Raw genomic sequence first — 144179 nt, 5'->3', positions numbered from 1 at the left:
TTAATTACAAATAAATCCTCCAGCTCTGCGGCTCCTGCAGCCTTCTCATGAGCAAACCACAAATGTCACAGGCGTAAGCTTAGGGCAGAAGAATCCCCAATATAAGGTTAGTCTCGAGAGCAAACATATAGTGAGAGAGGGATGTGGGCAATTCTGAGCACTCCTTAGAAATTGCTGCCAAGCTTCTCTTGGCAAAGGTGTTTCTAACAGAAGAACAGCATATGCTGACATAGAATCACAGAATCATGGAATTATTTGGGTTGAAAAAACCTCTCAGATCATCGAGTCCAACCATTAACCCTGCACTGACAAGTCCATCATTAAACCATGTCCTTAAGTGCCACATCTACGTCCTTTTTAAATACCTCCAGGGATGGTGACTCAACCACTTCTCTGGGCAGCCTGTTCCAATATTTGGCAACTCTGTCAGTGGACAAATTTTTCCTGATATCCAATCTAAACCTCACCTGGGGCAACTTGACATGTGAAAGATAAATATTCCTTAAATCTTGGTAAAGCTTCTACAAAATAGATGCATGCACAAAAAAAAAAAAAAAAAGGAAATTAAAGGGTTTGAGAAAATGGCAGCTGAACTGAATTATGACCAAAAGAAGGAATACTGAATCCTAGTACTCTTTATTACATAAACAACATTGCAGCTATGCTGTTGATGTGGCCATAATTACACACTAATAGTGCTCAGCACTTACAGACAATGTGAATGGAGACCACACTAACCCCTGTGCTCACTCTGTGACCTGGCCACCTTCTGACCAGCAGCAGCTCAGCTTAGCAGCTCCAGGAACATTACACTCCCACACATCATTTATGGTGACCAGAGTGCACTCATGCTGATAGTGAGAAACCATCACTGATCTGGGCTCAGGGCCAAATGTATAACTTCTCTACCTTCAGCGTGTGGCAAAGGCAGGGTCTTTTTCTCAGATCTGCTTGTGGTCAGATTCACTTCTCTGCAGTTCTTGGGTTAATTTCCTCCAAATTTGAGGAGGATTTCTGCTCTAGGTGTCCCACAGATCACCTAATAAGAGAGTTCTTCATTTAGTTTGTGACACCCATGAATCTCCAACTGTGTTCCCTTTTACTGTTAGTTTAGACATCTTACTTTAAAGGTTAACAGTTCCTTCCCTATTTTGTTAATCCAATTGCCTTAAAACTGCATTTTATACATTTGCCTCTGGTAGACTTCAGCTGTCCAGGGAAGGCTATGCAAAATCCTCCACAGAGGAGACAGAGTGTATTGGGTTTGAGTGGCAAGGCTTTCATAGCAGAGGAGCTACAGCCCCTCTGGTGGCTTCTGTGAGAAGTTGCCAGAAGCTTGGCTTCCCCCATGTCCGGCAGAGCCAATGCCAGCCAGGATGGACCCACCACTGACCAAGGCCAAGCCTGTCAGCGATGGTGGTGCCTCTGGGATAACAAAGTTAAGAAGGGGGAAAAACCCCTATGCAAGTGCAGCCACAAGAGAGGAGTGAGAATATGTGAGATCAACAACCCTGCAGACCCCAAGGTCAGTGCAGAAGGAGAGGTAGGAGGTGCCCCAGGCACCAGAGCAGAGATTCCCCTGGAGCCCATGGTACAGATCTTGGTGAGGCAGCTGTGCCCCTGCAGCTCATGGAGGTCAAGGGGGTCACAAAGATCCACCTGCAGCCTGGGGCAAGATCATGCCCAAAGAAGGTAGTGACCTCATAGGAAGCCCACACTGGAGTAGGCTCCTGGCAGGAACTGTGGACCATGGAGAGAGGAGCCCTTGCTGGAGAAGGGTTGCTGGTAGAACTTGTGACCCTGCAGGCATCCCATGCTGGAGCAGTCTGTGCCTGAAAGACTGCATCCTGTGGAAAGAGATCCACGTTGGAGCAGTTTGTGAAGAATTGCAGTCCATGAGAAGGACTCATGTTGGGGAAGTTCATGGAGGACTGTCTCCTACGGAAGAGACCCCACACTGGAGCAGGGGAAGAGTGTGAGGAGTCCTCCCCTGAAGAAGAAGGAGCAGAGAGACAACATCTGATGAATCAACCATAGCTCTCATTCTCTGTATCCCTGTGCTGCTGATGGGGAGGAGAGAGAGAAACTGGGAGTGAAGTTGAGTCCAGGAAGAAGGGATAGATGAGGGGAAGGTGATTTTAAGATCTAGTTTTTATGTTTCATTATCCTACATTGATTTGATTGGCAATAAATTAAGCTAATTTCCCCAAGTCAAGTCTGTTTTGCTCACAGCAGTCGTTGGTGAGTGATCTCTCTCTGTCCTTATCTCAACCCATGAGCCTTGCCTCATATTTTTCCTCCACTGTCCAGCTCAGAAGGGCAGTGACAGAGAGGCTTTAGTGAACACCTGCCACCCAGCCAGGGTCAACCCACCACACAGGATGTAGCACAGTAACTCCAAAACAGTGGATTACCTCATGATTTACCACAACAACACCAATTATCCTATTCCCTAAAAACCTGATAGTTAGGAACTGGCAACCATAAAAATAGGGAGACCTAGGGACCAAAATAGGAGCAGATTTAATCAGTAAGACCAATAATCAGGTGATGTGAATTAGAGATTCATAATTAGGAGGGCAAACAGCTGAGAAGGAGTTTCGTGAGTATAAAGGTGGCAGCCTTTTTATTCAAACCAAGACTGAGAAGTTGGAGGGGTTTTGATTTCTATGCAAAGTTTCAAATCACAAAGGTGATTTTTGTTTGGGACTATAAAGGAAAAAAACCCACAAGTAGATGCTGAGCAAATGCGCAATGAAGCTGAGGCTGGTGCAGAGGTGAGAACTCTATGGCTGTTAAACATAAATGATCTTACCTTTTCTAGATGTGGCTATGAAAATCCCTTTTTCTGATTTCTGAGTCTAAAGCTGTTGCTCTAAATGTCATACTAGGATAAGATTCAGACTAGATCTTTCTAAGCAAGCTGTTGTCACAGCTGAAGCTGCTGCTAATCCCTGTCTTCTTTTACAGATTGCTACTAATAGGTATATTCATCTCTGAAGTATGGACCCAAGACAGACTGGGTAATGCTGCTATAAACTGATTTCACATCAGTTTCCAGGCTTTTGCATAGGTGATATATGTGTTTATGTGTGTGTTTCTGAAGAGTCTGAAGCTCTTGTGGCAGCTTTACTTGCGTGTTTCCCTGGGAAGTTCCAAACATGCAGGATTCTACTTGTGGACACTCTTTAGGTTTATATATTGCCATATTAAGCAAATGCTTCTACCTTCCTGATTCCAGTAATGAGTACTGAATACTTGCTTCCTACCTCTAAGAGGTTTGAGAGCTGTAGCCTGGTTTGTGCTGTGGTCGTGACTTGGGACTGGAGCTTCTTAAGCCACCTTCTTTGCTCCTGTGTGGTCTTTTCCCAGTATGAGGAGCTGGCTTCTGGTACTGGTACTTGGGCAAGTGTCCAGAGTAGGCTAATGGACAGCTGATGTGGCTGCTTCCTATGCAGACTGACTTGTGACTCCTTTTGTGACTAGATGTGTAGAGGTGGAGGGGTTTTTGTTGATGTTGTTGTTGTTGTTTAGTGATTTGTTTGTGGTTTTGTGGTTTTTTCTTTTTTTTTTTTATTGGGATTTTTTGGTTTGGGGGTTGGGTTTTTTTTTTCTTTTCAGGAGTGTGTGGGACTTTCATATTCTGTTTTATTTAATTTAAGGTGTTCAGACTGGGGTAGCCAATCTAGTACCTTTTTGACCCTGTTCCAAAATCCTGTTTCCATGACTGACTGACTGTTGCAGGTAGCATTGGTAGATGATCAGGCACAGTTACTACTAGGATACTAATTCTGGGGCTAACTTTTCTCCTGGAATTATTGCCAGTATAAACACAATCTCTATCACTTCCTGATCAGAGATGCTGGTGTATGACTGTAACAACACTGACTTTATAGAGTAATCTGGGAAGCAGTAGATTTGTTTGTATCGTATTTTCAATCCCCTACATACCAACCTTTCTATGCATTGAATGCAGGACCCATGAGATTGGAGTGCTTGGGGAACCTTCTGCGGATAACACTGAGCGCAGAATACTTTGAGGACAAATACTTATCTTTTTCTGTTGTTGGTAAGTTGATATAGAAGAACTTGGAGAGGGAATTACACATGGTGAAATGTTTAAATTTCTCTGAGGTCCTTCTATACTAGAATCCCCTGGATTATCATAGGACTTAGTAGGTTGGACTTTATTTTAAGTAAAGCCAAAGGATACCTTGATTTCTGTATAACCTATCCTGTAGACTTGTTCTGTGATAACTTAGCCATGAGTAGACTTGGTATTGTTACCTTTGAACTCAAATTAAAATGTGCACAGTAGTTTCTAGGCATACCAATGCCAGTGTATTTCCTTCCTGAAGTTCTCCAATAACAGCACATACTATTCTGAAAATTCACTACTTGAAGCTGGCACTACATTACTGACTTTTGCATTAGTGGCTTTTCACCTTCTTGGCTTACAGCTTGGTGGAGCCAAATAAATACTTAATGAAATTTAAGAAAAATTAGCTGGGCCCTCTAGCTATGGGCTTAGTAGTCAGCAAGTGATGCATTTGAGTGAAAAGTGCCATAGAATGCCCTGAAAGGGCACAATGAGACAGCTTTTAGGCTATAAACACCTGCTCTAAGATATATGTATAAAATGTAAATGTGGCCTTGAACTAGTTCTTCATACTAATTATCTGCCTAGCTATGTATAATCCATAACATCCAGTTTTCTAGAATGTTAACTTTTGTCGAAAAACGTTTGAAATATTTTCTTTGTTCAGGCACCTTCATTCATATACAAAGACACTGCAGCTGCAATTATATACATCTTAAAAGCATAAAGCAATTATTTTTGGAAGAAAAAAATCCCAAAACAAGTAAAACACAAAACGATAAAAAGCTCAAAATCACGAAGACAATTTGGTAGACTAAAAAAATCCAAGCTGTTCATCATCCTGGTAGATTGTCTCCTGAAAACTCTACTGGCCAGGCAGGCAGAAAAACATGGGCCTGTGCCAGCCACAGGTCACCTCCTGGTGTTGCTAGGTTGTCATCTGTCAATCCTGACAGCTTTGACACTGATGACCTAACTGACTGTTCTGAGATTACTGTGGGGTTTGCCCCTTTAGGATTTAATCTTTTCATGTTGGTGGTTTCGGTTCATTTGGGTTTTTTCCATCTTCAGTCCTTGAGCTTCAAGTGCTCCCTGTCCTAGCATGTCTATAATTTTACCTTTCTTTCTATAGACTTTGTCTCAGCTCTCTTTGCATTTCTCTGAGCCCAGGATATGCAGCTGGGCTGTATGAGAGCAGGTTCAGCTGAACTCTGGGGCAAGGGCAGGTTGCTTGAGGAGTTTGCAGAGCAAAAGTTATACATGTTAATACAGCTCTTCACTAATTGCCCGTAGATCAGTCTGGCATAGCCTGGGAGCTGGATGAGGCCATGGCAGCACGGTGTGGCTATACAGTAACTTACAGCAATTGGAGTAGCATTGAGTTTCGTGCTTCTGCAGCAAGCTGCCATTCTCACTTAGAGGTAAGTCTGTTATAAACACTTGGACCATAGTGCTGTTGTATATGACCTTTATGTGAAAGATGACAAAATTATTGATAGGCATTAATCGAAGTGTCATAATGTCCTGAACATCTATTAGCAGAAAATTATTGAATTCTCTTCAAATTTATCCAGAGATATAAGTATATTCCGTAGTACTGACTTTTGGATGGCCTACAGATGAACACATGGAGTATATCACGTGCCCTTGAAGGGGAACTGTTTTCTTTTGGAATAGGGAGTTCTGTCTGGCAGCTGTGTTGCACTCTGCCCTAATATTGTTTAGTGTCTGAGACAGCTCAGGGTAAAAACTCAGGCTGTTTTGTTTTGCTGGCTCATTGCTACTATGTCATAAAATCAACTATAGTCTAGGTTTGGTTGATTTTTTTTGTTGTTGTTGTTCAGGGTTTGGTTTGATTTCTTTGTTGGTTTGTTTGTTTGGAGTTTTGTTGTCCAATTCTGGGCCTCGCAAAAGGACAAAGGTGCTGCCCAAAGTATTTTTGTTACTGTGTAGCTGTACAGCTATATGCATATATCTTATGGAGTTAAGTTGAAAGTGATAATGCTTCGCTATGGAGTCGTGCTTTTCTACTGAGGCTGGTGGGTGAGTTTTATAATTTACTTTTAGGTCATGAGGGTAGGCAGTACCTAACTAGGAAAAAATCAGAGTAATGAGCAAATCTTCCCCTTGTCCATGCAGAAAGATGTATTTACAGTAACTATACAAATCAAAGCATCTCATACTCCTGATATGAAAAATGCTACATCTCATCTGAAACATGCAAGTTGCCATTATGGTCCATGGAGTTTGAGAGAGTTAGTATGTGAACGTAACTACATGGAGGTAAGTACTTATGAGAAAGTACTAAAAGTAAAGAGGTAAGTACTGTAAGATGCTCTCATAGATTTTCTTTCCAATACATATTCCTAGCATCTAATCAGCTTCAGACTGCTCCACCATGAACAGATCACTAGCGAATGCACAGCATGCTGCTTGAGTTTAGTAATGCATTTATATTATGCTTGTATAGACTACTTGTGAGCCTTAATAGCTAATAAAGTCGTGAAATGGTATGTAAACAGTTAAGCTAATGGATTGAACTCACTAAATATTGCCTCAACTCCATGTATACTTTCTGAAGGAAATTTACCTGCTGAATTTGCTGAAGAGGAATGCAGAAGTGGAAATAGGCTCCTCTTGGAAGAGGACATGGGAGTCAAGAAGAAACTCCTGGTCTTAACTAATAGAAATTAGAATACAGGCAGAAAATAAAAAGAAACTGAAATCAAGCAGACATCTCCATCTAAGAAGTGGTGGTTTCTATTGAAAAAAACTTGTAGGATGTAAAGACAAGGAAACAAATGCTATCAGCAAACCCCTTACAGATGCTTTTTTCCTTCAGGTTTCTGTCAGGAAGGAGGTTCCACAGCCTATAAAAGACTTCATTCAAGATGCACCTGAGGACTGGAGTCTTTTCTTTCCAGAAGTAAAACTACAGGTTTTCTTCCTAGTGAAAGCTAGTGCTACCTCTGGCACAACCATTCCTCTATTTTATAACCACACGATACAAAATGTCCTTTCAAAAAGTACTTAAATAGGAAGAGGAAAACTTCTGTACCAAGTGGTTTTAGTATATTTGTATAGGTTAGAAATATAGGCAGCTGTAGACTATGTCTCCAAGGAAGAAATCAAGTCTTCCCTGGGTAAGAGACTGTGCAACAAAAACTGTCTTTAATACCCCATGGCCCAGAAGAGAACTGTGGAGAGGCTTTTTCTTCTTGGACCCTGTATTTGCAATGCTGCAGTGCAATTAATCTGTTGCTCTTCACATGGAAAGTCTTTGGTATGTGTGTGGGGGGGTAAAGCTGGAGGGGTATCCCACTAGGAGTATTTAAAGGCAACAAAATTGCTGGGCAGTTCAGTATAATAAATAATTCGATATAGTAAATCTGTTGCTTTGAACATCATGTTTAAACTATTGATGAATTTCTGTGGTAGGCAAAAGCAGAAGAAGCCTCGATATGGCAAATAGTATTTCATCAGCCAGAAGAAAAAAAGGCTCTGCTTGTGAGCGATGCTTGGAGTGCAGGTTATGGACTCAACACCACAGACACCAGGGTTGTGCTGAGAATACCACACACTGCTGCACAAGTTCAGCTGGTTGAGGTTGGTATGCTTCTTCTGGCCCAGCAAGCTTCCAGGCTGTACAGGTCCAACCAGATCTCTTCCTACAGGATCAGGGAATTAACTTTTCTGTGGTGAGATCCAGTACATTTTATAAACATAAATGGATGATCCTGATGGTGGACACTACTGTGGCATGTCCTGTAGGTAAGAAATGTGGTACCCTTCTCCAGGGCTGAAATGTGTAGGGAAAGGCTTAAAACTAGAGTAATGAGCTGACAGCTTTCATATCTTGTCCCTAAGGTGGTGGGGACTACACTAACAAAACAATCATCTGGACTGTTCCAAAGTATTTTCCACCACTCTCTGCTGGAGCAACTAGCTTTAAGGATGTGCTTGTGGAAGCTGGTGTGGATCTACACAAACTCTCTGCTAAAGAAATGGCTTCCAGGAAATATGTGTTATCGAATGACTTAAATGCAATTATGATGAAGATTCCAGTAGGTGCAGAAGGGGGCTATTATAAGGTTAGTGACTTACATTAGGTACTGGGCAAGCAATATTCTGGCTTTTGGGGCGTTTGTTGTTGTTTCTGAGTTTGTTTGTTTTTTGAGGAGGAATAATTCTTCATCTTGTTCCTTTCAAATGAAGGGCATGAGGGAGAACAAAGTGTTTATTAAAAACTCCAGAAGCCCTGACCAAAGATAGCTTTTGTAAGCACCACTTTATGAAGAATTTCTTTTCTTGCAAACACAGATGGACACAATCCTACACAGAACTATTGATTTGTCTCTTTCCTCGGGCTAACACAGAGCTTTCACCTACTAGTCCTGATGTCCTACTCCTTGGAGACAGTAACTGGACTGTAAAGCATACAGTGGGTTCTGTTGTATTTTACACAGACCACTTAAGAGAATGGGAACAACCCATTTGTCCAACAGACCGTGTGATATTAGGATGGGCTGAGACTATACATCTAAATCTAGTTGTTTGGAGTGAACTGAGTTCTGGGCAAACGTAACAAATGAAGTTCCAAGGAAGTTGCAGGAGAAGCCCTTTCACTGTGAAATAGTCCCCTGCTGCTTTGAAACTTGGGAGTGGGAGGCAATTTTCCAATGGAAATCTTCTGAATATTCTGAGATAATCTAAACTCACAGGGATACAAGAGTTCATGATTCCTGAGCAGAGAAGAGCAATTGCTTGGAGCTATGCCTTTAGCTGACCTTGAGATGCTCCAATATAACTTTATAAAATCATGCTATACTAAAGGGTGCTGGTTTGAAATTCTAGACTTCTGTGAGCAGTGGACAGCTTGGGGTAAAATACACCATCAGCCTGTTCTTGGAACACCAGTGGGAAGACAACAAATGGGGACTAACTAAACATACTATCATCAAGGAAATAGAAACACCGTTTGAACAAGTAGAACTTGCTATAACCAACAGTAAGTAGCTAAACATTGAATTTACTTAAGGTTTTGGTACTCTTAAGAGCTTAATGTTATTTTCCTTTTCAGATTTGAATCTGAGTACAAGGTTAATGAATGTGACAGTGGGAACATTCCTCCCAGATGTGGAGCTTATGAACTTAACCACTGAGGGAGTAACTGTTGCTGTACCTCAAGCTGTTCAGCATGGATATATAATATACAGGACCAGATATTCTAATGGAAGCAAAGCATATGTAATACAAGTCCCACTTGATGCACCAAGCATTAAGAAAGAGGTATGTATTAAGACACTGTGCCATATCATGGTATAGAGATGATGATATCACTTGGTGATTTTTCATGTCTAAATATGATTTTTCTAGTACGTGAGAGACAACATGAGAGCATACACCCTGAATGTCACACTTGCATTCATTACCCGTCCATCAAGGGAGACCTTCACTGTCCCAGTCATAACAGTGTCAGCTGTGAGAGATGCAGGTAAACTTAGTGGAACTTGGACAAAAGTGTACCAACCTGGCTATGAACTCTGCTGTTAACTGGGCTACTTTCACTTGTCAGTCCCAAATAGCTGTGATAAAGTGATCACAGCTAGCATGCTGGCTGACTCTTGGCCCTCTTACAGTACTACCCAGTGTGAGAGGATTTTGTGATGGGAGGAACCTTCATCTTGTTATCACTCGTGGGAATGTGGACCAAAACTGGCTACCCTTCATCTCAGACTGGCACCTGACCCCAGAGGCAGCACAGAAGTACAACTACAGTCTGAGGGACAATGGCACTCATTTGGCAGTCTCTGTCCCTTTCCTTTCTCCCCATGTGAACTATGAGGTAAGGGTTCCAGCATGTGGCAATTAAAAGGCATGCTCTAGCTGTGGGATATCAACATGATACAGTATGTCCTTGAAGGTGAAATAAAACTTCCCTTTGAGATAAACTTCAAAGGAATAATGGAGAATTATTTTCTGCCCTTGGAAGAACACTGTAATTTCCCTTGGTTAACGCTGACAGAAATAGGCAAGAAAAAAAAACATGTTCTGCGTGTAGTTTAAGGCTGAGCACTTTTAAGGACAGCTGTACATGCAGTGGAGTTTGTATTTCATTCTATTGCAAAACAACTGAAAAAGCTCACTGTGTGAGCTTCTGGATTGAAAAGATATAGCCTGAGAATTTGTCTTTGCTCAAGCACCATTACCTTTGCCCTGTGATAACCTGCACTCTCAGTTTTTGCATGCTTTAGTTGAACAGTGTGTCTTTATTCTCTTGTTTAACCTGTGATTGTCATCTCTAGGGCTTTCATACTTCTGGAATAAAAGCTTCACTCTACTTAACCTTGAAGGATGGCATCACCTTGGCTAATAGGAGGGACTTCTATGTTTCCTGCAGATTTTCACCTTCAGAGCTAATACGTAATAGCATTTTGGGGATTAGCTATTAATGTTATTTGAGTTGCAAAACTAAGTCAAGTAGTCTGAAATGTTTCTAGGGCTTATGCTTGTATGGCACTCTGGCTGTCAGATTTCCTACCAATTAATATGCGATGAGGCAAGTCAAATTAGAGATTGTAGTGACTATCCTGCCTGGTGTGGGAGCAGGGGAAGGAGACAGGAAACTTTACTTCCCCTCACTTCCAATATCATGAAGCTTTTTTTTTAATAGGGTTTTTGTGGCTCTTTTGAGAGTTGAATGAGATGGGGGGTTTGGTGGGGCATGGGGAGAATCAGCATATAAATTAGTCATCATAAAATTACTCATCAGTATTAGATGTCCTGAATATTGGGTAGAAAAACCCTTTTGAAAGAGGGTAAGAGGTCCTTGTGAGCTGCCAAAGAACTTGCTGGAAAATCTGTGAAGAATCTCTTTATTGTTAGACTATAAAACGAGTTTGGGTACTGATTTGTGTGAAAATGTAGATTTCTCTTTCAGAATGCCTGCCCAATGGCACTGTGACTATTACTGCAATAAAAATGGTAGGTATTGCAGACTTAGACATTAGTCTGCTTGTCTTGAAAGACAGACAGTGCAAACCCAGTCTAGTGACAGAGAAGACTGCAACCTTCAAGCTCAATGTGAACACTTGTGGAACAATTAGAAAGGTAAGGGTTTAGTCACATGAAGTTTATTCTGCACTGGAATGGGGTTATTGATAGAATGGACATAGGTTCAGAGTTGAGCAGAAGCTGTGAGACAGTCACAGCTTTTGCTAAGCAGTACATCTATGCTCTCTCTCCAAGAGTACTAAATTCAGTTGGGCAGAAGTTCTCATTTGGAAAAAAGAGAAAGCTTTTCAAGGTCATAGGTGCTTTCTGAAACTAGCCTTCAGTTTGATGCCCTGAGTTGTTTAGTAGGGGACTTGAATGCAGGTTTATGCTGTTGAGATATACTCATATGCCTTGTAGAAGCTGTTTAGGTGTTGCTAATAACTGTGGACAAAGACTAGTGTGGGCACTGTTGCTACACCTATGTACTGTATACATAAAAAAGACAAAATAACATAAGATCAGAACACACTCAAATTCAGGTCATCATAAAAGCAGCTTGTTTCTGCAGTGTTGCATTTCATTCTATATACTGATTCAGTGAACAGCAACAGCTGATCCTTTTCTCAGGCCTTATGCACTCCCCTTCTGGGGTGTTATGTCATATTCGAGCTAATAATCTTTCTTCTTGACTATGGCATATCTGTCTGCTATGGTCAACTTTAGTTCAGTAAACATAAGGCTGTTGGCTGGTCTGGCCATTTCTAAGTGTTCTCTGCTCAGTGCAATCTCCCAGTCAAGTGAAGGGATGTAGATATTGTGTCAAACACAAAGTAAACTCTAATGGAATTGTCCTGTTTATAATGATGTGTATCTTTTCAGTTCAACAGCACAACTATGACATATGAGAACGAGGTACTCTATTTCAGACCTGGCAATGATACACCAGTATACCGGTAGGTGTCATTCCCTAGAAGAAGGTTGTATGTGTTATTTTGGTTGTAAAAATCTAATGTTAAACCTCTTCTCTCAGGCTGAAATTTGTCTGCTCATATGCAGTCAAGCAGGCTGTTGATGTTCAATATGAATCTAAGAAGAACCCACTGCCTCATGTTAAGCCAGGGTTTGGCTCTCTTGCTCTTTCGCTGAAGCTCTTCAAAGGTAACATTTACAATTAGACTATATAAAATCACTGAATGGCTGAAGTTGGAAGGGACCTGAAGGTGATCTTATCTATCCACTCTGCTCAAGCAGGGCCACCAAGAACAGGTTGCCTAGGACTATTTTGAATATCTTAAAGGATCAGGTGAAAACCTTTTTAAGGCCTCTAATAGAGGTTTTCCATTCCAGAATGCAGATAAACGGCCAAATAACTGTAGGGGAACAGACCTAGCATCACTGTTGCATGTATGGTTTTTCCTGCTTGGTCTGGGCATCATATGAGCTCTGTGTAGTGGCTGTGATGTCAGCTTCTCTCTCCTATCATTTCCTAACTGTTGCTAAGGTGGCTTAGCACTGACCAAAGTAGTTGCAACCTGTACCAGAGAAAGAAGCTACGTACAATACTGCTGTAAAATAATACCCATGATAGCAGAAAGGGCTGACTGAAACCTTAACCAAATGTTCGCCCTGACTGGAGTGGCCTTGATGAAATTTTTACTGTTTTTCCCTTCTCGGTACCTTTATCGAGATAGTTTTGAATTAGCATCTTAATCTAATGGGTTTTTGCAGCAGGAATGCCTCAGTTATGGATCCTCAATGCCAAGGAAAAGAGTTGATTTTTGCTTTCATTGCTGGATTTTACTTTTCTGTCATTCGACTTCCATTTGTTGTCCCAAATTTTACATTACTGTGCCAGAGTAAATGGTGATGAAGAGTGAAGCAGAAAGTTTCTGAATATTTCCTCTGCAAAAACAGAACTCTATCAATGCTATCTTTTAGAGAAATCCTATTCAGAACACTACCAGGAATCAGAATACCCTGTGGTAAAATACCTGAGAGAGGCACTGTATTTTGAGGTTGAACTGCTCCAGCCTAAAGGTGCAAGACTGGACCTCAACCTGGATGACTGTTGGGCTACAAACTCCCAAAACCAGGACAGCCTTCCACAGTGGCCCATCCTTATAAATGGGTAAGGAGGGCTTCCCTCCTCTGTTTGGTAACTGCTCAGTACAAAGTCCTGTACTTCAGGTGGGAGGAAAGGGGAAGAGGATAGAAGTCAGCTTGGATGCATTGTTCTGCCCTGTTGGGCAGTGGCTGCTAGGCCATGGGGCCTGTGTTGGTGTCAGCACAGTGGCTGTGCCTTCTGGAGGCAGCAGGTCATGGAGGTGGCCAGATGCGCTTCTAGCTAACAGCTTTCAGCTGGAAAGAAAGAACAAGAAATACCCCTGACTGTGGCCGAAAACAGGAATCATGAGCTGGGGAGGATCTGTCTATTCCCCTACGGGTCAAGGCAAACAGAAGGAAGGTCTCCTGTATCTCACCTCCTTGCTGTGTTTAAAGATCTAGTTGAAGGTTTAGATTAAGCACATTTTCTTTCACTTTCCCAAAAAGGTGTGAAAACAACAAAGACTCCTACAGAACTGTCTTCCATGAAGTTAATTATAGTCTCAGAGTAGAATTTCCTCAACACCTAAAGAGATTTGAAGTGAGGATGTTCACCTTTGTACAGAACTCAACTCTATTACAAGAGCAGGTGAGATGTCTCTGTGTTCTGTTATGAGCTGTTGGCAGTCCCAGTAGGTGAGCCTGGAGTGGTGCCTGCAGCCAGTGCTATGTAAGCCCTTGGGTGGCCAGGTGTGCCTGGGGCTATTGACCATCTCCTTGAAGGCATAACATTCTAAGAGGAGTGAATAAAGGTCAACCATTTAAGTGCTCAGTTCATAGAACAGAATTATAGAATCATTTAGGTTGGAAAAGACCTCTAAACTCCTCAAGTCCAGCCTCTGACTGAATACCATCATGCCCACTAAACCATATTGTGGAGTGCCACATCTACTCATGTTTTGAACCCGCTCAGGTATAGCCACTCCACCACTTCCCTGGGGAGCCTGTTCTGATGCTTAACCACTCTTTCAGTGAAAAAAATTTTCCTAATATCCAACCTGAACCACTCCTGGCACAACTTGAGGCCATCTTCCCCTTGTCTTTTTGTTAGTTGCCTGGGAGAACAGGCAAACCCCCACCTTCCCACAACCTTTGTATCCTTTGGGGTCAGTACACATGGAATGTCAAATAAGACTTCCCTAAACATGATCTGAATATTCTTGTCTTGTAGCTGTATTTCCACTGCAGTGTGGTGATCTGCAACACTAAGCAACAGCCTTTAGACTTTCTTTGTCCAAGGAGATGCAATCCTGGGAAACACAGACTTGGTAAGAAAGTCACTTCTCAAGTCACTTTGCTCAGCAGTATCGCATGTGCTCTCATGAGCTGTGTCAGATGACAGTCTCTGCTGTACAGAGAATTAAAAGCTGAAATGTCTCATCAGTCCGCAGTGCAGAACCACATCTGCATGGACAAGTGTCATCTGGAGCAGTGCTTTTTAGAAAGGAAAACAACTAGCATAGGTAGGCATCAATCTTAAATTACACTACTGAAACACCAGGCATACTGCTGTTGTAATGTAAGAGTTCTGTGTACTTCTCTTCTCCCTTCAGGTGACTGGACTGACTTCTGACAGAGACTAAAGAAGAACTTATTTTTGTGAAGGTGCAATTAGGTGACCTAAGTGAGCACAGCCTGCTGCCCAGATTCACAAATCAAATAATTTCAACAGCATCTGATGGGAAAATGCACTGGCAGTGTCTACTGAGAAAAGGATCTGCTAACCAGTATTGGATGTAACTTTGTGTTTAAGTTGTGTGTTGCTCTCCTCTGTTCCTCTACAGCGTTAAACTCTTAGTCTTTTGTGTGACTTGCATCTTACCTAGTCTGCCCAGCTAATATGTCCAAAACTTGTGTCACTTTGCAGTTGGAATCATCTGTTTTGGGATAGGGGGAGAAAGGTGGCAGCAGGTATGAAGTCAATTGTAAATCACTTTGAGCTTTTTTTTTTTTTTTTTAAGCTTCAGTATGAACAAAGGATTGCAGAGAGCTTAATGTCAGTAAGTGAAAGCGGGTTTTCTGGACCAAGACGGGGATGAACATACTTGATTCTGTAGTGGCTGTTAACAGAAAAGCCATAAACCGAATCTTGCAGGAGTGTTGTGGGTCTGCAATGTCAAGTTGCCTTCCCTAGGTGGAGTAAAATTGCTCACAGGTAGCATCAGTGACTGCTTAGCTGAGTATGCTGTCAACTAACCTACACGAAAACAAGCTTTTAGTAAAGACTTGTAATAGAATCTGTGTACTATCATTACCACTATGTGCAAAGTGTTAAGGATTCTTCCTTACCTTGAGAACATGATGCTTATGAGCTCCTGTCAGATTTTCCTGTCTCTTTTTTAATGGGAGAAAAATTTCTTCGTTTCTTCTTTGTGTCTGAACAGTGGTATGAAAACAGTTCAGATACAATGTTTTATTTACCTATTCTAAGGAAAGATATTGCTTAGCATGAATCATTATCCCTTAGGCTAAATAGGCAATAATGGGTGTCTACTTTTTAACTTCATATTAAAGAGAATTATACTACGGGGAATTTCTGTAAGGGTTAACTTGAGCAAGAAACTATTTTGTGAATCTATTTGCACTTTGTGAGAAAGCATGGTGTTGAAAAGATTGTATCTCTGTTGCTACAATACCTGTATGGAGATCTCACTAAACAGTTTGTGCTATAATTACAGTGTATATATTTGTACGTGTTGTTTGTCTTCCAGTTGCCTGCTAAGCACATCTGTAGTAGATATGTTACTGTCATTTCTGGAAAAATGTGTGTGGGCTTCATGATGAGGACGTATCAAGGTCATAGCTCTGCATCAAGACTGTTTTTCCATAGAGGAGGCTACACACAATGTAGGCTGCCCCAGGCAGCCTGAGCCATCTTCTCCTCTCTTACAGCTCTGTGTGGGGCAAAATATATCAACTAGAGACTGCTGTAAGAACCAAGTATGCAGTTGGGCAGCCTGTTTCAGTACTGTTATCTCTGTTTCAGTTGTGGCTTCCTGGGTTTGCAATCCCTTTCTTCAAACCAAGAATAAAGGACAACATCACTCAGTAATAGAAATCTGGTATTTACAATCTCATCTAAGGCACTTTCATTTATTTTCATCCAAGGTGATACACAGGTACACTGTGGCCCTACTGTTCAGCTCTTCTAAAATCTTTGTTTAGTGCCATTTAAAAAATGAGATGTGTAAAGGGTGATCTTATCTATTAATCTTTTTGATATATGGGAAAATTCAAGGACATTTCCCTCCATGGTTGGACTAGGATTTTTTTTAAAACTTCTTGCATATTTTTCCAATAATGTGTGAGAGACACAAAATCCATTTGACTATCGGTAAAATCTTTTAAAGACATGATGGTAATACTCTCTCTACCTCAGAGGTGTCTGTTTATACTAAAATTCAGGAACTGCCTTCCTGGTTATATATATATATATAAAAAAAAAAATCTTCAAGTGTTTTGTCAACACCTCTTTGCCTTTTAAGTGGACATTTTATGACCACATGCTTTTCCCCTGGTATTTGGGATGTTATTTTTATATCCCTGTTAACACGAGTTGAAAGCAGATCAATCTTCTTTGTTTATGCTTAATGTCTTCTTCAATTTCAACAGGTGAATGATAAAAGTATAAGGGAAAAGAGAAGTATGGTGTGATTTGTTTTTACAGTTAAATAGGAACAATAACAGAAATGTACTGCAGATAGTTATCAACATTTATTTGAAATGGAAATAAGTCACTGCTACAAGTAACCTTATTATATCTTGTCACTGACAGAAAAGTAGAGATCTCATTTTTACTACAGTCTACATTCAATGACACAGCTACTATTTTAAAACTCTACTGCTTTGGTGATTTAAAGCAGCAACAACTTACTATTAATGCTGAAAAACTAAGAAAACTGGCATTTACTTTTTCTGGTCCAATTAATTTTCTTCTTTTTTGCATATTCCTTTGCTTTTTCTTTGAAATCACCATGTCTTCAGTAAATGCAATGCACCTCTTTCCAGAGTGATTGAGTGATTTGGGAAGCTTATGTTCAAGTTTTGGCTTCTGCCACAAGTTTGAGTCTTCAACTAGTTTCCCCCATATAATTTCTACTTTTATTTGTGCATGTGAGTCCAGAAATACCTAAACAGTGTTAGTTAGAATGCCAGAAGGGCATGTGCTTTGAAAGAAATGCTCTAAAGCATAAGTAAGCTGAAACCTTCTCCTTATCATGACACCAAGTACTGTAATAGAGCAAGGCTGGGCTCATGTTGGTGTGTAAAGAAGCAAAAAGTCAGGGGCTTGATCAGGGAGGAGATTCAGATGGACTTGATTCTATAGCATATTATAAACAGGCTGCTCTAGTGGGATCTGTGACTTCTTGTCACAATTGGGTTTCCTCTCTGTTAAATGCAATAATAGCATTTGTGGTTGCATGGCAGATAAATGGGGGAGTAACAGTCAGATATTGGCTCCTTACAAGCTGAGGTGTATGTGTATTCCTGTGGGGTATTTTTTAGCTACTGCCAGGCAGAGCTGGAGGAGATGGCTCCTGGCATCTCTAGTCAGAGGGGATGTGGAGCTGTGGCAGCTACCAGATAAGCAGCTCTCCTAAGGCATTGGATGAAACACATTTGCAGGAGGTTTTCTTTGCCCCAAGCACACCTATGTGCAGCCCAAATGTGTCACCATAAAACCTCTTGGCACCTACATGGTGCTCCTCAGCACAGAATTTCAAAGAACCCTGTGTTCGGGCAGCCCCAGGCTCCCCTCTGCTTTGGGGCTGGGGGGGGTGAGTTCTGTGGCTTACAGAGCCAGGGCTTGCCCAGAGAGCTCCTTCCATGTGTGATCCTTTAACTGAGGAGAATATTCTCTCCAAGGTACTTACTCTTGCCCCTCAGAGGGAATTTGGCCTGCTTGACAGCTTCAGGGTCTGTGTCTATGTATTAGTGCTGCTGGTAGGCAACACACTGCTGCATCATTTATATAGGGTGGGCAGAGAAGTTGTCATGCTCCTGGATTCAGGTGGAAAGCGTGCTCTGCAGTGTGAAGCTGTACTAGTCTCCCGAATTTTGTGCTAATACCCTACCTGCTGGACCTCCTCCTATCCATTGCTGTGCCTCCTGCTAAAGAAAGTAGCATCGTGTATTTTCACCTGCACCAGAACAGCTTCTGGTCCCTGAGGTAGAAGAAGAAATCTGGAGCCTTTTTTCATATCACTGAGAGCAGCAACTGCTCCCTCCAGCACTACCCACTGCCTGGCTCTTGGCACCAAAGGAGTTAACTGATATAAAATCCATTATATGTAACTACCTGCTCTGCCATGCCTTTTTCTTCCCTAATAAAAGGGGTAGGGTGGGTGTGGGGCTGAAATTCCTCTTTTTTCCTGGCTGCTGAAACTTTTAGCACTCTGTCTCTGCAGTTACATCTGGAGCCTCTCAGTAATTCAGCCAGAAAGGAGGCAAGGGCATAGTTCTGCACATGAGGAACTGTTCAGGAAACCGTTGGTGGGATCCAGTCATCTCACCTATGAATTGGTACCTCTTGCTCATTTCTCTTGCCCTCAGCTTGCTTCTGGGCTGTTTCTCTCTGGCTCAGTGCAAAACGTATATTTTAAGGTCTGGAAATACCTGTTTAAAGGGAAAAAAATATCTACTTGTGTGCAGCAACTAGCTCTGGGAGCAACAGGATGGTAATAACCTCATCAGTAAATTGAGAGTGAAACCTAATAGTTCAAATTGCCAGTTTTCTGTATCTTGAGGCTTTCCATGAGATTCTAAAATCCATTTCAATTAATTAGTTTTTGTACAAGATCTTATAATGTACTCTACCCCTTTTCTCTTTTGCATTTTAAGACTGTCCTGCTGCCCTTTCATCTTCATGGCTATTCATGGGGTATGATTTCATGTACAAATTTCTTGTAAGAAAAGACTGAATGCAGTAGAAAACTATGTTTCAGTGGCAATGGTTTCTTTTTTAATATTCATATATTGCTCTCCAAGTGAGTAAGGAATTTCAATGACATGTTAACCTGCAAAAGGGAGAGCTCCTGGGGACAGAAGGGTTACTTTAATTGTGTAGGACTGACTCCAGTTCACTCTCCTATATCTTTTTAGCGTGGGAAACAACTCTATCCATTAGGTAGAGTGTAATTTAATTTCTCAGTCATGATCTTTCAGCTACTTTAGCTTTATTTTCATGCATATTTTTAAAATATCATGTTGAAAGAGAACGCTTGTATGGGAGAGATATCCTCTACTTCTGTGACTTGTGAAACTTTTTCGGACTGGGTTTCCACTTTTTTTGCCTCACTTCTATGGATTATTGTGGTGTCGCTGTCATAATTCAATGTAGCTTTAGGAACCTTACAGTTCTGAAAATTAGAAATAATTGTAAGTGGGGAACTTAACTTGATCTCTTACATATCAATTAGATATCTTAAACTCCTGGACCTAAAGGAAAAAGAAGATGAACCTTAACTGTATTAAATTTTGTTGAAAAACAATAAAATAGAACATTTAATAGCAGCGGGATTTGTACCTTTTTATACCATGAATACAATAATTCAGATTATTTTCTCTGGAACAGTGAAATGTCCATGCCAAGGGGAAGAAATACAAAGATGGAGCTTATAGAGATACACTATGTGAGACAGAGCAAAAATTTCTTTTGGGGAGGGGAGGAACAGATGTGGCAGATCCTGGGAGATCTTGGTCACAAACAGGTACTAAACTTCCCTCTGCCTCCTACTCAAACACTTAAGTCACTCCCACTCCCCCACGCAGGTGGGAGGAGAGATCCCCTGAAAGGGAATCAAACAAACTAAATGGTGCATAAGTGCAACACAGTCTAGTAAACTAACTCTATCTGGGATATGGGCTTTGGTCCTGTTGCCACACAGGGAGTGACTTAGTGCAGCTCATTCCCTAAGGTCAGTTTAGATGCAGCACTGTAATGCTGGAGCCTGGGACAGCAGCCCCTAGAATGCTTGGGCCAGGGAACAGACACAGACAAGGTCTAGGTCACTGGCAGAGAGGCAGTACAATGTTCTTCTGAGACTCACAGCCTTGCCTTTGGGGTTACCTAGAGCTGTTGCTCCACCTTAGTTTTGCAAGGAGACAAAGGAACTCCTCAGGCACCCAACAGGTTACAGCCCATTGGGGCCTTCACTTGCCACTTTATGTGGGGTGGTGGGAAATGCTGACTGAGCCACCTCAAATCTGCAGGGTACCTCCTCCCGGGACACTCTTTCTGCATGCAGCATCACTTAGCTTTGTGACCAGCAGCTTTCTGAGGCCACTAGTTATCAGTCTTGGTTTGCAGATGGGTAAACTGAGGCAGCAGTGCTGGATGACCAGCCAAGGTCATAAATAAAATAGCAAAGAAAGCAGATTCTTTTAATTTGGTGTTTCTCTGCTTTAACCATGACCCTATAGGATTCTGTAGCTGAAGAGATGGAGAGCACAGTCACTACTAGTAGTTTCAGCTGTGGAATATTTAAGGAACAAGGTTAAAAGTCTTCCCAAGCAGAGACAATATATCCAACCAGTATACCCGTGAATGATGATCATCTTTAATTAACATCACAGAATGACAGGGCTGTCTTTCTGGGCATCTGCTGATGGTTTGCCAGTGCAAGTGAGCAGATACCAGTAACAATGAGAACATTTGAGATAAGACTTGGGATCAGTCTCTCAGTTATTGTTCTGTGCAAGATCCCATGGGCAATGTGCTGTTTTGATCCCTTGCAAAATAGATCCAGACTGACCTTGTCTACGTGACTCTTTATCTGCTCAAATCTGGATCAGCTGCGCTGACATTAGGGTTGCCATCTCATATGTGCATCAAATTTTCTCTAACTTGACAATTTTATATGGTTTTAAAAATTATTCTACTTATATTCTTGCCGAAACATTAATGGTTGTAAGAAAGCTACCATGTGTTAAATTAAAACAGAAATCTAACACGGGTTAAATTAAAACAGAAGCATATGGGATATACTTAAATTTAGTTACATCAGAGTGACAGTGCTACCTGTGTAGATTTGAGTGTAGCTGCTTTTTTGAGACCGTGCTGAATTTCATGCTGATTGCCCCAATATATACATACCACGTGAGAAGAGCACTGAATCAGCTTAAGCTGATCCTTAGAAGAAAAACAGACAAAGATAATTGTGCTGATTTCCTTCCAAACAAACAGAAAGAGGGAAAGAAAAAAAGAGTCCTAGGTTTCAGTACACCTTGAGAATAAAACTTCGCATCTTTGTAAAACCTGAATTAATTTATTTCATGTCAGCAAGTAGGATGATAACTCATCCTAATCTTATTTGTTCAATATTTTTGATGTAGAAATGTCTTCCAGCATTTATCAGCATTGAAGAAGGGGATTTTTACGCATTAAATACAGAAATATTATATACTTCTGTATATATTAATAAAGAAGAGAGGACTTAACAGCAATTTATCTATACAAAATATTAGCTTGCTTATATTTAGTTTCCAATATTTAGCAGTCATCGCTAGATTTTACTTATCTGTCAATCAGATATATAATACAGGATACAGACTATGACACATTTATTTATTGTTTACACACAAAGATGTTCTCACTAATACTTAGTTTCTTGATTTTTAGGTACACTGGAAACGTGGATAAATAGACAATACTTGAAATAACTATACATGTTCTTCCTCATTCTAGTATTAAAGTGCCTACAAACCAGTACACTTAGTATTCTTACAATGTTATTGCCAATTACTTTTTTGAAATTCAGTTTAACACCTATGGATTTACTATTGTCCTTATAAAACAAGATCAGAACAGTGATATGTAAATCCTAGGAAGATCAGCTGGCTTTTTTTTTTTCACTTCTGTATCGGACTAGATTTAATATTTTTCAAAAGCTTATTTTCAAAAAAAAAAGACATGAAAAAAAGCAAATAGCAAGACTTCTGTCTCAGCAATCTGCAGCTCAGGTTTACAGGCAATCCTACATCACCTTCCAGCATCCCATGTACAATGGTGGCCCTTGCTCTCCCTCCCTCGCGCCATCCTCCTCTCACACCGTGCTCTGATGAGGAAGAAATGTTGATGTTTTTTTGTTCGCAAAGACCCTGAGCATGCCAGGGCAGGTGCTCCAGGTGGGATCTACACCCGCTTGACGCTGTTGAGGAGCTCCGTGAGTTCGCTGATGTACTTGATGGTGTACTTCAGGGTCTGTATTTTGGTGAGGGGCTGTCCCCTCTGGCTGTAGATGGGGGGCAGGTAGTTGCGCAGCGTGTGGAGTGCGTCGGCCAGGGTCCTCATCCGCAGCTTCTCCCGCTCGCTGGCCTTCCTCCGGCGCTGGGCAGACATCCTCACCTTGGTGCCCTTGGGCAGCCGCGCCTGCCCGGGGCTGGGCAGGTAGGCAGGAGGGAAGTCCACCAGGCTGTATCCCACCAGGCTGCTGCCTCCACTCCCGTAGGGGGTCTCCGCCGCTGCCGGGCAAGGGGATGAGGAGTAGGATTCGAAGGAGGGCGTCGGGGACAAGCTGTGTGGGGGTGAGATGGGGTGCAGCTCGAAAGAGCCAGCGGAGCTTTTCCAGTCCCAGGATGATAAGCAGACGGAGTGTTCCGAACCCAAAGCATCTTCCATGTTTATCAACGTCTCGTGCAATTTGTCCATGCTGGAGGAGCGCTCGGGAGAAGCAATGCCTTCTGCCCGTCAGGAAAGGCTGGAGCCGCCGGCTGCTGAGACCTTTTTATGATGGAGGGAGGAAAGTGACAGAGTGGGAACACGGGTTTGGCGCGAGGAGTTCAAAGGAGCGCCACAAGTGCTAAGATGGAAAATGAACTCCTGATGTGCTAGTTTCTTCTCAGTGATAATTATCAACCTTCAGCTAAAAAGCCTTTAAGCTAACAGGCAACAGCAAGAAAGGGGGAAAAAAAGATTATCTTCTTGCAACTAAACCAATTAAGGCTGCGCATCTACACTGAGCATTGCGCTGGGGGGTAAGTGGTGAGAGAGGAAAAAGAAAATTAACCATTTCACAAAACAATTTACAGATGTAGAATTTATTGACCACTAACACAAACCTTAAATTTAGGCCATCGAGCCCTGATTTCTGGTTAACTGGAAGTGATGGCACTACAGTAGTGAATATGTGGTCCATGCTGACTGCTGCTGAAGTAGTCTCTCATTATCTGCATATTAATCGTGAAAGTCAAAGGTGGTTTGTTTGGTTTTGCGTGTGTTATGGCTCTGTGGATTTCTCTTCTAATGAGACTGCAACTGGATCACTTTGGTTTACAATAGGAGAAAGGAGGAAAGAACTGCAATGTATTCCCCTGCAGTTTGTAGATTTATTTACTTTTTAAAAACATACCTGTGAAATCAAAAAGGAAATCCTTAGTTGTAAATGAAGTCAAAGTACCATTAAAAAAAAAAAGGGAAAATGTATTCATAAAGAAGATCTAGGGGAAAAAATATACAGTGTATAAACTTTGGGCCCAGACAAATGTTTTATATAGAAATGTAATGCACAGTAACATATAGGTTATACATGTGTTAGACAAGACTAGAAGCTACCTCAGTAAAATTTTCTACCTCTAGGAATCTGTTCTTCTGCCAAAAAAATGTTTTTCCAACCCTGACTCAATGCAACAGTGGTTATATGTTACACAGTTCAAGTGAAAATGTATAACCTATAAATTAGTATCATCAATAATGAGCATTTTTCATCTCTAGGCTTCAGAACAGCTTACAGTGATGATTAATGTTCTCTATTACTGTGGGGAAATGCATAAGTGGAGGCAAGGAAGAACTTTTCCCAAATCATACAGCAAAGCATTAGAAGAGCCAGGAAAACTCTGCAAAACAACAGAGCTCTGCAGCTCTGCTGAGCAGCTCGGCTGCCAGCCATGACTTTGTATTGGCACATAATGGAAGCAAAATGGAATACATAAGGAAAAGAAAAGGAGAAAGAGTGTCAACCTGGAGGAAAAATAAAAGTATGATTTATTTAAGAGTCTTCTTCTGTGTAATGATCTCTGTGTGCACCATAATCCAGTCCAAACAAAGTCAGGGAATGCTTCTGAATTGCACACAGCTGAAGCATGCTGGGGTTTTATGGAACATGCCATTTCTTTCTGTGAAATGTTCACTACAATCACTCAGGAAAAAAAAAAATCCAATACTCACCATAGTCGCTAGGAAGGCTTCTGTGAATTTTTATGAGTTCGGGCTCAAAATGTTAGGAAGTAGATTATGGGACACTTCCTGATTTTATGCTGAGATGAAGGAGAAAGAACCAAAAAATGAAGGATTTTTGCACTTCAACCTGGGCTGAGATAGTTTGGCTGTCATTATGTCTACTCCACACAGGAATTCAGGGCACAGCTGCCCCAGACAGGATTGCTTTGTGTTTTATGATTACCCCATCATATTCTGAGCTCTGCTTTGGTCCTTCTTTAAGAAAATGAGCTGAAACAGTCCTAAGCACAAACATCTGCTAAAAATTAAAATTAACACAAGATGAAGGACAGGTATATTCTGTTATTTAGATGAACTGAATGAGTTTCATTGATCACCAAGACATGGTCACCAGGTCACAAGTTAGACACAAGGTCTAATTTCACATAAATAGGGGAGTTGGTTCAGTCCCAGTTAAAATCTCTCTCCCACTCTTTTTCCTTTTTTCTCTCTGTATTTATGTTTCCCCAAGAAAAAGGGACTTAAAAATATATGTATGTGTGTATGTATATAAGTATATACACATGTATATATGTACACATTATATGTATATGTTACATATAAATATACTAAAAATACACATATTGAGTGCCTATATAAAGTGTCCTGCTCAGCTTTGATTTTGCAAACAAATGGTAATTTAATGCAGTCAAATTTAGAAGCAAAAATTTCAAGTCACTTGTTTACTGGTTATAAATAATGTACATTACCAGTTAACTTATGGGTAAATCATAGGAAGTCTTGTTCAGACATCAAGGCAGTAAAAGATTTTGTGCATGTCCAAGATGCCATTGCTGTAAATGACAGGTGGTCACAGCCTGATTTTATCTCTGTATTCTTATACATAGGGCTATTAGGCAGGGAAGAGGAACGCAAATTATAGCAATAACTGTATCTTTCTTATATCTTATGGGTAAATGTTCAGTGTGACCAAGGATTATGTGAGAGTATATAGACAACTGCTCTGATTGAATGAAAAATCACTGGATCTTATAAGCTTATGCTCTTATAAACTGTTACACAGGCAAGAATGCTCATATTGAAAACTGCCTTGCAGTTTTGCATCCTGTTTTATGACCATCACGCTCCCTGGTTCTCTTTCAGATTGGACCCACCTAGTTATGTCCCAAACGCTGCCTGACTGGGGCCCAGGGGATGCCACCAAGGGCATAGGGGTGAGCAAAGGGTTTACCCAAACTAAAACAAGCCCTGTCATGACACATCTCCAGAGCCAACCAAGGGGATGTGGCCCTGTTTGGTCTGCTGGTATAGATGCAAACAGAGGTTCTGTTTTGAAAACTAGCCATCCATTTTTACCCACGGCTCCCAGCTTCCCTAAACAAACCCCAGTGAAGTGTGCCTCAGTTTTGGCCAAACTGAGAAGCCATGTAAAATCTCTTCATGATTTTCATATGGTATGATCCATACCCTATGATAATTTGATGCTCTCTCACTAAACAGGTAAGAAAGTCTAGTATTTCATATGGCCCCTTCCTAGAAAGTAAATGGAAAAAATAAAAAGTTTTGCAATATTTATTTTATTCTGCCTCCTGTAAATTTTAGGAAGTCCCTTTTTGTTCATCATTAATGTCAAAACATTGGATGGTAGTGAGATATAAGGCTAACAACAATGAAATAAGCACTGACAAAAAATGATAAGGCATTTTCTGCTTGACTGATAGTCTGGATTTTCGTTTCAGTAATCTGTTCTGCAGTATAAAGGCTATCATCTCAATTTTCATCTCTTTTAAAATGAAAGGTTCCCTGCTCATACTTTTAAATCCATTAAGGAGCATGGATGCACAGAGAGATAAAAAAATTTCCCATTTAAAAAAACCTAAACTACCCATGGTACAGAAAATTTTTAGACTTTCAGGTTTAAAATTTAAAATAAATACTCTAGATAATATGTCATGATAATGTATGGTAAATAAATGCATTTTTGTGTACAGTAGTTTACAACTGATCTACATTTTTTTTTCTATATTGGAATGTATTTCCACCAACCTGTGAGTTTGGTAGGAGAAATAGACTTGTAACAATAAGTAAAAAATTATATCAGCTGGGAAGGATGCAGTCTGAAACAGTGTAAACATGGATAAATACGTTTAAATAACACTAATCCCATTACAGTCAGCCTCCTTTACAACTAGGACAGAAGTCTAGTCTTGTTTTGTCAACAAGAAGCAGATCATACTAATACCCTCGTAGAGCACTTAGATGCTACATTTTGCAGTTTGTACAGTGAAAAAAAAAATGCTTTTAAAGTCACTTCATCTCCCATTTAACAAGAGATTTCCCAAGGATTATCTGCAGTGCTGCCTGCTTGCTGTGGAGGTGGCTGTGACCATCCTGCTTTGCAGAGGCACGGACGAGGAGTCAGTTGCCTCATATAAAACATGGACCAAGCAGCTGCAGGTCTCACCAACTTCAGCAGACACAGCAGGTGTTCAACACTTCCGAAAAATAGTGCTGAACACCTCTGTTTACACCCAAGCTGGCAATAAAGGAAGGAAAGGATCCATCACATTTGTTATCGAGTCACATTAGCCAGCAGACGATGCTTCTTTCCTTTTTAAGGCTTTCCCTCAATTTGGATAGATGCATTTTTTTTAGAATTTTTGGACTTCACAGCTTTTTTCCTGCTTGTGGAAGAAAGTTTAATCTGGATCCAACCTCAGCTGAAATAAATAAGACCTCTAGATAAGCAAGCTTGTCAACAAATCCATACTTTCAGAGGTTTTTTGAGGTCAATGTGCCAAAGAATACAGATGAACAGCCACTTACAATTCCCAGACAGAAAGAAAGCAATAAGAAAACAAATATTGATTCTTAATCTAGCACTATGAGAGGGAGCCCAAATCCCTTAGTATAATCCATGAAAACAATGTGCAAATTGAATGTCTAACTGTTACTACAGCCTTTGGCCTTGCAAATCTGTGGCTAGCACAGATGTTGTTATTTACCTGTGGTAAGACCAGAAATAGTCTAGTTCTGGTGCTGTTAGAAAATCCTGCCATAAACATTTAAAACCTTTAATGTTCTCAAGAGCACACCTCCAAAATGCCAAAACTAGAGCCTTGCTAATGAAGAAGAAACAGGCAAGTGAGTATCACTGATTTTGCTGGGGCTTTGCATCGTGAACAAGCATCTCTCTGGTGTTGGCCTGGCAAGACCAGGATTTATCTATTTGCTTTACATCCTCAAATGTAAGTATTTGATCCTCCAAATAGTGTCAGTCTTCATCGACTGACAAGTGACATCAGCTCTGCAATTCATTTAAAACATCTGATCTCCAAGCAACTGGCTTCCAAGATGAAAAGCTCTACGTGTGGAATTTACACCTACCCACCTTTTAAGTAGAGAGTTTATTACCTAGTGGTTTTCAGCTGATATTTAGGAATGTCTTTTTAATACCCCTGTTAACAGAAGTTGAAAGGAGGTTCGACTATGTGGTTGGTCTTTAATGTCTGCTGGCTACTTCAGCCAGAAGGAAAGGGCAAAGCTGGGGGAGGAAGGAGAGCCTAATAAGCTTCATTTAGCTCAGAAAATGAGAAGTAACAGTTATTATTAAAATAATAGAAGCTATTTCGGTAGGAGAACTCTATTATCACTTATTTCAGTTTAATTGTATCAGTTTTCACATTTGGTCTTAAAAAATGTCTGCTGTAAAGTAGTGGTTATGTTTCAGTTTTTCATGGGAGAGGTGTTGGCTTACCTGTTGCAAATATTTCAGGATGAGGAATGCCTCCATTGCTACCCAAAAACATGCATTCAAATTTAAAAAATATGAAGTACAATGTATTTTATCCCAAAGTGTTTTTTCTACTTTTCCATGAACAGTGGATTGTCTTTTACCATGTATAACAGTGGCTTCACAGGGCTTCTAAAATCTTGGATAGCACCTAAGGGTTTGTGCTTTTCCTAAGGGTTTGTGCTTTTACTTTCTTGCTATTACAGTGGGCTTTCATGCATTCATTTTGCAGCATGATGAATTTTTCAAAATTAGGTAAATCTTACAAGAAATTCCAATAGCTAGGAAAATTGCATTCAAAGCTCAGTTGTGACCGTTTCTAGTGGAGCTGTGAGCAGCAGCTGGGTGTTTGTGAAGGGAGATATTTTGCAATTGCTGTGATTACATTTCAGCTCAGATTGTTCCTTTTTATCCACTGAACCTCCTCATCAATATCTGCTTATTTCTTCCTCCCCCATGTCCTAGCAATGATATGCAGAATTGCTGCATGCTGCTAATAGAAACCATGTTTCATCTCAGGGCTAAATGAAGTTGTGCTCAGGCCACAGCTGGCAGTTCAGTTTAGTAATTATAAAATGGATCAATAGTCCAGGCAAGAAACAACACATAAGTGTTAGATTACAAATTTTATTTAGCTCTTACATATTTCAGTTCTGAAATAAAGTGCTGTGTGTCTGTTTGAGCACCTTTTAGAGCACATGGTTAACCCTTGGGCAAGGACCATTGATTTTAAACTGCAATCATGAATTTCTTGGCCAGTTGCTAAATTTTAATTTTATTCACATTCAATCTCACAAAAAAAAAATCAAATCTGTCCTTCAGGCTATTGATGAACACAAATAGTATATTAAGTTTAAGTATATTAAGTTTTTTTTTTGCATTTGCTCAGAATTTTTCCATGAGTTTTGCCTAACAAATTAAACTCAGTGTTATAACTCTCCCATGAAGATATTTGAGTAAAATTATTCACATTTTTTAAAGGTAATGTTGCGCATACAGAAGTTTTCAGTTGGTGTTGAAATGCGGGTAGTGGTTAATGTCTTGGAGAGCCATCCAAAGGGACTTGGACGGGAAAAAATGAAAGCAAAGGAAAGCAAAGGCAAAGCCCTGCACCAGCTGGGATAATCCCATGTAGCAGCACAGGCTCAGGGTGACAAGCCAGGTGGCAGCTTCTCAAAAGATCTGGGAAACCTGGTGGGTTGAAACACTGGAGCAAGTCCAGAGAAGGGTCACCAAGCTGGCCAGGGGACTGGAGAACGTGGAGTGTGAGTAAAGGGCCAGGGAGCTGGGTCTGCCCAGCCTGGACACACGAGAGGTCAGGGCAGGCATTATCTCTGCCTGCCACTACCTGATGAAAGAGTAAAAAGAAGAGCAACCAAGCTCTTTCCAGAAGTTCAAAGTGGAAGAAAGAGACAATGGACACAACTTCTGAGTCTTAAAAGCCCTTGACCTTTCAATGATGCATTATAGGTTTCCTGCTGGTGATGAAAGACACCAATATTTTTCCTGCTTGATTAGATTTTTGGACAATTGTGTTTGGGTTACAGGGGCATGGTGGAGAAGTCTGTATTCTCCACTTCAGTAGATCCTGCTCCTTTTCTTTGCTTTTATTTTCCATGTCTTCTCAATTTTTCTACCTCTAGCTTGTCCTATCTATCACTAAATATTATTTTTTTCTGCTTTATTTTTTGTTTTAATGTCTCTCTCTCTCTCCCTCTCTTTTATTAAGGTTTCATCTACTTGATTTTCTGTGTCTCATTCTTTTTGGTGCTTCTTTGTACTGACAGTAGAAAACATTCCCTAACCATATAAATCATACATCTCTATCTTCTCAGTTGCATGGATAAAGTTAATGTGAGAAGCAGGAAACATTTAATTATCCACTTGAAACGGGCTTTTCAGGAAGTTCAAAGCACAGCTTATCAAATAATTGTAGTAGTTATAGTTACAATATATAGTTACAGATAGGGGCTCAGTTCATGATGTAAAGTTGCAAAAAGTCATTTAGTTCAGGTTACTGCTGTTTAGAATACTCTTATATTATTTTTATTTCTATTTTGAAACATAAGATAGAGCAAAAAACCTACACTCCTACCAGGAAAACTGATCTAGGAGCCAGTAAGTCAAATTTATAAATCTATTATGTCAAACAAAGAGACGGTAAAATATAGAACTAGTGGGGAAAAGGGATTACTAATAAAACCATTAGCTTGTTTTCACTCTGAGAGCCCATTAAACTGTGTGCTGTTGGCCACCCCATCACTCTGAAGATATACAGACATCTGTTTTGCACCCTGCCCGAGTTCCTGCTTAGTTAATGGTAATTGGGATGTGTAAAAGTGGTGCATGCATGAATAAGCAGGTAGATCTTACAACAGCAGGTATGCAAATCTTGAAGGCAGCTGCTCCTGGCTACAATTCTGCTCTCTTAGGGTCCAATTTGCTGCAAACCAGGGAAAACAGTAAAGCACTCTCTGTAGAGGCAATCAGGTCACCATCAGGATGGGAAATCGGGTCACAAATGTAGCAGGACTATTCTTAGTCCTGCTACTGACCTGCACCATCACGGAGAGACCCTGTCTTCTGCTTTTGCTCTCCCAAATCTCTCCCTTCCTTAGATACAGACTGTGTCAGGGGAGTGTTTATCTCTCTGCAGAGATATTCTCTATGATGCCCACCACAGTCAACTTAAACTTCTGACACTATTACAAAATTCTCTATATAAAGAGAGAAGCAATAAGAAAGCAATTAAATGTAAATTCTCCAGGTGATATTGCTTTAAGCAAGCTGAGTTTCCAGAGAAGTAATTTTCTAAAATAAATATTGGAAATGGGTTGTAGTAAAAATAAAAAAATAAAAATAAAATAAAAAATAGAGAGAGAAAAAAAAAGGAAAACATTGATTTCCCTGACATTGACCTGCCCTGTCAGGCTAGGATGCACATTCATCAGTCTCTTGCTCTTATCTGGTATCTGACATTCTGTGAGGAGTTGAAAGCAAAGTAACACAGACGGATGGTGCTCTCTTTTGAAGAACAAAATATACCGGGAACTGAATTTTCAAGTACGTTCAACGTGAAGTTAACTCTTAGATTGAAGGAGTATCTTTTAAAGGAAAGGGAGGGGTGGGGAAAAAAAAAAAAAAACTCAAAAGGGCTGTTGGGGTTTCCCTATTAATGTGCATCCAAAGTAAGCTAACATTTACATAGTCCCTACTACTTTCAATGTACTCCAGACAATGGCTAATCAATACTCGTTACACAGCTTTAAAAAGGCTGAGTATTCCAGGGGCGTGAGCAGCATCCTCCCAGATAAAACCTCGAGCCTGAAGTTATTTGGCCAGACACCTCCATCCTTGAGGTTTTCCTGATATCAGGCTGGCTGTCCTCCAAGGAACCTAGCAAGCCCTATCTTCTTTCAGAGGAAAAGGTCAGTTTGGAGAAATATTATTTGCTTGTGGCACAGGAAGGAATTTCATGCAGGGAATTTTTAATTTGAACCCAGCCTACCTTAGGAATCAAGTCTGAGATGAGAATGAAATGAGGCACTGGCTCACAGATCTGGAATTTGTCATTATGACCCAGCAAAGAAATCAGCTTATTATACTAAATTTTAGAGAATCATGAGATATACAATAGTCCTGTTTCAAATATTAAGCTATGTTCTTACTGAATCCTTACTTATTTTGGGGTCAAATAGTAAACATTAAGAACATCTTTTATATATTGTAGGGTTGTGTGTTTGATTTTGCTCGCATATGTTCATAGTGCGAGTAACAGTGATTTTTTTTTCAAGGCTTCCTCTTCCAGCCTAAAGAGAGCTCTCCTGCCCAGACGGTTAATTTTTCGTTTTGTTTTTTAACAAAGCAAAAATTTAAATACTATTTCATAAATGGCTCCAGAGCTGCCAGTCTTTTCTCGAGTTTACTTGGTGTCAAAATTCTTGAAGTGTCCTACAGCAAGAAGTTCCTTTCAACAATAAATTTAAACCCACAGAAGAGACAATCTTTACAGCTAGCGGGCTTTCCGTCAGACTGTATTCTTTAAAATCTTCCATGAGGACTTACTCTATTTTGATAGAAACTCTAATAAAAGACATTTCAATGTATTTTTTTCCTAGTGTTTTATAAAGGCCACTCAAATTCAACAATAGAATATTTTCAGGACACATAGTGTATAATTGTTTTTTCTAGTGTACATCTTCAGAGTGACCCTCAGAGCTGTCTTTGCTCCTGAATTTTCCACCTGGTAAAACGTGCATGTAGGTGTCTGGCCAGGGGCACAAGCACTGGGGGGAAAAGATCAAAGGCCTATAAATGTGTCAAACTTTCAAATGCAAATCACCTGCCATAACGCTGCTGAGAACAAATCCTTCATTATCACCATTCTGTGAAAGGCTTAAATTAGCCTGAATTGACTGGAAAGAACAAGAAAAAGAGAGTCATTTATCTTCCTGTGAGTTTTATTACCTTTAGATTTATTTGGCTAATGGTTCGATAGCCCACTAATCCGAATATCTGCATAACAGATTCTTCAAATGATCCATAAATAAAATATGTGATCACATAATGTTGCTATTAAAGTTAAAGTGAGATCTGTGACAATAGATTAATAAAAGAGCACTTACAATAAGCCAGGCTTTTTGATTGTCAAACTGTGAACGACCGTGATTTATGTAATAATTATCAACTGGATTCTTAGCTTGAATTACATTTCGGGGAATTTTTTTGATGAGCACTTCCTAAACTGTATGCTCTCCAGATAGATGCTGTACCCACCTTTATTTTAGGTTCTCATTCTGAAAACATAATTAATTTCTTAAAAAGTACTAAGTCTTGTTGTTTGGGGGTTTTTTTGTTTTGTTTTGTATTTTTTTTATATAGATAGTTTCAGTGATATAATATTTGATCAATCCAGTTGACTAGAAGAGCAAGAGTTACAAACTTCCACAATTGCACTATACTTTATTTATAAGGGGAAATCCTATCACGCTATTTCATTTAACGAACACTTGCAGAGATGTTTTGCTAAGTGAACTTTATTGGGAAATTGAAAGAGGACATGCTGCTTGTCAGGGTGGACAAGCTGATGTCTGAGGGGAGCTGGCTGGGGACCCTGAGCTCATCAAACATCTTCATAAAGTGTCCTCCCAGCACAAAATATTTGGTTTTGTAGTAAGAGAGAAAAAAAAAACCACACTTCTGTTGCTGGTATCTTACAAGATAAATATGCTATCACACAGAAGTTCTTGCAAGATATCATTATTATTGGAAGGAATATAATATTCTTGATGGATTCGTTCACTTCTGTGTAAAAATTCAAACATTTTCAATGCCAGAACTACATGCCCATTTTATAGTTATATCCTTCAGATTATCAATGTGGCGAGAGGAATATTCTCTCCCTAAGACCTCAGTGATGGGCCTATAGATAAGAGAACAAGCAAAGGACTAGTGGCTTTTTAAAAATTATTATCAACTGAAAACAGTATTTCTTTAGAAATCACAAACAAAAATCATGAGGCTATGACTTTTTTCAAATACCTACCTTGCAAATTCTAAGCAATCTATAAGCAGTAAGATTAGGGATTTTCAGAAAGGTAAACAAAGAAAAGTCTGGGAAACAGTGACGTCCCCTTGGATGTCCTCTGGCATTTCAGTAGAGACCAGAACAAAGGTGTATTTATGCTGGGAGATGCGTGGGTGCAAACCCATCACCTTCACTTGGACTTGATGGTTAGAACACCTACAAATCCCACATATCTCATGATAAATAATAAACACATAGAGAACACAAACCACTATCTGAAACCATGCTGTAAAAGCCTGTATTTTTAGGTTAGAAAGGTAATAGAAAAGCAGGAGTAGATGTTGGGCAATACTTGCCTCATTAAAAATTATGGTAGGAGCCACAGGGAGGACAACAGTTTGGCACAGGTTTGTACCAAGGCAGAGCTGCTGATCTGCATGTCTTGGGATTTCCTGTGAAGTTATACCAAAACTGGCAACACAAGTGCTTGGGAACTCAGGATTCATATATGCCCTACGTCACCTCACTGTCGTATCTCCTCCTCTTCTGCTGCATCTCCAAAACTTCTCTGTAGTATCGACAGCACCTTTCGTGGGTTTTTGATAACCCCTCGAGGCAAAACCTTTACATCCTCATGTACCCCTCCTGCATCCTCTATGCTTTTTGGTCTGACTGACAGCTAAAGACAGCCTGTAACACAGCTTAGGGAAGCACAAGTGAGTGGGTTGACCAGCTGACTGTCAGCAGAGCCACTGCCGTTTTCTTTCCTTCAGGAAGGGATGACGCTAATTAAAAGAAATCAGATTATCTTCCACACATCTGACTGGTAGGTTTGATTTCATAAAGAGGTCATTCAATAATTAGGAAAACTAGGAACACATTAGTCTGGATGAAAAGTCCTATAAAGCCCCTGTAGAGTAGCTACGCATGTGGCTGTCACTCCTTTGTTCCGTCCAGCTCCAGGATTTGGGGATTTTGAGCCTCAGCTCAGGGCTCTTTCCTATCCAGCTGCAGAGCATTTAGCTCTCCAGTGCAGAAGATTCAAAGAAAACATCTACAACACATTGCAGTGGGGCTGAGAGACAGAGAGGCTTAAAGGCTAAAGCTGCTCTGAGACCTGGCATTCATGTCAGACTGGAAGACAGCCTGAATTTAACCTGAAGCAGGGCCACAAATTTCCTGTTTTTGCAGCAGATAAAACTTGGACAGTCTCTAGGGTTGGACCTATCTTGTCTGTCTGTTATATTTTATGTGGTGTCACTGCCAGGACAACACTAGGATGTTAGGATGGAGGAAGAAGAGAGCATGTAGGCATTCATTTGCCCACAAGTTTGTTCAAAGAGGACAATGCTCACAGTTCCTCCCACTATGTCCCAAAGAATACCCATAGCTTGCCACAGATCCAACCTTGTCAGAAATATTTGGTAGGATAATTAAGTTGGCTTCAAGCTTGGCAGTGGAGGTGCTGTAGCAGAGCAAATTGCATTTTAAAATTAAGATATTAAAATAACAAATGCTAATGTACAGCTACTTCTACCCTAGCTTGGCATTAAAAATATCCCTGATTAACTTCTTTTCCTTCATTAATTTTTATTCAGGCAGATAACTAAATTTAAGTATCCATTAGGTGGAATTTTAGTATAGGTAGCCTGTTTTCAGTGAGCAAAATTTTCAAAGGTATGTCCCTTTCCCCAGCTGTGCTCAGTCTCTGAAATGACAAAACCTCTAAAACTTGGTCAAGGGAAACTGGGGTGGGGGATTGAGACAAGGCTGTGAATACTGAACTTTCAAAGTTTGATGTGTGAATAATCCTAAGTTAAGTTTAGTGCTGATAGTTGCTACAATGAAGGATACATGAGCAAGAGAACAGTGCCATGGTTCTGTCACCCATCGTAATTTTGTTTTCTTGAAGCAGTTAAAGTGTTTTGTTTCCTGAAGGAGAAAGTGCTAAATCTAGCGCCCAGTTTACTGTTTCGTCAGTAGCACTTGGGTTTATAACAACTCTCAGTAATATTCTAACCACAGCTTCCTTTTATCTGCTGATATAATATGGCAGGGTCTGACACCTTTTTAGACATGAAAAGACTATCTTGTCTCAAGTAACAGCTGCCATTAGTCTCTTTCACCACTCCATTTCCAAGAATCTTTCTTGACAAAAGACCATAGAGCCAAGCCTGTGCAAATCCTCAAAGTTAAATAATCCCCTTCTCAAACTACAAAATTTCTCTGTTAACTAGCAAAAGATTTACTGTGTTCATCAAATTTTTCCTTTTGTTAAGTAGGTTCACACATATAGATAAGCATTTCAATAATCTCTGCTAATACAAAAATGACAGTGAGAGAGATATTGAGAGGTGGTCTTTTTTACATTTTTTCTAGCTCCCTATGTATATATTCCATGTAAGCAGCGTTTATTTCCCTTTATTGTTGATCCCCCATGAATCTGAAACAGTGGGTTACAATCCTAAGGAATGCCAAGTAAATGTTTCCCTATGCTAAAAGAATTTGCTGCCTTTAACTGAAGTTTAATACTGTTTATAAGTGGAAATAATGATATTTATACTGCTAAGACAGACCCTACGGCTCTGCTCTATGTCTCTGCAGAAATCATTCAAGCTAGAGGGGTGCCAACATCAGGACTGATAGTACTGACAGTTCTCTTTAGTAGAGTACTTTACTAGCAGAATAACAGTAGTAGGTGCAGAAAACTTTTCAGACAAGTACTTGAAGAACAACATGCCCTTTACCTACCCCACTCCCACAGTTGGTATATTTTTATTACTTTAGATGAAGCACCCTGATAGAACCTATTTGGGCTGCCCAGGACAGATGATAAATGAAAATCTATTCAGGCTCATCAGGCTGATGAATCACATTGATTTATTCTTACAGGCAGTTTAACATAATTTTGTAGAAATATTTCCTGCAGAAGAAAGTTATGTTACGCCCCCTCCATTTTAACATCATTCTCACGAGTGTGAGAGGCTGCAAAGCAGTCAGCACAGTAAAAAGCTCCAAAAAAAAAAAAATCATCCCTAATCCTTAGATTGAGTAAATTACATAAAGAGGAGAAACCAAAACACTTTAAAAACTGTAATTACCCTTCTGTTACGAATCACAGGTTTAATTCAAGCAACAGTCACCCCAATGATAAATGATTTTATTTGCTGCCATGAGCAGCTACAGCCTAGAGAGGGCATCCTCCAAAGGTTTTTTTCACATCTGTTGTTGCTTCTAAAGTAGTGGCAGAAGACAAAATTAGGATGCATTGCATATGAAAAAAAATTGAACATTTTCTGCTTTTCATGCTTGAACTGTACTTGTGAAATCAGGTTAATTAGTAGCAATAATGAACAACATTTTTTTTTTCTCCGCACTTCTTAATATCTTATGATTATATCTCACTTCTGATTTCCATCGACAAAACATGAACTTGTCATAATTCTGGCACAGTATTTTCAGCAAATCATCCATTAAAGCAGTCATCCCAAGTAGATTTGGAAAACAAACAAAAATCCCTCCAAAAACCACTCTGGCCTCCTAATTCTAAAGAAAGTTCTAAACCACAGAAATTCACACACCATGGGTGCAATTGTATGAGCTCCCCAACAAAAGAGCACATTCCCATACTCTGGGAAAGAACAAAAGTGAGGTAATTCACGTGATATTGGCATTTTTATTAATGAAAATTCATACTCTTGATTCTAGTGTTCAGTATTCAAAATTATCAGCAAGGAAAAAAAATAATACGTAACCGATAACGTTTGCTCACAAAAAAACCTCTACTCAGATCTCTTCATTTCTCACCACTGCGTAAGGAATGGTTCCCTGATCATGGCAGGAGGGTTGGAACTAGATGATATTTAAGGTTCCTTCCAACCCAAACCCATTGTGTGATGCTATGAATCTCTCCATTTACAGTCCCCAGGTGACCGCTACTGTTATTCTCCTTCACAATACTACTCTTCTAGCTACCCTCTCACATCAGCTGAGTGCTTTAGGGTCTCCAAAAGAGAGAGACCATTTTCAAAACTGAAAATAAGTTTCCAATATTTTCGATTTTTTGCTTGTTTCCACAATACATCTCATTTGGAAAATCAACTATAAATAAATTGTCTCCCTCTACCTACAGAGAAAACTAAGAAACTACTATTTTGGCTAATTATATTATCTATAGACCTGGAATTTAGCTTCTGAACTTGGTCCTTGACCTTTATGAATAAAGAACTGACATTTTCATTCAGGCACAGATATTCTAAATTTCTACTATTAACAATATATCTTGCCAAGTGTGGCCTCCCTTCTGGACGGTGCATAGAAAAAGTTACAAATGCTTAAATGTAGATAAGGAGGCATTCCTAATAAGCTGTTGAAGACAACTTTTTCTGGTGTATGAACAGAGATTATTTCTATAATAAAGAAGTGTGAAGAGCACCTTCAAAATTGTAATTGCACTCAAGTTACTAATTTAAAAAAAAAAATTACACGATATTGTTCACAGAATCTGCAATGCCATAATTAGATTTTCTGCAACTTAACTTTCACTCTATTATAAATTGTGTTAGATGGAATTTCAATCTTCTTTAAGAAAATATGCCCCAAACTACAAATGCTTAATTAAACAGCCATCAAATTTCCTTATATATAGTATATATATAACTGCTACAAAACCAGAATGATCCTTATAGCTTATTCCACTCTTTGGAAGATGCACACACTCAAAGAACAGCTTATTATTGGTCATGGCAGATATTAACTTAGCTACCCTGCAAGGTACATCTGCTGTGTGTCTCTATGTGGTCCTTCAGAGACTGTCAACACAAGCAGAATTGCAGGACCCATTTTAAAACCTGCAAAATTAGGTTAGTGAAGCAAAATGCAGAATTCTATTTGAAAAGAGCTGCATCACTTTGTCTTATTAAGAGTATCCAAAGTACTGCAGGCACTATTTTAATAAGTCTGTTTATATAAGCAAGACTAATACAAAAATCCTCACAACTGGCTGGGAAAAAAAGCCTTATTTCATAAATAAATCTCCCTGCTTCCTTACATGCTGCGTCTTGATGCTTATGTATCAAGTTCAGAAAGTAACCATGTCCAGAATAACTGGCACTTGCCCACAATCAGCTGTTTGGTACTTTTGTTAACATTTTAGTTTCAAACTTCAGCTCCAGTAACAGCACTTATTCATCAAAACTGTGTCCACATAAAATTGATAGAGCATATTGGAGAAACTTTGATAGAGCATACTGCAGAAACTTTGAGAAAGAACTCTAAGAAATGATGGTTCATAGTTAATTGTTATTTTATGGAGAACCTAATTGATTTTGATTCTTCCTTTTAGTCTTTCAGACAGGGGAAGGGGACTGTCTGCCCATCTGTAAGTCAGAACAGCACTTCTGTCTTGCTGTGTGGGGTCAGAACCCAGCCTCTTAATTGGTTGCTCTGAACTTTGGGAACAATTAACTTCCCCTACAGAGGATGGCTTTGGACATCCCTGCAATGAGAAAGTATCATCAGCTTTCTTTAAATTGGTTGTTGTCTTCTTCCCTTTAGTTATAAGGGCTGAGTCACTGTTTGTCCTTTTGCTAGTAACAACGCTACTATTTTTCTTTGTAAAACATTTTTTAAACTGACCAGGGTTCAGTTGCTTTTTCTGCTGCTCATAAATCAGGATTTTATTCACATGCCCATCATCACTGTCTTCACTAGAAGAATGTCTGTTCTGACACACACTCTTTTTAGAAGAAGCTTTCCAAGTAGTTTCAATACAAGCTTTTTTAATGTGACAGCCAGTTGCATCTGCTGGCTTTTGAGACACTGGAAGCATCTCACACCCAGGATGCAGTGTTTCTCTTGTTTGCCCATTGAGGGCTAGAGATGTTGAACCACTTACATGATGGTCTTTTAGCATCATTTCAGCCAAGATGTCAGCTTTTCTGTACTGATCTTGACAGATATGTACGCTGGATTCACTTGCACAGTTTTCTGATAGCACATTTTTACTTTCCTGCACTAGTTTATTTAACTGATATGAAGAAGAGACATAATTTCTATCAGGATTCAACATTTCTTTTGTTTGTTTAAAACATTTCAAAGATTCCTGTTGCATTGCATCTTCAGACAAAGGCAGTGATGGAATGGAAGTCTTCCTAAGTATTCTCTCTCTTAAAGACCACTCCTGAAGGTGTCCTGTAGCATCATTTGAAAACAAATCATCTGCACTATCAGAATGTCGATGAGACTGCACAGCACCAGAATATTCTGAGCTATTTCTTGCTGTTTCATGACCTAGTGGATGTGAATGTTCTATGCATGTAGTTAAGTCAGCTGCTGGATTTCGGTCATCACCTCCCTGGGCTGGTGAAGTGCTGAAGAAGGTTCCTTTCCCATCAACACTGCTCAGTTGTAGACCAGCTGTTACAGAGGAAGAGGATGATATCCCTGAATGTTTGGCACATTGTGAGGGCAACACAACTGAGTCAGCCAAAGCACTCTGTAAGTAGGATGATGCAGGCAGAGGAGGAGCAGCTGCTGATGCTGGCACCCAAACACTTGTTCTGCAGGAAGCTGCAGCTAATGCTGCATCTTTTGATTCATTACCTCTCTGCTGTGTCTGATGTTTGGGGGGAGGTTTTGTATCTGATGTGGAGTGTTGCACAGGAAGAATTCCATACGTAGATTTTAAACTAATTTGGGACAGAAGATTGCTAACTTCATCATAAGCACTTGATATATCCTTTTCTTCTGGTCTGCCTTTCCCTTCTAAAAAAAAACAAAACAAAAGGGTATTTCAAATAGCATATAAACCACAGTTAGGATTTCCTAGTGCTAAAGTATAAAATAGTAAGACTAAAGCATAGTGCCTGTAAGGTATCATGTTCTCATCTTGACAAAACATGATATCGATCAACAGTAGGAGAAATGTTTTTTGCTTTTGCTTTTTGTATTCTGGCAAGACACACAAGTTCATAAGAAATAAACTTTTGTACTTACTTTTCTTTTTCTTCTGAAGAACTTCTGACTTTTCCAGTTGATAAAGGGCAACAACATCAGGATAAGCAGCCTGAAACAAAGACTCCTCTTCTACTGTGACTACAAATGATTCCACAGGCTCATCTTCTGGATCAATATAGTGCTCTGAAAAATTAATGAATGTACTTTTGACATGTGTATACACACAACTCAAAGCAGGGAATGAAAAACCAAAGAACAAAAGATTTGAGTACAAAGACACATAAAAATGTCAATAGTACAATATTTGAGATTTACCTACAAGTGAAGTCTTTCTCTTTCTGTCAGTCTCCTGGCACAAATGGGCTCACTGCAGGTAGGAGTCTGGCAGCATAGAAAATGTTCTAGCTAGTAAACAGTCACAGCTTCAGGTACACAGTGAGACCTTCAGTTCAGGTCTCATTAACATGTACCAGAAAAAGTAGCTGAAGACAGACCAAGTCCCTTGCTTTCTGGGTAGATTTCTTTTTCTCTTTCAAGCATTGCTTTCACTTTCAGGGTATGTGAAATTTGATGCGCATTTTCTACTGTTTCCATAGAACACTTTCTAATCTCACCAACATATCATTGGCTCAGAGTGTTGTCAAGCTCTTCTCTCTTTAAAGCATGCTTTTATCTTTTTCTGTGAACTGTTTTGTCCCATAATGTACATAGAAACCACACCCACCTGGTTTTTGCCACTCAATTTCAAAACAAGGTGATCCATTTTTAACACGTGTCTTGACAATCCTGTAAGAAGACAAAGTCTATTAAATGATTTTGAACAGGAAATGAAAAATATCTAACCTATCTAGAAATGTTTCAATATTCTAATTTGAAATGATTCAGAGCACAAAATCTTTCTGTTATAGTGAAATTACTATATCTTTAAAAATACACTACTCTGTATAAGTTATACAGTAAAATTTGGGGTATAGATTCAAGTACTAAAAATTTTTGGAGTTTTTTAATGCTCGGAAGAGCATTTACACATAATCAAAAAGCTTTTCTGTAGCATATAAACATAAGGCAGACTCCTACATCAGTTTTGTATCTTCAGCTGACCTGCCTCAAAGGCAGGTCCTTCTTGACCAATCTCATCTCCTTCTACTATGGGAGGGGATGAGGGAAAGGCTGTGGATGTTGTCTGCCTACACTTTAGTAAAACCTTTGATGCCATTTCCCACAGCTTTCCCTTGAGGAAACCAGATGCTCGTGGCTGGGATGAATGCACTGGGTAAAAAACTGGATGGATGGATGGGCCCAGAGTGGCGGTGAATGGAGTTACATCCAGTTGGTGGCTGGTCACTAGTGGGGCTCTCCAGGACTCACTACTGGGGCCAGTCCTGTTTAACATCTCTATTAGTGATCCGAACAAGGGGATTGAGACCACCTTCAGTGAGTTTGCAGATGACACCAAGTTGGGTGTGAGTGTTGATCTGCCGGAGGGCAGGAAGGCTCCGCAGAGGGATCTGGACAGCTTGGATCCATTGTCCAAGGCCAGTTCTATAAGTTCAAAAAAACCAAGTGCTGGGTTCTGTACTTTGGTCAATGGCATCCTGGCTTGGATCAGCAATAGTGTGGCCAGCAGGACGAGGGCAGTGATTGTCCCTCTATGGCACTGGTGGGGCCACACCTCGAGTCCTGTGTCCATTTCTGGGGTCCTCAGTACGAGAAAGACACAGAGGTGCTGGAGCACGTCCAGAGAAGGGCAACAGAGCTGATGAAGGCTCTGGAGCAAAAGTCCCTTGAGGAGCAGTTGATGTAGCTGGGAGTGTTTAGCCTGGAGAAAAGGAGGCTCAGTGAGGACCTTGTCACTCTCTACAACACTCTGAAAGAAGGTTGTAGGGAGGTGGGGGTCAGTCTCTTCTCCCAAATAACCACTGACAAGACAAGAGGAAACATCCTCAAGTTGTCCCAGAGGAGGTTTAGATTGGATATTAAGAAAAATTTCTTCACAGAAAGGGTGGTCAAGTAGTGGAACAGACTGCCCAGGGTAGTGGTTGAGCCACCATCCCTTCAATTTAAAACATTTGTAGGTGCGGCACTGAGGGACACAATTTACTGGTGGACTTTTCAGTGCCAGGTCAATGGTTAGACCTGATGATCTTAGAGGCCTTCTCCAACCTAAGCAATTCAATGATTTTAAGATACTAATGCCAGAGAAGGCTGTTGCCATAGACAGTAACTTTCTGAATGACCAGCCAGGGTCATTCGTATCTTTTGTGTGAGAGGATGAGGGAAAATAAAACATGAGCTGAGCAGGGACAGTCAGTCACTGACATTTTTTTAAAAACATTATCTATACCCAAATTTAGTAGGTTCCAGATGTCAAGAGTAGGATCATGCTGATCCTGCTGAACCATTACTGCATTTTTAAACACTTTGTTAACAAAAGAAATCTTCTAGAGCACACATTATCTGTCTTTTAAACTGTTGAAACACTAGAAAGTGTTATAAAGAATGTCAGTGAGTTCATTCATCAAGGTAAATGCTAGTAATTTATCTTGCCAATCTGTTCAAAAAACATCCCCCAACCAGTCTCTCCAATCTTTTGAAAGATAACATTGAATAAAACAGCTTCTCTGAAAGTAATAATTTAAGACTAGGACACATCAACCCAGCAGAGATATTATCACACTGCTACTGACTGTCCTCCTGTCCCCCAAAATTAATGTCTAAAAATCTTGACCAGCATCAAGGAACACAGAAAAGATACTAACCTTCTTGTAATACAAGAATTAGGGACAGGAGGAATTTCGGTTTCATTTGGGAAATGAAACCATCAGATAAAGTTAAAATAAATAAGAATTCTCTTTACACAGTGAAGTTGAAACTTGCCAACAGACACTGTAGATTCTAGAAGTTTACTTAAGTTTAAGAAAATATTAGATCATTAAAAAAATAAATTACACCAAGGGCTGATAGAATAAGAAGATCCTAATTCTGGCTCAGAAAATCCCTGAGTAACAGAAGCCTGGATGGTGGGAAAATATTCTGTGGGAAAATAATTACATGCTTATCTTGCTTTTCTCCCCTGCACGTCAATTTTTTGTAACAGGATCGTTGGCCATTTTTGTATTCCTAAATGCAGGGGTCCTGAGTGAAAAGTAGTTTTGTATATATATATAGTACAACAGTTGGCAGGTCTTATAACAAATCAGAGACCACAAATGAACCTGCAGATGCTCATTTCTAAACCTGGGCTCTTATTATGAACCACAGAACTCAATTCAACTTCTGCTTAGAACCTGAGCAGAGGATCTAACCTCTAAGGCTAAAACTCATGTGCAGATCCAAGGAAACAGAACAGAAAGTAAGTACAGGAAAACACAGGCACTGCCATTTAGAATGAAAGGCAACTATACTGTGGATTATTTTGTGCAGCAGTAATATAACAATTGGTGCACCTATCTAAATTTTTACCTCTATTCAAAATGAGCACAGAGCTTGAAACAAAGCTGGAAGAAAACCATATTTCCATAAAAAACACAGGGTTTTTTCTTTTTTTATCTGGGAGCAGAAGTCAACATATTAAGTTCAAGAAATCAAACTACATTACCTTATTGCCTGCAGTTGTTTCGAGTCAGTGTATCCAGATTTTCTCTGGATCATATCATAACGTGTCAACAGTGCTAACAGTTTCTTACAAGCATAATGTTTGTCCCATTCCATCTTCTCTGAAGCAAATATCTGTTAGTATAAAAAAAACCCTCAAACTTTGAAACTTTTTTTATTCTGTTAGATACCATGCTTAGCCAGTTATGTAGTAGGGACACGGGACTAAAGACTTAAAATATCTAGAGTGTTTTTATACTTTAGTGTAATTCCCAATGATACATCACTGACAAGAGTCATCCCTAACAGTGGCAGATTCTTCAGATCTCAATGGCAAGCCAAGGAAACACAGTTGTGTAGTGGCAGCAGCAGGAATGAGACAGTTGTTAAACACCTTGTCAGATTAAGATCAGCTTTACAATTTTAGGCTTTCAAACATTAAGATGTTGTAGCAAGATTCTTATTTCCAGTAAGGTTACTAATGAGGATGACAATTATCAGAAATGCCTTCCTTAGTAATAAACAAAAAACTACAAAGCTGAATATCCAGTATTCTGTTATATACCTGAAAGGACAACAAATTTGGCCTTCGATATTCCTTTATGTTGATCAATTTATTCTTGTTTACTAGAAATTCTTGGATAACCTTGAGATAAAACAAAAAAGAGACAGTTTAAGAGAGGGCTGAATATTTAAATTCCAATTAATTAATTAAAAAAAGAATATTTAAATTATGTTTGTTACCTCAGAGAATGGAAAGCCTTCACAGCTCTTAGCTTTTCTGCAGGTAAAACAAATGTGTTAAGAACTGAAGAGAAATGGGAAAGATGCAGAATCTAAATGATCACCCTGCACATGAACACAGAGAAAAGCAGTTCAATTTTCAAGACATTCCTACTTTCTGATATTGTCCTCCACGGCATTTGCTTGTTTCACTTGCTCTAACTGATGCCATTCACAAGGGCAGTGTTTGGAGTCACTGGGTTTGCAGTATCTTTTGCTTTCACAGAATTTACATCCACTGTGCTCGTGCTCCTTGTATGATCCTATAGCAGCAGAAACACAAAGTGAGGAGAAAAAGCATTTCCAAAATTTCAAAATATATAAAGCCAATATTACAAATACAAAGCTGAGAACACATATGAATCTGATGTGAATAGCAGCTGTAAGCAGATTGAGTGCACCAGCTGCATTTCTGTATACAGTAAAAACTGACAAATACATGCAAGATGCCATTTTTTGAAGACTTTTTCCCTCAACTGTTTCAGACCTTATGCTGAAAACTATCACCTAAGTAATAGTTTACTTTACCTAAAACTATTATAGAAGAAGTGTGTGATAACCTGGCAAACATATATTACTTATATATTTGAAAGAAGTTTTCTTTCACCAAATGCTGGGTTTGAAGGAGTTCACTGATCAAAAATGCTTCCAAAACAAGGTTCCTTAGGATTAATAGCTTTTTATGAAAACTCTGCAGCAAAACCCATCAATGCTAATGGGATTCGGTCCCCTTGATGCAGGACCAATTCAGGCAACTAAAGAAATAGTTGCTGGGCAGTACAGCATACTTTCTTTAATGAAAATGTTAAAAAGACAAATATCTGGGATTCCACAACAGCATTGTGATAATATTCCATCTGCCATCAACTAGTTTCATATTTGAAGAAAACCAGTTCCAAGCCTTAAAAGTATTTATACAAAGCTAAATATATACAATATTGAAAATGTGAAGATGGGCCAGAAGCTGAAAAGCAAATTTTAATGCTAGTAATTAAAAAAAAAAGCAACCATAACCCAATCAATCAAACAACCAAAAGTCACCCCTACACCACAATAAAAAAATAAACAATTGGGCCAAAAATAAAATTCAGCCCTTTTTACACTGACCTGGATGGTGGCACTCTGAACAGTGAATTACCCTTTTAACAACCAAAAGTGGATTATCATCATACTGGAATTGTTCTTTCCACTGATCAAACCTAAAAGGATCAAGAAATATTTTTAACTTCCACATTAAAACACTGAAAAATACTCTTTATACTTCTCTGGCATCTATCCAAGAAACACAGTTTTCCAATCTACAGGGGTAGAACAGGGTTCTTTTACAGTATGTCATATAATTGTTGGATTTCTAGTATTGACACACACATTATGATAACAAACATAGAAAGCACTCAGTATCTCAAATCTTCAAATCCACAACCCATTAAAAATCAGCAAAAGTCTCTCATCAGTCCCTATGACTTTCTTTCCAATTTACCAACATACACCTGCTATCTCAAACCTATGAGCCAGCTAATGTTTAAAACTATTAAGAAGCTTTCCTAGCACAGCACCCAATTCCTTTCACAAACACAAGGAACGTGGTAATACCCTCCCTAAATTGAAGTACTACAAATGTTGTCTCAGAGCTGAAGTGCATACTATTCAGTCTTTGAATGAAACCAAAGTACTTACGTAAATTTCCATTTTACCTTTGCAGTAAATTTTGACCTCGCAGAGTCTCAATTAACTTTAAAGCTTGTTCCTTCCCAACTCCTGGAACCCCCTATAGAGAAACATGAAACATTACATAATTTTGACCAAAATATTCATATTTTCACAAAAAACACCTTCATATCATTATGTAGACAAATTACAAAAGTGATCTCAGATATTGAGAACAAATTGAGAAAAATATTTTTGACCAAGTTCTAAGGGCAGAGAAGGTGACAGGTTACAGTTGTACTGCCACTGTAACACACAAGCTGCATAAAATGTTCTAATGCTCAATAGCACCTCAGGTAAAATAAGGCAGAGAAAGAAGGAGAAAGCAATAGTAAACTAAAAGAAATTAGATCCAGAATAGATAACAAGGAAGAGGTTACAATGACAGTGGTGAAACACTGGCACACATTGCCCAGAAGTGGTGGATGCCCCATTCTGGAAACATTCAAGGTCAGGTTGGACGGGGCTCTGAGTGACTTGGTCTAGTTGAAGATCTCCCTCTCACTGCAGAAGGGCTGGACTAAGTGAACTTCAGAGGTCCCTTCCAACCCAAACTATGGTATCATTCCATAATTTAAAACACACATATTGCTTTATAGTTCCTCTTTCCATCCTTCCTCTATTTTTCCAAGAATCAGTACAGCTGAATATAAAGATTGTATTAAGTGTGTTTTCTACAACATCATTACAAATAAATCTATGCTTCTTTTTATTCAGCTGTAATGGCAGAACTGAATACACTCAACCATACAAAATAAATCTACATTCCAAACCAAGTTCTCATTAGACTACAGCCAGACATTCAGGTAAGAGTCAGATATTCAGCTTCTCCAAGAAAACCATTATCTTCATACATTTTCAAAAAAGTAAGTGCAATTATAGAGTGGTATTCTCATTTACCTGTTCTGCCAATCCTCATTCTCAATGTACTCCTGTAATTCAGTTTTCCTTACAAGTTTCTGTCTTCATCTACTTCACTGGGCAGCAAAAACTCAAAGGACCTATCTAACACTTTGGGACTATGTAAGAACAGGGCATTCAAGGAGCTGCTCCATTGCAATAACCACTGATTATCCACTTTTTCTCTCTCTCTGTCTCTATACAGTAGTAACAAACTATTTAAAGATTCCTATAACAGAAACAAGATTTTAAAAAAACACATCCAGACAAAAGTAATGAGAGTTTTGTGTTCTTTCAGCAGTATCAGTAGTTTAAAAGAACAGCTTTATCAAACTGTAACACAGTGATTTAAGAAAAATTAGATATCCAATGCAAGCCTGAAGGGGAGCAACCATTGCCCGAAGTCACTAAATGACAAACTGTATGAAAATCAGGTTTCATCCCACTGCCTTTCCCTTTCAAATAGCCATTACAACAGCTTCTGTTCAAAGTCTCAAAAAAGATTTCAAGAGCTTACAGAAAAAAAAGAGAAAAAAAGAAAGAAACAAATGAAGTAGTACTGAGTGACATTCCTCTTGATTAATTAGGTAAACTTTCAAATAGATCACTTCTACTTCTTCATAAATTATATATTTACAAACAATGGAATAGGGATACATCTGAACTGCATCCAGAACTGCCTTTATTAATAAATACAGCTCCAAACTATCACTACTGAGTCTTCCAAACAGCACAGACAAAGCTGTTTTTCTCATTTTTCCACAGCTACTCTGCCAGGGATGTAATTGTGTAAGGGATCCTCACAAACAATGGAGTTCTCACACCTTGGCTCAATATAATCAACATCTAAACTTTTGCCTTCATCTCCACCATAGAAAAGGTTTGGAATAATACAAAAACATTTTAGAAAGATTGGTGTTCATGAACTATTTTGATTAACCTTTCAAAAAAAAATTACAGTGCTTTACTAAGGATCTTCTTCAACTAGATCTCATTAATTGTACGTTGCATAAAGCTTTGTCAGCATGCACGTCTCCCTTGATACAGTTTATTGTTTTTCAAGACAGTATAAGCACCTAATAAAAAATAATTATATTGCTTACTTTTGGAAGATAATCACAACCCAGCAGAACAGCTAGCCCAATCAAAGACTCTCTGTCACAACCAAGTTTCTCCTTAATAGACGACATTGTGTAACAGTCGAGATGTGGATCCTGCAAGAGGAATTTATTGCATATTATTTCTGGTACATGACAGAAAGAACTGCACTGAGTCACATTTAGTTGTCATTCCCACTCCTATTCACTCACATCTGCAGGAAATGGGTCTATCCCATAAGAGAGGTCTAACAGCAAAAAAACCCCTGCAATTAAAATTCATAATGTAATGCATGGATACCACATGAATTAAAAATTCTGGAACTTAAAGTTCTAAGTATGGGCATCAACTGTTGAAAGAAAGTAAAATAAGCCAAGAGATCCAGCATACAGCTGAATAACCACGTTATGCGATGGGTGAGCAGCTGGCTCACAGGTCAGGCACAAAGAGTTACATTAGACTGGTGACCTGATACTAGTGGGGTTCCCAAGGGCTCCATCCTTGGCCCAGTTCTCTTCAACTTCTTCATTAACCACTTGGACTCAGGACTTGAAGGAATACTAAGTCAGTTTGCTGATGACACTAAATTGAGAGGAGCTGTCAACACTCTTACGGACAGAGAGGCCCTGCAGAGAAACCTTGACAAATCAGGAAGATGTGCAATCACCAATCACATGAAGTTCAACAAGGGCAAGTGCCAGATTCTGCACCTGGGACAGGGCAACCCTGGTTGTGTGTATAGACTGGGAAACGAGAGGCTGGAGAGCAGAATTGAGGAAAGGACCTGGGGGTCCTGGTCAGTGGCAAGTTGAATATGAGTCAGCAGTGCCCTGGCAGCCAGGAGGGCCAATCGTGTCCTGGGGGACATCAGGCAAAGCATCACCAGCCAGTCAAGGGAGGGGAGTGTCCCGTTCTGCTCTGCACTGGGGTGGCCTCAGCTTGAATATTGTGGCAGTTTTGCACACCACAATGTAAGAAAGACATTAAGGTGTTAGTGTCCAAAGCACAGCAACAAGGACAGTGAAGGTTCTGGAGGGGAAGCCGTATGAGAAGCAGCTGAGGTCACTTGGTCTGTTCAGCCTGGAGAAGAGGGACTGAGGGGAGACCTCACTGCAGTTACAACTTCCTCGTGAGGGGAAGTAAAGGGGCAGATACTGATCTCTGTAGTGACCAGTGACAGGACCTGAGGGAATGGTCTGAAATTGTGTCAGGGGAGGTTTAGGTTGGATATCAGGAAGTTTTTTACACCTAGAGGGTGGTTTGGTTGGAGCTTTGAAATAGCCTCCCCAGGGAAGTGGTCACAGCACCCTAAGCCTGTCTGAGTTCAGGAAGCGTTAGTACAATGCTCTCGGGCACATGGTGTGAGTCTTGAGGTGTCCTGCACAGGACCAGGAGTTGGACTCGATGATCCTGATGGGTCTCTTCCAACTCAGTATATTCTATGATTCTGATTCAAGGTGTTTTTACTGTTTACTATCTGTAGAAAAAGTGTGGCAAAACTAACAGTATCAAGTACTAGTGACTGTGCAAGTCATCTCGGGAAGTGCAGTTTTTAAAATACATGTAAACATTTTAATCTGCTACTTGATTAAAAAAAGGAGAAATACAATAAAAATGCTACCTAGCATATTAGATATGAACTAAAGAAACACCTGAAGCTTTGAAGGGTAAAGGGACTCAAATACAACATGAAAACAAGATTAACATGAATCAAAACATAGGACACACCTCTTCCAGAAAAACGACCAAAAAAAATTCCTACACAAGCCAACAACTGAAAGCAATCTATTTTTCTGGAACAGATGGCCTGACAGACAAACACTCACATAAATTACTTTTTTGTGCTGACATATATGTAGACAAAGTACACCTGAAGGTTGAGCTTGCTTTCATTGTTGGTGATAAATGACAAAGAAGTTGAATGAAAGAAAAGAACCAGGTCAAGGAAGATACTAAAGCATGCTGTATCATCAAAGCAAAAAACCTTCCATCAACTTTAATTATTTTTTTAAGAAGTTAATGGTTTGTAGTGCATTTTTTCTGTTCTATTGACTTTCTCACATTACTGACGCATTTTCTCAGCAAGTCTTTCCGATGAACATTATAAATTACAGAAATTTGGGGTTTTGTTTCACCATTTCTGGGACACTGTATTAATAAATGAACACTTCAGTTCAAGGTCATAAGTTATTTGTTTTTTTGTCACAACAATCGCCTATGACACAGATGCACAATCTCTACCCCACTCATGTTGCATTGGGACTAATAGTATTAATTGCAAGATGGAAGTGTGTGAATACTTATTAGATGCAAGAGGCTCAGCGCTCCCACATGGTCTAAAGCTAAATTTGTAGGAAGCAGTTACTTCACTCAATAACTTCGCTGTAGAAGAGGAAAGGGGAAAAAAAAGTTTGCTACTTAGCTCTTCACAGGGCAGTACAAACACAGACAATATTACCCTAAGTGTTTCAGTAGTTTTGCTCTCACATTCAATACACAAACTGCCGGTGAATCAAACAAAATGCTCCTGTCATAAATGTACTATTTTAAACAAACCCAACTACTAGAGAGCGAGTGCAATAATATCTAAGTAATTTTTTCAAGTCCCTTCTCTATTTACATTTCTGTAAAGAGTCTAGAGAGGGTGGGAACAGGATGAGGTAATTACCTTAGCATTCATAGCAAAGTTCCTATAAACTGTTTGAGCTCCATATAAGAAGGCATCTCCGTCATTGGTAATGCAGCCATCAACATGTCCTTTTGCATTCAGGTAGGCACACATTGCCTCTGCTTCCCCAGCTGCTTGAACCCAAGGGACACCTAAACACTCCAGCAGTTCAAGACACTAAAAAGGAAGGAGAGATTGAATGATGAATTATTAAATTCACTTATTAGCATGCATTTTCTCACAAGTGCATATAAATGCTGCTACTGTTGCACTGCCTATACAACGCTATATCAATAAAAGCACTACTTTAGCAACAATAGTTTACTATAATTAACAGTGAAAATAAACATCCAACAGAGAGCTAAGTATTAATTCCAGGACTTGAACACAGTAGGATTAATGGTCACTACTTCACAAAAATCTTTACACTTTAAATAAATATTTAGGATGCTTTCAAAAGAAGAGTAACAAAGGAATACTTATCTTTGTGAAGCAATTCTGTTTACTCAAGCAGTAATACTGAACTAGACCAGGCATCTTCCAACAGGTGCCAGACTTCCCGAGAATAACAAGCATTAAAATACAATGCTGTCAGCCTCATAAGACTGGACCACGGTATAAGACACATTGGTATATATTCATATATACTTCTTACAAATTTCAGAGAAAAAAAAATAATTCTTTTTAGAATTTAAGAATAAAAAAATGAATTGATATGTGCAATCTACTGAAGTCATGAGTGTCTACAAATTCTAGTTCATAAAATTTTGAATAGATAAAAATTGTTAACGAGGGAGATAAAAAGAATATCAATATTAACACTATAAAAGAAAAATAAAGTTAAATTTCTGTAATAAATGCTCAATTATGGCTGTTGCTCACTACTAGCATAACATGCATGGGAACATATCAAATGAGAAAATTTTTCTGCAACAATGAACACTTGCTGTAGGGCTCAACTTCAAAGGTGCATGTCCCCTCAAATCTCAAAATACTGTTTAAATTTGTTGTGTATAAAGCTGTGAGAGACTGAAATGTTAAGGGTTGATGACTCAGACAGTCTGCTGCAAAAGCAGCAGGTGCTTTGCTGAAGCCAGGTTCGCATGCCCCAACCGAAGGGAAGGAGGAGAGTTTTTGGGTGGTTCTTGGGAGTTTTTGGTGGCAGAAACCTCTGACTTGCATAAAACAGAGGGGGTGTGCACCCACCACCAGAGGATGACCATGACAAACCTTTGTTAAGCAACAAGCTGGTTTTTGAGCCATATGTGAGCTGGGATAATGCTTTTTATCACTTCACTTTCCTCCCTTACACAACTGGCTCAGGCGTAAAACTCCCCACCCCAGGAAGGTCATGGGGACACTCACATTCACATGTAGGCCTGAAGGTGATTATCCCTTCTGATAGGGCATAACTGGACCAACTACACTGACGTGAGAGGCGGCTGTCATGTCTTAGAAGGTGTCATAAATCACCAAAGACCCCTGGGCGTTCCCACCTGACCCTGAATGTATATTAACCCACTGAACTTTTTGTTGTGTGGGCTTCCCTCACCCCCAACAGATCAGGACTGCGACCATCACTTCAAACAATGCACGTCTAAATCGCAACAGTCAAGTCTTGTCTCTGGATCCACAGATGATGACATCTTTCCTCTCCACTATCTACTCTTATCCCTTCTTTCTTTTTCTTTTCCTTATATATTTTGTTATTTTTATACTTTTATATTGTTATATTTCTATAGATAATAACCAAAACAGCTACGCACCTCCTTTCCATTGCAACCAAACTGTTCCAGAGTAAACCTGCCATATATATATATATATATATATAGGCACACACATACATACACACACATGCACACCCTGGTCATTCAGTGTCTTTTCTTTCTAATCTGCCCCAAGGGATCATTAACAAGAACCTCAGTTACCTCACACCTTCAGGTGTAGGTGGTAACAAATGGTATTCATTATTTTAAGTTCCTGTATTTAATTTGGTTAAGATTTCTTTCTATCATATCAAAAATACTGAAACACAGCCCTCGATCCCTCACCTCTTTTAACATGGCTTTAAATAAAGATCTCCCTGTTCTGGCAGCTCCAACTTTCTTTGAAGGTCCATAGCGCATCTCATTCCTCTTAGTCATGGTGTCTGCTTTCAACTTGGGGGCCTCTCCTTCCATCACAAACACTAGTTTAATTCCCATTGATGTGAAGAAAGAGAACCGAAAAAATAGGTTTCTGCAATAAAGCAAAGCTGTATTATTAGTGAAGCCTGATTTCTTCAAACATTTTCCTTATATCCCTTAGCCTACCTCAGGAACAATCTTCCACTTCTTATGATTCTCTAGCCCCCAAGATAAACAAACCTTTTACCTACATCCCTGTCTTTGGTTGAAGTTGCTATACCATGAAATTGTAAAGAGCCTGACAAAATGCCCAAGAAAATACTATGTAAGGTCAAGAAAAATCTTTCTTGGGTGTAAAGATGTAAGCAAACTTAAAAGGCTTAATAAAAAACCATTCAATATCCAAAGTCTGCTTCCAAACACATACCCACATTGATTCTTTTATATCAAATATTAATCCCAAATCTATCAGTACAGGTACATCAGATTCTGAAGTGACTGAATGCTGTAGTATTAGACAGACTCACAGATACCACTGCCAGGCCAATTTATTTCATATGCAAACCAGCATCACTGAGGGATGGAGTTTTGCAAGGCATTAGTAGACCAAACATTTATCACAAGAGTAAAATTAAGAGCAATAATATCAAACAGCATATGCTTTTTCCAGTATCTCCAGGATCAATCTTTCAAAAGGAGTAGTTCAAACATTTGTCCCTTTGACTGACATGGAGAGACCATTACTCTAGATTTAATTTTGTACAGGTGCTATGTGCAAAAAGGGTAAGCTTTGGTCATGCTTCAAGTTTTATAGTTAATTATCCATTTGGGGTCATAAGCACGTAATACATTAAGAAATTATTCTCAGAAGATGCCAATATTTCATATCACGTCCAATTCAACAGAAGTCACAAAAGCACATAACACCATGCAGTAACTCAGTATTCTTGAGATAACCAATGTCACTGATCAAAAATTGTATACATTTTCATTTTTGTCAGCACTGTTTGCAGAAAACAGTGCTTTGAAGTTACAGCGGTTTAGACATGCTCATAACTCGGGTGAGTCATTTAAATAAAAAATTAAAAATACATATATTTGTAATGGTTGTTCAAATGCCTGAAGAATTATTTGAACATATTTATTTCACCATGAGGTCTAACTAGAATTCACCTCAAAGCCTTTACATATGTAACATAAGCAATAACTGAATCAATACACTCATCAAATGGATTTCATAGGTAATCTTAAAATTTTTTGAATAAGTAACACATCTAAACTATACAGTTCCAAGAATTTTGGCTGCAAAAATTTATATGGATACCATACCTGAGATGTGGCTTGGTAACTACTCCAATCATCTTTTTAACTGTCTGTGCTTCACAAACCCACAAACTTAAATCAACAGCAAGTGTTTTTCCTTTGAGACTGCTCAGGTTGACAGGTTGTCTCACAGGCTCAAGGATTTGCCACAGATTAGTCACTCCCATTGTTCTAGCTTCTTTGTTGTCAGAAGGAAGGTTTTACCTGTGAAGACCAAAAAAGTAAAATACTTTCAGAACATAACATGAAATGTGTGTAACACAATGTGAATGCGAGGTTTGAAAAAGAAATATATTTGTCATAATCAGTTCTACTTTTATAGCCAAGAACACTTGCAATCAAGCTTTCTAAGTGTGTAGTGATTCCAGTTCACAGATGGTTTATAACTAAATACCTTCTTTGGACTGAACATCTGCATTACTAATAAGCTGAATATAAATAAAAACGAACTCAGCTGAGGAAAAAAAAAACAACCAATAAAAATTATTCATTTCCAAGTCTCATGTGTCCCTTACATATAAGCACAATCCAAGCTTTATTTAAAAAAAAAAAAGAAAAAACATAGGATTCCTGAGGATTCCAGATTTAAAGTAGGATCCACATTAAATTTTTTCCATTCAAACAGAGGTAGCTTAAAGCTACTTGAAGAATATTTTCAATCACCACAGAACTGACACTTTCCTTAGCATTCCAAGATGATACTAGAAGGGTCAACACCCACAGATTCTGGTTTGGGAAATTTGTGTTGGAATTCAGGAAAAAATGACAGAGGGTATTGCAGCAGTGGTTGCTCAGAGGCTGCAGAATCTCCATTCTTGGAGATTCTTAACATCCAGCTGGCATACTGTCCTACTACTTTAAACCAGTACTGGTGGAATCAGCAGTGATTGTCATCAAAATTCGGGAATAAAACTCCTTAACATCGATGCCATATTAAGAAGCAGGCATCACTATTATGGCACCAGATGCACAGGGGATAAGTGCACACCTAGCTCAAGATGGTACAGATATTTATTAGCAAGGAATATATACATTCATCAGAAAAATGTTACATGTTTCCAAACAATTTGCTACTTTAGGTGGCCAAAGAGTCCCTAAACAGGATCAGGATGACCTGGTTTGTTACAAAGCTCTCAGGGTTCCACCAACCACCACCTCTTCTCAGTTTGAAGCACACTGAGCTCCTGAGGTCCCTTCCACCGAATGTTTTGACATTTTTAACACCCTGACTGCAGAAGCACATCAGTGTGTGTGCATTCTGTTAACTTTGGTATTGTGTGACTGGCACTACCTATAATGCATGCCAGTTGAAAACATACTACCATTAGGTGGTGTATCTCTTTGTCTCTTATTTAACTTATACAGCACTACTCTCCATGCTACCCCATCACTGGAGTTTCCTCTTTTTCACTATTCTTCTGGTTTCCACCCCTTGCCAGTTCTAACCAAGGCCTCTAGCACATACTCTGCTTTCCCCCCTAACAATGCCAATCTATTCCTGCACTGTCTTATTGCACAAGGTTTGTCTCATGCTTATTTGTTTTCTCTCTTATAAGGTAAAAATAAAATCTGACATGTTTTGTATTTCTTTCTTTTTGATTTTGACATTACTGTATATGCAGAAAAATGAAAATGCTCTTTGAATAAATCATGACTAAGTGACCTACCAGTGCTTGGAGATCTGCTTAAGACACGTGAGGAACTGAACCATGTTCAATTCAGCAGCCCCTCACCTTTAACATCATCACAGTCTGTCAGAGTAGCAAGCCTGTCTTTGGAGAGTGCATTCTGTTATACTCTAAATCTGTTTTAAAGCAAGGCAGCTAATCGATTCCAGGTTGCCTTTAAATCAAGTTCTCACATAAAGATTTACTTTCAACAGAAATCACATCTCTAATCCATTTCTTTAACTACTACAATCATTCAACCTGATTTTAGTTGTATGCATACAAAGCACAATGTGTTGCTTTTGTTGTTATACCTCAAGCACATAAAATAAGCTAAAAGCACAATTTAAGCATGCAAATACTTGGTATAACTTTTTGAAGTTCAGGATGATCGCTTCCCTGATGCACAGGGGAGGTATCCAAACCTTCCCAAAAGACAAGTGTGATATTCAGCTTCAGTGAGAGAACACCTAGCAAAGAAGGGAGATACTGTTCTGATATTGTCATTTGGTTTCTGCCAGTCTGCGTCAATACAATTTCTTAAAAAAAAACGGTGTTAGTCAGTTGCTAAATACTGTTGTGGAATATCACATGGTACTTAATTGATGGGAAAGACAAATACACTGCAAACACTTTATTATTTGTAATCTTATGGAATGTAAAGAAAAAAAGTATAAAAAAAATGGAAACAAACAAACAAAAAAACCCCAAAGGCCCACTTTTTCATTACAATAAAGTGTAGTTATTTGAGGACTAAAGTTTTCCATATCCACACTCAATATATATCTAAGGATGAGTTATGAAAGCCTGCAAGACCTACCAGTCTTTGCTTTTTTCAGAGTGTATTTTGTAAAATAGTTAATCTGGATCCTTTATACAAATAGCTCAACTACTTCTAATACAAATTATCTGTCTACTCAGATTTTATTTAAGAGCTTCACTCACCGCAAGCCCCCAACCTGCTCAGAGAGATGGCAACTCCCAAAGGAGGGAGAAAGAATTTGATTTATTTTCATATACTTAGAAATCACTGAAAATCATTAACAGTAAATATAAACAAACAAACAATCCCCCCCAAAATAAGTCTCAATTTCTCATTAGGCCAGAATTTGTTAAAACTACACAGCTTTTATGTTTTTTAAACAATGTTTTAAGACTGCATTCTGCTCTACAAAATTTTTTACACAACCAGAAAAGCTAACTACTTAAAAATAACTACAGATACTTTCACACATTATCAAAGGTTAGTCGAAAAGACAGCCAAGCGTATGATTTATGACACGGGGGAGGAGGAAAAAGGGAGGAGGGGGAGGAAAAACATGGCGGAGGAAACAAAAAAGTCCAAACAGGTTTTTAAAAACTCCCCTCCCCTCTCTCTGCGCCATCCCAGCACAGCTCTGCCAATAAACCTGCGCACCTGAAGCACAGAAGCATTTACAGATTCCTCCTAAAACTCCTACGGATTTTTCTCCCCTGACGCAGACAGAACTCAGCAGCCACCCGAGACGAAGAATACCCAGACGCGCGGGCTCCCCGCCCGCGGAGTTTGAAACTCCCGCCTCGCTGCGCCAGCGACGCCCGCGCACCGGGCCCACAGGAACAGGCGTGCCCGAGCACCGCGCGAGGTGTCCGGCCTCGGCTCAGCCTTCGCGGACACCGACAGGAACTCACATCCCAGTGGGAACCCTGACAGGCTCGGCTTTGTCCCGCTCGGAATGTGCGAGCGAAGGCCCCACGGCGGCTCCGCCCCGCCCCCCCCCCCCGAAAATGGCGGGCGGACTCACGGAAACGGCCCCCCCCGCGCCCGCAGCGCGCACGCGCCGCGCCCGCGGCGGCTCTTCCGCCTGTCCCGGCCCGGCTCGTCACGGTGTGGTGCCGTTCGGTTTGGTTCGTCCCGTCCCGCCCCACGAGAGGATCCGGAGCTGTCCCGGGTAACGGCCCCGCCCGCGCGGCGCGGAGCAGGCGAGGGGAGGGGAGGCCAAGGGAGGAGAGAGAGGAGGGGCGGAGAGGGCGACCCGTGCGGGGAGAGGGTCTTGGCGGGCGGTGACCGGGCGCACTCCCGCCCTTTGGAAGGGCCGGGAGGGAGGGAGGGCGACCGGGCAGCCACAGCGTAGCGGTGGCGGCGGCTACTTCCCGCTTGTCCCGGTGCCCTCGGCACGGCGCCGGGGCGAGTGTCGCAGGTGGCTCTGCGGGACCGGTTCGGGGTTGGAGCTGCTGTTTGTCACCCGCTGCCAGCGCGGCCGCACCCCCCCCGGGCCGTGACGGCTCCCCCCGGGGCCGTCAGGGCTCCCCCCGGGTGCCCGCCCGTGCCAGCGGGAAGCGGGTGAGGAGCGGGAGCGGCGCCGCCCGGGTGCTCCAGCCGCCAAGAGACCCGGTTCCCTTCTCTGCGGGTGCGGGGCTCCTGCCAGGTCCTGCGGTGTTGGGAAAAGCAGTAGGTAATCGTGGGCTTCCGGCATCTCTGCCCCCTCTTTTGGCTCCCCACAGAGAAGGCAGAGCTGCTCTCTGTGCCGCAGTGCTGTTCTGGGCTCCTCAAAGCAAGAGGGACATGGAGCTCCTGGAAGGGGTCCAGTGGAGGGCAACGAGGGTGACTGGGGGACTAGAGCATCTCTTAGGAGGAAGGGCTGAGGGAGTTGGGCCTGTTCAGCCTCGAGAAGAGGCGATTGAGAGGGGACCTCTTCAATGTCTGTAAATATCTGGGGGCAGGGAGGGGCGGTGCCAAGGGGACGGAGCCAGGCTCTGCTCAGTGATGCCCAGCGATAGGATAAGTGGCAATGGGCAGAAACTGATGCGCGGGAAGTTTCGCTTTCGTTACTGTGGAAGTGACTGAGCACTGGAACAGATTGGTCAGAGAGGTTGTGGAATCTCCCTCGTCCAGTCCTGTGTAATGTGGTCTAGGATGACCTTGCTTAAGCAGGGAGGTTGGGCCAGAAGACCCACTTGTGGTCCCTTCCACTTTACCCTTTCTGTGATTCTGTGGGTCAGGCAATGTTTTTCCAGTGTCTGATGGGATGGTACAGGCTTCTTATGAACTGGCTGCAAATACATTAGGAGAGGTGTCGTGAATATCAAAACCACGTAGCCTAACATGGGACACCTGACTTGGACAGTCCTCAAAAATGAACAGCACCCCACTGCTGTTCATGATTCTGGGCTTCTGACTTCAGCCCTCTGAAACATCTGCCTTTAAGTTCAACAGATAGTGTTGTACTTCCTTCATAATTATTAACTGCTAATTTGTAATCAGTTTATCTTTGTGGCTATTAAACAAATGCTGGTGCTATACATCAGCTAAAGACTACAGATATTTTCTTCCTCTTCTTCCACCCTTTGCTTCCTCCTGTATCTTGTGTTCACCCTGCAGTAGGTCTGCTATGATGTCTTTGCTCTGCCTCTATTTTGCCAACTCTCATTATATGCACAACAATTGCTTGTAATATTTTATAGCAATCCTTTGTTTTTATAATTGGATCTGTCTTGACCTTATTTGTTCCCAGTTATAGGTCCAGTTTTTATTCCTAACTGTATGCACTTACATTCCATGATAGTAAAGTTCATTTTTTCATTAAATCAGTACTTTTGATTCGTCTTTCTGAATAATTGTTGGATTCTTGTTTGAATTAATAATGTTCATGACTGTCATCATGTTTCCATTAACATATCTTACTTTATATTGCAATATAACATGGATTTATATTTCAGTTTTTAAATATGATGCATCGTCCATCGTCCAAACACCTTCTGTTAACATTTGTCAATAGTATCCATTGTTGGCTTCCCATTATTGTATTATGTGTCTTAAAATGTACTGGTGTACATTATTGCCAGATCAGTTGTTTCCAATATAGTATTGCACACTTTAATAACTTTCAGATAGATTGGATCAGCTGCTTTTCCTTTGCCTTGTGTAGTTATTTCCAAACTGTTGTTAGAGTTATGGTAAGTGGTGCTGAGACTGAAGGCAACTATTTTTTCAATTAAAAACTTAATGAGGAAAATTAGGGGTGTCTTGCTGCAAGGGTTTTGGGAGTAGTTAATGTCAAAAAAATGAACCTTTTCTGCCAAAAATATCAAGATGACATGAAGATAAAATTCAAATATGTGTGTCATTTTCTATGTTTTTATTTTTTTTTAAAATGTTGATTATTTCTTCCTTTACCTTTTAAGCTTTGTTTCTTGTAAAATCTTACTAGTGAATTCCTTGTTGCTGCAGTCAGTTTCCTCATTCCTTTTGTCTTTTTTATACTCCATGAAGGTGCTATATCCACTGACATTTGTCATAATTTCTTAGGCTACTTTTTGCCTGCAGTTCCAGTTAAGTTTTGTTTACAGTACTAACTTTTGGAAAACTTTGGGGTGCAGATTGTTCTGTCTTTTGCCTTCCTCACAGCTAGACTACGAGTGAGTTTTCTTGGTTACGTTGTTCTGTTTTGTACTCTCATACTCTCTTTTCCTTAAATGTTCAAATAGTATAGCAGTGGAACTGATAGCCCTGATCTTTAGTTTGGACATTATTAATTGCAACATTTAAAGCTTGTGTTTTCCCTTCTTTTTAGAGAAAGAGTTGGATGGAACAGCAGACTGACTGAATGTTTGTCTTCATATTTGGATGATGGATAAATGCCAAGAGCGTAGAAGGGACTGTTTCCTGGTCTTTATTATTTATGCATGAAGGCATGTTTGTGTAGTAAACCGAAAGCAGCATAGCCAAAGGTATGTAATCGTGAAGTGTGTTTTTTCTTTGATTTCTATGTGTGGTATTAATCTTCGTAACATAAAATGGATATGACAGTTTAGCTGTAAATACTTCATGAAATTATTATTACTACTACTAATAATAACATAATTATTATTAGTAGTAGCAAAATAATAGAGTAGCAAATTTTAATGTCTGTTGTGTTTCTTATAATATATGCTCTAGTCTGTGATGCTTGGTAGTATGAACTGTCTGACCTCCTGTCAGTTAAAATCAGAGCATTAAGCTGACACAAGTGAACTGCTCAGAGAAGCATCTCTTTCTCCACAATAACCCAACCATACAGATCTGCATGGTGAAAAGGTTGGGGAACTTGCATAATGTAAAAAGAAAAAAGTTTTTTCTTGCATTAATTTTCAGTAGAATCAGAGCCTTGAGATGATTTATTATTTTGTTGCGTAAAGAGCTGCTTGAACTTTGGGGGATGGGACAGAATCAGTAGAGGGAGGGGGAAGAAAGACTGCTCCTCTTATGAGACACTGGATTATTATATTAATTATTGGCTTGGACGAACTCAAGTGTGTGTGTGTACAGGGAAGAGACAGGTCGAATTTCACGAAGGTGGAATAGTGCCTTGTTCCATACTCCAGCCCCTTGGAGCCTCCTTGGGCAGCCCCAGAGCAGCTGTCTGTCACTGGACACTGGGAGCACTGCCCACACCCCACCCTGGAGACCCAAAGTGGCCAGTGGGCCAGAAGTCCTGCCTGGAGGGTGTGGCCACAAGGGACCAAAGCAGATAAAATCAACACCATGTGGCCCTTGTGTGGTCACAGCCCTGCCATCTCCTGGGTTCCTGGTAGCTGGATCTGTGCTGCATCTGGGGTGGTAGCAGTAATTTTCTCTTCTTCTGTCTCTTTCTTTGTTTCTTCTCCTAATCTCCTTGATATTTGGGTAACTTAAAGCTGGATGGGTTGAATTTTGCTAGGTTGTGTGTGTTAGCATGTGCTAAGTCAATGCTTTGTGGAATGCTTTATTTTGGTTCAATATTGCCCTTTAAACCTTTACCAAGTTCCCTTATTTTCTAAAGTTTGCCAGTAGAAGTGTGTTATTTGACCTCCTGAGAAACGTGTGCAGTGTCTTCTCCTGTGTGCTTGTTCTTGAGGTATTAAAAGAACTGAAGGCCCTTTTAATAAGTCCAGCAAGTAGATTTTTGAAGCCTTGTATATTTTTAAAGTAAAACCCATTCGATGAACTCATAGGATGAGCCTTCAGATCTTACCCCTCTCCCTTGCAGCACTAGTTCTTATGACTAAAGTTGTAATTCAACAGTCTTCATTTCACTAAGTTCTCTGCAGATTCTCCAGGTTACTAATCTTAAAACATTTAAAGAGAGAATGTAGAGCAAGACCCACTGAGAAGCTCTGGGAGGGCCTGAGGGCTTTAACAAGGGGGCATCATGGGATCCCAAGGCTGTGCATGGCACAGCTGGACCCACTGTGCTGATCCATCCTGCTTTCACACAGACCATGTCATCTCCCTCCAGGAGGCAGGAGATCATATTAGGAACTGTTATACCTGCATGTCTTCTCTCCTGGATCACCTCATCTGTCCTGTGGGACAAGGAAGTGCTCTCTTGTTATCATCACATGTATCCATGACTAGGAGTGTTCTGGCCTCTAAGCAGTCAGTGTGTTTAGTCTCCACACAGTCAATTTGGTCTCAAACCATGACATGTGGTACCAACTTTAGGCATGCAATGTCTCTAATGCTGGTCATTCTTTCATGCACCCCACTCAATTTTTAAAAAAATTTTTTTTTTTATTTTTATAAATAAGCAGCCTACTCTTAGGCCACAGTGATCTTTCTATATGTTGTGAGTTGACCCTGGCCGTATTCTAGGCACCCACTAAAGTCACTAAGAGCTGGGAGAAGTCATACAGGCAAAACAAAACTCAACATGAGGATGGTACTAAAATTTATTACTAACAGGATAAGAGCTAAAGAGTGAGAAATGAAACAGTCTTAAACACATTTTCCAACCACCCCTCCTTCCTTCCATGCTCTCCCTCCTCCTATAGGGCAACAGGTCTTCCAAGTCTGCTGTCCTGTGGGTCACCCTTCCATGGACTGCAGGGTGACTGCCTGCTTCACCATGGTCTTCACCATGGGATGCAGAGGGGCCAAAGCTCTGAGTCCTTCCCCTGTTCTGTGGGGTTGCTCCCACGGGAAACAGTCCTTGATGGACCTCTCCAACATGGGTCTACCCCTCCTGGGCCACAGGTCTTCCATATCTGCTGTCCCAAGGCTTCCTCCATGGGGCACAGGGGGTCTCTGCACCCCGATGTTTTTTCATAGGATGCAGTTTTAACAGACGAGTTGCACCCATGTTGGTCCCCCACAGGGCCATGAGTTGAGTCCTACTCAGGAATAACCTGCTCCGGCATGGGCTCCTCTCTCCACGGGCCACAGATTTTCCAAGGGACCCCGCTCCATCCTGGGCCTCCCGGGAGGGTAACAGTCCTCCTTCATGCATCTGCTTGTTCCCCCATGGGCTCAGCTGCAACGTGGCGGAGCCATCCCAGCCTGTCCTGGCTCGGCCGGGATGGGAGTCGGGGCAGTGCCTGCTGGTGGGGCTGGCCCGGCCCAGCTCGGCTCCGTCGCTGTGCCTGCTGTGGGCCAGGTGCCATGTGGCTCAGGCCGTGGCCGCTGCCCCGGCCCAGGCCAGCTCAACTCCAGCACCGTTCCTGCCCTGGGCTGGGGCCCCAGGGCCCGGGCCCGGGGGCTTCTGACGGCAACCCCCCGGCTCCAATTTCTTCTGCGCAACAAACGTTTTCCTTAAATAAATTATCACAGAGGCGCAACAATTGGCTCTCCCTTGGCCAACAGCAGGAAGTCCCTCCTGTAGCCAGCTTTCATTGGCTCCATGGGGGAAAAAGTTTTAGCAGCTTCTAACAGAAATCACCCCATGTAGCCCCCCCCGCTACCAAAAAAAAACCAGCCACAGAAACCCATGACAGTGAACATTAATTACATTTAATGCCTCTGAATTTTGCTCGAACTGGTGATGTGCATTAAAGTTAGTTGCTATCTTTCTTAGAAGGGAGCTCTAGACAAAATTTTAGTACAGAGTTGATAGGAGAGCATAACTCCATTTCAGAAAAGTTTTGATGTTGGAAAACTATGCAAATGATTTGAATTTTAGCCTGTTTTGGATGATGATCAGTAGCTGACTAAACGACTAACAAGTAAAAAGACTGTGCATTGCCTTTGTGTAAACAGGACCTTGCTTCTACTTTGGGCAAGTATGTCAACTTCCATGTTTCGTATAGGCCTTTGGGACTCCAGGACTCTACATGAAAAATGTAATGTGTACTTTTAGGGGAATAAAAACAGTGCCGTAAGCTTAAAGTTACAGAGAATGTGAGATGTTGATTAATCCAAATGCCTTTTTCAGTTCTATATGACTTTAGTAAAGCTTGTTACTTTTGCAAAATTCATTTCAGACCAGTCCTATTAGTGCTGGAAGTCTACGTGTTATTTACTGATTTTTTTTGGAGGAAATATATGCATATGTTCTCTATAGAGAGAGAACTATTACCCTTCATTAGGAGAATAACAGCATTCTGTTTACTGTGATCACACTACACTGCCTCGCATGTAAGAAACAGCACAGGAACAATGTTATGAGTCTGAATTTTCCTTTATTCTACTCCTGTGTGTTCCGCATATAAATTTTCTAGGCTTTTGTCAACCACAGATAATTAATACATTTTCTTTTTAGCTGTGCAGCTTACTTTAATCATATCTGTATTGATGCTGCTGATCACACCATGTTAGTTTCTTTTTATCACCTGATCCTTAACTCCATTGCTAACCAAAAACAATTCTAGCAAATATTCCAAAGACAAATGTACCAAGGAAAAGAGAGTTAAGGGTGATTTTACTGTTAATCAACAAATTCAGCTTGATTAGAATTAATGAAGCTGTGTTTCTTTTGTTCTCATGCAACTCTTATAGGACGCTTAGGCTTAAATTACCAATATTTCAGTTCTGAAAAAGTATTTGTGCAATGTTTGCTATGATCTTAATATTTCTTTTATCAAATTAAATAATTTAGTATGTCTGTGCTATCACCTGTGGGTATGTTTTCATCTAGAAGACTGAAACCTACAATATTTCGTTACTTTCATTTTTCAGTACTCATGGGTAAGAGAAAGGAGGAAAGTATTTCAAAGCCTGGATCCCAGAAAAGGCGGAGACAAGAATACATAGATGAACATAGTGATGAGTCTAATGAAGAAGAAAATTTAGAGTCATCTGCTGATGGTAATACCTCCTCACAGTTGGTAAGTTGTTTAAAAAGTTGTAGAGGTGAAGATAGAAGAAAAAGTTGTGCTTGTTTAAATAAATATCTTGGATGTAGGCTTCAGTAGAACAAATATAAAAGAAACTAGAGGTACTGTCTGTGATGTTCGTTCTTACCTTATTTCTTTTAGGTCATCTAGTTATAACAGCTGATCATAAAATAACAATATTCTGGTTTTACAGAATGAATGCTACTGAAGTTTTCAAGTAATCAAATAAAGGAAATGGATTTTGGTAGAACCATGATATAGTTTGCTTATATTTGTAGTAATAGCATAGAAAATATTTAAAACTCATGGCTGGGCTTCGCGAACGATGATTTGGGAAGGCTCTATCCACATTTGTGACAGGCACGTTGGTGACTTATGAGGCCAATACGAGACAGACAGATCCGATTGCAAAAGGCACAGCAGAAAGACTCCTTAGATGGTGTATTCTGCAAGGCACGGTTCCTCCTGCGTTGCCTTCTCTCCTCGAGAGTGATCCTGCGTGTGTTCTCAAAGGAAACAGCTGCGTTATAGATGGTGTGTCTCCAGGCCTCCCAGTTGGAGGCCAGAGTAGACCAGTTATGGTGATCAATATGGCCAAGGCTGAGATGTTGTTTCAGGGAGTCCTTGTATCTTCTCTTTGGGGCTCCTCTCTTGCGGCAGCCAGTGGCAAGTTCACCATAAAGCAAGATCTTAGGGAGGCGGTGGTCCTTCATCCTGGAGATGTGCCCTGCCCATTGCAGCTGTGTTCTCAGTAACATGGCCTCAATACTTGTGACTGCTGCTTGTTCTAGAACAGATGTATTGGTCACATAATCTGACCAGTGGATGTTTAGGATTGTACCGAGGCACCGTTGATGGAAGCGTTCTAGGAGCTGCAGGTGGTGGTGGTAGATGATCCATGATTCGGAACCATATAAGAGAGTAGACAACACTATGGCTCTGTAAACACTGATCTTGGTGCTTTTCTTCAAGTGTTTATTACGCCATACTCTTTTGTGGAGTTTTCCAAAAGCACTGTATGCCTTTGCTAACCTGTTGTCCATCTCCCTGTCAGTCTTACCATCCAAGGAGATGAGGCTACCCAGGTAATTGAACTGCTGGACTGATTTGAGCTCTGATTGGCCAATGGTGATCTGGGGATGATGGGGGACTTCCTGAGGTGCAGGTTGATGGAGAACCTCTGTCTTCTTTAAGCTGACTTCCAGCCCAAAGAGCTCAGCAGCATCTGCAAAGCAGGATGTTAAATGCTGCAGAGCTGCTTCTGTGTGGGTGACAAGGGTGGCGTCATCAGCATAAAGCAGCTCACGGACAAGATGGTTTAAGGTCTTAGTGTGGGCCTTCAGTCGCCTTAGGTTGAATAGGCTTCCATCAGTACGGTATCGAATGTAGATACTAATTATTTACTAAAACAGGCACCAAATACTTGTTTGTTTTGGATAGCTGACATTTTCAAATATCTAAAAAAAATCTAGTGTTTGAAATGTGAATTTTGATGGAAATGAAACTTGAAAACAGGAATATTATTTTTTTCTGTTTTTCTGTTAGTGGTTGAATTCTGATTTGATGGAGGAATTTTAAAAAATAATTTCTGAAATTGAAAATACTGTCTTGTATATTATCCTGTTCTGTGTGTTTAGACTGGACATTAGGAAACATTTCAGATACCAGACCAGGCTTCTGTGATGGGTTGACCCTGGAGACACCAAGTGTGCACCAAAGCTGCTCTGTCACTGCCCTCCTCACGTGGGCAGGGGAGAGAAAATATAACGAAAGGCTCATGGTTGAGATAAGGGCAGGGAGAGATCACTCACCAGTTACTGTCACAGACAAAAGAGATTCCACTTGGGAAAATGAACCGAATTTATTAACAAATCAGGATTTAAGAGATAATGAGAAATAAACCGAAATCTTAAAACACCTTCCCTTCACCCCTCCCTTTTTCCTGGGCTCAGCTTCACTCCTGATTTTCTCTCCCTCCTCCCCACCAGCAGCACAGGGGATGGGGGAGTGGGACAGTTTGTCACACGTGGTCTCAGGCGCTCCTTCGTACCCAGGGGAGGACTCCTCACATTTCCCCTGCTTGAGTGTGGATCCCTTCCATTGGATGCAGTCTTTCAGGACCAGACTGATCCAGTGTGGGTCCCCCACTGGGTGACAAGTCCTGCTGGCAAACCTGCTCCAGCATGGGCTTCCCAAGGAGTCGCAGCCTCCTTTGTGAATCCACCTGCTCCATCATGGGCTGCAGGTGGATCTCTGCTCCCCTATGGGCCTCCATGGGCTGCAGGGACACAGCTGTGGGAAATCTCACCTCTGATGCCTGGAGCACCTCCTGCCCCTCCTTCTGCACTGACCTTGGGGTCTGCAGGGCTGTTTGTCTCACATATTCTTACTCCTCTCTTCTCTGGCTGCAATTGCTGCAATTGCAGTTTGCCCTTCTTAATTCTTATCCCAGAAGTGCTACCACCATTGCTGATGGGCTTGGCCTTGGCCAGCAATGGGTCTGTCTTAGAGCTGGCTGGCATTGGCTCTGTTGGACATTGGGAATCTTGTGGGAGGTTCTCCCAGGAGCAACCCGTGTAGCCTCCTGCCCCTCCCGCTACAAAATCTTGCCACTCAAACCCAGTACAGATTCCTAGAGGGGTGGTGAGTGCCCCAAGCCTGCCAGGATTTAAGAGGTATTTGCCAATGCCCTTAATAAGATGCGTTAATATGGTCAGCCAACTGTGTAGAATCTATTGTCTTAATATTTTTTGTTGTATTAATTATAAGTTAGTAATGAGGAGAACTTAAAGTTACTATGAGTGAGCAGTCAGCTTTGGTAACTCTTTTCTTTCTATTTTATTACATAACTGCTCTGTAGCAAGCAACTACATAGTGTCATGAAACCCTTCTGTTTCCTTGTAGCTTGTAACCGTTGATGCTTTATATTATTCTGTCATTTTAATGCTCATTATTATTAAAATATATAAACTATATCTCATTAAAATGCATAAGTAACTCTAGTTTTCACTGTTCATTCTTTAGACTGCTGGTGAAGTTGGGATAATTGAAAGTATCCAGCTGAAGAACTTCATGTGCCACTCAAATCTGGGGCCTTTTCAGTTTGGATCAAATATCAATTTTGTTGTTGGAAGCAATGGAAGTAAGTATTAATTAAGCAATGGAAGTAAGTATTAATTGCATAATTTCTTTGTCAAAGAACACTTTTGTTAATAATTTAGAAGATGTGATGTTCATTTGAAAAAGAATTCTTTGCCATCTTTTAGGCATGGACTTGGGAGCCACACAGGTCTATCCCAGTAGGGCAAGGCTGATGAAAGAGTTAGGTCTTAAACGTGGAGATTTTTGCAAAATATAATGTAAATATAAATATTTTCTTAGCAAAATAAATTTATATTTGAACTAAATGTACTTGTATGTTTATTATTAAATACACAGTAATTGTCCAAGTGCCTGCAGTGCCCATTGCTGAGGTTGAAGGAGCCTCAGTGGTTGTACTGGGGGGTTGTAGTACTGTAGTTTCTTAATGCTAAACAAGATCTGAACCACATTCAGCAACATCCTACTTCCTGATGATTTCAACTTTCCAAAGGTATTCAAAATTTTCAGAATTCTCACATGCTGTTCTAATTAGCCTGGAGAAGAAGGGGAAGATTCCTGCCGCATAGGCTGGCTCTCGGAGAGGGAAGGTAGGGGGTGTAATGGTCAATGGTTGCCGCTAGGTGGCCCCCGAGGCCCAGGCTCACAGCCAGTTCTGTCACATCATATGAGCCAGTATTACAAAGTACTGCAAAATGATAACCTTTGCCCAAGCCCCAGAGGTGATGAACACCAAAACGGGGAACACATCCTGCGAGGAAGGTGCTGCATAAAGCAACTCTGAGAACTAGTGCAAGAGTCTGAGAGCAAATAAATCAACATTGTGATCAGCAACTATTAAATTGAATTATAATGAAGGCTTACAAAAAATTCATTTTAACACACTCTGGTCATATCTGTCATTATGTCAACCCTTCGAGCCCTGTGATGGGCACCAAAAATGACTGTTGTTGTTTAATCCCATCTGGGAACTAAACACCGTGCCACTGCTTGCTCACTCCCCTGCGTCCCCCAGTGGGATGGGGAGGAGAATCTGAAAAAGGTAAAACCTGTGGTTTGAGAGAACAGTTTAGTGACTGAAATAAAATAAATTATAATAATAATTATAATAAAAACCAGAAAGAGAGGAATAAAACCCAAGATAAACAAGTGATGCACAATACAGTTGCTCACAACCATCCCGTCCTGAGCAGCAATCAGCAGCTCCTGGCCAACTCCCCCCGTTCATGCACTGGGCATGGCATTCCATTGTATGGAATATCCTCTTGGCCAATTTGGGTCAGCTCTCCTGGCCATTCTCCCTCCTGTCTTCTTGTGCTCCTCCTGACAGAGCATGAAACCCTGAAAAGTCCTTGATTTGGGTAAACACTACTTAGCAACAACCAAAATGTCAGTGTGTTACCAGCACTGTTCTCATACTGAACCCAAAACACAGCACTGTACCAGCTACTAGGAAGCAGAATCAGGACAGTAGGTCATGTAGAAACTATTATAGGAAAAGGAAGTGATATTTATACAAACTAACTTCTTGTGAAGAGAGAAGTAAAAATTTAAAACATAAATTTTGAAAGAGACCTTAAAATCTTTCAGATATTAGGTAAATGGTAATACATGTTTGATTTCTTTTGTTGTATACATGTTTTTAGTATGCTTTTAAGGAAGGGGACATTCCTTCCTCCTGACCTAGGACACATTGAATGCAAATTGCTAGATAGAAGTAACAAGATCGGCTTAGCATGTTGGGTTATTTTAGGGAGAACCGTAGAAATGGCAGATACTTTCCTAGTGTTATTGTTACTTTAAATGATTTTTTCAATAAGGACAGAATTTGGACTTCTGTTGCACGAATATATAACCAGTCAAACAAAAATCTGTAATATGGGTGCACTGGAGAAGTCACAACAACTTCCCTTTAAAACAAGATCAATGCTTCTATTACAGGTGGAAAAAGTTCTGTTTTAACTGCTCTTATTGTTGGACTTGGTGGAAAAGCCACTGCAACTAATAGAGGTTCCTCATTAAAAATGTTTATTCGAGATGGAGAGACGTAAGTAAAACTTTTTAGTTTTAAAGTTGCGTGTGCTGTTTAGTCATTCAGGTTAGCTGATGAGTTTTCTGTTCACCGTCACTTTCTGCATCTTCCTATTGGATCCACCAGGTTTCAATAAAAAGCAAAACAATGAAGAGACCTTATTTAAACAAACCCTCCCTAAAAAACTACAAACAAAAAAAATTAGAAATTTTACAAGTAGTATACTCTTATTTCTGAATGTTGTGTTTTTAAAACCAGCTGGAAATGACACTACAAACAGCTGTTCCTCTTTCTCTCCATCTGCTACAGTGAGAGAGGGACAAAAGCAGAGATTATGGATTGGGATAACAATTTACTGAAAAAAAACAGATAAGGAAAACAAACAGTAACAGCAACAATACTAACAACAGTGTATAAAATAGGGTGATTACATGCAAAAGTGCTCACTGAGTCTGACTCAACGTGACTGCACCACAGCCCAAGCCTCTGGGCTCCCCAGACAAAGAAGAAAATGTTGGATGAAAGTGTCTGTATCCCCCCCCTTCCCCAAGCCTGGGCCAGTGAAGAAAAAAAAACAATGGTGGACAGATTGTCCACATTCTCTCTCTCTCCCCAAGCTCGAGACAACAAAAAGCAGTGATGGACAAACCCCCCCAGGAGGACTGGAGCCATCCCACTGCTCCACATGCTGCCTGATTTCCCTGGAGGAAAGGAACAAAATGGCAGCAGTTCCACATCGTGTTCCCCTTTTCTTTCACCCGCAGCCATGTCCCCCAGTGATGACGTGGGTGGCATAGAATAACAGCCCCGCTCCCCTCACAGCAGCTGTGAGAAAATTAACTCTGGCCTGGCTGAAACTAGGACACTGAACTAGCTAACATGGTGGTATGTCCTCTGTAATGCCCTGTTCTCATGTGTTACTTCCGCTATGTAATTCCTGCCAAATAATTGAGTTCATTACAGAAAAATCCTAGGTAACCAGTTACTGTTTTGCAAGCAGCGAGATTAATTATTTTTCAATCTTTCTGGGGACGTGAATGAATATGCAATATAAAGACCTTGAGTTACAGGTGGATATTTAAACATGCAGGAAGTGGATTCATGTCTGCTGTAAGAGCGGGAATAACATATTCAGGGGAATCGATAACAAAATAGGTTTAGGAGTTTACATTTACATAAAGCTGTAACTGGGAGTTCCAGACTTTTTCTTTCAGAGGTGCTTCGAGTAAATTTTTGGCAGTACCTTCCTTATGTGTATTAACTTAATGTTTCAGCATTCACTCAAGAAACAGAAAATAGGAATTCAGAAGTGGAAGCATATCTCATCTTTTCTATAAGAATGCCTTAAGCATTCTGGTATAGATTACTTTGGTTAGGCTGTAGAAACCAAGCAACTGTTTTCTACAGAAGCCAGTTTGAAAACAGGAGAACAATAAAAAAGCAACTTGAATCTGCAACCTAAAAATGAGGGCACTCAGATGGGAAGGGAAGGTGGGGGAAATCTACTCTTCCAACTATTTACTTTTGGGTGTTGCATGAAGAAGATGCAAACAGATAGTGTATGGCAGCCTTTCTGGATGTGTATCTGATGCTGTTTTGGCTCAAACAACATAAATATATGTTGTTCTGCTTGACTATGACTGACTTGCAGTGTTGACCTGTAGTAAACCTGACAATTTGTATGTAAAATTAGAATGTTCTGATTTTTTTTTGTTAGATTTGAAATTAATTTCAGTTGTCTTTTTTATTATTTTCATGTTTTTTTTAGTTCTGCAGATATTTCCATAACTTTGCGAAACCAGGGCAGAGATGCATTTAAACCAGAAGTGTATGGTAACTCTATTATTGTGAATCAGCGCATTAATCAGGAAGGAAGCAGAAGTTACAAACTGAAAAGCAAATCTGGTTGGTGGTAGTTTGCTTTGTTCTCAGTCTTAAAAGTTCTTTAAATGTTTTCATTGCTTTAAATGATGTTAGTAAAGGATGATGTTATTTCGTAGAATCATTCAAGGATGATGACACTGTCCATTTCTTGTGTGTTTACCTCAGACTAAGAATATTTTAATATGTCAAAAGCATTATGTATTTATTGATATATATTATTTTGTATGTCAGGTTCTGCATTATGTATTTTTTTTACAAAAATCTGATTGTATGATGAGGGTGAACATAGTTCTTTTAATCTTTTTGAGGTTCTGTTGAGTTTACTGATTTACTTATATTTTGTCACAGATGGTTTGTGAGGCAACAAGGGGCTTTAATTTGAAGTCCTTCTGTGCAAATGCAAATATATTAGAAAAAAACCCAAACAACCAGTGTTTCTCATTTAGGACTACATCCATGTTATAAAAAATTAGTCTAATTTTTTACATTGCTACATTGAACAAAAGACTGGGGCATTGTACGTCTCTTTACTTTGGACCCATTGGTATTTTTCCTCTGTTTTTTTCCATTAGGAACCTTAATTTCTTCAAAGAAAGAAGAACTCGTAAAAATACTGGATCATTATAATATACAGGTAGTTGCTGTGTTTAAATTCTGTGCAATTTCAGACATCAGCATGCGATATTATAATGCTCTCATTAAAAAGCAGTGTTTTCTCATTTCCTTAAATGAGAGAGATTTATTCCTTCCATGTTATTTCAAAATCAAATGCATCAGCAAAAGAAAAATTGAAATTTATACCTCATACAGTTTAGAATAAGATTCTGTTCCAGGCAGATACGTATTTGCTATCATCTGTGAGCCAAGAGTCATGTAGCTTGTTGATGAAAGTCCTTGCATAGGTTTCTTTTGTATCTGGAGGGAGTTTTTATGCTGATTATTTCAGTGTTTTCTGTGGAAGAAATTTGAGTGTGTTTTTGCTGCTTAAGTGGTTAATGAAAGATCAGGTAATGCACACGAAGTTTAAAATATTCAACATACTTGGAATTTCAAGTAACACAGACTTCAGTTAATACGTATTGATTTTTTTTTGTGGAAACTTCTGTAAGAATATATGGGTCAATTCATTGCATTAAATGATCAATTTGACCAATTAAATAATGAGAAATACAACATTGGACAAAATTTCTAATGCTGATCTTGTTAAATAAATGGAACTTACAGACACTGTCTTTATAGAAGTCATCCTCCTGGAAGCAGCTCCTTAGTTGATCTTGCTTTGGTTTGATTTTGTACTTGATGGAGTTTGATTTCTAAAGTTTCTGTTTGTTATTGGTTTTGTGTGTTAGGTTTTGTATTTTTTTAAAGAGATGATAGGATTAGAAATCTTAATTTCTGAATCTTAGTATAGAATTGCAGTACATGGAACAAGGCGATGGTTTGCTCACTTTCATGGATTTGCAATCACATGATAACTGTTCTATTCAAAATAAAACAAAAGCGATTATTTTTTGCAGGTAGATAATCCTGTGACTATTTTAACCCAAGAGATGAGTAAGCAGTTTTTACAGACTAAAAGTGAAAGTGACAAGTATAAGGTAAGAAAAATAATTGAGCATTTTGACTAAACATTAGAATACTGATTTCAAATTTTTAGAAGCGGCATTTGGATGGAAAAAAATATCAGATTCCTTGATTTTAATAACCTGTTGTGGTTTAACTCAGGTAAGCAGCTCAATACCACACAACCACTCACTTCCCTTCTGTGCTTCCCTCCAGTTTGGGATGGGGTAAGAGGAACGTAAGAGTACAATAAAAGAACTTAAAAGGATGAGATAAAAATTATTTTAAAAAAAATGCAGAGAAAGCTGGAAGGAGAGAGAAAGAAAGAGAAAGAAAACAAGAGACGCAAAAGCAATCGCTCACCACCTCCAGTTGGTAGACAAATGCCAAACCACTTCCCAAGCAAAAGATGGCTAATCCCCCTAAACCCTCTCTCATCCCATTTTTTGCTGAGCATGGCTGCGCTGGTTTGGGCTGGGATAGAGTTAATTTTCTTCATGTCAGGTAAGATAGGGCTACCTTGTGGATTTGTGCTGAAAACAGTGTTGATAACATGGAGATGTTTTTGTTACTGCTGTTTTTGTAAATGCTGAGCAGTGCTTACTGAACACAATCAAGGCTTTTTTGGCTTCTCACCCCACCTCACTAGCAAGGAGGATGGGGGTGCACAAGGAGTTGGGAGGGGATACAGCTGGAACAGTTGATCCCAACTGACCTAAGGGATATCCCAGACCATGCGGCATCGTGCTCAGCATATAGAGCTGAGGGAAGAAGAAGGAATTAGAAGACAGAGTGATGGATTTGTCTTCCCAAATCACATGATGGAGCCCTGCTTTCCTGGGGATGCGTGAACACCTGCCTGCCCATAGGAAGTGATGAATGAATTCCTTGTTTCGCTTTGCTTGTGTGTGTGTAGCTTTTCCTTTATTAAATTATTTTTATCTCAACCTACGAGTTTTCTCGCTTTTACTTTTCCGATTCTCTCCCCCATCACACCAAGGGGAAGTGAGTGAGTGGCTGTGGGGGGCTGAGTTGCTGGCAGGGGCTAAACCACGACAATGAAGTTGCATGGGGTGGGATCAGCTGCCTGGTTGATCCCTTCCCAACTTCTTGCACACCCCGCTAATGTACTCACTGGGAGGGCAGTGAGAAACGGGAGGCCTTGGTGCAACAGCTAAAATATTAAGGTGTTGTCAGTATTGTTTTGATCACACATCTAAAATACAGCACCATAAAAGTTGCTATGAAGACACTTAACTTCATCCTGGCCAGAGCCAGTACTCTGTCTGATTGTAGCAGTCATCCACTTACACAAACAATTTTTTTTTAAGTTTATTCTCTCTAAAGAGATTGATAAAATTAAATTTTAGGACACTGCTGAGTTAGTTCATTATTCAGAAATACAGAGTTGCAAATGAGTGTTTTAGAATGCTCAAAGAACCACCAGCACAGGGAGCAGCAAAAGAGCAGGTTTAATATTAAAATGAAAGCAGGACAAAGTTTGTTGACGAGGTTCACTCTTCTGCTTACCTGGGTGGTTAAAGCACACAGAGGAAAATCATACTCAAACCTATAATCTATCAAGCTAAAACTAAAATCAACCTAAAATGATCTACATAGAGGCTGGTGATGGGAAAAGGGTAAGGATAAAAAGGAGTAAGGGAGACCTGCCCGTTAAGTCACCGGGTTCAGAGTGACTTGCCAAACTCAGCCCCAGACTTGACCAATGTTTTAGGCTTAAAGGTTTTGACAACACTTAAGCTTGACAGCACTTAAACTTAACAGCACTTAATTGATAGCCTAATTTAAACAATTTAACAAAAGATTCTTATAGAATTTACTATAGCACAATGGTAACTCACTTATAGGCCTAATTTACTTAAGAATCTAAGAAGGTGACGTTCATAATACATTTACTAGAGCATATTCGCACGCCCACAGGCCTTAACAGTACATACAAGGTGTATCTCTGAAAAATTCCCATCGAATTCAGGGAAATACTCACGTTGGATGCCTTTGTATCGTCTCAACAGGTTGATCCTTGAGGAGTGGGGATATCAGCTCAGGCTCTGTTGTGAACTTCCAAGTAAATTTGAGAGCTCAGTGGTGCAAGAGGTGTCCCACTCAGAGGGAGATGCTGGTCACAGCCCACTAAGGTCGAACAGAGCTCAAAGGGTCTCACTTAGGACTGCTGTTTATAGAGCTGCAAAAGAGTGGGCTTTAGTCATAGTAGTGTTCCATCCTCACCACAATTTGGGTTTGTAACTTACTTTAAAAGTTCAGTAACAAAAATGTCGTTCCACATGGGTTGTTATTCAGGCAAGAAAAGTAAGTTTCCAAGGCAGTTTTGTTAAAAACAGGAGCTCATCAGACAGCGTAAGTTCCTGGGAGCAGAGAATGTTTCCAGTATGCTCACAAGGAGCTGAGCCCAGGTGCTGTTCATCAAGGCCAAGGCCTAATGAGCATTTCTGATATCACAGTGCAGGCCGAGAAGGGGATGGAAGTTGTACCACCAGAACTCCACCATTTACTTTACTTTGGGTGTCATTCAGCATGCAGAGAGGTTGGAATGAATGGTCTTTCTGTGGCAATTAAAGTTCACTTAGATAAGGTGCTGAATCTGACATCTGCAAATTTTTATTCCTTTTTAGTTTTTTATGAAGGCAACTCAGCTGGAACAAATGAAAGAAGACTATTCATGTGTTGAGAAAACTCAACAGAATACACGTATTCAGATAGAACAAGGAAGAGAGGTATGTAAAAGTTAAAGTAATTATTAGCACAGATCTGTGCACTGTAAGAACTGTAGGACTTAAACTGCATGGCTTTGATTTGATTAGGTCTTAGTGACATTAAATTTTACAAAAAACAAATCTTTCCAAGATTTTCTACTGCATCACAACTTTTTGCACTCATGATGAACCTCTCCTTTTCTTTTTTAAGCGTCTTGAAGAACTTAGGCAGATTTATTTAGAAAAAAAGGAACTCTACAAAAGCATTGCATTTGTGAATGACATGCGAAGACGTCTCGAAGAGTTGAAACATAATATGGCATGGGCAGTGGTAAGTGTCTTGCTAAAATATGTTTATTCATATGAAATGTACTTCTTTCTCAGTCTGTTGCAGACGTTCTGATACATGCTAATATAGGTTTCTTTTTAGGTGAGTGAGATGGAAAAAGAAATAGAGCCAATCAAAGAAGGCATCAAGGCTGAAGAAGCAAATACAGAGTTTATTCAGAAGGTAGAAGAATGGCAGGTACATATACAGTTTAAATCACTCTAGTTTTAGTCCCTGCCTCAGAGATCTGTCATGTAGGTTTTCTTGGGTATCATTGCCTACAGAAAAGATCAGTGATTTCAGGAGACCTTTGTAAGTCTTTGACTTCTTAAGACTTCTGTTGGTAGAAGGAAAGAATAATTTTGTCAAATATTCATATTCACCTATGAAATATATATTTTTACAGAGAAATGCTAGGCATCATTATTGTGAATTTAGAATCATAGAATGGTTTGGGTTGGTTTGGATCATCTAGTTCCAATCCCCATGCCATGGGCAGGGACACCTTCCACTAGATCAGGTTCCTCAATGCCCCATCCAGCCTGGTGTTGAACACTGCCAGGAATGGGGCAGCCACAGCTTCTCTGGGCAACCTGTGCCAGTGCCTCACCACCCTCATGGGAAAGAATTCATTCCATATATCTAAATTTCTCCTCTTTCAGTTTGAACCCATTACTCTCTGTCCTGTCACTACAAAGGATGAAGAGTTCCTCTCAGGCTTCCTTATAAGTCCCCTTCAGATGCTGAAAGGCTGATATGAGGTCTCCACATAACTTCTTCTGTTCTCTGGGCTGAACAGCCCCAAAACTTTTCAGTCTATTAAAACTTCTTCTCCAAGTTTTCTTTATTAGCATTTTCCTTTTTTAAAAAAATTTTTGTGGATTGGTTTGTTTGCTTTTAAGTATTTGTTTTTTTTAAGTATTTGTATTTTTGTTTTAAGTATTTGTATTTTTTGCATTGGGGTGAACGTGTCTGTGTAGTACTGAAGGAACATTGTCCAGACACTGGCTTAACTTCTTTTGATGTCATGTTACTTGGCCTTATTGTATCAAGAGTCCTGTGTTTGAGTAAACCATGAGATAGAAAAAAAGGTTGCTAATGTTTACTTCACAGATTTGGTAGTCTGTAGGTTTCCTGAGAATGTCCATTTATTAATTTTCATCTTTGCATGTCCATAGTGGCAAATGAAAAATTTTGCTCCATTACTACTTGTATATCATTCTCTTTTTTCACCAAAGGTAAAAGTGAATGAAGCAGAAAAAAAGTACAAAGCAGTACAAGACAGATTAGAAACAGTAAGTGAAGAAGCACAAGCCCTTCATCCTCAGTGTATTTCTTTGAAGGCTGAAGTGCAAGCAAAAAGAAAAGCAGTCAATGAAATCGAGGTAGGCAAAAAGTTTGTACCAGTTTAAAGCTTTATTCTTGTCCATGCTCTACCCTTCTGTACTTCTGCATCTTTGTCTTGGCTTCCTGAATCCATAGTGCAGTTCAAAACAGGTGGAATTTCCTGCTAACTGGCAAGTAGTTTCTGGTCAGGGGCCCTGGGGCTTATATCTTTATATAGGTGTTAATCAGTGTTAAACTTAGGTCAAAATAAATAAATAAATTTAATTCTTGAAAATCAAGTTATGTTTGTCTGGTTTGGTGCCATTCGGTATTTATTTACTCAAAAGTGTAGTTCTTTTTGAAATGATTTCTTCTATTTCTTAAATTACTGAATCCTTTTTCCTTCATAGGTGGTTTATAATCGTTTCAAAACGGAGCTAAAACGTCTGGGAAAAGACGATGAACAGCTGTGTAAACGAATCGAGGAACTGAAAAGCAGGTAAATACAGATACAGTGATGATGATGTATGTTTATTATACAGGTCTGAAAGCACCGAGCTCTTCTGATTAATGAGAAAATCTGCAGTAATATAAAATACTTACTTAAACCTTACAGGGTCCAGTTAAATATTTAAATATTTCTGATCCTGTTTCTTTGCATGCCAAGACTTGGACTAGGATGTGATGAGGTAACTGGGTAGCAAAAAGGCTTTTTTTTTTTTTTTTTTGTGATGATAATAGACATTTTCTAGCTTCCGTGATGTCGCAAAACAAATATGCCTTAAACTAAATGCAATACGAATGTAACTGGAGAGAGTTACATGTGATTACAAATTTAAAAAAAAATAAATAAAAAATGGGATTTATGCTTTGTAGATTTTGTAAATGCACAGAATGTTAGACATAAATTTCTGATACATAAATCTTCTGTCTGCTACAAGTAATAAAGTTCATGTCGTTTACAATTCATCAGTATGGTGTTAAAATATTGAAGTATATTCTTTCCTAGTGCTAATCAGGTTCCAGAGCCTGAAAAATTGGAAAGACAAAGGAAAATTGCACACTTAAGGGAACAGTTAAAGGCATTCCGTGACGAAGAAATAATGATTGCTCAGCAGATGGATCAGTTTCAGCAGGCTATATATAAGTGTAGGGAAGAACATGCCAGGGTCAGGTAAGTTATGCTTTTTGAATGTAACTGTTTTCCTTTGTTTTAAGTTAGAGAGAGAGATTCCTTGTTATGTACTTGCGTTCCCTGAAGTATTAGGCTCCAGTTTCTTTTTTTTTTTTATCCCCTTGTTTATCTTAGCACTCACTGAACTTTTTCTTTGACACTTCCATGACTTAATTAAAAAACTTTTGGAAAATTAAGAAAACTGTTTTGTCATTAGAAGTGAAAGTTTTTAGTAATTTAAAACCTGCTATAAATCCATGCTGTCAGTTTAATATCCTTCTTTCTTCTTTCCACTATCTGTATCTTACTCTCTTATCATCCTATGGGCAGATTATGATTGAAATTTTTTTTGTTAGTTTAATACACTGGTATATCCTGATAGGACAGCACAAGATATGTAAAACATTATAAGAAAATAGATACGCTTAGGAGTAATTATTGCATCTCTAGTTAAGGCACATTCATAGAGGCTTTGAGGCAAGTGCTTCAAGTACCAATTTAGTCCATACCCAAACTGGAAAACCAAAGCACTCTGGCTTTGATTTGGAAACCGAAACTTGAACAGTATTACCAGAGGGGATTATGACAATGTCATTTATTGTCTTGAGGGATTTGAGAATTGTTGCTTATTGCACTTGGTGTATTAGTTTAAACATCTTTTATCAATTATTATAACCAATTCTTACTTTGTATTCTGTTGAAAGTCTTTTAGAAGACAGTGAAATTGAAGCATATAATTAGAAATAAAATAAATTTATTATAATTTTTTAGAAATAAAGTCTTGTAAAACTGTTGCAAAGTAGTAATTTTTTCTCTTTTTTGTCTCATGTTTCTTGAAACTATAAAAATATTGTTGCATGTTCACTGTACCTAGATGTACATTGAACTACTGACATCTTGATACACTGTGCTATTAGGAATTGAAAGACAAGGCTTTATAATTCTTTTAGTCCAATTAAGGCTCTATAACTACTGAAAAACAATTCTGTTCTCTTAGGAGAGAAAACGCTGATGTACAACAAGCACTGGATGCCAAGCAGAAACAGCTGAGAGAGCTGAAAGACAGTAAAACAGATACTTTGAAAAGATTTGGACCACATATACCAGGATTTGTTGAAGCAGTTGAAACAGCCTATAAGCAAGGGCGCTTTAACAAAAAACCTCTTGGACCTATAGGTAAGAATAACTGCTGAAACAGGCACATTTTCTCATAGGACTTCTTATGTGGCTGCTAATGAAAACAGTGGCCTTTCAGGAAAATTATTTGTTCTTTAAGGAGTTTCAGATATATCTTTTTCTTCTGTACTTCCAGAACTAAAAGTTTTATCCTGGTAGGTTATCTTTTGCTCCTGTCATGAACTTGCTGACATCTTCTGGTTTTTCTCACTTTCCAGCTGTTTGAGTTGAGGTATTTTATGTAGCTAAAATAGCAAACTTTCAGTGCACCCCTCCAACTCCCCCACACCCCCAAAGTATCAGACTGCTGTGCTTTGGGTGCCTCGGTGGGTAGCACTATCCAGATCTTAGACAGATTTTGTTCAAAGTGTCCAGTGGCTGACTTGTGGGCTTGTCAGAGATGTTTTGGGTGGATCAACTCAGACAGACCCAACTGAGATTTTCTTGGGAAGCTGGCCTTTATTTGTTTTCTGTCCAGCTCTGACAGTGTCTGCTGTTTTCAGTTTGTGAATGGGAGCAAAGACTTCAGCATATGCTGGATGTGAAGGCCAAGTACTAAAGTCTGTGGCATTTACTGCAGAGTAAGAATATGTACTACAGAAGACAGGTGATAGATATAATGGAAATCTTCATGTTTAAGTTGCAGCATAGTTGTTCCACTGCCTTCATCCTTAAAGCATTAAATTGTTGATAAGCTGCCGCGGTCCGAAAAGGTGGGGGGACCGTGGCATTGCATGGGACACAAAGGTGGGATGCAGGTAGAATGCTTTATTCACACGTGCACCTGGTCTTTTATCAGCTCAGGAGGGGAAAGGGCCAGAACGTAGGGTGGAGCATGAGACAGACAAGCGGGAGGACAAACCAGGATAGGGACACGGGCAAAAGAGGGAGGAGCGTGGGAAGAACCGGGGAGGGAAGGGGCGAATGGAGACTGTCCCCTCTCTGCAGCTTCTCCAGCCAGTCCGCAGAGAAACAGAGGAGCAGGGAGGTGGACAGGCCAGGACATGCCCGGGAAATATAAATTCTGGGGAAGCATACAATGTGTATATACATAATAACTGTAAAGTCTGTATCATAAAGTCCTTTCAATCACTGTACATATTTTTCCATTTCTGAGATTTTCCCCATTCTGATTCCTGGTCCTTCACAATAAGCCATCTTTGCCTTTATACACTACTGCTGAGGTGCCATAAAATTGGTACCTTAAATGGAAGTTAGTAGACACCAGTCAAAAATCTTGAAAGAAAATGTAGGCCTCCAACTATGTGTCCGTGTCTCTAGGAACAGAAATTATATATTTATGTTCTCAGGGTAGCTTGTCTGTTGTGGAGTTTTTTATCTTTTAGTCAACTTCTTAATTTTTTTTTTTATTTGTAAGAAAGGTTTATTTTAGACTCTTAAAAAAACTCTACAGCACAAGACAACAATTAGTAAAAATATCCTACTGAATGTTTTGTCATGGAACACAGCTCCTAAAACCTTGCCTCTTATGTTTATTTAGGTGCTTTCATTCATCCAAAAGATCCTGAACTGACCTTGGCTGTCGAAGCCTGTTTAAAGGGCCTAGTTCATGCATTTTGCTGTGATAATCATAGTGATGAAAGAACTCTACAGTTACTGATGTCAAAACATTATCCACATGGATTTAGACCTCAAATAATTGTAAATAAATTCCAGAATAAAATTTATGATGTTAGACCGAGGTAAGTTATGTTTTGAAATTTGTTGCTTAACCTTAATGGTTCAAAGTTGAAAATAACTATTTTTGATTTTTTTTTAAGAATCTCATGTGAATTTTATAAATGATATTTTTTCTTCTTTTCTTCAGAGCTGTTTATCATCCAGAATTCCCATCAGTACTGACAGCATTGGAAATAGATCATGTAATGGTTGCCAATTGTTTGATCGATGTGAGGGGTATAGAAAAAGTCCTGCTGATTAAAGTAAGGCTTTAGGCTCCCTGTTGGTCTTTAAAGAAACTTGTTTTCTCTGTGTGGAGCATCTGGAACCTTCACTGGTAGTGTCTGTAATGGATAAAAGGGGTAGAGCAAGTTTTGTTTCCCTTCCTGCCTGAGGAGAGGTGAGGACCCTGATGGAACTAACGACGCTTACTTTTTGTGGATTTTATTTTGCTCCAGAATCTCTTGTCCCGGTTTGTCCTCTGGCGTTCCTACTGGAAAACAGGCAGCTCATGCTCTGTCGAGCGCAGAGCTGACTGTTTATCAAGTGTGGCTGTCACTGAATGTGTGTACAGCTGAACTTTCTAGGCTTTTCTCATGGCAGGAGTATTAGATTTGTTATTCCCCCCCAACTTACCAAATCACTTTACCATCTTTGAGCCCTACCTGAACTATGTCAATTGAATCTGAAGTATTGCGTGGAAGAACTGATGCTTCTGAACAGAGAACACTATTGTCTTGGACAAAGACGCTTGTGACCGCTTAGTCTGCCATTGTCAATGTTTTTTTTTAGCAACATGTTTGTTGGTAATGTTACTCACATTAAACTTTAATTGAATATTGTTTTATGTACTTCGTACCTTACTTTGGAAGATGGTTTCCTGTATGTTTATTCCACTTCTGACTACTAAATACACTGTGCATAGTAACCTTTTGGTTAGTGGTTTTTTTTTTCCCATGGCAAATTACAAGGGATTGATTAGACTACAGAATTTACAATGTAGATAAATTTGTAAAAGAATAAAATAAATGAGTAGCTAGACTTGCTGGGTTCTTGAGAACAGAAATGTCTTGTCCAACTAAGAAAAGTAGATTTTTGACATTATAAATATTTTTCCACATTCTGTCATTACTGTATTTCTTATTTCATTAGGAATTGAACTTATTTCTGGATGAGAGCATCTAGACGACTTTTAAATTGTTATCTTTAATTGTTGTTGCTTTTCTATTGGTATGATAAGGCCATTGTGTTTTTCAGAGCAACCGTAGAGCTCGTGAGGTAATGCAGTCCAGTCATCCCCCAGCAAACTGTAAAGAAGCTTTCACTGGTGAAGGTGATCACGTCTTTGAAAGACGCTATTACTCTTCCAATTACTCCAGACCCAAGTACCTTAGTCAAGATGTTGAAGCAGAAATAAGGTTAGCATCTTGTAATGTTGTGTTTGTAAAAACTGTACTTGTTGACATGAGTAGTGGAATTGCTTATTTCTCTATTTGCTTGTACACTACTCTCTAATCTCTCCATTTTCTTTCTGAGATTTACACTTCCCTCCTGAGAATTCTAGAAAATCTCTTTATTTCAGTGCCTTTCTGTGATAGGTGCAAAGCTGCATTGTATCTAGTTATCTTTCAGCTTGTGGCAAGTAAGCATTTGTTGTGCTGGATACTCCAGGAAATCTATCTACCTTTTTTTTTAGTTTACAATTGGAGAAAATGAGTATGGAGTCAAAGCTGTTTCTTTTAAAATCTAACTCTTGAACAGTGGTGTCATAGTTTACTGTAAGGGAAGCCTGATTTTCCAAACCAAAGTTGTTAGCACATATGCTACTACTGGTTTCAAACTTTGCATCTGTGCTTTCTCAGGCTTTTGACTTCATTCATGGTAGGTATCTCACCTTTTATATTTTTAAGGTTTTTCTCTCTCATTGCTTAGTTATTGGTAGTTAAAAAAGCAAAATGTACTTCAAAGATTGCAAACGAACTGTCAATAAACAAATTGGCAACAGTAGATTACTTTTGAGGCTCAGATTATATTAGAGACATATTAGGTAAATATTTTAATTTTAGTATTAATAGCTGATAGGATAGACTGAATTGAATGTTAAAATTAATTTCTATGAACTCAAGAGTTTTAAATATGTCTGTTAACTATGCTGTCTTCATGTTGGTATATAATGAACTTTCACTCAAAGATTATCTTAACTTTCTGTGGTGGTTTAAAAAAAACAGCTGGGAATTAAACCCCAAATAAACCACTCCACTTCCACTCACCCCCCTCCAGTAAGAGAGGGCAAAGGCAGAGACTACGAGTTGACAGTTTACTGAAAACAAACAGCAATGGAATAAGAAGTGCACAGTAATAGCAACAACCAGGACACTTTCAAAGTGTGACAGGAATTCTATTGCTAGTTTTGCCATGGAGGAATGATGTAGGCTAGTTGAAAAAGAGTGCATTTTTACGCTTTGTCTTGTCATTCACGTAATTTTTGTGTTTTTCTGTGTGTGTCATAAATAATACCTGTGTAATATATCTCAATATCACTTTGTTTATAAAGTCACTTGGATAAAGAGATTGAAAGCAAAAGGGCACAGTTGGCAGCATCTCAGCAACGTTTATATTCCATTGAAAATGAGATTAGGCAAAATGAAGATCATCTTTATGGTCATCGACGACACCAAAAAGAACTACAGGTAAAAATAAGAACAGCATTAGTTTTTAGAAACTCATCAATCTTTCCCTATTTCATTTTGACTTCTGCAATGTATTCTGACTGAGTGATAGTTTTTAATGTTTATCCTTACTTTTACTGTTTGCTTTCCTGTTTTTTACGTTCTTAATATACTCTCATAATTTAGGACAGAATGATAGGACATCAGTCCTAACATATGGTGTTGTTTCTGTTTGATATCTTTCTTCCCCTTTGTGCAAAATCTCACAAATTTCTACTGCTTGTTTTGACACTAATAGTGCATGGAGCAGACACTTACATCATATAATCCTTCTCTCTCCTTTATTTCTGTTGAGGCTTGCCTCTTCATTCCCAGAATCTTGCTTGTTGTCATGCTCTTCATATATACTCTTATCCCATTTTGGTATGCTGGGACATGTCACATCTTTAAGTTTTCTTAATTTTAATTTCTTTAAAACCATTTTACAACTGTTAGCTTTCTTTTTGTGTTTTGTGGTACTCCTAGGTAGGATATTGGGTACTGGAACAGGCTCCCCAGGGAAGTGGTCACAACACCAAGCCTGACAGTTCAAGAAGCATTTGGGCAATACTCTCAGGCACATGGTGTGACTCTTGGGGATGGTCCTGTGCAGAGCTAAAGGTTGGACTCGATGATCCTTGTAGGTTCTTTCCACTCAGCATATTCTCTTATTCTGTGATATATATTTGTGGTGGCCACTGATGCTCCAGGTAGGCAGTGTAAGCTAATACGTGCTATATAAGGTTATATTCAGTAAATTACAAATAAGAAGCAGCAAAAAAACTGGCATGTGGACTGAAACGCTGAAGATAAATATTTGAAGAAAAAATAAAATGTATTTTATTCAATTCTTATGTTAAATACAAATGAAATAATGATTTTAAGTGCACATGACTTTCAGATCAAGTTATATCTTACGAAAATTAATTCCATAGCTAGGTGTGAAGAGTTGTCTTTTGTTAGTCACTAATGAAACTAAAAAAATCAAATATCTTCTGTGATGACTTAAATGAACAAATGCGAACTTTTCTCTTTAGTTAACTTAAGGATGTGTTTGGGTTTTTTTCAGATAAAAATAAGAACAACAAATGGAGAAATAGTAGATCTTGAAAATGTGGAAGAACACCAGTCAGTGGACATCCGTATATTAGTAAGAATAGATTATCAAATTATCTCTAATCAGCATATGAAATGATGTCTTTTAATGTTGGCAGTGTTTTGAAATCAGCAAAGTTGGATGAACAGTCAAGAATGTTCATTCATTCATTAATTCATTTTCATGGCTGGGCTTCGCGAACGAAGATTAGGGAAAGGTCTCTACCCACATTTGTTGCAAGTGCATTGGTGGCTAATGAGGCCAATATGAGACAGGCATGTCCGGTTGCAAAAGGCACAGCAGAAAGACTCCTTAGGTGGTAAATTCTGCAAGGCACGATTCTTTCTGCGTTGTCTTTTCTCTCAATGGTGATCCTGTGTGCTTTCTCAAAGGCATCAGCAGCGTTATAGATGGTGTGTCTCAAGATCTCCCGATTGGAGGCCAGAGTAGACCAGTTATTTGATCAATATGGCCAAGGCTGAGATGTTGTTTCAGGGAGTCCTTGTATCTTCTCTTTGGGGCTCAAATATTTTGCAACATTTGTCTTTGTGAATCAGAAAGTATGTATGATGATAATTCCTTAGGAATGGTCTAGTTTTCTAAATAACAACAACAATCCACTTACTCTTCCTGTATTCCTTTGTATACTGTATGTACATATTCTGTCATGGATCCTGAAGGAAATTTCCTTATTATTTTCATTTTTTTCATCACAACTCCCAAATAAAGTCCTTTATAATTATGAAATTCCACTTTTATTTTGGAGTTTGATTTAGTGGTCTCCTACAAGATTTGTCAGTCTCTTCTTTTAGGCTTTCATGACAATTACATTGAGCTGCTCATGTTCATATTAGAATTTTAGAGTACTTCATGTAATATTGTACCCTGACAGTAAAATTAAAATCTGGTACAGTAATTTACAAATGTATTTTTCCTTTTATTATTCCTCACTTTAATATATTTTGACAGCAAGATGAAGCTGAAGAAAATAAGGCTAAGATGGAATCTGTAAAAGAAGACATGCAACTACAAAGCAGAAACATGGAAGAACTGAAAAATATTCTCCTGGAAGCTGAAAAAAAATTAAAAGAAGTGAAAGAAAAAATTCATGAAGTAGAAGTTGTTGCTGGTCCAATTAAGGTAATAATAATTTCATATTGTATTTTTTAATTTGCTCCATTTGTGTGGCAAGGATAATGAGGTTAAAAAGAGGTGAGGCAGGAGAAAAGATCGTACTGCTTCCTCATACACTTAAGGTCTGCCTATAAAATGGAAATGGAGCATTCCATCTAGAGCATGTGGAGAAATAATCTTGGCAATATTTTGAAGGTGATGTTGGTTGTTAAGTGTAGTTGCTATAGTGTTTTATATTCAAAGAGAGTTAATTTCCAGGTATCTTTAGCCATGGAGTGAAAAGGAAGGAAAAATAGTTTCCTTGGCTTTCCTTTTTTGTGCATCGTATTTGCTGTTTTGACTTGTTTCTTTCTAGGAAGCCTTGGCTAAGAATGTTCATAACTGTTTATTTCTTGAAATAGCATTTGAAGTTCTGTACCAAGTGGTTGTTATTCTATGAAGTTGCATAATCCCAGAAGGTACCAGTACCTAGTTTTAATTATTCAAGACTACAGAAGACACCTGTAAAAGGCAGAGAAATACCAAGACTTAAGACAAATAGCAGAGTGGTGACACGCAAAATGTGACATTGGCAAGAACTAATGGTTTGAAAATGGAAAACAGAAATAAGAGTCCATCACATTTACAGTATTGTAAACTTGTAGAAGGATGGAATGAGGAAAAACATAGAAGGATCACTATCCTAATTTCTTATATGTCTCTCTTAAACTGTATATTGCTATGTAGTCAGCCCAAATTAAAAAAGTAAGAGCAAACAAAAAGAGGAAGAAAACAGGTCAGGAAAGCAACCAATAAATATGTTTTAATGTATCTAATATGGAAATTCTAGAGATATGATCTATTTTAAAAGAACCACTGTGTAAGAAAAGAGAATAGACCTATTCAGAATATGAGAACATTGTTATTGCTTGTTATTTGGAACACTGAACACAGTGGAGGGCAACTCTAAAATTCCTGAAAGGGTTTTAAATTAGATGTGTTGTTAAGTGTTCTACAGTTGTTTAATAACCTGTAAGTTGTGGCTTTAAGATAGGATTTGAAAAAAGTAAGAGCATCTATTATTGTTGTTGGTGTTTGGTTTTCTTGTTTGTCATTTTGCGAGGTTTGGGGTGGTTTTTATTTGGGTTTTTTGTTTGTTTTGGTTTTTTTTCTTTTTGATTGTTAAGCCATCTAGTGGACAGGGACGAGGAAGAAAATTATGCCTTAATTTATGTCATTCTTTGTACCTCTTTGCTTCTCTGGAAAGATACATCACTTCAACAGTATCAACACTTATATAGTATAGAAGTTGCTGGTGAAGGGTCTGGAGCACAGTTCCTGTGAGGAGCGGCTGAGGGAACTGGGATTGTTTAGCCTGGAGAAAAGGAGACTCAGGAGGACCTTACGAGTTTACAGCTACCTGAAAGGAGGTTGTAGCGAGGTGGGGCTCGGTCTCTTCTCGCAGATAACAGAGGAAATGGCCTCAAGTTGCATGAGGGGAGGTTTAGATTAGATATTAGGAAAAAATTTTTCACAGAAGGGGTGGTAAAACAGTGGAACAAACTGCCCAGGCAGGTGGTGGAGTCACCATCCCTGGAAGCATTCCAAAAATGTCTGGAAATTGCACTGGAGGATATGGTTTAGTGGTGTTTAGGCTGGTGGTGCTGGGTTGATGGTTTGACTTGATGATTTTAAAGGTCTTTTTCAACCTTAACTATTCTATAATTCTATGGCTTTATATTACAGGTATAACAGGACACTGAATTGTCACACAGAAATGCAGTTCTGGCTGATGTTTTTACACAGTCATCAGAAATTCTGGGTAGAATGTAGTGTAAAAAAATAAATCTATATTTTTGAGTTTTAGGAGAAAGGATGGCTTTTTTCAAAGAATAAAACATCACTTCAAGATATGATTCCTAAAATCATTGCATGTATTTAATATGTCCTTGTCAGAATTGAGTATAGACTCTCTGATAAACTGCTGTTAAAGCTCCTGGACTCTAGAAGGAGTAGTCTTACTGAAATGAAAATCAATTAGACTGTGTTAAAAACAACCTGTGATAAGTCCATAAACATGTGGAGAGATTCTCAGGAATCTACCCCAAACAGCTCTCATCATGATTTGTTCCAAACAGGATGAATTAAACCAGGCTGAGTCAGAAATGGAAAGCAGTAAACGCCATTTGCAGCACTATGCAGACAAACAGAAAGAACACTTGGCTTGCATAGAAAAGCTCAAAGAATTGCTGGCTACCAAAGAAAAGGAACTAGAGGTATGTGTGGGGGTTTTTTTCTTTATTGAAGTCAGATGGTCATGATCCTTCTAATATTTAATAATAAATCATTCCATTTGTGTGACATACAGACCATGTTAATACTCAACTACACTGAGTATTCTCTCAGGTATGTCCTAACCTGACTGTCAAAATCAAGTAAAAGTAATTTTGTGTAAGTGACTTGAGGCCTCTTTTTTCTGGCAGGACACAATTTCTGTCTTATATAAGCTAGGGATTATCCATCTAGGACTATTCCTTCTGGTTTTTGCAATGAGAAGATAAAAATGACTTAACCTTAAAATTTACATTTTAAGTTAAATTGAATAATGCTGTTCTGGTTTCTTGGATGCTAGGTTTTTCATTGTATAGACCCCATATCTGATCTTCTGAAGGCTTAGCTAAGCTTTATTATTGGAAATCACATCCACAAAGACTTTTGGAAGACTATTTAATTATGGTGATTTCCATTCCTTATTTATCTGTATTAACTAAATAACTGTGATATTATCAAAAATCTCAGATGGATACTGAAATAACTATCTACCTATAAATATCGTTAATAAAATTGTTAACTGGGTTTGCTGTGATGAATACACAAAAAACAGCACAAAAACATGGTCTTGCTTGGAGACCGTCCATAGCCTAAAATATTTGTTGCAAGGACTAAACAGATTTTTTTAAAAATGTATCAATTAGTTGAGCTTCAAACATTACTTTAGGAAAAAACGGCGCAGGCCAGGCAAATCTACTCGGAGCGCATCCAGGTCAGCAGGACTGTTAAGAGCCTTGATGCAGAAATGAATCGCTTCAGAGAGAAGATAAAATCAGAAACTAGTCTCCATGGAAACAGAGAAGAAATAATACAGTAAGTCATCTTAACTGTGTAAAGTTGTTCAGGTAAGATGGAAAAGAGAGGGGAAGGAAGAGTTTTCTTAGTGACTCACTGTGCATTTATGTGTGTTTTTAGAACTTAAGCTGTGTGTGAAGGTATGGAAATGTGTTGTACTGATTCGCAGTCAACCAGTACTGAACAGATTTAGGAGTCCTGGAGAACTCTCCAGTGATTTTAAGCAGCATCTGTACTATATATATATATGACATTACTAGTAATTAGGTACCCTCTTAGTGTTCAGAAGTATCCCAGTTATGACTACACAAACATAACTCACCATTGTTCTGTGATGCATTGAGTGTTAAGCATACTTCTAGTTTGAGTAACTAATGCACAAGTTAGAAAGTTACGTGATGTTTTGAATACAGTGTCTTGCAAGGGAGAACTCCCCTCAGATATTCTTGAGCATGGGGAACTCAATCATTCATTCTCCTTGATGCCAGAGTTTATTGTCAAAAGAATTAAAAACAGAAATAAGATTTAATTTTTGACCATTTTTGATTTGTTAACAGTGTCTTATTTGACTAATCAAATGCTTTTAGATTTAACAAATCCTCAGGAAAGAGTTTTCTTTTGAATATATTATCAAAATGATTTTCAGCATATACAACAATAGCTTAGTTTTAATGTAATGCATGCTAACTAAACTTTCTGTTAATCAAAACAGGCAATTTCATGATGCAAAGGAAAGATATGAGGATGCAAGCAGTAAAGTAAAGAATTTAAAGAAATTTTTTAGGGTGCTGGAAAGAATCATGGCAGAGAGGGTCAAAGCGTATCAGCAATTCCTACGGTGAGTTAATTTTACTGTAATTTCAGGTTTCAGATAAACTGACATCTAAGTATGTTCCCATATTCCAGGGTGAAAATTAAAGAGCAGAGCAGTGAGAACGGACTGTCTTTAGGCCAGTGTTCACAACAATCTTTTTAACCTAAGCTTGCTCTCAGTTTAAGTCCTGTCATTCCTGACAGTTTAGAGGAAGCCTGGACTGACAACTGGAAAAGCAGTGTGATAGTGGAGGCTTATTTTGCTTCACACCAAAGACCTCGACTGTACTGACTTCATCCAAGGCAGCTCTGTCTGAGTGCTGATTTTGGTCAGTAGAATATCATCAATGTACTGGAATTGAAATAATCTGGACTGTCACTCATTTTTATTGAACATAATTACTGGTGCTGAACTCACATAATTTCATTGTGGGCCAAGCACTTTTCCTCTGCCATATGCTGAAAAAATTTGAAGATCTCTATTCAGATTCTATAATTTTACAACTTCTTCTCCATACCGGGAGTGCATCTCTTCTTTCTTGCTTCAGTTCCTTAGTATCCTATATGTATCCATGAAGATTTTGTGGTGGCCTCACTTTAAAAGGATTGATGGTCTGTTTTCCAATGCAGCACTTCAACATCTGTCATTCCCTTCAGCAGAAATTAAGGGATATCTTTGTTGGCTCTGCTTTTTTGTACTTTTTGATCTGGATTTGGGGAGGTGCCAGTATGATCCTGACAAATAGTGATGATGAGGAGAATCCCAACCTTTGCAGGTGGAAGTACAGAGACAGTAGTGGGCAAGATTTACTTGCAGAATCTGATACTTGTCTTATGGTGCCTGCATATGTCAAATTGAATCTTAGTCCTGGTGCCCAAGGTTGAGTATGAATCCCACCTTACAATGTGTTAAAGAACCATAGTTCTTTCTTGGAGGAACTGTCATGTGTTGTCTGTTGGGCTAGAATATGCTAGAATTGAGGGGGTGGGCAGAGAAATTAATACACAACTCTCTTTAATTCCCAGAATCTACCAAAGGCCATGTAGATTCCTTACTGTGCAGTCCTAGCACTGCATAGGGAAGCAGTGGAGTGTGGTAATTGTCTGTTGAAGTTCTGGAAAAATGGTGGAAAAAGCTTCCGGTCTATTAAAACAAATTCTAGAAAATACAAAACTGTACATCTGGATTTCTTACCTGCTTGCTTTGTGTCACTGATTCTCTGCAGATGTTAAGTATTGAGTGTCACCCACTGAAGAGCATAATTGATTTGGGGAAAGTGTTATTAATGGAGCAGGCCTTAATACTTAATGATGTGGGATTGTTGATAAACAATCACTTTTTTATGTATTGTAAAACTTGCTGACCTAATGCTTGTTTGCTTGATTTAAGTATCCTTTCTATACGGTGCAAAAGCAGCTTTGAGGGATTATTGCATGTTCGAGGTTGCTCTGGAAAAATACTTTTTGATCACAAGAATGAGACACTTTCCATAACTGTAAGTTATTTTATATGACTTCAATTATCATAATATGTAATTATTACTTTTTTTGATCTCAGGTGCTAGGGCTTGTGTTGCAAAGGATAGAGTAAATTGTTCTTCCCTCTCCAAATTGTGATACAGTAAACTGTAGAATGTTGTTGAAAACTAGCAAACATAAAAAACATTGCCATCTTAAATGAGTGGGGTGATAGATTACAGGAAATAAATTTAGATTGTTGTCTTGTACCAAGGAGAAGAATTCACTACTGAGTCATCCTAGAAAGTCTTTCAAAGTAACTCATTCCTGTTTCATTGATAGGAAGTTCACCATTATTTGTGTGATTGTGTAATGACTCTAGTTGTTATTTAAACAACTTTTAGTGACTTAAAGCTTCAATATTGTGGGGGTTTTTGTGTATCTTTTAACATACATCCCAAAAAGTCATGGGTTTATATACTTTTATTTCTGTGGGAGACTCAGTTTTAGGAATTAAGGGGAAAAATGTGCAGTGACAACATAAATATGTGTTGTTGCAGTCCTAATTAAACAGGTGTAGCACATGTATCTGAAGAATCAAACTCAGCCCATAAAATATCAAATCATTACCTGACTTCATCGGAATAAATATTTTTAATAGCTAATATCTCATGTTTCTGACAATAGATCTATATTTAGTCAAAGAAGGTAAATTGCAAAAAGAAAACGATTCCCCCCCCAAAAAAAGATCCCACTCCAAAATAATTCTTCTTTTCCTGCTGAACTTGTTAAAGGTAATGGAATTAACAGGACAAGAAAATGCCTAAGTTTTATCTTACAGGAGTGCCACAAGATGTCATCCTAATCAATGGAACCAAAGGGCTGTTCACAATGTTTCATGCATTCCAGTAAAGAAACTCTTCCGCCTTTAAAATTCCACTGTAAATCAATTACCTGATATTCTGTTGTAGCTGGTAACCATTGGATTTTACTGTAATGTAACTACACTAGTTAACATTTACAAACCATTGTTTAACAGCTATCAAAAATAGAGAATTGAATAAGAAAACACTGGCATAGTCATTCAGTCTGTATTTTACTGTGATAGAGGAAGTTGCAGTGATCCTAGAAATATGTTATTAAATGGTTAGGAGCCATCCCATTCCAGAATGGCAGTTGCAGTGAGTTGCAGAAAATTGTTCTCAGGTGATATGCTCAGGTGATATTTGCTGTTAAAGTTATGATTCTGTAAGTCTCTGTCTCATGTCTAAAAATTGCTTCAATATTTTTATTTCAAGGTTCAGTTTGGAGATGAAGACAAAGCTTCCCTTACTGATCTGAGAGCCTTATCAGGAGGTGAACGTACCTTCTCCACAGTTTGTTACATTCTTTCTCTGTGGAACATCACTGACTCTCCTTTCAGATGCTTGGATGAATTTGATGTCTACATGGTATACTTTAAACTTAAACTACATCTCCTACTACGATTTATATAAATTAGTCAAATAGTTGTGTTGTTACTTGTATTTGGTTAGATTTAAAACCACCACTGGTAACTGTAAATAATAAAAAGCCCCAAACCAATATCCAAATTCCCCAACCCAAAATTTAGGGATCTTGTTCACTTTGTTTAGTGTCTTTTGAAGCTTATTTTGTTTCTGAAGTTGGTGCCCAGAGATATGAGCATTTCTGTTAATGTACATGCTCCAACCTTTGTTCAGCATAAAAATCATAAATCAGCTGTTACTGTGTTTGTCACAGGTTGCCTCTACATTTTGCTGTGCCTTTCTGGGCTTGGGATGTGGTTTCTACCAATTTTGAGATCAATGTGGGGTTTTTTTCAGAGCAAGTATAGCAATTGAGTTCACTGTTGCTACTCAGGAAGTCATTTTATACTTCACTTAGTAGCATCTTTCCAAGATGCTGAGATGCAGAATAATAATAAATACTAAGGTCATCTAAAACTGGTAAATCGTATTTTTGTTAACAGCATCCCTGGATAGGACATTAACCAATTTTTAATTTTTTTAAATATGTATTTGCTCCTTATTAATATGCAGGGTGGTATTGTTTTAGAAAATAATTACTTCTATGAGAGAAACAGTTGAAAGTGCATTATTTAATTTTGTCTTCAGTGTCAATCACCTATTTACTGGGAATTACAGACCTAGAGGAGAAAAAAGGTAATATACTTCAAATATAAAGAATTTTAGAGTTCCCTAGTTTCATGTGGAACAGTTACAGCAGCAAAACTTTGTTAGTCTCTGCTAGAAACAGCTTCCCATTGTGCATCTCTTTCAGTAAAGCCTGATGCATAAGGTTGTGTTCAAAATAGATGATAATAACAGTAATAATCCTAATAAAAACAAGCTCCATAATGTCTTAGGTTTCATGCAGCTCCTAAATCCTTTCAGGTATTATTGAGGCAGAATTTTACCAGAAACATTATTCTACTAAAATGCATTTCATTTCAGCATATGAATAAAGTAAGAAGTATTACATGTATATCAAAACTGATAGAAAAACAGTGAGTAGGAGTGTGTGATTATTCTGATAGAAGCTTTCCATTGTCCATGGATACTAAAAAGTACAGTTTAAGAATTTCCCAGACTATAATTTGTAGTTTTTAGAATTTAACCCTAATGTTTCTCCAGCTTACATGTTATCAGACTTTTCTTTAGCAAACCTTTACTGTATAGGAATTAATTCTGGTAGGTGTTCCTAGAATCATATTTTCTAATGTGTTTACTATAGTCAACATTACTACCTGATAAATCTTTTGTCTTTAGGACATGCTTAACAGAAGAATTGCCATCGATATGATTCTGGAGAGGGCTAATTTTCAGCAGTATCGACAGTTCATTTTGTTCACCCCCCAAAGCATAAGGTAATACTGTTGTGTTTTATTTTGTGGTAGAAAAATTACAAGGAATTACTAAGTTCTCTTGCAAGAAGTGTAATTGAAAAAATTAAATATGAAGAGAAAGAAATTTTGCTTTTTGTAGCAGTAGAACATCAACAATTAGGCAGTTCAGTGCTGATAGTTCTCGGAATTTAAATTTTTTTTTTACTCTTCCTTACGTAATGTCTGTTAGTATGGTAATTCAGTGGGACTTGAATCAGTTTATCTGAAGTAAAACAACTTTTTGAAGTGTTTTAGTTTGTCAAGCAGGCTCCTTGTTGTTTAGTGCCCTGTATGTCAGTCTCCCCTCCCAAAATTAACAGAAGACGTAGCATTTTTTCTGTTAATACTACAGTACTTTCAAGGTGTTTGTCACTTGAGTTTATTTTATTTTATGAGTTTTAATATTGCTGATCTAGAGACTCATAACTTACACCATGTTTTGAATTTTTGATCTAGTAGCTCAAAATTGTTCCAAAACCTCCATAAGTCCCTGGTAAAGCCATGTCCAGCTCAAAGGAACAGTCACTGTCTAACCCTGTGCAGCTAACTCCTCCCTATGAACCCAATGTAACCACTGAAGCCTGAAGAGGGTAATTAAGCAGTCTTCAAAATGAAGTTGATTTATTTTAATTGTCTTCCCTCACTAGAGTATATAAAAAATAGGGTAGTAGTGTTCTGTTTTTATTTCAGTGGAAATGCTTTTGTGGAGATTTTCTGAAACTAATAAACATACAGGAATTTTTTGTATGGTTACTTTTTAAAAGTTTAATAATTCAAGTGCAGTTTGCTTTTGTTACATTGTTACATGTTGCATGTTCAGCAAATAATAAATTTAACAGAGGTATGGAGGCACCTTCAGGAAAAAGTAATTTAAGATGATCAGTGTAGAAGCCTATGTAAATGTATGTTTAGTAACTTTACTCATTCTTAGTGATTGCACGTGTATATAGTGCCTATAAGGATCTGTAAGGCAAATACAAACGGTATTCCATCACTGCTTTGTTTGGAGGTTTTTTGTAAAAGTACCTTTTCTCTAATTAAGGTAGTCTAATTGTTAGAAATCACATGATGGAAATCAGTTCTTGTCTTTACCTCAAACTTTTAGTGAAGCCTGAATTTCACCCCATGTTGCTTTTTTTTTGAGACGGTCAAATTAAAAAGATGGAGTTATTTAAAGGAAAATATGTATTGGAAAGAATCAAATGGAAATATTAAATTTGTGGAGAAGAAACACTGTTTAAATGATGCATACTTTATTTTTAGATCTCTGCCTAAGAGTCCCCATATTCGAATTCTCTGCTTGCAAGACCCCGAAAGAGGCCAAAGACAATTGAATTTCCAAAATAGGACAGACTGTGATGAAGATCAATAAGTATCTCTCTGTGAATATGGCATACTATTGAGCACAAATGTGGAATAATATATATAAAGTCATTGCTTCCTGATGCTAAAGAAGGGGATGTTTTGTTAGATACTCTCAGGAAGATGTTTCTGTATTGTTATTATTAATTTTTAACGAATTTACTTTGTGTGTGCACAGACCAAGAATAGACAGAGTTTGTATGATGAGAAAATTTTCAATGTTCAGTTGATATTTTTAGCTACCAACTAAGAAAATTTTTTATCAGTTGTTCTGTTTTTTCTTCTGGAAAAATTGAAATATATTTTGTATAACTATTAAGTAATATTTTAATAAACATGAACTGATGAACTGATACTTGTGGTAATGTTTTAATGTCTCTACACATTTAAAATTAGCATTAAGTTAAAAATATTGGTTTCTTCCTAGCTCTACTTTATTTCTTAAACATGTGCTAATTAATACATGCAGTAAAACGTGTTTCATTGATTTTCCATTGGAACCACAGCAACAGAACATGAGAAACTATTAGTACTTACACTTTCATAATTAGAGAAGGGAAAAAATTATTTGCAGTATATTCTCTGGGTGCGGAAACAAGTGCTTTTATTTCTTTTCCTAAAGAGTTTGAGTTTCTTTGGATGTGAGCTTACAAAACTGTAATGGGTTTGTTACCCCTCCTGGAAGGGAAAAGGAACTAGATAGATGACCTGATTCATATTGTGCCAATAAGCTATTCCATACCATGTTACGTCAGCTCTGATATAAAAGACATGAGAAGGAAGCAAGGCCTCTTTCTTCTCTTCTGGGTAGCTGCACAGAATAGTCAGGCCGTTTCCTCGGACGAGGAGAGCGTTCTCGTGGGGTTCCTCTTTGGGTGTATAGTGCTTATAGTTTTTTTCCTCTCTGTGTAAATATTAAACCGCCTTTCTTAGCAAGGTTGGTTTCGCAGGTTTTTTTCCTTTTCCGTCTTTCCTCCTCCCCTCTCCTCCAGGGGGAGGTTGGGCACAGGCCCGGTGGATACCTGGCATTCAGCCAAGGTAAACAATAACAATTCTGGTGCCCGGGAAGACTGCCAAGAAGGGTTGTTTATATAAACACTGCCTTGCTTGTCTTTTTGGTTTTGCTAACTTGGGGACATACTAATATAAAACATGGCCTTACACCCAGATTTAATATTTATACTTGTACTTTTACTAATAGTCTTTCTGGGATGTGGAACTTACCCTTTGAAAGACCTCCAGGGGGACGGATACGACTTACTTTCCCTTTTTAGTTTTGACATAGATGGCTTTACAATGAAAGTACCAATGATCTTTACTAACCCTTACTTTAGTTGTCTGGCCATGGGACTTCTTATAACTAACACTATGAGAACGCTATGGGGATTGGGGACTGTAGTATTGTCTTTGTTGCCTTGTTGCAGGACAAAACAGCCTTCGAGAATTTACTGGGATGTGCCTTAAAGGGCCCAGTTCCTGGGTGGCAGGGCATGTGGATGAATTTAGGCAGGTTCTTAGGGTGTTTAACACCCTCCATTGCCTGGGACTTCATATTAGAACAAGTATTCAACCCCAACAAACTGACACGTCGTTTAATGGAAGGATGCCTTGCCTACCCTGATCAAAACCAGCAACTTCTTGCCCTGTACTGGGGCCTGACCTGTGCTTATTGAGCTGCAGTTCAATACTCTAAAAAGACTATGACTGAGACAGGGACCCAAACTACGACATCTGAAGTCATTATTGCCCCTGTAGTGAAAATGAAGACATGGGTAAGGAAATCTACAGCACCTACAGGCCTACATCTGCGATTAGTAAGGGAGGAAGAAGGAGGAGGATCTACCCCACCCGTGCCTCCAAGAGAAGAAGGGGAGGCAGGACAAATAGCCAGTGATTCACTAGAGGAAGTGGAAGCGGTTCCACATTAGAGAAGCAGAGAGTAAATCAGACAGGAGAGTGAAGTTACCCAGTCCCTGAGCCCATCAGAACTTTGGGAATTGCGGAGAGATTACAGTCACCAGCCTCGTGAACGAATTCTTACCTGGCTGCTCCACTGCTGGGATAACGGGGCTAGTAGTCACCTGTTAGAAGGTCATGAGGTTCAACAAGACCAAGTGCCAGGTCCTGCACTTTGGCCACAACAACCCCCTGCAGCGCTGCAGGCTGGGGACAGAGTGGCTGGAGAGCAGCCAGGCAGAAAGGGACCTGGGAGTTTGGATTGACAAGAAGCTGAACATGAGCCAACAGTGTGCCCAATTTAGTGTCATTGGCAAACCTAATTAGTATTCCTTTGAGTCCTGTGTCCAAGGCGTTAATGAGGATGTTGAAGAGAACTGGGCTGAGGATGGAGCCCTTGGGAACCCCACTAGGGACAGGTCACCAGTCTGATGTCACCCCATTCACTTTAACTCTTTGTGCCCAACCCATGAGCCAGTTGTTCACCTATTGGGTGACATGGCTGTTCAACTGTGTGCTGGACATTTTGTCCGGCAGGATCCCGTGAGAGACAGTATCAAAAGCTTTACTGAAATCCAAAAAGATGACATCAACTGACTTCCCTTGATCAACTACGTGGGTTACCTTGTCATAAAGGGAAATCAAGTTTGATAAGCAGGACTTTCCTGTCATGAAGCCATGATGGCTGCGACCAATGACTGCATTGTCTTTCAGGTGTTTCTCAATACCTCCCAGAATAATCTTTTCCATGATTTTACCAGGCACTGAAGTGAGACTGACAGGCCTGTAGTTTCTGGGATCCTGCTTCTTGCCTTTCTTGAAAATCAGGACAACGTTCGCCAGCTTCTAGTCACCTGGGACCTCTCTGGATTCCCAGGACCCCTCAAAAATAATCATCAAGAGAGGTTTTGTGATGACATCCTCTTTGAGAATTCTCAGATGAATCCCATCAGGCCCCATAGATTTGTAGGGATCCAGCTGGAGCAGCAGATCCTGGACAATTTCAGGGTTGACTGGGAGTTATTCTCAGAACAGTCATTGGTCTCCAGCCCAGGCCAGTGAGACCCCCTTGGTCCATCATCCATGTTGAAGACAGAGGCAAAGAAAGCCTTAAACACCTCTGCCTTGTCTCTGTCCCTGTTTGTGAGGTGACCACCCTCATCCTATAACAGGCCAATGTTATTTCTACACTAACTTTTGCCATTAATATCTTTTACTGTCCCCCACATTTCTGGCAGCTTCAACTCCAGTTCAGCTTTGGCTGCACAAATTTTCTCCTTACAGTAGCAAGCAGAATCTCTGTATTCTTCCCATGTCACTTGACCTTGCTTCCACTGGGCATACAGCTTCCTATTTTGCCTTATTTCCACGAGAAGATCCCTGCTCAGCCAAGCTGGCCTTCTGCCTCACCTGCTTGACTTCCAACATTTGGGAATTGCTACTCCTGTGCCCTTGGAAGGTAATGTTTAAAAACTGACCAGCACTGATGGGTCCCAGCACCTGCAAAAAACATTTTCCCAAGGGACTTTATTTACTAATTCCCTGAGCAGCCTGAAGTCTGCTCTCCTTGTGGCCAAAGTTGAGGTTTTGCTGCCACTTTTCCGTCTGTCAACAGAGATTTTAAACTCGATCACTTCACGGTCACTGTGACCAAGAGGCCACCAATCGACTTAGCTCACAAGAACTGCTCTGTTGACAAGCAGCGATCGAGAAGGGCCTTTTTCCAAGTTGGCTCCCTTAGGACCTGTTCCCTAAAGTTGTCATCCAGGTTTTTTAGGAATCTTTTGGTCTGGGTTGTGCCAGCTGTGTAATGTTTCCAGTTGATTTCTGGAAAGTTGACTAAGTCCATAAGGACAAGGACAGTTGACTTGGAAGTGTCCCTTAGTTCCTCAAAGAATAATTAATCGGCATCATCATCCTGGCTGGGAGGTCTGTAGAGACTCCCATGATGAAATACACATTATTTGTTCACCCCTTGATTCTTACCCAGAGACTTTCAACTGTGCCATTGCCAACTGTGAGCTCCACACATTCTAACCCTTCTATTACATGCAGTGCCACTGCTCTGCGTCTTCTGCCCTGCCTATCCCTCCAAAAGAGTCTGTAACCATCCAACAGGGCACTCCAGGCACGGCTGTCATCCCACCAGGTTTCACTTACGGCAATGATGTCAAATCTCTGGGACTGGATCAAAGCTTCGAGATCATCCTGTTTGTTCCTCATGCTGTGTGCTTTGGTGTAGAAACATTTCAGGAGTGGTATACCGTAGCCAACACCTCCTGTGGCAGATTGAGGGATCCCGTTAGTGCTCATTTCCTCAAGTTTTGACACACCATCCCATGGCTCATCACTGACAAGCCTGGTAATTTCCCTTTCCTCCTTCCAAACTAATTTAAAGCCCTGTCAACAAACCCTGTGAGCTCCTGTGCTAGAACTCTTTTTCCTGTCTAAGATAATTTCATCCTGTCAGGTGTCAGTAGACCAGGTGTCTGAGTAAACCAGGAGGGATTGTTCATGATGAAGATAAAGAGGCATTTGAGCATATTACCCTACCAGACTGTAAAATCTCCATCCTTGGAGGCTTTTGGAGTCTGAATAGACTCTTGCACTGCTTCAAGCAGGGAATTGGGCAGAAGATCTCTGAAGATCCCTATCAAATTGAACAATTCCATAACTCCATAATTAAAGGTACTTACACCTTTAGGATTATGTGAAAATATTGGGTGGGGGCGGGAGTACCAGGCAAAGTGCATCCTTGCCAAAACTTGTCTGGAACCGGCAGGTTGACAGAGGTGATTCTAACCCTCTATGCTGCCTTTGTGAGATCCTGGAGTAGTCTATCCATGTCTGGGATCCCTAACACAACAAAGACATTGACTGGTTGGAATGAGAGCTGGCAGAAAGACACTAAGTTGATCACAGGGCTGGAGCACTTCTCTTATGAAGACAGGCTGAGAGCTGGGCTTGTTCAGCCTGGAGAGGAGAAGGCTCCAGAGAGACCTTATAGCACCTTCCAGTACCTGAAGGGGCTACCAGAGAACTGGAGAGGGACTTTTTACAAGGGTATGTAGTGACAGGACAAGGGGGAGTGACTTTAAACTGAAATAGAGTAGATTTAGACTAGATATTAGGAAGAAATTCTTTACAGTGAGGGTGGTGAGGCACTGGAACAGGTTGCTCACAGAAGTTGTGGATGCCCCATCCCTGCAAGTGTTCAAGGCCAGACTAAGCCTGAGCAACCTGGTTTAGTGGAAGGTGTCCCTGCAGGGCATAGAATTGGATGATCTTTAAGGTCCCTTCCAACCCAAACCAGTCTATGAATCTATGACATGATCATGAACCATGTGTTTCCTTTGATGTGATTTTTTGATGGAACTAGAGTATGCTTCAGACCCTTTTGCAGTATGAGATGATAGAATGGCATAGCATTATTTCCTCCTGATTTTCTTCAGCATCCAAAAAAAAGGCAAGAGTGCTGAGGCAGGAAAGAGTAAAGCATTTATCATCATTAGTACTTCCATAATGAGTTGTGTGGAGAAGAGAGCTTAAGGAAAGTTAGCGCATTCCTACTGAGCTAACACTTTAGCTTTCTCCCAAGTTTTTTATAGACTTACTTGAAATGTTAGAGTAGTTGGCAACAATTCTGGTCTTTGGTTCAAATCAATATATTGTATTTTTTCTAATCTACCATTGTACATTGTACCATGTACTTGAAGATGTGTCCCTGACTGTATAATTATTATAAGCAATTGTTTTCCTGGTGGAGGATTAGTTCTGAATAAAAAATTACTGAAGCACTTACATGGATGATCTTATTTTTGTAGTGATCCTACTAAGGTCTCAAAACTATCACATTCTTGGTACTTTAAATAGAGAGTTTATTTTCTTGGTTATGTAGAGAGATGTTACATTTTTGAGTTTGACTACCTTTTTGAGCTGTTAGCCATTTTAGATGGCAATGCATTGCTTAATGCTGCACTAAAGTAAATGGATCCTGTCCAGCTATGTAAATTCAAGATGCAGAGAAATGTAGAATGAGGTACTGCTTCTCTAAAAAGTATATGTAAACCAGAGGCATAAATTCCAAGAATTATTTGGCATGGGCATATCATTCTCAGACCTGAGTAATTTTCAGAATGTCTTTTATTTTTAAGTTATAGCCAAATATATGAAGTATACCACTCTCTAGTTAGCTAAGACTACAATCTGTGTAGTCTAAGTAAAATTCTGGTATTAGAAAATGTACTTGAAATTTCTGCCATTTGCTGTTTGTTTGGAATATGAAGAAACTGAAATATGAATGAATGGCTGTGGTTGTGGCAGTAATTGATTCTGTGTTCCCCCCAACAACGTTTCTTAGCAAGCTGTGTAAAACTATTTTTGGTTGCTTGCTTTCTTTTCCCTTTCATTTTAATATGAGCTTCACTTTTTACATTTGAAAATACAGAGAATGATTTGTTTTGTGTCATCTTTTATTGTTTGATTTTTAGCTATTAAGAGTACTGTCTCATTTCTTCATAAGGTAAGGAAGAAATAGCAAACATGCAATTGTAAGATGTTCAGACTGTTGGGTTGTTTTTTGTTTGTTTTTTTTTTTAATCCATCAAGCAACCAACTGTTTGGAACATCAGGGAAATAGGAAAGTTTTTATCTGCAGTTTCTGCAGTCTGATAGTTCTCCATTCTTTCCCAGGGCTGTGCAGAACTTGTACTTGTCACAGGATAGAGGGAAATTTGATTTATGTACATACAAGTGAGGAAGAGAATGGTTCTCCTCACTGTCCCTCCTTTATCATCATACTTTATGGTTCATTTATCTGTAATGATTTTTAACATGTCTGTTTACATCAAACCCAGAGTAGTTTAGTGTCATACAGTAAGAGGAAAGACTCTTACTTCAGGAAGGAAAAACATTAAAAAAACAGGTTTAGGCCAAGCAAATAAACTGTATTTGACTTGTAGCTAGTTTAAAAAGCTACATCAGCACAAGTCTAGTAGGTGTGCTGTCAGATCTTAGCAGTAGCATCTTAGAGCACCAACAGCAGCTCTGTTGGTAAACACAAGAACTACAACATTTGGTTTCATATAATATGACTCTCCTAGTGAGTGAGTGCAAAGCAGTTTTCTTCATGCTTTCATAATGAAATATATATTTCCCAGTGTACACTGACAGATAATTAAAGAGATTGAACTTTTTTTTTTTTATTACCATGCTGAAGACATGAAATAAGAATTAGGGGAAAAGATCAAATGTTATAAATTTATTTTGGGACATATATATTGCAACCTCTGGAAGCTTTTGAAAATTCTGGCAAAGATCAATACACTTCCAATAAAACCTTTAAACTTGCAATAAAACAATATTTTAAACATTTTATATATATATTTTTATATATTCTTAATTAAAGGGATAATTTTAGCAGGATTTTCTTTTTTTTTTTTTTTTTTAAATATACTGCATTCCTCTGACATAGCTCTTTCCAGATTGAAGGGATGCAAATGAGGTAAGAATTAAGGCAAACCTAAAAGGCATGCAAATGAAGTACATTTATATCCACTGACAATACAAGCACGTGTGGATCAGACTCGGGAGCCGAAGAGCTCTTCCCCTCTGTCTGTCCAGTACTACTTTACAGCAGAATGGTGACATGATTTATAATAAACAGTTAACATTACCATGGGAATTCAGTGTCACTAACATTACTCAGTCTAGGAGACACAGAGCTAGCATCAGTAAAACATGAACAATAAATAATATAATTCACTGCAGCACAGGCCTGCTGCACAGGCTTCAGAGGAAGAGGGTTGTTATGAAATGACATTGCACACGTCACGTTGTGGCAGTTTATTTTTATAATATATACTTTTAAAATTCTTTAGCAAATGACATTCTCATGCACACAAGTGTTTCAAACACAAGAAGCAAGTCCATTTATAGGTAGTCCAAGCAAATTTTTGTGTGTGTGGAAATAGCTGCAAACTGAATGGAACATTAAACTTCTGTGCAGTCTATGATGCGTTGTACACAAGCTCATTTTTGAATGTCACACTGCAGGAGTAATACAATGGACGGATCACTCTTTGCAGCTTCTTTGAATTCATCCAGTGTGATCTGATCGTCTTTGTTCTTATCCATCTTACTGAAGATCTTGTCTACCCGTTGCTCAGGCGTCAGACCATCCTCATTCATTTTCATCATTATCACAGTGCCCACCATTTTGTAGATAGCCTTTGGAAAGAAACCAAATGTAAAATTTAACATAAAATTCAATCTAATTTTTTGATGTGATCAAATTCTGGAAATCTATTCTAACAATAAAATGATTGCCAGTTTCTCAAAAGATTTTTTTTCCTTTTTTTTCTTAGGATCCAATGTCCAGGCACTTAAAACAAGAAAGAATATATTTTACTTTCCATACATAGGTTTATTTTGGTGGTTACATTTTGCATCCTGGAATGAATTTCTTTGGCATCCTGTTTCACAGTGCAAAACTCTTGTAACTTATTCTCTGGGTCAACTGCTTATTTGAAATATTTCACATAAATTTTGAATAATAAGTTTTAGAAATCATCACCTAATAGGTTTCTGTGTGTACATGTGGGTACAATCTGGTATTAACTACTGTGGCAAGTAGCTGGCAGATGATGAAGGTGGAAAACTTTATCCTTCCTCTTATGTGTTGTGGTCATCTTAAAGCCCATCTGTGAGAGCTCTCTTAAAATAGCATGTTGTTATCCCTGTAAATTTCTGTAATCATCTGAAGTTAATCTCTGGTAAGGTTTCAGCTACTTGAGCTACAATCCAGTAATTTCATGGGTGTCAAGTGACTTTGAGATGGGCTTTGTAAATCCTGTGCTGGGCTGTTCTTATGGTTAATCCATTCATCAGGAAAAAAAAAATCTCTGGATATTTAAAAGTTTATATGCACATATGTACTCTCTGTAATTCTCCAAGATTACATCTATTAATATGTTAGTTAGTGCTTGTACCACTTAGACATGAGTCAGAGTAGGATGAACGTGTGCCATGTGTGTTTTTAATGATACCAGCCTCTGGTGTGAGTAACATCTGAAGTCTGTGTGAACAAGGAATCAAAATTTATTAATGTTCTGACATGTTATTTTTGAGTGTCATACTGATCTCACCTCTATAATTTCCAGCATTTCCACTCTTGTAATTTTACCGTCACCATCCAGGTCGTACATGTTGAAGGCCCAGTTCAGCTTTTGCTCAAAACTGCCCCGTGAGGTGATGGACAGGGCACAAATGAACTCTCTGAAGTCGATGGTCCCATCTCCATTTTTATCAAAGGTTCGGAAGGCGTGCTGGGCAAACTTTGAAGCATCTCCATATGGGAAGAACTGCAAAATAATATAATTCATAGAACTGTGGGTAATGCAGAGGACCGAACTACATACCTGCCTGCAAAATACCGCAGTGAGGCATTTATGAAGAGCGGCTGGTGAGCTGTGTGGGAAACTGAGGATCTGCAATGGAAGGTTTCCTAATAGTTACACTGGAATGATTACTAAAAAATCTATTACTACAAAAATCTCTCACTTTGCCACAGACTATATTACAAATATATTTAATGCTAATTTAAAGCAAAATTAACTAGATGAACCTTAAAATGAAGTGTAAATGGATGTAAATGGGAGATTGTGTGTAATATTCTCTGACTATGAAACACAGAAACCAGGGTGCATGTTAATAGTATTTTAACCAGCCTGTTACATGTTGCAACAAAGTGTATGTGTGGGATTGTTGTTATATAATTTCAGTTATTTTAAAAAAAAAATCCACATCTATAAAAAACTCCACGAACATATGTTCTGTTCTGCCAACCAACATTCAAGTACCTGAGAACTGAGATTCAGTTAAACAATACTGTGCAATGCTTTTCATGTTTAATATACATTATCAGTGAACATGGCAACTTACTGTAACTTAACAGAATATTTTAAATGACCATAACATGTAGGTTTTCAGTTGATGTATTTTCCCCTCAGGAAATGTATGGTTTAAGACATTTGAGCCAGTAGTTAGTCTTTATGTAGGCCAGATTCAAGAAAACACATCCCTTAAGAAACGCAATTTTAAATCAGTGCTGAAGTCCTGTGGCAGTGAAGGGACTATACACAAAAAATGTTTGTTTTTATATTCCTAGCATAATTTCATGGAGGTTTTCATGCTCCTAATATATAAACATGCATTACTAACCCATTTGAGAGCTATCTCATTTTGTGCTTTTTAAAATTCCAATTCTTAGTAAGTACTGCATTTAATAATGTCAGTTTGAACAGAAGTCTTCAGTGGCAGCCAAGGAAGTGGAACTGCATTTTACAATTTTATATTTCCCTGTCCAGAGCTTCCTCTGCAGGCTGATGTTTGCTGTGGTCACCTGTGAATGCTCTTGAACAATACACTCAAATTTCATGGCAGATTTTGGGAATATTGGAGCATATACAGAAACCAGCACTGACAACTGTCTGACTAAATATGGCAAATCTTTGCTGCTTTTCATTTCAGGAAACCAAATAGTCATTTGGATACTGTGTCTTGCCCTTAAAATGCAAAACTTAGCATACAGCCACCTGCCTGCACTATGTGGCCATGTGGGTCATGTCAGAAGATCTGTGTTTCCACACAGATCCTATCCTGAAGGGTTCCTTTCAACTTACTGTTTTCTCTGATATCAACTCTTCAGACATGATTCTAGATAACCTTTGCATTGCTGAAGAGGAGTGCTACAATTGCTTCTCTGGCCTAGTGCATTACAGTAATTGTAAAATCTTCCCCTCAAAAGAGAGAGCAGGGTTAAATGTTGCCCAGCTCCATCCATTCAAAATATTGTCTTGTTGTGTATTATTCCAAAAGGGATGAAAAATTGCTGTATTAACCCAGAAGTGGTATCAAATATGCCCATCTCACTTCCCAAGTATCTTTTTGGGAGGATATTTGAACATGGTGTGGAGTCATCAAGCAACCAGGATGCTGTACCCACTCCATTGCTGTTAAAGTTGTGATTTTCTCATTTGACTTTGTGTGGGTCAGCATCCACCCACTGCTTCTATGCCCTGTCTCCAATAGCTGAAAGAGTATTTGATATTGTCCCCCCTGAAAATGTAACTTCTGTGCCTGTACTCAACCCAGCCCAGTTCTTTTTTGATAATCAAAACTGACAGAGTTGTAAATACCTCAGGGTACTGCTGCAGCTCTTTCTGAACTTTCTGTTTTCAGGCCTTTAAATACAATCATGATTGGGCTTATCAACACATACAAAGAAATATGAGTTCTGTGATACAGTTCAGGACTGCAGTGACTGCAGTTACCAGACCTTGCTGAATTGTTCTTCTAATGACAACCTCAAACTTTTGTCAAACCAAGGAGAGCTTCCTCTGTAGGAAGGCTCCTTGGGCTCACAGTCCTACATTCAGCCAGGTCAGAACAAAGTTTTGTGAATGTGAATCCAAAACCCGAACGTTATTTGCAGATTACTGAAAATCCTTCACTGCTTCCTCTTCTCCATGAGCTACCTCCCTCCTCTAACTCCTGTACCAACTGCAGATGTTAACATAGGTGATATTTAATTTTACATGTGAGTGCAGATGAATGGGGACCTCTCCAGACCACAGGTGAGAGTCTAAAAAATGGCTCTCATGCCTTGTATTCCACCATGAATTCCAAGCCCCCCCTTCTATTCTTGAGAGGTTGTTCAAAGGAGAAAAGACGTATCTCTTGCTTTTTAAATCTGTACTGATGACTACCCTGTGACATATATGTTACAGAACAAAATACTTCACAATTTTACATTTTTATTTTTGTTTAGAGCTGACTATTGCCGAGGATGCTGACCTATCTGTATTCCTGTGACCGTCACTCTACAGTCCCTATAAAAGAAAGGTAAATAGCTGAAGAGAACTGGGACTGCTATTTCCAGAGAACCAAAATACAGAAATGGCATAAACATACTGGTGGGACCAAAGAACTAAATTCCAACAAAGAAGGCTATACAAAAGGCTAAGAAATGGTAGATACCCGAAAACATGCAAGAGCCCAAGAACAAAGCAGGGAATTAGAAGGGTCAGTGGCTGGAGGTACCAAAGACCATTTTTAAATTATTCTTGAACATATTTTCCAGTCTCCCACTAGAGGAACATCAGCAAACTCTGACTACCTCTTTGCCAGTTACACCCTTAACCATGTAGCAGGGAGAAAAACATCCTTCTAATTCTTTTTATCACAGACAACACCTCAATTTTTCACTTCTGAGGTGAGGAAGGTGGTGGCACTGCTCAGAGCTAAGCCCTGGCATTTACAGCCTCATAAAGTGAAAAAAATGGAATTGATGCCTTTTTTTTTTTACTTTTTTTGTTTCTCTTTGCCTTCCTGTAGGGAGCAAATGCAGTAAAAAGTCCATAAGGGCTGAAGACACTCTTCTCCAGTTTGTATCTGCTGATTTGTGTTATTTTAAGCTCAGAACAACTGAAAAACATTGTCAACACTTGTTTAAAAACCTACTTGAAGACTTCCATTGGCCTGCTTTGAAACAATTCATAAATAAGACACGGAGTAAAAGAAAATTAAAACAATTACAGAGCAAAAAAAGTCAGCTCTGGTAAAACATTATTTGAATATTAAAATACAGTAAGGCCTTAGCAAAGTATAAAGGCACAGGCTTTAACAACTTTCAGAGTAGTCTGATCCAAGTGACAATGGGAGACAGGGTTCTGGAAGACAAACACCCATTTTTTGTCAAGAGGAATATGAAGAGGGTAGTTTAGTCTGCCTCTGGCATGAGTTCAGTGAATACCTCAGAAACAAGTAAAGAAACACAATGCATTTTCAGATACTAGAGCCTTGCTGGAGGGTTGGTGCCTTCAGCCTTCAGTGTTCTCTGCAAACCCTTATCCAGATGATCAGTCTACATGACAGTAACCAGTTCCCTTCTACTGCAACCTACCACTGAAAAGTCCACTCTACACACCAGCATTGCCTCCTGCTTTACCTATTTCCTCCAGAAATCAAGACAACAAAAAAAGCCCAGGCTTTTTACAGCAGCCAGCACCATGGGTTACCCAACACTGTTCATTCCTTTGTTTCTGCTTCTCTAGTCTCATCTAGTGAAAGGTCTCCCTGGTCTAGCGAACAGTGTGCCTGCCCATGCCAGGAGGCTGGAACTAAATGATCTTTTAGGTACCTTCCAACTCAAACCATTCTATGATTAGTCTCTTGCTTGGTCTCTATGTTTTCTAACCAGTTAAATCAATGTGCTGGGGTGTGAACAAAATGTTATCTCTACAGATAACTGCCAATTAGGAAAGGAAAAAGGAAAATTAAAAGAAATTCCCTTATTCTGCTTCTAAATGTTGAAGGAGAGGATTGTCTTGCAGATTCTTAGCTCCCTACATTGTTTCTGGAGACCTTTCTGGTATATAGGGGGCATTCAAATGGTCCTGGAATAAGAGTATCTAGCAAATATCATCTACGAATTGTATGTAACTCTTGAGAAAACTGATCACATACCTGGAAATATTTATCTGCTTGGCTGCAGCTGCTTTAGCCTCTTTTAAGTGATGCTGTTCACAGATAACTCGGTGATAAACTCTATTCAGATCATCTTTGGGAGGGAATTATTGCAAAAGCATAAAGCATATGCTAAAGCATATGGCTAAAAATTTAGCATATGGCTAAAGATAAAGAAAAAAAAACTAAAGTCAACTTCCCTAAATTCCCCAGTGATGGACAGGGTGGGAAACAGAAGAGTCTCTCCTTCCTTGGTAAGGTGGAGTGGAGCCAATCTACAGACTGGCCTGAGTGGTACTTTGTTTTCCATGTGATATTTTATCATGGCTGAGATGCATTTCTATTAAAAGGGAAACTCTACTATGAAATAGAGAAAGCCAGAATTAGAGCAGTGTACAGAAAGCAGAACACGCTGCCTACATGGGCCCAGGTCACTGATGTGAGGTCACAGCTTCCAGAACCGAGGTGGGAGCTGGAGTGCAGAACAGGAGGTGGGGAAGCAGAAAGTGGTACAGTGCTTCTGTATTCCAGGCTTGGAGAAGATGGAAGAAGCAGCTGCTGATTCCCGTGGCCCCATTTGGGGCTCAGCACTACCAGCTCTGCTGAGGGTTGGCACAGCAAAGAGGGATGAGGGGGCACAAGCATTGTCTGGGACCAGCAAGTGAAAATATGCCTCACAGTTGGCTCCCATCAAAAAACCTTGCACAACTGATGCTGTTATCCTTTAGGAAGGAGTTACTTACCCTTCTTATCTACTGTATTAGGTTTTATTTTCCCCCTTTTGTAAGTTTGCTAGGCACCCAGCTCACCTTTGTTAGTGCAGAACATGAGCACTCTGAGAATCAGTTTGACTGGTTTTGGAAGCTCATACAGGTATTTTTTATAGCAAACTCTTAAATTTGAACCCAGATGATGACAAGATGCTGCTGGTCAAGCCTGGTCTTACAGCTTCTCGGAGCCGAGGTCACTGGGGACGATGCCTATGATGACTGGGGAGCAAGTTTCTGCTTGCTAGTTTTGTAAGAGGATGAAGTTCTGGATTCCTGCCAGCAGCACAAACACAGAAGTTGAGGAAATAAGAAAAAGGATTACTCCTTAATTGTCTCCTTTATTAAAAAAAAAAAAAATAAAATTGTAACTTACTGCAATGTACTGTACTCTTGCACTTCAAATTCTAAGGCATGAGAAGGGGAAGAGATGTCCAGACTGTGATTGTCAGGACCTGTTGGGAAGGCTGTGCCACCCTGGTACCAAGGTGACCCACAGGGCTGCAGCCTGTCCCTGCCAGCATCTCCTTGTAAAATAAATGAAAACTAATGTAACAAGGGCACTACCAGACCACCACAGAAAGATGCAGCAGCACATCTGTCCTTCTCAAGAGATCTGACTGCACTGTGACTACACAGCTCAAGAGCAGGTCAGGACAGAAACACCTTTAAAATAGATAAAAGAAACATTTTCAAGTGGATTAAGAAGTGGATAAGACACAATGTGCCCCTCTTATTCAGGTTATATCTCACCCTTATTCTCTGGAGTAAGTCAGTGAAATGAATGTGAGATGTGAGCTGCCTCCATGCCCTGTGCTGGAGAGGAGAAGGCTGGCAGAGATCATCCCACCAAGGCTGATGGGGACTGAGGGGGACCAGCGGGACAAGGCAAGGCTGAGCAGGTCAGGGCTGTGAGCAGGAGCCTGTGTGGGTGTGAGAGCCACAGCGAGACCCTGGATCACTGATGTGCACTGGTCACTGGAGAGGTGACTCCAAAGAGCCACCTGAAGTGGTCAAGTGTCAGAGACTTCTCCCTTGCCTGGCTATAGGGCGAGTAGATCATTAAGGTTAAATTATGAGTTTAATTGTAAAGTAAGTTCTCCCAGTCCAACGCATGGAGATTTCTAGCCCTTGTAATTCTCTGATTAGGCCCAGCTATCTTCTACATACTTTTGGCTGGAGTGTTTTCAGGGCTTGCCTACAAAATAGGCTTTTGTAGGCAAATCGCAGCAGGGGGATGGTGCAGCATCCTTTCCTTGCTCAGAGGTGTCAGCTTGGACATGGAAACCTCACACTTGCCTCCCTTCTCTATCTGAGACAAGATGAACAGGCAGCTCAGAGGAACACACCAGCTACAGCACAGTATAGTCAGGAAAATATGAGCTCCCAAACTGGAAACAACTTATGTGAACTAATATTAAAGGGATTGGAAAGAGAGCAAACATTTTTATTTTTTTTTTAACAAATTAGTGGTTGAGGCACTGCTTTAGGAGACAGATGATTTGGATTTGAGTATTTCCTCCATTAAATATAGTTAAAATCTACTTTAACTCAGGTCATTTTCACAATTCTTTCACTTCATCTGCATCTTAACCACTACAATACCTAGAAGAACATATATTATTAGCAGTATGGGCCAATTCAAATGATCCAATTACTTCAATGAGCTTTGAATTGGGCTTATGATCATGGTTCAATCTGAAAGTATTTCCTTATCAATTTCTAGTTCTGTTAAAGGATTCCCCTGAGTTATTATTCATTGGATGAGATCTTTAATGAACTGAAACAAATCCAAATGTTGTTTTTCAAGTCCAGACCCCCGAGGGCCTTTAGACAACCAGGTCAAAATCCTCAAAGGGACACAGGCAATGAAAGGCACTGAGCAACATTCTCCATAGCCAGGTCTTCCATCTCTCTAAGTATCCAAATGTTTTGGCTGTGGATTTTCAAGGGCTTTTCTCACACAACTATCTAGACCTTGGAGATCTAGTTCCCAGAGGCAATTAAACACACCTCACTGTATTAAAGCTCTTTTGTGGTTCCTATCCCCAACTGTCCTTTAACTGAAAACTATTTAGATGCATTTAGAAAACCCCAAAGGACTTCAGCCTCAGAGCTCTCCAAGGCAGATATAACAAGCAGTGAATGAGCACCCAAGAATCTAGCTCCACAGAAGCAGAATTAACTTCAGCAGCTATTCATCCTTCCATTAACAATTTAATCAGATGTTAAAGGATCTGGATCTCAGAGATACAGATGTTCTTGCCCTGTTCCCAGCTCTTAGCCACAGAGTAGCAGTACATCAGCACAGAAAGGCACATCACACGCCTTTGAAAGGTTTGGGGCTGTCTTGTTCATACATATAAAAAATGAAGTGAGGGTTACAATTTAGTTTCCTTACTGAAATTCCGGGTGGAACAGGATAATGTTTCTGCACTGTGCTAGAGGTGGGATGCTGTAACAGATCCAGACATCATATTCATAATTGTAGTAGAGATGGGGACCCTCTTCTCAGCCTTCTCCTTCTCCTCTGTTCCTCTCCACCCTGCACTGTTACACCCTTACGCAGAGAAATCCTAGGAGAGGTCTGAAAGCAACAGCTCACCCCCAGCTACAGCACTGATGCCACTGATCTCCACATGAAGCAAGTGTTGCACTTAATGGGGCTGAAGGGGATCCTGGTCTCTGCTCCACAGTCATAGGAAGATGGGCAGGTTGGTTGGGTCTTGTGGGTTAATGGTGCATGTAAAACTGTCTGGAATAGCAGCAGGATTTTTGTGCTGCTGTTTCAAAGCTGCCCAACCTTCCCCAACCACATCTCGTGCGTATTACCAGGCTATTTAGCTTAAAAATTTATTTTGTTAAGCTATTTTCATGTTGCATATAAAGCTGGAAAGGGCTAGTGTAGGCCTAATAAACTGTTCATGGTTTGCAAGTTGTATTTCATCTGCCTTCCAAAATACAAACAAATGTATAAAAATGGTACTAGTGTGTCAGAGTGTACCTTTTGAAATCCGAGCTCAGTGTATTACTCCAAGGCACTAATGTAACTCAAGAAACAGCAGGATCACCAAAGCAGATTACGATATTTAGCCTGTCCATGTGTAGGACTGCAGCTTCTACTGGTGGAATACGCAAAAAGGCAACTGCATCGATGTATTTTTTTGCTTGCATGTAAAAAAATATACATTGCTTCAGAAATCAGATTCATTTTGTGTTCCTCCTACAGCTGCCTCTACTGGGAGGAAAACATTATCATAGTTTTCCAGTTTCTCCTTCTCCCATTCAACCTTTGAAAGGTTATTATCTTGTTCCAGCCTGTCATATATGTACCAAGCCATTTCACACACAAAGCAGGTGGGTCCCTGCTCAGTGTCGGGGAGAAAGGCCATTTCCTGGCTCAACTTGAGCCTTTTTATTATACTTTACAAACAAAAGGTCCACTGGGACGACCCACTGAAATATGCAGAATTGGAACATGCAGTGCCACAACCCAGTACTGCAGGTCTGCATAGCTTTTACCAGCTGTATTCCTTCATAGAAATCAAGTTCTTCTCTCAAGTCAGCCAAAAAAAGGAGTCTGATTATGTTTTGCTAAGTATCAGGGAAGAGATTACCCCATAGGATTACAATGGATTTATACACACAGATCTGGGCTTCAGTCTGACGGGATTCAGATCTGAACCTTTTAACAGTGGCAAAATTCATTGCTGCAAAGAAAAACACAGAACACTGTTTTCTTCAGCAAGGCAAATAAAAACAAGACATCAGGGATAAAGCATCAGTTGCAGAGCAGGAACAAAACAGAAAAATGAAAAAACCCCCACACCCTTACGCACTGTAGCAGAGCTAATCTTGACAGTAGAAGCCCTCCAGCCTTTTGCCTCGAAGATGCTGAGTCTGGTACAGCTGCACATCTGCAGTGTAAGATAGAAATATCCCACCTAGGACACCTGCCTCCAGCCACTTGGCTTCAGCTTGCAATAGGGTCCCAAGGAGTGGGTGCCATCCACAGCTGTGGGTCTATAGGTCTCAGCAGCAACTAAGCCATGGGGCTCAGCCTCTGGAAAGAATAATCTTGTGGGCCACCAGAATCTAAATGTCTGTTTAGATCCAGGACTCAGTTCTCTATGTGTAAATCTGTGAGCTGTCCCCACCTCAGAGGTGTGCTGGGAGGACAAATACAAAAAAGGATTGTGATTATTTCAGATACTGCAGCTGTGGGAGTCACAGAGCTGGCAAGAACTGGGGAGAGCTGCCAAACCTCATGGATGTTTACTGCTCATGTCTCTGCTCAGTAGCTTTAATGCTGTGAACACATATGCATGCACAGACACACGGGGAGGCTTTACAAGCAGCTGTTCTTTACATAAAGATGAGCAAAGAAATGTAACTTCTTCCCTTCACAGGGGAAAATTCACAACTTATACAGGCTGAAGTGGGATCAGTAAAGAGTTCTCACCCAGACCTCCAAAGACTGTGACTAGCCCTTACATTATTGTTAAGGACTAAGTCAATCTGTCTTGCAGGTGTTTTTAGCCACTGAAGAAATGCTCATCTGAAGAATACGGAGAAGAAATATTTGAGAATTTAGAAACTGACCATGAATTATCAATACTACTTTTTGCAGTCATGTGAGACACTGGTTAAGAGACCAGAGAACAAGCATAAGCCACAGGCAAGACCCACTGTAAAAAGCAAGAATATGCCAAGAGGTTGGAGCAAGATGGATGGGAGAAGAGAAGCCATGTTTCTTCTTTGCAAACATCCATCTGGGAGAGTCTACCTCTAAAAAACATTCAACCTGAAAAGTTAATCTCTATATTCACATTTGTGGGGAATTAGTCATTAACTAGCAGGAAATGAATCGATTTTCAGTCTCAGCTTTTCTCTGATTAGATTTGGACAATAAGAAACTTTATTGAGCTGTGGTAGTGCTAGAGGTCAATAACAGCAGCAGATCAGCTATTACTCAGTGCTAATAAAAAAAAATCTTCAGAGAAAATTCTCATCGAAACAATTAGCATTGCTAGTCCTTAACACCTTAACACTGATTAATTGTTATTTCTCATTGATCTTCCTTAACTGAGGAGCAGCACTGGAACACTTCATTTATTTTAAGTTTGGCACAATCTTCCACTACCCTAAGGTCAGTGACAGCACAGGACTATGACAATGTCAGGATCCTGCTGCACTGTAGCTATGCCCCAATCTCATATAACATCCTTTTACTTGACACTACGTTATCTCTTTAGGAATCTGGGAACAGACCAGATGGAGAATACACTGATCTGGGACATTTCTTTCTCTCCCCTCCTCCTTTTTTTTCTCTCCCCAGGAAAGATCATTTGACTCGTTTTCATTTCTGAAAGAGGCTTTATTTTCCCAGTGAGTTTTGGTTCCAAAGGTTCAGAGTATTAACTTGAATGCTACGCCTGCTGTGTTGTGAAGTCCTTAGTGCAAATTTCCCAAAAGAGCAGGACTATAGAAGCATCAGTAAGTGCCATTTCCAGCCAAAAAGGGATTTGAAACACGAGTTGCTAAAGTCTGAGACAACCATCTTATGAATATACAGATGGAACAGCAGAAAAAATACTCATGCCTGAAATATCTGCCTGTCTCATATATTTATGTAATATGTCCTCCTAAAATTCTTATACATATGGAGTTGTTATAGCCCAGTACTGCAGAAAGGAAACTGCAGAAAGAGAAGCAAAATGGCTGTAGCTGGGCATAACAGCGAACTGATACATCCCAAAGGAAGAAGAGGTAAGGGAATGAAATGGATCCCAAAGTCAGAGGGGAGAGGCAGGAAGGATGGTAGCAACAGCAGCGATAGTTGACATAACTGGTAAGAGGCAGGTGGGCAACTTGGCATAATCCTTTTTTCCCTGTTGTCCCTAGGCATATCCTGTTGACTTTTTTTTTCAGTACTGAGTTTGAAAACAATCCAACAACTCACAGAGGAAGTTTTGAATAATTTGAAATCAGGCCCACATTTCTATCTGCTGCAAGGTCTGTCTCAGAAGTTTTCTTCTGCAATGAAGCTGAAAGCAGATAGGTTTTCAGGTAACCTTCTAAAAATTCTGTACAGCCTTACCTAGGAGACCCATCCCTCCATAAGCCTTCCAGTTCTGGAGAATAATAATAATAAAAACAGATTCTTTTAACACAGTGCAGTTTTAAGAAGACAGCTTTCCAAGATAATGTATTTTCTTCCATATCTATGTTTTCTCATATACCATAAACCCTTTCAAAGGTCAGTGCTAAGACTGACAAGTCCAACAGTATATAAAAACCTTAAAATATCAGCATTCTGGTGCAAGGGATAATGCATCTATATCTATATATACCTAGAGAATCTGTATCTTTATATGTATATAGAGACATATATCAAGAGAGTGGACTAAATCAGTTCCTGTCTAGAAAGAGGACAACATGTTGAACTCATTAATGTTTAAAATGAACTAGTTTTATTTACAAGAACTATTGTGCACATTTGTATTTGTGGTTCCACATGAATAATTATTATTATTGCTGTTACTGCTAGTCACAGTATCTAAGTGTCTTGGTTGAGCAGCATTTGGATAACACATACAGCTTAACATGTACGGAAAAGGAAAAGAGTGCAAGGAGCTTGGAAGACTTTTCTTTGTGAATTGAATCCAAAGGATTTTCTCGAGGGTGAAAAGAAGATGGGAATGGTACAACTTACTGTGTCACCTTCTGGGAATTAAGAAGATATGTGGGCAGGTCTAGAAAAAAACACAGGTATTCAAACAATGACAGTTCTCAAGTACACTGTCTCCTTGGCTATTAGCTTCACAGATCAGCTCCCCTAAGGGGAAAGGATCTTAAACAAAGACTTTCAAAGGATGTATGGAATCACGTAAAGGAGTATTACACTCTTGAGTTTTGTCTAAAATAGTGCAAGAAGGGAAAATTCTCATCATATACAATTTATTTTTTTCCATCAGTTATGTTCTTTGCTATATGTAGAAAGAGATGTGGAAAATCTCCCTATGGGCCATATGGATAACTGCAATATCCCTGAATATGCTGCTGCTGTGCTGGTACTGACTGTGCTCAGCCAATGGAGATAAAATGTGGATATTGACACTAGTGATCCTTAGTACTACATGGTTCCCAAAGGTGTCTCCTTTTTAGGCAACTGGTCAGCTAAAGAAGACAATATCATCCTAGAGAATACAGCTTCTCCCTGATTTCATCCCAAACAACTCTTGGGGGATGCAGATTTCTGTGAGATTACATGAGCCAAATCTTTGGAGAGGAAAAATTACCCACAGACTCCTTTTCCTCAGAAGTGTAACTTTGGATTATCACCTTCCATTGGGTTTCTGTGGGTTTATCCACTCTTCTATCAGACATGATCACAAGGGCTCATTTTAGGGAAATCTGTAAACTTAGTATAAACCGGAACATGCTGCTTGTTGACTTAGAGCATTGCAAATGAGAGGAAAGACTGCCTCCCCTCCTGCATTTGCCTGATGAAGTAACTTTAAATCCTTCAGTACATGGTAACTTTGAATTTCAGCACCTTTTTTCCATGATTAAAAGTCTACTGAAGCAAAAAGATATGTGTAGAGTAGCCTCTTCTGTTACAGAAAAGTCAACAAGCTATGAGCTTACCTGCCACTTGGTTCCTTTAAGACTTACAATTATTCATGTACTTAGTGCAAAAGACAACACTAGAATGCAGTAAGACCATACAAAGGGATAGTATAAAAAAAAATCTGAAATCTGCAGAGAATGTGTTACCTTTAATTAAGAATTAAGAATTATCTTTATTTAAACAGTGAAAAAACTATACTCACAAAAAAAATTCATCAATATGCATGCTTAAAAGAAAGCTACCACCCATGCCCATTCTTCCAGCACCAGGATATTTCACTGCATGCACTATTTGACATCATCACAGTAACTGAAGTTTCAATAACATAATTAGGAGTCAGCTGAAAGGAAGACACAATAAAAAGCACTTGAGCAATACCTTCTCTAATGTTGATTCTTTGCTGCTTTATTTATCACACAAGCTTAGTGTAGCTACATGTTCTTCTTTGGATTAAGTTTCCCTCTGTGAACCAGACCAGCTGAAGACACCAGCACCACTTTAGCTGTGCATAAAATTATAAGCCTGACAAATGCAAAACTGACATCTTCACTGTAGTGGTGAATGCAATTTCATTTCAAAATCAGATCTGTTTGAATTTTTCCCCTCAGCTACAAAATAAATCTCTAAAAACCTGAAAGTCCAACTAAATCCACATGCAAGCAGGAAAATACAAGGTCTATTTATAGACACAGCAAAGCATAACTAGAGGAATGTATCAAAATCAATCTTTCCCATTAATAAACATTACCTCAAAAACATGCTCAAAAATGTAGAGTGATGCAATTTGAACTGCCCAGCAGTATAATTATGGTAACTATCTCACACTGGGGAGCAACTGTTACTTTTCCACACTGAGTAATGAATATGAGTAACAGATTTGACTTTTCCCCTCAAGTATTCTGGTAAACATGTTAAATAAATCAGGTTGTAGGCTTTCATGAATACACAACAACAGCTACTCAGCTCTTAGCAAGCACACAAGAATACAATAACAATAACAGTGGAAAAAAAAGAGTTCAGTACTGGGGTGAGAATTCAAAGGAGGATTGATTAGTCATATGTGCCTTTGGAGAAGTTCTCTCTCTTATCTTGTGAGAGCAGCACTTGCATCATCCTTAATACTCTTGTACCCTAGAGTCAATAAAGATGATTAAAAAGCCCTACAGACATTAATGGTTGAACAATAAACCATGTAGTCATGACCAAACTATTACACTACCAACTGCTTTCCAAAAGGATGCTAGTTTATGCTTGCCAAGAGTGAGTCTCCCAGGAACACTGTTCTTGGTAATGCCAGTTCCCAAAGTGTCCTTTTAAAGTTTATAGCTGGGGGATACAGCCCAATTCCTGATATCCACAAGTTCTTTCATATCTCCTCCATGAGCTGACCACATATAATGCTCTCTAAAGACAAGCTGTTTCTAGAGGAACATATGTATATATGATGTAATGACATATACTTCACACTTACTTGATGGACTCACATTTCATACTAGAATGTAATTAAGGATAAAAAATAATGAGCTAATTCTAGTAAGATGTTAAATTCTCAATCAAACAAAAAAATATCAAAACCAAAGTCACAAGAAGATGAGAATTAAACAAGAAAGCTTTCTCTCAGTTGTTTACTATTACCACATAGGTAACAGGTAGACCTTTTCTTCAGCATGAGGGCTTTTCTGAATTTCCTCTCCCATTGCACTCCTTTCTCAACACACTCAACACACTCCTGGCTTACTGTCTTTTTGACGGTCAAAGGATTTTAGAGATCAAAGCCTCTAAACTCTTAATAATCCATCTCAAGAGGCATTCAATTAACAACCTCTCTCTTAAGGTAGCTGTCTCTAGAACACAACTAGTTTCACACCACGTGGAATCTTATTTAAAAATATATGAAAAAGTTGGCATTTCATCGATTTTAGAGTTCACATTGTTATAAAAATAGGGCATCTTCCCCCTTCTAACAGCATGAGATCTTTACGGAGACACGGCAACACCTTCATAACTAAAGTTACAAACAGATTTGCAAAGTCTTTGCATCTTTCCTCAGTGACATCCAAATACCTGGGTGAAATACTGCCCAGGAAATGACCCTCAACAAACCAGCCAGGGAATTCAGCCTCTGAGGAAATAACAAATACTTACCCAACAAGAAACACAGGAGAATTGTGTCTAGTCCCTGTTAAACAATAGGAGAGAAGAAACTTGAAATATGGACAGGACATATCTGAAGAAAAACAATAGCCTGCCAATCTAAGGGGTGCCAACGCTTTTTAGTACTCTCAAAATACATAGAAACTTATCTTCCGGGCTGGGGTCTAGGGTCCAACTAGAAAACACAACACTGGCATTTCTTAATGCACCTGGGATGGAGCCCAGAGGATATCTCTAGTCTAGCTGCCAGGGTAGATTTAGCAGCATCATCTGCTGTGACCCTGGGCAGAGACAGCTCATGAGAAAGAAAGCAAAATCCTAAACCACAGCTCCAGAGCTCTCACTAAGCACTCGCCCAAGAAGACAACATTAGCAGTAAGAAGCAATATTTTGGGTTGTTAAAGTACACTGAGGAGAGAATTCTGACAGCACCAAAATCTATGAAGGTCAATCAGAGACTGCTTTCTGAGGTTGCTCTGCTCTTCCTTTCTTACACAAGTGTTGGCAAGAGCCTGTACTTCCGATAGCTCGGTCTCTCCTGGTAGAGTGCGAGCAGTCCGCCAACTCTTTCGAAACTCCCAGAGCTGAACAATATTTTCATAGAAATCTGCCAGTTGAAGACTCCTTGTGTCAAGATTTTGGCTCTACTAATTTGGGAAACAGTGAGAGTATACTTGAAGCGAGCACAGAAAAAGGTAGCTTTTTCACAGCTGTCCAGGTTATTCATGAAGAAAATTGTCTAAATTCAATCTAAATAAAGCCCCGCTGGCAGAGAGAGAAGGTCTTAAATTTAATCATTTCTACCTGCTGTCAGCATCAATACTTCTTCCAGCCTTGCCCTCAAAAATGTTCATATCTGACTTCCCTTATTCACCAGATTTCTGACACCCTCTCAGCTGTGGACAGCCCTGATAGCCAATCCATGCCACAGGACCTACATCAGTCATCTGTGAATACATCATCTTTTTTCTGGTAGCACTGCTTGCTGAAAAAATATTTTTGTGAGCTGATGAATTTAAACAGTCTGTCATGTGTAGTTTAACAGTCAGCCTAACAAAAACCAATTCAATGCTCGTTGCTCAGTGGAGAGAGGTGCTGCACCTTGATGGGTGATACATCCCAAGACAGATCATATATCCCAACAGCAGGCATGACCCAAATCCCACTCCAGGTGAGAACTTTGTGATTTCTTGGGGTTATGAAGGATTGCATGACCATAGGCTGAATACAAGAATATCTCAGTGAAGAGTAAGATTTTAAGTCCCAACTGAAATATAAAGTGCTACTTCCTCATTCTGTCTTAAACTGATAACATACTTACAACCCTTCCAGATATACCAGTGAACAAGACAGTCCTGTTGCATTTCCAATAACATGCATAATTATGTGCAGTCTACAAGCAACTATTCCAACTGCTGATCTGAAATGACAGGGAGAGAAGGGGATGGTGTGGCGCTGAAGCTTGAATGTGATGCAAATTTGAGGTCACAGTATCCTGTGTTTGAGACATGTCATGAAGCTCAAATACAAGTGAAGCTGTCACAGTGATACAATGACAGCACAATCCAGCATGCTGATGAAGTGACTAAAATCCTGGATGACTGCGGAGCCAAAGGGGGAAAAAAAAACCTGTTTTTTTTTTTTTCTACCTTGTGTACATAAATAGGAAAAATTTGTTTGTGTTGTCCTGTGAGCACACTGTCTGAGATGTCAGTCTAAAGCAACAACTGACCTGTGCTATAATTATAGAGTGGTAGAATATGTTGACTTTTCAGTTGAAATGTATCCTTTGTCTGTTTTTATTGCTGCAGCAGAGCTGTGTTTTCACAAGAGGGCAATGTACATTTTCTACTCACAGCAAACTAGTCTGTGCTTTTCCCCTGACAGATATCAATGATCCCATTGTCTCAGGAGAGGCAACAGTGTGTAGATGTAGCCAGATATACCAATTTGTAAGATGTGTGCTTAATAACAGGTTTTCAATTAAAAAAAGAGCTGTGTTCACACCTACAGAACTCTGAGTGATCCCAAAGTGCTTTGCTAGCATCAGTCTAATCCCACAACCTACCCACATGGGTAGACACCAGCAAACCAAGCAACAAAACAAATGAACTTGTGAGATCACAGAAAAATAAGCCTTAAACAAACTCTACCACTTTTATACCTGACTTGTCACCTTACTGTTGTTGACAACAGGTTAGCAAAGGCATACAGTGCCTTCGGAAAGCTTCATAAAAGAGTTTGGTGAAATAAACACTTGAAGAAAAGGACCAAGATCAGTGTTTACAGAGCCATAGTGCTGTCTGCTCTCTTATACAGATCTGAATCATGGGTCATCTACCGCCACCACCTGCAGCTCCTAGAACGCTTCCATCAACGCTGCCTCTGCACAATCCTAAACATCCACTGGTCAGATTATATGACCAGTACATCGTTCTAGAACAAGCAGCAGTCACAAGTATTGAGGCCATGTTGCTGAGAACACAGCTGCGATGTGCAGGGCACATCTCAAGGATGAAGGACCACCGCCTCCCTAAGATCTTGCTTTATGGTGAACTTGCCACCGGCTGCTGCAAGAGACGAGCCCCGAAGAAAAGATACAAGGACTCCCTGAAACAACATCTCAGCCTTGGCCATATTGATCAACATAACTGGTCTAATCTGGCCTCCAATCAGGAAGTCTGGAGACACACCATCTATAATGCTGCTGATGCCTTTGAGAAAGCACACAGGATCACTCTTGAGGAGAAAAGACAATGCAGAAAGAATCGTGCCTTGAAGAATTTACCATCTAAGGAGTCTTTCTGCTGTGCCTTTTGCAACCGGACATGTCTATCTCATATTGGCCTTTTTAGCCACCAGTGCGCTTGTAACAAATGTGGATAGAGCCTTTCCCAACTCTTTGTTTATGACGAGCCATGATGATCACCTTACTACTCTTTGGGTCCATCTGCCAGGGACTTTCAGGTGAAAAAAACATGGCATTTGTTTTAGGTAGCCTTTAGGAAAACTCAAATTCCCAGATAAAGGACCACCCTGCATTTGCAGTCTGAGTCCCCAGTGAAGCACAGCATGTATAACATGTACCAGGAGCACCAGAGTCTATGCACTGCAGAGTCAAACAGCACATGTACAGCATGCCCAGGGCTGATGCCAGAAGGTGCAAAGCTCATTGTTTCAGTGCAAATCAGTTATACAACATACAGGCATTAGTTACACAACATACAGACACTGGGAGGAGGCGACCTGCTATTCACACTGCATGGCATGGAAGCACGTAACTCTCCCCAGGAAGACTACCAAGAAGTCCAGGCACAACTACAAGAAACAGTATTTTCTGAATTTTGGATACTGGAAAGAATTAGCACATCTGAATCATCTACAGCTCTCGAGCCATGAAAGCAAACAGTGCACTACTGAGAGGGCAGGCAAATTTTTGGCTGCTCCAAAAAGCCCAGGAATTACAGTTTCCATGTAAAGCAGGTGAGATCTGGGTTTCTAAATACCTTGGATCGTGAATCTAAATTTTCTTCCAAATTCTCCATGGAAAGATTGGTTTTTGGTTTTAGGTACTAGAAGCAAATGCCAAGGCCAGACGATGAGCTAAGATGCGGCTTTTATGTCCCTGTTATGTTTCCGAGCAAGTCCCAACCACTTACTTAGTACTTTACATTTGAATACTGCATCATTCATTGCTTTCCACTGCACTGTTTAATGCCAGGTTTTCAGCTTTACTTAAAGATTGTCCGAAGCTGAGGGAGGGTATGAAGCATGAAGGAGCTTCCACAGTGGGGGGCCTCAGTGTCTAATGTTGCTAAGCACTTCTGGGCTGCTAAAAATTAGGTAGCATCCCAAGAAGCTTCAGGGAATTGGCAGAGCTCCAGGGCCCTGAAATTAGTGACCATTTTCACTGGAAACAGTTATGACACTGGAAGGAAGATTCCCCCATGTTCCTTAGCTTGCATCAAAATCCTGGAGGCATGTCCTCCCTCATCTGGCAAGTGGATGCAATGAGGCTACAGCACTGCTGTACCTCCATAATCCTCTTCCACCATCATCTCTTTTCAGTGTAACTTGAAAAGATAAAAGCAATTTAATCTTTCCTGCCTTCAACTTGAAGGTTTTGCTCTAAATATATTTTGACAGCAGAAATAAAGACGAAGTTTTAATAGAACTAACTGAACCACAAACTGAATTATGTATTTCCATTTCAGGAGACAATCTCACTGCTAATAGCATCACTCTCCTTCCAAAAGCATGTATGACAAAATTCAAAGCATTTCTCTGTTCCATCATGGTACTGGGTGTCTGGCAGCAGCTATGCAGCACACAGAGCTGCCTCTTACACGTGTATGTGTCATGTGTCTCACTTGCTTTGTCCAGGAGCTGGGGTGGGACCATCTGAATTGCTGAACCAGTCTGTCTGGAAAATTTGTATGCTAGTGGAGTGAAATGCAGACCGAACCCTGGCAACATTCCTGCTTTGGATCTCTGCCTAGAACCTTTATTTCTTCATATTCAGTGTTCTCTGGAAAAACGCAGCAGCTGCAGGCTTCCCATAGGACCCACACACCAACAATCTTCCCCCATAATGGAAGCACATGGCAAGGCAGGGTCTAAACTGTACTGACAGTCTGGAGCATCTTAATTTTCCAACACTGGATCCTTTATTTGGTTCCCACCTTAGAGAAACAACTGCAGTCACCAAGCAGCTTACTAAACTGGGATCAAATCCTGAATAGATGCCTTGCTCACAGATTTGTTCTTAATTAGTTAAACACCCTGTGAAGTCAACAGAAGTGCCAATCAAGCAAAGGCACATTTTATTTTGTAACCACAAAGAAGGGGATCGAAAGAATTTACACTGGCTGCTAAACATATGCTCTAATGACCACCACTGGATTATTAGTAGTGACCTAGATGTAAAAAGCTTTGATCTTCTTACTCCTGGGTTATTATCCAGTTTCTAGATCTCTTAAGATCAACCAGAGTGAACAAAAATTAGGATGGGTAAAAATTGCATGCCATCCAAGAAAGAGGACCACGGAATATCGAACCCAGATATTTCACTGACTAAAGCAGACAGACACCAGTAAACATGATTAATAAAAGCAAACCAGAAAACAGCATTAAAGTTCAAAGAAATCTAGGGGTGAGTAGCTTGAGAAAATGAGATACGAAGTCTTTCACATGTAGGTCACCAGTTTTAATCCAGCTCTGGTCATAGCAAACTCCAGTCATTTATATCTGACAGCTGTCTGGCAGCCATGTAAAATGAGATGGTGGTCTTTGTTTAATTGTAAAATATAACATATCATCAGATCTGCAATGTTGTTAAGAGTCTAAGTAGGAAGGTCAAGGACTGACTGGGCACTGACAGAGGATCTCTACCCCCCTAACAAAAAGCTTCATTTTCTATTAGTGTCAATATCTGAAGGGTAATAAATCTTTGTGAGGAAACAGAGGATAACGAAAGTAAAAAGCAGTTCAAAGACAGCTGTGGCAACTCTACTGCCTTAAACTCAGAACAAGGGCCAGCTCCCCAGCTGGTTCTTCCACTGAAGTGGCAGCACAACACCAGTCCACACTGTCCCAGACTGCTTCCTGATCCTTCCAACAAGAGCAGCTCAAAACCAGGACCAGCAGATGCGAGGGCAGACACATGGAGCCAGGGAAGAGCAGACCATGGCCACAAAAAAGAGACAGAAGGAAGAAGGCGCTGCAAACAAGCTTAGAGGATGACAGCGCAGAAGATGACCTTAGCATGGTTCTTTCCCCACATGGAGCTGGTTTTCACATCTTGGCTCAGGAGGAGCTTATGATGAGCACTGTTGGTCCCACTGCTGCCTCTGAGGAGGGTCACAGCAGACACCAAGGACTGCAGAACAGCCCGCGCAGACACGTCTCACCAACCCACTCCTCAGCCCAGGGTCCCTCTCAAGAGTCACAGCAACATGCCAAGTGACAGGTGCGGTGTGGGGAGAGGATGAAGTTGTAATTCACATAATTGGAATAAAAGTTCCACCCAGAAATGATGAGTAAACAGAACTCCTTACTGCTGCCTTTTCAAAGCCTTTTTTTTACAATAAGAGAAAGGCCCGAATTTCCAAAGCTCATGTGAAATACCTAGTATTCACCACAGGAAATGAGAGAAGAGATAATTTTACAGCTTGCAAGATGGAGCCTCCAAATTGCACATCAGAACAGAAAACTCTGATTACTATGTTTAACTAAAAAATAAGATTTTTTAATTTTTTTTAAATAAAGGCCAAATTTAAAAATTCAACTTTGATTTATAAGAGCAAATGGTGATTTTTTTTTTCTTTTCTCTAATAACTGTGTCTTTGTTTTTTTGGAAAGAAATTATCACATTTTATCTGTTCCAAAACCAGGTATTCCACCTCAGCTTGTTATTAAGGTTCCCTCAACAGGGATGTAAAAGAAACAGTCACCTCCAACAGGAGACTGATTTTTTAAATTAGGAGGATGCTTGGAATAGGTAGGATGAAATATCCTCTCAGGAAGTGGTTGCTGGAGGTGCCCAATGCATAACTCATTTAGACTCCAACATGGCAAAGTTAAGTGATTTGAACACAATCTTTTGTAACCTGGAGTGACTCTTCAAGCATTTTATGGACATTCCACATGGATACTTTGGGTTCCGTCTTGAACAATCTGCTCTTGATGTTATTATATAAAGTATTTTTACATGTAATAGTCAAATTGTCTGAAGATTGTTTGCAAAAACGGCAAATCAAGTATGTGTCTAAAAAGAATAGTATAGAGTTAAAAATTATGGATTTAAATACTTCTCTGTGATTACCAGTGCTGTCTTAACTGCTCAGCATAAGAAACATGCCAAAATCAGTCATGCTTATTTTTTTAAAAGTTTTTATCTTATAAAACTCCTCCAATTGCTTTTGGAAGTGTGTGTGACATGCAAGAGTCACATTTCCAAGAATCTTAGAAAAAACAGTGCAGTGTTCTTTCATATCGCATTTTAGATTCTATACTGATCATTCACATGGCCTCTCCAGCTGTTACACGGGGACACACTTACCAACAGAATTATTTTTTCTTTGAATGCTTTCACTAAGTAAACAAATAAACAATACAGAAAAGCACTGAGGTAGAACAACCCCAGGTGAGAGTTTTCCCAATTTTCAGAATAATTCTGCGTAGTTCTTTCCAAACAGCTATCCATCAAGCTGGAAGGTAATCACCACTAGATGGTGGTGGTGGATGCCACACACTTCTTGCTTGGCTTTCTCACAAATCTCAAGGAAGGAGAAACACTTGGGCACACTGCACAGACGTCCACTGTAGTGCAAGTCAAACACTATCCTGGATGCTTCCTAAGCAAGAGCCAAGTGCTTTAACTTGCTACAGGCTGTTGTACCACTGTCAAAAGCTGCATAATGGTAAGTCTTAAAGCTTTGGAAAAATGTCATGCCCAGTGTGATACAACTGAGAACTGCAGGACATTGACAAAAACAAAGATGAGGAGTTTCTCTAGGCTTCATTTAAAATAATTCTGCCCAATCATGCTACAGCTGCCTTTGTCGAATTTAGCTCCATAATTAGCAGTGGAAACCTTTTGCTTTCTCTCTTATGGAATTTACATGTTCTGCTGCTCTTCCTTCAAGCAATGTAATTAAAAAACCTGCTTAGCATAATTAATTTGCAAACAGGTTGGATGAAATGGGATTGTATCCCAAAGGCTTTTTCAGCATTAAGTGAAACTACTTCTTCAAGTGAACTATAATCTAGTCTCCTGTATAGCAATTTTTTGCATACTGCATTTTAAAAGCTCTTCATTTTGAGAGTTGTTACACTTGACAGCCCAGTTCTGACCTGCGCTGCCAATGTGGACCTAGATTATGCAGTTCATTCTGCAAACCATGTCCCCACAGTCCCTCCAAACCCTGAGCAGAGGGAGGCTGTGTAGTCAAGAGCTCCTCCATGTTGAAGAGTTTTTGCTGAAAACAACTTATCTTCTTCAAAAATCCTGATCTGAAATAACAAAATGGCATTTTAGATGACAAAGGAAATATTACAATCAGTCCTGCACAGTCAGTCAGAGGAATGCTGAGGGAGCGGGGAGGGAGGAACATCTTCCCACAGGGAGCAGCTGAGACCTTGGATGAGCTGCAGTTATTCTCCACTGAGAACTTTTCTCCTGGCTGTACCAAGACCTGTCATTATTCCTGCCTCATGTACAGGCCACCTGAAAGGATAAGGACATAGAGAGGGGCGCTTTAGTGCATCACCCTCAGTGACAGCTGCTCCACCTGAGCAGCTGAGACATTGCCTGGTACAAAGCACACCCACGGGACACTCCTGCACCCTCCCCTGACTGTGAGCAGGCTGCAAAGGCACCCACTGAGCCCTAGACCTTCTGAGAGTTTCACACAATTAGCAGCCTGTAAACTGTGACATCCACACTTAGCTTCATTTTACCTTTTTTTAAAAAATTATTATTTTTTTAACTGGAAACCTAACCTCTTCAGTCTGCAATGCAGAGATTTCATCTCCCTCCCGTGACAAACTCATTTCCAAAGACTGACAATAAATCAATCATTTATGGCATTACCAGCTTAGCTCTAGAGACTTTTATTTCCAATACAATCACCACTAGCTGATAACAACAGGCAAATGGAAAGCCCTACCCCCAAAACCTCATTTAAAGCTGATCATCCCAGATTAGAAAGAAAGAAGATTATTTCAATGATCTAACCTGAGAAAAGATCATTTGAGTAGTTTTACAAAAAGAGAAGAACATTTATAACATCCAGTCTCCTTCAGTAAAATGTTTTAACTGCTTGAATTCACACAGCAACTGACAGAGTTGAGGTCTGGCAGTGCAAGGGATAAGGATTATCCTCTACCAGAAGACTGATTTGTTGAAATGAAGCACCTATTAAGCTCAGTTATCATGAAAACAAAAGCCATTTAGCAAACTCATGGTTTCTACTGAATATATGATACTGCCTGCTAACATTATTTCTATTTAAGCCCTAATTAGACTGCTTTTATAAACAGTTACTTTCTAATACAAGCTATACAGTTCATCGAGTAGTGAACTGGGTGATGCTGCTTAAGATATCACCAATCCAGAACACCTGGCAGAGAACTCAGTAGATTTCATCTGTTGATTCATGACTGGAAGGAATGAACATACATGATGCTGTATGATGTATTGAACTGGTCATTCCCAAAAATCGAACATGAATCCCAAATAAATGTCAATCTAACAATGCTTCTAAAATGTGGGGGCATTTGAGCAAATTCAGTTATTAAAAAGACATATTATCTTTATTAATTATTAATTCCACACATAATCACTGTTATCACATCACTGGACAGTTATGGGGTATATCAACTAAAAAGCCACGAAAATAGTCTGCAGTGCATACCTGAAGCCCTGATTTACAAACTTATAACAGACATGGAGGTTTATCAAAAGCTGTATGTAAGGCTATTAATTACAATCTACTATGGTTTAAGCAATAAATTTAAAATCATAATGATAACACAAAAATAATGTAATACATTTTATCTTACTTTCAATTATTAAGAGAATGGGAGAGAAACAAGAACTCAATTGCTTCCATAAGCTTCATAATCTTAATTGCTTAATATCAAATATTTTACTGAAATCATTAATAACTTAGTTTCATTATAAAGTACAATATTGAACAAGCTATTAAACTTGCTAAACAGGGAACAGATAACCTCTTGAGCATCAGACTCAGAGAAACTCGTCATTACATCTCACAATTGAGTGCCCATGTGAATTATCTGATACATCAGAAGGTTTCAGTGCTTGTTGGTGTCTTTCCTCTGTGAGTGTATTACGGCTTTATGGGGATATTTTTTTACATAAAACTTATAAAAGGAATATTTTCTTTTTGTTAGTTTGTTTTTGTCCCCTTCCTGGACATTTTTCATTGGAGAATCAGCTCTCTCTTGAAAATATTGTCTCAGGTGACTCAGCTCATCCTCCCACTGAGAAGGCACCTAGAAGCACACCTTGTGTGAAGAAAAAAGGAAAAAAAATATTTCCTGTTGAATTTGTCCAGTTAGGTTAATTGTATATTTTTTGTTTATTTAACATCTATGTTATGCTGGTACTCCCAGGATCTCTTGCACACATGGTGTTTGCACAAACTCTTTCCAACTGTGCTCTTCATCTATGCAGCCTGTTCACTTTCCTTTTCCCAAATCAGACCACTAAAGCAATTTGCAGCTCTTGCTCTGGAAGAGCTTTACTTCCTTGAGATAGACTTAGCATAGGGATGCTTAAGACATAGACCTTAGCACTGAATCATCCATCCCAGATCCTTGTTTCTTGGCAAAGGAAGGCAAAGAATGATCTTCTCTCATGCTGCCACAATGAAAAAGAGGTCAAAGCCTAAAAACCATGCTGTAATAAACTGGACTCAGACTTTTTGGGGTGACAATTTGAAGAGGACAGGAAAAAAGACTACCTGCTTTTTCTGGATCTCCCCTATGACCTCAGCTTCAAAAACTGCTGGTTCAGGAGTGATAACATAATCCCCGACCCCCGAGGAGTCCCAGCTGGGGTTATGGTGAGCACAGCTGTCAGCACAACCACTGGCAAACACAAATTCCTGCTGTCAGAGTAGCTGCAATAGAAGCTCTGCTCTCATACAAATTCAGTGGGATTAATGGATTCATTCTCTTGGATAGTGTGGTAGTTTGGCCTAGGCCTTCCCTGGTGACCAGTTTGTAACCAAGGAAGGGTTCAGATTTACCCAGTATTCCCTATGATTTTTATGTAAGTCAGGTTATAAGAAGAAAGGAGGAGAGGCCTTCGCTTTCTTTCCTTCTGGTGGCTTGGAGGTGCAGTTTCCCTGCTGTTGAGTCTGTCGGGTTGGGGAGTGAGGCCTGGTAAGGCCTTGTCGACCTTGGGAGACGGAGGTTGCCGTCGATCGTTCCAGCGTGACTCTCCGTTGTCCCAAGGAGAGTAGTAAAATAGTTTTTGCCTATTCTTTTAGTTGCTAGATATTGGGCTACTAATTGGGATATATATATATTTTATTTTGGTTTTGTTCCTTTTCCCTTCCCTCTTCCCTTTCCCTTGTGAAATTATATATATATTTCAATTGTATATAACTGTAACATAAGTGTAAATATATTTATATATATTGCTTTAGCTGTATCTCTCTCGTTTCGGTTTTCTTGGTTGTTTTTTTCCCTCTTCTCCCTGAGGTTTGGGGAGGGGGGGGGATGATGACTTCTTGTGGTAAGTTTTGGAGACTTGGCAGGGAGCCAGCTTCAAACCTTATCAGATAGTTAACCCAGGGACACAGTTCCTCCATTCTCAACAGGGTTATTGGAAAGAACAATTAGTTGTTGCCTTGACTGATGTCATCCAGATGTATTTTTTAGAGAGTCATGGAATCATTTAGGTTGGGAAGGACCCTTAAGATCATCAAGTTCAACCATGAACCTGACACTGCAAGTTCATGACTAAATCATGTTCCTGAGCACCATGTCTACATGTCTGGGTTTTGGCTTGTTTATGTTGTTTTACTTAAGTCTTTTATTTGTGACCCATGATGCTATTTAGCCTTAGCCCCATCTTGTATTTCGATTTCTCTCTGGGTACATTAGCTCAAATTCCTTCCATTAAGTTAAAACACATGAGTGTAGGTGAGAGCTTTAATTAGAAGTGCTAGAATGAGGAGTAATCAAATTATTTAGAGGTTTATTTTTCTTCCCATGGTTTTTCTCCACTGGTGCTGATGACACAATCTCTTTATTCCAAGCAGTTCAGGTTGGTGCCTTCAGGCACTGCCATTCAAGAAGTAATATGATCCTCCTTTATGAATCATAATACACATCAGAAAAGAAGGTATCCATACTCTGTGAGATATCAATTACTGATCTGAGAACAGCAGTAAGATTTTCAAATGAGATAATCGTTGTTTCTCCTTACAGTCTTAAATATATGCCCAGAAGAAAAGATGGTTAAGGCTGAGAATACACTGCCCTTCAAAACAGCATTAACATATTAAAGTCAACAAAAATAATAAAGCATTGTGAGGCACAGGAATCCAGAAAATCCATTTAAAGACCCCCTATGGATATTAAAGTGAGCAGTTGAAAGGCTTGGCTTATCCGAGGTGGACCTGTTTCTCAAAGGTCCTCTGTACTCAGTAGAGAGTATCCTTGTTCTGAATGATTCCAGGGAGAATTTTTATCTCTTTTCTATAACTTTTCTAGGAGAAACTTCAATCTGGTAAAGGGTTTTCCTAAATTCTTTGCGAAGTCAAGTAAATGGTATCAAGCAGATTATCTATACACATGCCCACCCACCCCATCAGACACTCCGAAGAAGTGAGGAAAGAATACATGGTGTTGACTCTTCCCCAACAGAGTGTAAATACATAAATAGCTATGGAAAAATTTCAGACTTAATACTAGTGATGCCGACAGGGGAAGTATAGCTAAATTGGACATAGTCAACGAAGTGCTGAAAAAAAATTGTGTTCAGTCAGACTAAATCATTGATTTAATCTGATTTTTTGTATGTCACTTTTTCCTGTCACTTGCCTTTTTTTTTTCTAAAAATACAGTGCCGTTTTATTACAAAAAGATAAACTAATCCTTTTTTTTAATTTTTTTTTACAAATTCAGTTGTTCTATTCTTATTCTGCAGAGCTATAAATACATCAGTATCTTTTTTTCCTGCATAGCACTCTTTTCTCTTTTTTTTTACAGTCTAAATATTTTGCCCCAAATGTCACAACAGTTTTGTTGCCTCATTTCAACAGTTTTAGTTTTTACTAACAAAACATAACAGTTTTGTTAGTAAAACAGTGTGCACCAAAGAACAAGCAATACATATGAAAATGCTTTGTCTGTTACAACTGTATTGTTAAGGGACTGCATGTATACACATTGGTTCCAAGAGAACCAGGGGAACTAAAGAACTAGGAATTTATTGCATAAACTGCCGGGCTAAAATGACATTTTATGATGTTATATTCTCATCAGACGATGTCTTGAAGGGCAGGAAAGAGCAACCACTTGGTAGGAAACTTCTCTTAAATGCTTTAATAAAGAGAGTTAAACGTCCTTCTTGGCATATAGGGTTATTCTAAAGGAGGGAATGCCTTAAGGAATTTTAAAATGCCTTCAAAACTAGGGAAAAATATGAACAAACTTCAGAGGAGAATAAAGAACTTACACTTTTGTTGTTCATGATGAAAATCTGACATTTTCTCAGTCCAAACAGTTTGAACTTGCTCGTTGACAACCTTCTGTGTCCTACAGCCTTCATGGTACCTCTTTCTTCACTGTACCAAGGCACAAATGCAGACTGAGTCTTCACTTCAAACACTGATGCCACCTGTAACTACCTACAGTTTTGTAGCAAGCATTATATGTTCTTCCCACTTATCCTGCCCAGTGCAAGATATTTCCTGCTCTTCAAAGTGTCTTCTTGAAATCTGTCTGTCGCTACCCAAGCCTTGACAGTAGTAATCTGCCATTTGGATTGTGACTTCTGGGGATCTTGGTCTGTTTCCCCCCCCCATGTACCACCCTCTCCTTAAATGCAGACTATGAAGTCTGCAGGGTAAAACTGTCTGTATACTTTTTGTTAGTACAACACTACTGCTCATACACCCTTAGACTTGAATGATAATGCCATTAAGTGCCACAGCATTTTTAACATCCAAACCACTTCTCAGAAACAGTCCCACTCAGGCAAGCCAAAGGTATGAGACCAAAAACACCAACAGAAAAGAAAACCAATCAAGACTTGGAAAAGCACTTGAGACTGACTCTTTTCTTATCCAAATATAACTACATTTGCCTCTTTAAAAAAAAAGTAGCAAAATCACTATTAATCAAACAAAATACTACGAAGCAAATTTTGTTGGAACTAGATGATTTTTAAGGTCCCTTCCAACCCAGGCCATTATATGATTCCATGATTTAGAAATACTACATGCATTCAATTAAATTTTCTTCGTGATGTTCTCCCTATTCCTCACTCCCCATTGTCCAACACTGTATGTATACCTATTCACTTCTTGGTAAGGTTTGACCTTGGTAAGGTTTGACCTGTTTTCACGAACAAATCACAAAAATATAACAAACTGATAGAATTTCTAATTTTTCTCTAACACATTATATCACCCTTATTCACATGTTTCTAGAATGGAATTGTATTCCTCTCATACGTCCGCATTTCTACGTATTTCCAAAACCACATTCCTCACTTGTTATTCTAAGTATATTACACATCCATATTTCTATCCATCCTTTTTACAGACCTGGGATTTCAATCCAGGCCTTGGCAGGTAGCTCAGCCCTGTTGCTTAGCAGCGGCTGAGGCACATGTAAATGCAATAATGGAAATTCTCGCGGTTACAAAAGTGGAAAGCCCTCGCCTGCTGAAAGCGGATGTTTATAAATCGGCTGGGAGCAGAATAAGTGGCACTAATACATTAGAAAAATTCTTTCCAAACAAAATACAGTTTTGAATGGAAAACCAACCAGCCTGATACAACCGCAGTAATAGAGACTGAGGTTAAAAAATCAAGAGTCAATATTTAATTATGATTGCTTCTACATATTGATTACTCCAGTCTGTTAACCATCATATGATTACCAGTAAAACAGGCCACTCTACATTTCATTTAATGGGTGAAATAATGGATTCTTGAAAGTCAACTGCAAAACTTTCACCACCATTATAAAACTGGGTCTTCTTATAATCTAAATTTGTTTTCATTAAAACTTATTTTTAAAAGCACTGATCCAAGTGTCAGTGTGGATCTAAAGCCAACTGCTAAGCACTCCATCTCTGCTTAAAGAAAAATACCTGCTTTAATCTGTATTTGACAGGTCCATACGCTCACAGAAACATGTGGATTACAACTGAAGCTTCTTAACTCCACGGTACCATCAGCAGTAAGGAATCTAAAATGATCTCCAAACTGAAACAAATGACATTGAGAATGACCCCAGTCAATGATGAGATCTGTCCCTTCTCACAAGTACTTCAATATCTTCTGCATTGCTGGCATGTAGCATGTTGAGAGGTGAGCCCACACTCTTCATGCAATTTATCTTAGGCATCTAATTTGTCTAAAACACAGCTAAGAAACTTGAGAATCCCTCTATAGTGAGAGTGGTGTTTCCAAAGCATCATTAATTTCTTTGAAAAATAAGTGTTTACAGTCAGATTAATTCCTTTGAGAACTCTCCTTTGGTCCATCAGCTAATAAAGAAAAAAAGGTGGTTTTGCATAAGGCAGAAAAAAATGAATAATCCTATGGAAACACCTCTTTCTTTCCATTGACTCTAATGCAGCCTAAATAACAAACTAGCCTTCAGAAGGCAAAATTAATCCCAACCTTTGACTCCGTGCTGAAGCTCAATGGCTAAAATGAGGATGATTAAATAAGCAATGATCTAGTGGAGAACATCCTGGATTTTAACCAAAAGAATCTATCATCCACAAAGGTGCTAATAATCTCCTGAAAATTAACTTATGTCCATTTCCACCTCTAAGGCAGACAGATTCTTACAGACTGTAAACCAGTTATTTTGATACCCAGATCTTGCTTGGAACTTCTTCGACTTAAAGATAATTTAAAACCTCATCTTAGTCTACAGTGACACATTCCCTGAGTTCTACCTCCATTTATTGTTTATACGTTGCATATTCACACATGCACAAGGGTTTTTTTTCTTCACTGAACTCTGTACATCAGAAAGGAAGAAATATTCCTTCCTATTCTAAATATTTGACAAAAGGTTTTATTTATTCCAGCTGAACATTATTTATTTGTGATTTTTTTCTCCCTTCTAAGTATGATGGTTTGTGAGCTTGTGACGTTCATTCTCTATTCATTTCTATCAGCTGTGTCGCTGGCTCCCATGAGAACACTTCAGTTTTGTTGCATGGCCCAGAAATATGATAATCAACAAATATTTCTAGGCCAAATCCATTGTCACAGTGTCAGTGTGCTCATGTGAAATACTGATGCAATTAAACACTGATTTGCCACTCCATCTCCCAGCAAGACAGATATAAAATACATTTTAGTTATACAGATCTTTTTAAATTATCCCCGTTAAAAACTTTATGAAAGATAATTGGTTATACTGAAGAACTGAAACAGGAAAAATGCTTAATACTTTTATGGTGTTTTGCATTTTACTGCTGTACAAACATTAACTAATTAAGCATCACAGTACCCAAGTGAGGAATGGGAGGAAGCATTATTATGGTTATATATTATAATTATACTGTCTCATTTAGAATTTCCTGGGTTTTGACTTTTAAAATAATTATTATAATTATCACAAAACTAATAAAAAGTCAGAAACAATCTTTTTTTCCCACTATGAATATCCTCTAAAGTAAGCAAATAAGAGTTTACAAATGCCTAAAAGCACACTTTCTTCCATGTATCTCAGCTTCTGTTTTCCCTTTGTCCATCTGAGTCCACAGGACTGGATCTTATTTCCACCAAAGGGGAAGAAAATCTTGTCAAGGACCACAGTGGATCCTTGAATTCAACAACAATAAAAAGATAAAGAGTGTGTGAAGTGAGCTTATTTCCATGATTTTTACCATTTGCTAAGAAAACATTGTGAGACCTTGATATAAAACATGCTTATATATTCAAAACAACATTACAAAATCTATATGATATTTTGCAATTGGGATTAATTTTTAAGTATTATTATGCAAAATTGCTTTTCTCTCAAATACCTCTCACCAAGGTCTGGATTCCTCTTCCTAGTTCTAGCCATCTAACACCTCACTGGTACCCTTTAGATAGAGGTAGATAGGTTATTTCCAAGGATGATTTCTGCCATGCCTCTTATACATTTATCTTGTAAAGAAATGGTTTCCCACTGGAGATGCCTTTGCTCTCCATTAGTAATAAAGTCCCATACATTTCTCCTATAATACTGGATTTTTTAAGGTCTATAGGGACAAAATCCATTTTATTAACTATTCAAAAGTGTCATACAACATCTGAATGTTCAACTGGCTCCATCATTATAGTCACTGCAAATTCTTAGGAGTTAACCACAGCATGACCGTCCTCTGGGAGAAGATTCCTTATAAGGCCATAATCAACTGAATGATAACCTGGAAGAGGATTTCAGGTAGTTTCTTTTTAGCTGGAAGCACAGTAGCTGTGATAATTTCCTTCTTCTCTTTTATTTATGTAGTATAGACCTAATCATACTAATGTATCTACAGTGCATCCAGCAGAAGAGATGAAACAGAGGTAGTCTAAAGAACCCAAAATACACACAATACTATTTTGCCAGCAGGTGCTGAAAAAATAGACAAAGAAACTAAGATCTGATGATATATAAAGCAGGTCAGGCCAAGATTAATACAAGACACAACAGAAGGACCAGAGGGACCTGGGCAAACTTAAGAAGTGGGCCCACAAGAATGTCAGGAAATCCAACAAGGTGCTGCACATGGGTTGGGACAATCCCAGTGTAAGTACAGACTGGGAGAAGAGCTCATTGACAGCAGCCCGGTGGAGAAGGACTTAGGGGTTCTCATGAATGAAAAGCTGGACATGAGCCAACCGTGTGTGCTCACAGCCCAGAATGCCAAGTGTATTCTGGGCTGCATCCAAAGCAGTGTGGGCAGCAGGTTGAGGGAGGGGATTCTGCCCCTCTGCTCCACCCTGGTGAGACCCACCTGGAGTGCTGCATCCAGCCTTGGGATTCTCAACACAAGAAGGACACGGACCTGTTATGGCAGGTCCAGAAGAGCCCACGAAGATGATCAGAGGGCTGGAACACCCCTCCTATCAAGACAGGTTGAGACAGCTGGCGCTGTTCAGCCAGGAGAAGAGAAGGCCCTGGGGAGACCTCACAGCAGCCTTTCAGTACCTTAAAGGAGGTTTATCCAAAGGAGGGAGAGGGACTTTTTGTATGGGCAGATAGTGACAGAACAAGGGGCAATGATTTTAAACTGAAAAAGGACAGGTTTAGATTAGATATCAGGAAGAAATTCTTTACTGTGAAGGTGGTGAGGCACTGGAACAGGTTGCCCAGAGAAGTTGTGGGTGCCCCATCCCTGGCAGTGTTTAAGGCCAGGTTGGATGGGGCTTTAAGCAACCCGATCTAGTGAATGGCATCCCTTCCCAAGGCAGGGAGGTTGAACTAGATGATCTTTAAGGTTCCTTCCAACCCAACCCATTCTATGATTCTAACATTAAAAGATTAATGTTCCTAACTTGCATTCCAGAAACCAACCATAGCACTACTCAGTTCTATAGGCTGCCACCTACTCCGTGCAAACCTGAACCATGGCTGGAGATGGTGCTTAGTTCATCTGCCTGTTAGAAAAAAAAATGCCATCAAATGCCATCAACAGGGGTTTTCTGTAAAGTAATTCCTTTTCTCCAGAAAGTTGCCAGTGCAATCCTTGTGCTAGTTGTAGATAGTATTTTGACTGCACTTGCCTCATGACACTCGAAAGACCATCTGGCTAAACAGATGTGGTAATCTGATTTGTTTGGTCAATGAACTAAAAAAAACCACAATGGCTTGAATGGGAGTTCCCAGGAGTGCCCAGTCCAGCATCTTCTTTGTGCTTCCAGATACTATGTTTGTCATTTCAGGAACAGCTTGGAAATGGATTATTTATTTGTGGAAGTTACCAAGAGAGAATGAATTTCCATACAAAAGATAAAAAGAGGTGAATGTATTTTCATCACAAAAAAAATATTAGTTATAAGGTCATCTGTCATTCTTTTGCAGAGTGTATCATATGCTATAAAACAAGAAACTGGTAAAATGCAAGTCAAGCCTTGGTCCCACAGAAGGTGTCAAATCTCCCATGGATTTGAACAGGACCATTGCCTATTTAATCTGTTAATTTATAACCTTATTTAAAGGTTGCAGTACAGGTCTTCTCAGAACCATGTGTTTTATTACAGATATATAACCTTAAATATGGAATGGATTGTCTAGACAATGTCCTCTTGCCAACATTCCTTTCATCATCTGTCTCTATTTTTAAAATCCTTAGGTTTATAAAGGTCTACAGCAAGTTTACACTTACCCACCCTCAATTTCTTCTCTTCCTACTTTATTTTCATTCCTCAAACCTGTATTGTTTGACAACACAATGCATATAACTGGCATTACTGCCAAAAAAATATTAAAAAATAAAAAAATTACAAAGCCTCCCCCCCCTTACCTCTGGCATAGTAAATTAGAAATTTATACATTTAAAAATTAAAAGGAAGGTACTTCAAAATCTTTCTGGAGACATTTCACTTTTGTTCAAGTATAAGAGCCTTGACAGTTCCATTTCTTGAAGTGTTTCTCAGCTCCATTTACAATAAACAATTATGCCTATTTTTTTTGCTTTGCTATGCAGCATCTTGCCAGAGCTTGTACACTTGTATTTTAGAAAAGCTGTAAGGTTTTCCTTTGCATAAAGGACCAGGCCGGCTTTCTGATGTTGAGCTGCCCTTGTCTTGAAGTAAAGAGAGACACAAAATGAAATGACCAAGCCACCATCACAGGCTGAATGAGCATAACTAACAGAAAGCTTCTCACTATGCTGAAGTTACATGGCAGAGTTTGCAGAAACTCAAAAGCTGCAGAAGAAAAGGACAAAGGTATACAGATACCACATCAGGCTTCACCAGCGATCCAGCCAGTGCCTTAACGAAGAAGGAGATGAGCTAGATGAGAAGAAAAGCACATTATGGTTAAGAAAAAAATGGAGAGGTAGCTCAAGATTCCACATGCCTGACAGCCAGAACTCAGCAGGAGTTTGAAGATGCCAAGGTTGCATCTTCTGGCACACTCCAGGAAAAAGGAAAGCACTTTGCTCCATGGGGAAGAAAACTTATTTTTTCATTATATTGCATTCTGTGAATTTACCCAGTGATACCAAGAATTAAGGGCTTAGTACAGTAAATCAGCTTTAACATTTAAAAAAGTGTATTTTTAGTGCATCATGAATTATATTAAAGAAATATTCTCACTTTGGTCAAACTCTTACCTGCCACCATAATGTTTCCACTTCACTGTATACGTGACATGCACTGTTACCACTCCTTTTTGTTATACAGTAAAAGATCTACACAGTATTTACGGACTGCATTTCTTTTAGAGACTTTCTTTTCCCTTTGTTTTTTTTTGGCTCCAAGACATCCTGTTTGCATAGCAACACAACTTTAGCTGTCCCCTGACCCAGCTATTGCACCAATGTGCTGGCAATAAAACCTGTGTGGGACTTCTTCAACCAGTGAGCTGTGTGAACTCACTCCACACATATAAAGGACTTCCATGGAATATTTATATCCTGTCTACATAAAAGGGAAGGAGAAAAGATAAAAAGTATTCTTGCCCACAGTTGTACTTTGCAGTGACATAGGCCATTTCCACAGAAATCACTGGTCCTCGTAGGACTACATACTGGCTTTCATAGCATTATATGTAGAATAATATTTCTATGAATCTGGAAATGTAAATATAGCCCAAAGTACTCTGGCAACATGTAAAATGCGCACGCACGAGCCCAGAATAGATGACAGCAAAGAAAATGACTGAGATGAACAATCATGTGGAAATAAAAACGAGTACACGTATAGAAAATGGAAACAAATAACTGAAAATTGCCTGAAGGCAAGTACTACTGGTGATAATCCAGGGATAATGTTTTCATAGGGATTAACTGTTCTGGAGCATTTTTCCCATGTGTAAAGCATAACATACTTTTTATTCAGATAGGTTGATTTGGCAGTCTCTTTATTTCTAGTAAAAACTATTTATTGTGCCTGTGAAGGAAAAATTCCACCCTTAGATAGCCAGAATACAAGTTTTTTTCTCTCACACTGACAATTGCCTGCTGGATACAGCTCAAGAGCCAATTTCCCACAGATAGTCTGCTTCTATAAGATTATTAGAAGTTTGCATGCCAAATTAATTTTCAAAAGTCTTTAATAAATTTTGCTACATGTTATTGTCATTTTTATACTGAATGTGTTAAATTTATCCTTTGAAAACAGATTTAATTTCTTTGGCAAAATGTCATTGTTTTGACAGAGAGGTAACAAAGAGGTACATCATTTTAAAAGAAACTGCTGTATACAAAGATCAGCATTTACCTTTTGTTAGCAGTATTTTTTTACTCAGTTTTATTGCTCTGGACCTGCTGGTGATTTTCTGTATAAGCAACTAAATTTTCTGAGAATGAAAACAGAGTTTCCTTCCAGGTTGTTTCAGAGCATGTGTTCTTTTTCATGATTTTCCTGCTTCAAAGATAACCTGGGGTAGTAGTTACAAAACGCAGAAATTCATTATTCTCCCAACTCTTTGTCACACATTAGAATAACCCCAGCATTTATGTCTCTTAAACACCACATTCTTGGTATGCAGAAAAACTCCAGGGGAAAAGAATCTTAAAAATAAATGAGTGCATAGACTAATACACCATAAGGGCTAATCTGCGGCACTGAGTTAGCAATTCTAAGGCTTCCCTTGTCATATACTGTATTTAACTGTAGCAAGAACTAATTGATAGATAAACGTTTGCTTCTTCAAGCCAAGACTAATATAGCACCCTTACAATTACATATGACTATTACTAACTCCCATTTTCAGAATCCTGCTTAACATACCAGCATTTCTTTCAACTCAGGAAAAAAAAAGACATCAGATATGCTTTAAAGAGCTGTTCTAGACTTTAACCACAGTTTTCTTGCTGGGCTCTTAAGAACTACAGTATAGTGGAACTTAGAAAATCTACTTCTTTCAGGCCAACTGTTATCCAAAGTATTACTTTCTTATAAAAAACACAAACAAGCAACTGTCACTTATAGAAATTATATTTAAAAATAAATAAATAAATGCCTGAAATATTTTTAAATTAAATATTGGGAAGTTTGACTTTCTAAAATAATAAATGGAGTGTTAAGACATCCCTTGTTCCACACACATGTGCAACAGGAGATGAAAATGATGTGTTCAATATCATTACACTAAAGGTGATGCTCCACCTTTCTGTGACTTTACATATGAGATGGCATCACTATATTCCTCCAAGAAAACTGTGGGATTTGGTCACCACTAAGCAATTGTGAGCTCAGAAGGGTGGATTGCCACCAAAATCACTTGTCCTAATAAAGAAGTTTAATGTGTGCATATAATGTTTCTACTGAGATTACCAACCAACAGGTAATATAAGACTCAATGTGCTGAAAACGCTTTGAACTGAAATGCACAAATTGGACCCTGAGGAAGGGAGATGTGTTTTAGTCCTGAATGAAATTAGGAGTGTTAATAGAGTACAGGGAATGGTACCTGACCTGCCAAAGTGCAGGTGGGAGGGTAAGTGGGAAGAAGTGATTTCACAGAAGAAACAACTCCATCCTTTCCCTCTGGGGCTAAGGCATGTGTATGTGTGGATAGGAAGATTCTGAAGGGAGCTAAGGACATCTGCATTTCACCAGGACCACACTCAAAGAGCATCACCTTCCAGAGACCAGTGTTTAGCAGCTGTCTGAAAAGCAGCCAGCTGGAGTTTATTCTGGTGAAAACAGACCCATGCTAGGAGGAAGTACATCTCCTAAAGTCATCTGCATCCCTGTGGTATCCCATGAGGCTTTCACAACATAATTTCTTGTTTTAGTTGATCCATTCTTAGACAACTCCATCATTTCAGTTAAATATTTTAAGTCATAATTATCTGCACTGACACATATTATAAAATTAGGCACTGTAATTGCTACATTAACAATCACCAACACAATTAAGAGTTTTCCAGAACCAAAAGGTATTTAGACACAGATATAGTCACCATGGACACAAGTAGCAGCAGTAGCTGGAGCCTGTGAACACAAAAGCGAATTCAAGAACTGTTCTTTTTTGATCAGTTCCTGTGTATTTGGGACAGCACTAGGGACAGGACTCACATAGCCAAAACTCATGTATCTTGGAATAAATAGGGCTTT

At 39.4% G+C, this 144179-nt stretch overlaps 5 protein-coding genes across 16 annotated transcripts in view; 2 read left to right on the top strand and 3 right to left on the bottom strand.

The window, feature by feature from the left end:
* The first annotated feature begins 3981 nt into the window (after positions 1-3981).
* Positions 3982-14771, top strand: LOC113946061. Its single transcript, XM_027640928.1, has 19 exons — positions 3982-4069; positions 5393-5520; positions 6239-6382; positions 6942-7025; positions 7538-7705; positions 7774-7870; positions 7967-8190; positions 8954-9107; positions 9180-9388; positions 9476-9593; positions 9739-9944; positions 10405-10522; positions 11040-11209; positions 11975-12048; positions 12126-12253; positions 13034-13223; positions 13646-13787; positions 14370-14466; positions 14752-14771. Exons 1-19 carry the CDS (start codon positions 3982-3984, stop codon positions 14769-14771), a joined length of 2559 nt encoding a protein of 852 aa, XP_027496729.1.
* A 7560-nt stretch (positions 14772-22331) lies between these two features.
* Positions 22332-22847, bottom strand: MSGN1 (mesogenin 1). Its single transcript, XM_027641195.1, has one exon. The coding sequence runs from the start codon at positions 22845-22847 to the stop codon at positions 22332-22334; it is 516 nt and encodes a 171-aa protein (XP_027496996.1).
* A 15032-nt stretch (positions 22848-37879) lies between these two features.
* Positions 37880-58328, bottom strand: GEN1 (GEN1, Holliday junction 5' flap endonuclease). 6 transcript variants are annotated; one of them, XM_027640941.1, is made up of 16 exons: positions 57935-58328; positions 56880-56987; positions 56584-56654; positions 54857-55054; positions 53453-53639; positions 51402-51578; positions 48739-48849; positions 46723-46796; positions 46136-46227; positions 45144-45291; positions 44990-45026; positions 44811-44891; positions 44250-44380; positions 41376-41437; positions 40691-40834; positions 37880-40459 (listed from the first exon to the last, which is right to left on the bottom strand). In XM_027640941.1, exons 4-16 carry the CDS (start codon positions 55015-55017, stop codon positions 39012-39014), a joined length of 2853 nt encoding a protein of 950 aa, XP_027496742.1. In that variant the 5' UTR covers positions 55018-55054; positions 56584-56654; positions 56880-56987; positions 57935-58328; the 3' UTR covers positions 37880-39011. The 6 variants fall into 6 exon arrangements, with proteins under 6 accessions (XP_027496742.1, XP_027496740.1, XP_027496743.1 ...); XM_027640939.1 differs by lacking the exon at positions 56584-56654; XM_027640942.1 differs by lacking the exon at positions 56880-56987.
* An 8-nt stretch (positions 58329-58336) lies between these two features.
* On the top strand, positions 58337-97407 carry SMC6 (structural maintenance of chromosomes 6). Of its 3 annotated transcripts, none has more exons than XM_027640936.1 (28): positions 58337-58448; positions 61071-61227; positions 65408-65556; positions 68590-68707; positions 70606-70711; positions 72465-72601; positions 73153-73214; positions 74098-74178; positions 76795-76896; positions 77087-77206; positions 77306-77401; positions 78442-78588; positions 78940-79028; positions 79539-79703; positions 80701-80879; positions 82381-82582; positions 82708-82822; positions 83817-83977; positions 85114-85249; positions 86337-86417; positions 87333-87503; positions 89615-89752; positions 90475-90620; positions 91315-91440; positions 92806-92911; positions 94172-94324; positions 95663-95760; positions 97042-97407. In XM_027640936.1, exons 3-28 carry the CDS (start codon positions 65413-65415, stop codon positions 97148-97150), a joined length of 3288 nt encoding a protein of 1095 aa, XP_027496737.1. In that variant the 5' UTR covers positions 58337-58448; positions 61071-61227; positions 65408-65412; the 3' UTR covers positions 97151-97407. The 3 variants fall into 3 exon arrangements, with proteins under 3 accessions (XP_027496737.1, XP_027496739.1, XP_027496738.1); XM_027640938.1 differs by lacking the exon at positions 58337-58448 and adding an exon at positions 58618-58948; XM_027640937.1 differs by lacking the exon at positions 58337-58448 and adding an exon at positions 58618-58952.
* A 6148-nt stretch (positions 97408-103555) lies between these two features.
* The window catches only part of VSNL1 (visinin like 1), a 92208-nt gene continuing 51584 nt past the window's right edge, over positions 103556-144179 (bottom strand). For all 5 annotated transcript variants that reach the window (XM_027640954.1, XM_027640951.1, XM_027640955.1 and 2 more), the window contains exons 3-4: positions 106242-106457; positions 103556-105324 (exon numbers count right to left, since the gene is read on the bottom strand). In XM_027640954.1, the coding sequence (XP_027496755.1) occupies positions 105127-105324; positions 106242-106457 (414 nt within the window). In that variant the 3' untranslated portion in view covers positions 103556-105126. The remainder of the gene's footprint in view (positions 105325-106241; positions 106458-144179) is intronic.

Source organism: Corapipo altera, unplaced genomic scaffold (genome assembly GCF_003945725.1).
Source record: "Corapipo altera isolate COAL_440 unplaced genomic scaffold, ASM394572v1 46, whole genome shotgun sequence".
Taxonomy (NCBI): Eukaryota; Metazoa; Chordata; class Aves; order Passeriformes; family Pipridae; genus Corapipo; species Corapipo altera.
This window is presented reverse-complemented; position numbering and strand designations above follow the sequence as displayed.

Bases quoted from the DNA above. Each gene is read 5' to 3' on its own strand.
- SMC6 (XM_027640936.1), top strand. From the start codon at position 65,413: ATGGGTAAGAGAAAGGAGGAAAGTATTTCAAAGCCTGGATCCCAGAAA. The intron at 74,179-76,794 runs GTAAGAAAAATA...ATTCCTTTTTAG, and splicing joins GTGAAAGTGACAAGTATAAG to TTTTTTATGAAGGCAACTCA. The intron at 87,504-89,614 runs GTAATAATAATT...TGTTCCAAACAG, and splicing joins TTGTTGCTGGTCCAATTAAG to GATGAATTAAACCAGGCTGA.
- MSGN1 (XM_027641195.1), bottom strand. From the start codon at position 22,847: ATGGACAAATTGCACGAGACGTTGATAAACATGGAAGATGCTTTGGGT.
- LOC113946061 (XM_027640928.1), top strand. From the start codon at position 3,982: ATGAGATTGGAGTGCTTGGGGAACCTTCTGCGGATAACACTGAGCGCA. The intron at 7,871-7,966 runs GTAAGAAATGTG...CTTGTCCCTAAG, and splicing joins TACTGTGGCATGTCCTGTAG to GTGGTGGGGACTACACTAAC. The intron at 11,210-11,974 runs GTAAGGGTTTAG...GTATCTTTTCAG, and splicing joins CTTGTGGAACAATTAGAAAG to TTCAACAGCACAACTATGAC.
- GEN1 (XM_027640941.1), bottom strand. From the start codon at position 55,017: ATGGGAGTGACTAATCTGTGGCAAATCCTTGAGCCTGTGAGACAACCT. The intron at 45,292-46,135 runs GTCAGTGTAAAA...CTGCTGCTATAG, and splicing joins TTCAGAGTGCCACCATCCAG to GATCATACAAGGAGCACGAG. The intron at 40,460-40,690 runs GTAAGTACAAAA...GTTTTTTTTTAG, and splicing joins TCTTCAGAAGAAAAAGAAAA to AAGGGAAAGGCAGACCAGAA.